This window comes from Schistosoma haematobium, chromosome 2 (assembly GCF_000699445.3).
Source record: "Schistosoma haematobium chromosome 2, whole genome shotgun sequence".
In the NCBI taxonomy this organism is placed as follows: Eukaryota; Metazoa; Platyhelminthes; class Trematoda; order Strigeidida; family Schistosomatidae; genus Schistosoma; species Schistosoma haematobium.
In genome coordinates, this window is record NC_067197.1 from 45,265,742 (window position 1) to 45,409,920 (window position 144,179).

Here is a 144,179-nt window from a genome sequence, read left to right on the forward strand (position 1 = left end):
TGGAATTACTACAATCTCCACAAAAGCCCCTTCTGATTATAATCAAGAAATGCTTTAAGAGATATTTCATGGAGTTCATCCAGGTCTGTTGTGAGATAGTAACTCGCTGAAGACAATGGTGGATTTGTCACATAGTTTTGTGGATTAGTTTAGCTTAGACATTAACACCACTAAATTCCGGCTAGCTCAACGGTCTAGAGGTTAAGCATTCGCGCGCGAGACTGATAGATCCTGGGTTCGAGTCTCGTAAGGCGGGAACGTGGATACTCACTGCTGAGAAGTTCCATAATAGGAAGAAACGGTTGGCCAGTGCTTCTAGGTTTTCGATGGTGGTCTTGCTTCAATTGACTCATGAGTTCAATTATTAAATTAATAATGTTTACTCAAATATACTACTAACTCCTGTTCTTCCCTATTTTAGCCACTACAAAACGAACAACAATAAATAAGGCTCATTAATACAAAGAAATTAGTGTTTGATAGTAAAATAATAATCATGAGAGAGGTAGTTCAGTTAGCAAAAGTACAACCAGAAAGAATTCTCCCAGTTAAAGAAGTTACGTTCATTTTTATGAAGAAAGTTACAGCAGGATCGCCACTGGCCTCTATTCTAAGTTATGTATGATAACGTCTCTAGCCACTATGTTGCACCATCTCTAGGACTCCAACCAGGAAGTCGTGAAGGATCGACAGAAGCCAGTCTTGTACAACTTTCTTTCATACCATGTCATTACATTAACCACGTCTCCGCCTTTTCTAACTGGTTCCAGCCTAGGCAAATAATGCACTAGGTGGAATTCTCTGTGACGACATTCGTAGATCATGTCCAAGCTACTGAATTCGATGTTTTAAGATAGTGACACTAATTGAATTGTCGTCGCTGTTCCCGAACACACAATACTGAACCTCTGCATTACTAACATGATGTTGCCACTAGATATCAGCAATATATGACTTCAAACCATTCACGCAATAGTTACAAATAGTTTGATCTATTTGTCTTTTAGAAAACCAACTTATTTAGTTACTATATAACTGAAATGTTATTTATAATCTATTTGCAATTAGCTAATTCAATTGTTTGAGTTGATTTTCCCTGTATAGAAGTGTATTGAAATAACTCGATTGACATTAACACCAATTAGAGATCACTTAACAACTAATATCGAATTTCGTTCTCACATATCATTTACAAAGTGTTTCAGAAAATATTTGAATGTTGAAATCTATGTCATTTAGTTTAATGAAAGTAATTCTGTTTAAATGATGTGTAGAAAATTAAATAATATCAAACAGTAATATGTAACTTACATACCTGTCACGTCAGAATGGTCAAATTCTTTGTTGGGCACTTCTAGATGATTGACTGCAGCCTATTGTAGAATTGATCTTTAACGTCTTCATTGTAGTCGTTGGTAGGCGCATAGTATTAGATGATGTTCATTGAAGTTCCCTCTTTCTTTGTTATGAAGGAGGCTTTGATGATCCTTGGTCAATGAGATTCCCATCTTATAAGTGCATTTTGTGCTTGTTTGGATAGGATCAATACAACTCCTTGTGTATGTGGGGCATTTCCTTCTTCATGGCCAGAGTATAACAGAAGCTCCCTTGAAGCTAGTCGTTGTTGTCCAACCTTTGTCTAATGTGTTTCACTGATCCCAAGCACCTCCAGGTTGTATCTCTTTATTCCTGCAGCAATTTGGAAGACTCTCCCGATCTACCACATTGTACGAGCATTTCAAGTACCTATATAAATGGTTGCGTGTACAGCCATTGACAGGGAAGTCCTACTCACTACCTTCTCGTGGCATTACTATTGTTTACGAAGTTGAGAGGATGAAAAGCGAATATCCGGAGCTTTATCCCGGTTGATGAATATGGAGGATACACCTTGGAGAGTTGGAAAATCCTAATTCCAAACCAATGGTGTACATGGGCTCCAGTATCCTAAGGAAACAATTAGCGTATGAACCTATTGTTGGTGATTGGCTGCCATGGGGTTGCATCTCCCAACGTCGCTCCACTGTATGTTGGATCAGACCTTTACGCCAAATATTCGGGGTTTAGGTACCCTGACAATATCATAGCGTACACACAAGTCGAATGACTTGTGTGGCGCATATATTCGTCGTTACTAGCAATGTGTGTTTTAATTCTTATCGGAACTTCAACCACAAGGTCTAACGACACGTCATATCCGGCAAATCGAAATGAAAACATAACATTGAAACAATAGTAGTTAAACTTACTCATATTCATCAACAATTTTTCGGGTTCTTCCTTTTGACTCTTTAAACTTGTAGCCCAGTAATGTTAGAAATTATATAATCGGTACTACTGTTTTAAGATGGACATAAAGGCAAACACTTTGTTCGATGATTACCATTTTAGTAAAAATCCACTGTAGTAATCATCTCAGTCAAACGAACAAATCCATATTGTGGTCTAGAGGTTAAGTGTTTGCGCGTGAGACTGATGGGTCCTGGGTTCGAATCTCACGAGGCGAGATCGTGGATACGCACTGTTGAGCATTCCCATAATAGGACGAAATGGCCGTCCAATGCTTCTAGGTTTTCCATGATGGTCTTGCTTCAATAGACACATGATTTCAACTTTTGAAATTACTAATAATATACACACAAACCCCTTCTGATACTAAATCCATATTATCACTGTAAACGCTTGTGTATGAAGTTTACACTACTTATGAGTAGTCTAAAGAAGTTTATTAAACTTATTACTTCGCTAGTAAAAGTTAATATGTACAGTCAAATTGAATAAACTCAAAATGTAAGGTCATTTACATTATGCGGTCATATGTAAAGAAATAGCCAAGTGATATTTCCAAATCATAAATCATCAAAGGTATATACTATTTATTCAAACAACAGGCAGAAGGGATATACATTTACTGAAAGAAGTTACCAAGTATTTATATCTTACATATACTTACTTACTTACTCCTGTTAACCATCAGGGAGAAGTATAGGCCTCTCACCGACATTTTCCATCTAACTCTGTCCTGATCAATTCTTTCCAGTTGCTTTTCATCCTTTTCATGTCTGCTTCCGATTCTCGATGCAAAATTTCAAGTTAGCGCTTACTTCATGATGCAGTTTGATGATTTCTTCAATGCATTCCCAGATATATTACATATACGTAGTAGGTCCTCAGTTCGAATCCCGCGAGGCGAGTTCGTAGATGTGCACTGCTAAAAAGTCCCACAATAGGTCTAGCTTCAATTGACTCATGATCTCAACTATTGAAATTACTGCAATCTCCACAAAAACCCTTCTGATATATATAACCTTGACTGATGTTCTACTAACACCATGCTTTCGATATGCTAAGACTCTTTTTCACTTTATCTAACAATGGTTACTAATTCAATGCCCATTTCCCATCATATACTACTTATAAACAGCATCCATTATAATAGATCCAAGAAATATTTATTTATTTATTTATTTAAACACATAAACATTGGTACAAGGAGACACCAAATAGATATGCGCCACATAAATCGTTCGGTTTGTGTGAGAGTTGGGATACTGACCGAAGCAGGTGGTTTTCTTAGGGGGCCACACCCAGAGCCTTGGACCTAAAGGTCTGATCCACAAGGCAGTGGAGCAACGTTAGGAGGTGCAGTCCTATGGTAGCCGGTGACCAACGATTGGTTCATACACCATTTGTTCCTTCAGGATACTGGAGCCCATATGCACCATTGGTTTGGATCCAAGAAATCAAATCAAATATTTTCCGGTAAGTTCATGTTATAGTCATATTGAACTAATCCTTATTATTAAATGATTGAATTAAAGGTAACTAAATTGAATTTTATATTTCAATTTTTAATCTCCATGACAACAACTGTCAAAATTCTATTAAGGTACATAAATCAAAATTATTTAATCAAAGCGCTTAAAATCAAAAAATCAATGACAAAAATTGATGAAAATTTTTAAAACATTTAATCAATAAATGTTCAATTTAAATAGTATTACTACTTTGTACATTCATATTATTATGTAATAAATGGTTTAGGTGTTTCATATTAAACTAGATAGATAGTTCTTGATCAACGAGTAAGTAATGAAGTTGTTAAGAAACGAGTACTCTTGATGGAGTTTTGTTCTTTGAGCTGAATGGTTTGGTCGTGGAGATTTCATCGTTCTTCTGAAAGACATCATCAGCACAAACGTCAGATAGAAGTGCTGATGATGTCGTTCAGAAGAACGATGAAATCCACACGACCAAACCATTCAGCTCAGAGAACGAAATTCCATCAAAATCATCCACTTGAGCTACAAATCTTCACCATCTCAGAAATGAGTACTAGATAAGGATGGCAAATCAATTAACGAATTAATGAAACTTCATCAGTTGAGATGGCTGTGACAACTTTTACGTATGCCTAACCACCGACTGCCCCGACATGCGATGTTCTCTAGTGTAGGAGTAGGTTGGAAGAAAGCTAAGGGCGGTCAGACTAAAACATGTCACAAATCCATGAGGTCACTGACAAGTTGGTAGGTGTAGACTACCTGGTTGAGATCCGTGAGATGATAATAATCGATGGTTAGAGACGTTGAATGAAACATGGCTCAAAATCGTTTGCAGTGGCGTAGGTGCATCCACTCTTTGTGTTCTCTCAAATTCTAATCTTCTGAATTCTTCTTGTCTCTTTCGAAATTTATTTCACTGGATTATACTTCTTGAATAACAACAAAACCCCAATGTTTCCGATTACTGCCTCTATCACTATGGGATTTGAACTGACAATTGTATCTGTGTGCTATTGTGGTAAAGCAACTTGAACTGATGTACGGACTTACGAAGTTCTACGTTGTTGACGGACCGACATTTCTGATCAGCAATTAGATGGGTATCATCATCGATGAACGTAGAGGATCTGATGCAGATGTAATTGTAAGCATTGGAAAAACAAGGACAATATTCCTACACTTGAAGAACATATGGAACTCAAAACAACTGTCTGTCAACTAATATCAAAGTCACAATCTTCAATACCAACTTCAAGATAGTTCTACTGTATTGAGCTGAAGCTTTGTGAACTACCACAACCATCATCACAAAGGTACACGTATTTAAAAACAATTGTCTACACAATATACTCAATGTCAATTAGCCAGATACCATCAGCAATAGCCTACTATGGGAGAGAACAAGCTAACTTCCAGCTAAGGAGAAGCGCTAACTTGAAATCCTGAATGGAAACAGAAAAGATGAAAGTAAAAAAAAAACACTGTATCAAGAATCGGAAGTAGACATCAAGAGGATGAATAGCAACTGGCAACAACTAGAATGGATTGTTCAAGATAGAGTTGGATGGCGAATCCTGGTAAACAGCCTATGCTCCTTTATGAGGGGTAACAAGCGTAAGTGAGTAAGTAAATCTGATCAGTAAAGATTGTATATACAAGTAATATTTATTATAAAATAAAATGTCTACTGATTGACAACTGAATTTATCTTCATCTTCGTTACAGATAAGATGCGGATACACTTTAAAATGTAATAAAATCTAATTACATAGATTGACACTATTGATAATAAGTAACAGTCATTAGTGAAGTAGAATGTCATACATATATGGATCAGTTCAAGTGACTATATTTCATTAGTATATCAAGATTAAATTATCAAAATAGAAGTCAGAATTTCAGAAAAAGTAGCACTCAAGAATGTTAGCCGTCTTAATGCATACAAAGCTGACTAGAGATCTTCAAGAATCTTTTTCCTCGGCTCTCCGTTTCAACTGTTGCCAAGAGCTATTCATTCATTTGGTCTGACTCTTCTCCTTTAGCATTTAGGGTCCCAGGCTAGGGCTTAGCTTGTAAGGTAGTTTAATGGTTTTCCCATAGTGTATTCTGTTCATCACCATTATTTCCTAATCTCAACTGGCAGTTGGTTTATTCTCTCCCAGGGTGGGATACTGCTGATGTTCTCTTGTCACTGGATTTAAAGTACATTGGGTAGACAATCGTTTATAAATATCTGTACTGTTCTGGGGATTGTAGTAGTAGTTCTCCGAGTTTTACCCCTGTGTAATGAAACTGTTTGAAAGTTTGTTGTGGAAACTCTAACTTTGATTTTGAATGACAGTTCTTTGCAGCTCCATATACTCTTCAATCGTATGAATGCTCTCCTTCTTTTTATCGATCCGTGCCTTTATATCTTCTTTGTTTATAGACAATGTTGTCCAGGTACGTAAAAGCTTCCACTTCGTTCAAAGCTTCACCATTAAGTGTGATTTAGTTGGTGTACGCATTGTTGTATTTCAGGATCTTGCTTTTCTATTGCGTATGTTGAGGTCTACTGCTACTATACTCAACTGTCTTCATATACATTTGTTGGTGTGTATGCGATAGGAGAGTAAAGTTTTCTGTGAAGTGCAAATCGTTTAATGACATCCAAGCTGTCTTCTGCATTCTGTGCTTCCCCTAATATGTGAATGTCTTCATGGTTCAGTTAATAACTAATGAAAATGTGAAAGGTGAGAGTAGGTAGTCTTTTCAAACACTTCCTCTTCTAGATTGTTATTTTAATAGTTACCTCATATTCCCTATAATTGTATTCATCTTATCTAGTACTCTTCTACACTAGTTTGTTTACTTTTTCATAATTCACCTTTTACATTGTTTTTTTATCGGCTGTTATTGATTGCTTTTGATTTTTCCCTTATGAATTCCTATTGAAGATATCTATAGAGACCTATTCCTTTTGTTATTATCTCTTGGGATCTATCCAACACTTGACATGTTAAAGTTGTATTCAAAAGAAAGAAGACATACAACCATACTCTTATAATGTGTAGAAATAATAAAAATATATGATGACCATTTTTCAAAAGATCAAGTATCCATGCAACTTTATCAAGAAATACTAATCAAACCTATCAACAGAAACGTAATCTAATATACCCCTTTCTATATATGGTAGGATGATCCGTTTGTTGTATTTCCTATTCAAGAATAAAATAAAATTATTGAGTCCGTTTGGCACAGATTTATTTCATTTATTTACTTTAACTCATAGATATTGGTACAAAGGGGCACCGAATATATATGCACCACACAAATCTCATTTGATATGTGTGAGGGCTGGAACACTAACTGGAAACCCAAACTGAAGCACGTGGTTTTCTTAATGGGCCACACCCCAAGCCTTCGGCCTGAAGGTCTGATCCACAAGACAGTGGAGCAACGTAAGGAGATGCAGTCCTATGGTAGCCTGTGACCAATGATTGGTTCATACGCCATTTGTTTCTTCAGGATACTGGAGCCCATGTGCACCATTCGTTTGGGATCAGGGTTTTCTAACTCCCCTAGGGGGACTCTTCGTGTCCACCAACCCGGTTAAAGTGCCGGACATTCGCTTTTCGTCCTCTCAATTTCGTGAACAACACCCTCGCCACGAGAAGGCAATGATTACGACTTCCCTGGTAGAGGCTATATGCACGTGGCCATATGAGAGCATTTCGAGAGGGAGGGCGGACTCTCCATATTCTCGGCCGTACCAGGGCATTCGGGGGCAATAATGTGGATTTCGGAGGTGAGAATGGAGTGCGTGAAATGTGGAGCATTCCACGGCTGTGCGTACAAACTCTGAGCAGATGCCATGCCAATTTCACCCTTTTTTATGTAAACTAAAGGATGAAATAACAAACAGAAGCCAAGTACCCTAAATTCACTTTGTGTTGTTTACTTGTATTTTCCCATTGTTGTTTAGGACGATAATTGATTAGTCTCCACTTATTGGCATCTCTTATTGTACATTCTGTGCGGACTGCCTTAATATTCCCTTAGGTCACATGCTTTGTATGCAAAGATGTTTAGTGGCTAGCAGTGGAATCTAGGACGCGCGTTTAGTCAACTTGATGCACCTATATCTCAGACTTGATGTTCACTTTGGGACTCATATCCAGTACCGTTCGCTTCAAACAGCATCGCGTTATCCACTTATCTACTGAGTCTTGATAGCCAAATATCATTTACAAAATAAACTATTCCAGCTGTAGAAAACATCTGATAAGGCGAAGTGAGAGCTTTCTTCAACTTCTCCACAAATACCACCTACGTATTTAATATGACAGGATTAAAAAACAAACTTAGTTTCTTTTGTCCAATGTAATTTTCGTTAAACATTTTTCCCGTTTTAATTCAGTATGACGATTACTCGGCTTAGTATTTGTTTTTGTTTCCTAGTGCGATATATTATACAGTATTTTATTCAGTTCGTAGGTGTGCACTGCTGATGAGTCCCACAATGGGACGAAACGACCGTCCAGTGCTTCCAGGTTTTCCATGGTGGTCTAGCTTCAATTGACTGGTGATTTCAACTATTGAAATTAATTTATTTGTTCAAGAGACGATGTTATTGTATCAAATTATTATGCACTATACTCAATATGACATGCAGCATGTGATTTGTTAGTACTCTGGGTATTTTCTGTAGATGTGACTTCATTCTAAATAAAAATCGAAACGGTGTGCTGTGTGCTACTGATGTCGACAAATACAAGTAGTATGTATCGTCAATCGAAATTGAAATGCCTGGCGGCAGAATGTTAAGAAGATCGAATAAAAGAGAATGAGGACAGTAAATGATTGATGTGATAATAGAACAATGAAGCCTGAGACGATTGATTGACAATCTGCAAATGAATTATTTACTGTATGTTTCTCAGAGTTTATTAAGATGTTCTGTAAGTTTGTGTTCTAACACATTTGATTGTCAACACTTGTGTTCTCATGCGCTACAACGGGTGTATAATCAATATATAGATGAGTGTATTTGCGACTAGCATCGTTATCGTCGTGTTTTGAGGTCTAATAATTCTTCATTTGTACCAGTCTTGATGTTCCACTTTTGCGTCGTAAGAATTGAAGTGGTTCTTCATTTTCTCAGGTATAAGTATTAAAGGACGTGGACATAACATTGTCAAACAGCATGTTGCGACAACATTTGAACAATACGTTCGACTGTAAAAATAGTCGAATTTCGCATAAAGATCAGGGAATCTTAGGAACCTCGCGGGGCGGGACCGTGCATGCGCAATGTTGAGGAGTCCCATACTAGAACGAAACGGTCGTCCAATGCTTTGATATATATGGATGCATGAGCACATCTATCTTTTCCTATATTATGATTGGGGCTTTAGAATATGAGGCAGTAGATGTTAACACATCAGCTCACTGAATCCAGGGCGGCGGAAGCATCAGGGATGTTAATTTAAGTATAACTAGGACAATATCACACCAACTTGTTATCATATATCATGATCTACCAACAGAATGTTGATGTAGTGGAATACGATTTCTTTGAAAAATGTGATAACCTAAAATATGAGATAGAGAGTCATCTGAAATAATTTAACGCTCATACTATGGTATTCATCACTAGTCATTATTGTATCGAATTCTTAATTATCGTATTGTAATAGTTGAATTCATGAGTCAAGTGAAATTGGACCACCATAGAAAACCTGGAAGCACTGGCCAGCCGTTTCGTCCTAGTTTTGAACTCCTCATCAACACTCATCCATGATCCCGCCTCACGAGATTCGAACCTAAGACTTACTATAATATCCATAAAACCCCTTTCTGATAATTAAAGTATGAACTAGTCTAAGACTGAACTTCTATTTTTAACATACCATATAATTACTATGTTCAATAATAAAAGAGGATAATCGGCGAGGTAAATTCATTGAACAAAATAAGATAACCTGCAAATACTCGTTGTTTAAATGAACTGGTACGTCTGTTGAGTAGATCTATTGGATAATTAAACATCCCTTCCATATTACTGAAGTGTGAAACACTTTATCAATGTAAACATGTTGACATTTGATCTCTAACTTCATACTTTCATCAAATCTATAGGTTGGAATATCAGTTTTAAAACAAAAATTGATCTTATTTTAACATTGGATTACTTTTACATGGGTACAAGGTTGTACATTCCCTTTTCCCTTTTTTCTGTAAACATATCCAAATTTCAATGGTTAAGATCATGAGTCAGTTGAAGCTAGACCACCATGGAAAACTTGGAAGCACTGGACGGCCGTTTTGTCCTATTGTGCGACTCCTCAGCAGTGCGCATCCACAACCTCACCCCCTGCGAGGTTCGGACTCCGGACCTACTGGTTTCGTGCGCGAGCACTTATCCGCCAGCCGGGATCACACGGTGTTAATGTCTAACTTCAACTAATCCACGAGATTGAGCGACACATCCACCATTGTCTTCAGTGAGTTACTATCTCACGACAGACCTGGTTGAACCCCACTGGTCATGCTTCTCACTAGAACTCCAGGATATACCTCTTGAGGCCAGTCACTAGTGAGCATATGTTGATTAACATCAGATGGATTTTGTGGATCCAAATTACTTGACTAGTAACACTATACCAGATCGTATGAGCTTATTTCATGCATATAAACAAGCAAACTGATATAAATCTGACTCAGTGTTAACTGTTAATTACTGATCATATCCATTTTCCCTATAGGAGTAATCGTGCACTTTCAATCTTGTTCAAATGTATAATCAAAAAGACTCTTAACCACTATCAATCGAGGTAAATTGGAAAGTCTAATGTATCACTAACTACCATCTACCTTGATACAATGTTGTTTGGAGAAAGAAATAAAACAAGCCACCCTAATAATCGTTAAAATCAATTACTGTTTGATTGGGCTGTTGAATTTCTACTCTAGTTAGGGGCAGTAAAATCAACGGTTGTAGACGGATGAAACTGCTTAGAAATGATCAGCTGTATTGATTCTCCATCTTCTAAATTTTGAGCTTTATCAATGCTGCTTAATACTCTCTTTTGCAAATTCATCACTTCTTTTTGAAATGTATTCTGTAATGCGTAATCTTTGGCACTATCATTGATGCCATTATTATTTCGACTATGTTGCTATTCCTCTTGGTAATTTCATTATGCCGTCTGATGCGGTTTGACGTCTTATGCTGATGGTTGTTTATACCGGATTGTATATTGATTATGTCTAAAGTCGACTCAATAATACACGATGTATTTCAAGTACAAATTTATAATGTATACGACTTCGACTAACATTGTTTATCTGAAGCTAAGTAATATTACTACCCTGACTTCATAGCAGATATTGGTGTAGCAGAATTCGGGGCTATAACTCAAATCATTAAGTCACCGCTAGATCATATGTAATCCATGGATAAATAAATCCAATACAATGATCTAACCAATAATAGGCGTTAACTAGACAAACAATGCTACATGACCTAAATATGTTGGTATAACTCCTTATGTGTTTAGAATGGATTCATTAAGAATTAAACACTCATATGCCATAATATGGGAACTATTTTTAACATCTTTTCAGGCACCAATCAACTACAACATCGAGTCGAAAATAAAACCTTCATGAGAAATACAACTTAGATTGTTGCTAATTTTTTACGGACACTACGCTCGAAAAACGAATGTCTCAACTGCTGATCATTTCAGTTTGCAAGCTAGAATATAAGATCTCGTGCAATAACCAAAATCCAAGATTAATAAACAATTGACATATCAGAATATGACAATAGCATGTTAGGATAAATGAACTAGCACTGGTCTATTCATTATAATTACCGAACATATTACCTGTCTGCTTGTCTTCTCCTAATACAAGGGAAAAGGAAATCCATTTTTACTCTTGATGTATTGATATGAAATGCGGTTAAGTACAGAGATACATATCAGCATGTTTACAATTAAAATTGCAATGAATCCTAAGCAGCAACTGTTACTTAATCAAACTGTTTTTTTATTTTCATTTAAACACACAAATATTGGTACAAGGAGGCACCAAATAGATATGCGCCACATAAGTCACTCGATCTCTGAGAGGGCTGGAATACTGACTGGAATCCCAAACTGAAGCCATTTCGCGAGTCTTTGACCTTGACGTCTAATCAACAAGGTAGTGAAACAACGTCAGAAGGTGCAGTCCCGTGGTAGCCGGTGACCAACAAGTTCATACGCCATTTGTTCCTTCAGGATCCTGGAGCCCACATGCACCACTGGTTTGAAATTAGGGTTTTCCAACTCCCCTAGGTGAACCCTTTGTATCCACCAACCCGGTTAAAGCGCCGGACATCCGCTTTTCGTTCTCTCACTTTCGTAGACAACACTCCCACCGCTAGAATGCAATCAGTAGGACTTCCCTGACAGTGGCTGTATGTGCGTCGCCAGTCAGTCAGCTACAACGTAGGACCAGGCACATATATGCATCGGTCCAAGTTGCCATACCTCATTAACACAACAAGATGGACACCGAATTCATAAAAGTAGTTAATTCAGAGGTGGTAATATATAAAAGAAAGATTGCAATAAGGATATAGCACAGGAAGAAAGAATTAGTTCGTAGAAAGAATGATATAAAGCAATTTTAATCTCACGGTTTAAGGGAGGACAGAGAGTATATACACCTACGACACTGTGATTGATTCTGATTGTACATAGCCATGTGAGAGCATTTCGAGGAGAGCTTAATCTCCCCACTCTCGGTCGTACCAGGGCATTTGGAAGCAGTAACCTATGGTTGCTCGAAGTATTCACAATCTAATCTCAATATGTAGTGCCCGCAGTGTCGAGTCACCTAGACTGGTGGCCGCATTGGAACATGATCGATAGCATTCGATCTGCACTAATAAGGACTAGACAAGCATGAAATTGATCACCACCCAGTGATTAATCAATTGTGATTGCACAGAATAACTAGTATACACTCTAAACACATTTATATTCTCCAACCGAGCATAAGCGAAAGAGAAAACAACAACAACCATGTAAAAGTCGAATTATAATTTAGAAAAAAGGAATGGATTAAAAAAACAAGCACTATGATTAAAGAATGACCATAGATACCCATTACCTCTTTTTACCTATAGTCTATATTCTAAAAGATATGTGCACACAAAATACAAATGTATATGTATATATATTTATATAAGTAAAATATTATAGAAAATTAATATGGGAAATAATCGAAAATAGTAATTTTAGTAAACCATCGCATAGGAACACCACCATTAGGGATGAAAACATAGATCCTATCATTATTCATTGAAAAATGATCAAAACTCAACCAGTCATTGTACATACATACATACACACACGCACACGCACACATATACATGGGGGGAAAAATATGCACCACAAAAAATCTCTCATTCTTCATAGTCATAGGTCATAATATAATCGTGAGGGGAGAAAAAAAAGAGGGGATTATTAAAAAGGCAACATGAACAGAAAATCACAACAGTATTTTTTTTACAGAATGGTGATAAACACCTGTAATTTCGTTCCAAATAAATAATGATAATAATAATAATAATATGGAAAGTTTTTCACATCCTAGGATCGTTTAGATAACTCATTTGATAGCCAGTCTAATCCTTCGAATAGTCCTTCACCTTGAGTAGCACAAGCAAGTTGTATATGCCACTAAATTAAGACCATAATTTTTAAAAGAAACAAAACAACGTGATATGTACATTAATGATATACATAACTTAAACTATATGGTTATGTAGTTTGTGAATAAGAATTGAATTATGGCTTATCTGTAGAATTTACTACAAATGAAAAATAAATCTTATCAAGTTTGGGTGAACCTTTACTGTAGTAGTAAGACAATCAGGATCAAAGATTGCTCCTTTAAGTTTGTTGAGCGAAATACATAAAATACTGAAGTAGTTGAGCAAATCAATCAGCTTACTCGTGAGTATCATCAGCACTGGTAAGTGGGTCTGATGAAATCTCGACACCAGTTTAGAAAGCTCAGTTGACTTGTGCCGACGTACATTACTTGCAGTATATGGGGTGTTTACCTGCCAACCGAAACGACGAATATATCGACAGCTAATTCACTCAGCTCTACTTTACAGTTATGAAACACGGCTTCTGAACATAGAGAATACTCGTAGGTTACTAGTATTTGAAAATAAATACTATGCACTAATTTCTCATGCACGATAGGATCATCGAGTGGTCAATGTTGAGGCCAGAAAGTATACTACATAATGGTTAGGACATGTAATACGCATGTCCAACCACCGTCTACGGCAACACGCGGAGTTGGCTGATGGTTTAGTAGTATGTTGGACGTCCGAACCAAAGAAATGCAAGGACTAAATTTATCTGACATGATAGGCAAGACTAGTGAAACAGAGCAGGATGAACTTTTGCTAATAGAGACAAATGAAGCATACAGATGGCCATTAAAAGTTAGTTCCCTAGCGATTAAGTAAAATGTACTTATGATCTATATACATTGCAATTCATTTTAAAAACTACATTTGTGGAGAAGTGATATACAGTTTGAAAAACTTTTACCTGATTAGTCTATTCGAAACGTGTTACTTAACGAGATTATACAATTCACCATCTGGTATTAAAACGGCTACTGCTGATATCGTTGAAACACACTTAAATATTGCTCGTTTCCAAAATAAAATGGTACGTGATCTTAACTTCTAATCTCATATTCAGCAAAAACACTTTAGAATCACATTGGACGGTTCTATCCTAGTCTTTTATTTCATATACGTTGATTCACAGATAGTAATACTGAACAAAAATCAGCTGCGTTACACGGTAAGGTGAATAAAACTACATAACTACATGTTAATAAAGGAGTGACAAAAAATGAGGAGAAAAATTCAATTTATCCACTTACAGGTCTATTTCGAATATCGCGTAAACGCAACTTTTCAGCAACTTCCGCAGTAGACATAGCATTCGGTAAATCTTGTTTATTTGCAAAAACTAAAATAACAACATCTCGTAGTTCATCCTCCAAAAGCATTTTATTCAATTCCTCAGCAGATTCACTGATACGATCACGATCATTGCTATCAACCACAAATATGAGACCCTGGAACGTATTGTGATAAACACATCAAATTTACTTGTGTATTCTGGAAATAATGTCTCCATAGGCGTCGAATTTTATCTTGACCACCTACATCCCATACTGTGAAATTAATATTTTTGTACTCTACAGTTTCTACATTGAATCCAATTGTTGGAATTGTTGTGACTACTTCACCCAACTTAAGCTTGTACAGTATTGTCGTTTTCCCTGCAGCATCAAGTCCGACTGTAAAAATCAAAACAGATTAATTTATGTGGTAAAGGTACATGGACAAAACAACCGAGGTTAAAAATAAAAAAACAAAATGGAAGACATTACAAGCTTTTAGTTGAAGTGTGCCAAACCAGATGGATTTCCAGAAAAACGTTTAAAGAAAATCTTATCCGACTTGGTGATTGAGAGTAGATACACACACAACTTTCACACACATCGAGGTGTTATCCGATTGGTCATAAGATCTATTTTACCTTCATTTGGACTATGTGACACTGAAAAGTTTTACATCAATGTGGTAAAAGGTCAAATATATAAACTCGTAGATGGTTTTAAAGGTTTACATTACTTGTAACCAAGTTTGTGATGCATAGCAAGACAAGTGTTTATCTGTTTATATTAAAGACAACGTATTTTTATATCTAATTAATATCTACAATGTTAATTTTAAGGTTCTTGAACTTCAGGAATTAAATTACTTTCAACCCATAGAACAGAAATGAAAACAAGTGATCGCCATAAACAAACAACTGATAAAATATGGTATTATACACTTGGACCTAAGTCACAGTTTGTATAGAAAATAATGATACTCACGAAGCAACTGAAAAGGTGATTGAATGAGACTTACTACTTGGAAGTCGACTGTTCCAGATAATATGCGAGTTTCACATTGCGTTATTACCTAGATACGATAGATGGTGCAGTCACACAAGTAGTGATTAGCGTAGTCTACTCAAGCTACTGTGCAACCACCGTGAAATATACACACACTTCCCCATAAAAAGACACCTGACACAAAACTTGTTCACATTTGCCAAATAGAAAATGTCATGTGGTACGAAGGTAACACGGCTAGCGTGGTGTAGGTATTTAACCATTAATTTACTCGTGTAGTGTCAAAAACATAGACATACGCCTAACTACATATATGTCTAAAGGTAGTGTGGAATACTACACAACGTACAAAGCAATTTGGCACTTCTGATCTATATTAATACTAGGAGAATTTGTCCGGCGTATTAAGGGACCATAAGAAACATGTACGTTCCTGAACCAAATTCTATGCGTTAAAGGGCCAGGGAAACTAATGTCAACACTGAACGGTTACTCAGAAAGCTCTTAAGTCAGTGAAATAAGTACTAGGCGAAAATGCTCAACAACCTGTATCCTATGTGTATATAGTTTCTGACTCGGTTCTACAGAGGAGCATTAACTAATGGTCTGAAGCAAATAACGGAGTGTAACTAAAAGTTTACATACGTTAATAACAATAAGATAACCAGCTGAACCTCGATATACAGAAAAACAGCACTTATATCAGGTATGTTGTCACTGAAAGATCTGATACACAATAATAGCACAAAAAGATAAACTGGTCTCTCTCACTCATTAAAATCCTCATGGACTTCTTCCCAAATAATCTTTGGAAGACCGATGAGATTGTCAGACCCATGATGCGTACACGTAATGCCGTAACGCAAACCCTTTAAAGTTCGTTCACTAAATAATTCAAACAATGAAGCTCATTCTCTAACTTCAGTCTTCAGTGGTACTAATCTAGTTCACTTTAATAGAGGTCCGAAAATTGCCAGATATTTCAAATTCACTAGTAGCTTGTTATGTCACACATCAAATGATTCACTGAAGTCCATACGAAATACATCTACTTTTACGACCGGCTGAATTCCTTGAGGAGTTAGTGTTAACTAACCTCATCCTCTGTCTTTTATTATCAGAACAGTTTGAACCTTCTGTTCGATTCGGATATGATTTCAAAATCTCTCAACTATACATTAGCCTCATATGAGTGTAGCGGTAAATAAGTCCCCAAAATCAATAGCTCTGTAAGTCTTCGAAAATTGATGCTGACCGCATTAGTTTTAATGGACTCACTTAGTTGAAGCCGCTTTGTCACGCATCTGCATTAGATCATGAGTGGGTATGCCGTGCCCGACTTCTCCGACAACCGCTGGTCAGCTCATATCAGTCACTTTTCGATAAATCGATAGCTTATCAAACATATCTTCTAAACTCTTTGCTTCTGACTCCTGATTTAACTGGGTTGGCTCGTTTTGATTATAAGTGTTACCAGTTAGGGTATTGTCAGACTCAAAATACTTGTGGCATTTTTAGTGTTGAGCCCGACGAAATCTGATATACCTATTTGTAAACTGTAGGAGTGTTCCTTGTTGGGACTTTATATATCATTTCCATACTTTGATTTTTATATGCTTCGATAATTTTTTACGTGTTTACCGATTTTTCTTCCTGTTCATTGCTATACTTTATATTCGTCATGACCGAACAGACTCCCAGGTTACTCAAGATCAAGACTCTTAGGCCACCGTCATCCCAGCTAATGCCATTCTGGCCCAACAAAATAGGAGGCTGGTCCTGCTACTCGGAAGCTGACTTCCAGAAGCACGGCGTGACTGATCCACGTTCACAATTCATCACGGTAGTGAAGGCACTACCGTTCAAATTGAACAGGTTTGTCACACCTAGTATGTTCCCTAGAGATATTTCGTAATCTTACAAAACTCTAAAAAGATCTCTTCCCAGACGCAGGGAACTAACCGATCGACGAAGGTTGGATCAACTGCTCAATAAGATCGATCTATAACACGGTTCAATGGCAAGCGTGATGTCATAAATGAGGGCGGTCATTGGCCAACGGACCTCCGACTATGGACCGTTTGGTCATTTTTATTGTCCAAGTTTCCTCAACGATTGCGAGCAATGCTTGCCTCATTTCGAAACAACGCCGTAGATGAGTTGGCTGCATCTTCCGACCGAATTTCGGCGATCGCCAGAACTTGAGACGCCAAGGTCTATTCAGCCAAATAAAAACCTCAAACGACACAAAATGACGTTACGGAACTCTGTTATACTCTGACACGTTACCTTCGTGTTCACTATGACCGTAGACGATCCCAAACTCCTTAGCAGATAGCTTAATGTAAACAACCTTTCTCTAAATCACGAGAGATAGATAACCCTGATTGCTGCTGGACCTTGTCTTCGGACGACTGCAAGAGCACGGCGTTACTGCAAACATTCGAAAATGTCAAATCAGAAATGACTTCCTAGATTTTCTCGGACACACGATTGGTGCTCAAGGCATGTGACCTCTGAAAATCAAGGTTGCAACCATTCTGTATTACCAAGAACCGACCACAATCAGGAAACTAAGCACGTTATCTTCGACAACCTTGAAACTCTTTATTAAACAGATGGGAACAGGTAAGTGAATTTCACTACGTGACGTACCTACAGGTTGTAATCGTCCCTTAGGATCCAAACAATATCGACGCATCATCTCCAAAACGTAGCACAAACTTTCTCGTTCAGGTGTTCGAGCAACAATCAAGCTCACCGCAGACTCTGTTTGGCCTGATATGAATAAAGACATAAGGGGGTAAGCACGCTCGTGTGTAAACTGTCAAAAATCTAAAGTGATTGGACACAACGAATATCCCTTAGGTTCATTCAAAACTATCGACACTTGTTTTGGTATGATCCTTACCAGATTGAAACGAATGCTCTTACCTTCTAATATATGTAGACCGTTTCACACGACGGACAGAAGCAGTACCCATTGAGGACATTACTGCTGAAAAATGGCCTGCACCTTAGTCGAATGGTTAGTCGTGAACTTCGACATCGCATCAACTACCAATACGCCAGTTCGAATATGGGCTTTTCCATTGTCTAACTACACTAGTAGGAATCACGCGATTCCGAAAGACTGCCTACCACCCACAAGCAAACGGGTTGATGAGAAGCTTTCATTGACAGCCTAAAGCTTCACTCTCAGCTGCAATCGCGTCATAATAGGACGACGCTCTTCCATTCATTTTGCTCGGCACTTGTAACACAGCGTTATATGAAGTTAGATGCATCGCAAAACAACTGGTTTGCTGAATGACACTCAAACTCCTAAGAGAATTGTTGGACCATTTATCTTTTTCGATGAATGTAAATCTAACTTACAACGTGAGCAGGCTTACGAACACTACCTTTAGTTAAAGCTGATTCCACACGACCCCAGACAACTGATGTTTACATTTAGCCTGCCTTACGACAAAGTAAATGCGTTTTTGTACGTTGTTATCCGCACACAGAAGACTCTGCGGAGTCCTCCATCGTAAACCGAAGTGCCACTTTATCGTTACATACGGAACCAGCATTGAATGTCTTGAGGTCACTCATTTAGAAGGAAACCCTAATTATATTTACTTTCCTCCCGAACAGTGAACGGATACTAGCTTCACGACTACGATACCATCCCCGATAATTAACGAATACGTCAAAACTTCACAGTTATCCGAAAAGGGGCCAAAAACAACGCGCTACAGAAGATGGGCTAGGTTTCCAGAACACTTAAATGACTACTGCGTATAGGTCACTGCACAACGTTTTGTTGTACCTCGCTTATTTGTATTATTGTGTCGAAAAACAGATATTTTAGAACACATACATACATGTGTGTTGTTTCTCAAAAAACCGAAACTAAACCACTGATCAAAATCTTTTTAACACTATCTCATGTTGTCTGTTCGCATCCATACCAGATTTTCTTTACACGTTTTGCATTCTTGCACAAGTAAGATTGCATTTCGGCATGCTTTTAGACTTTTCATATTTAGTTCACCAGGAAGGCTGGAAAAGGTGAAAATCCGACGAAGAATACAATGGATCGAAGTTTTTATCATAGGTTTTTTATTGTTACATTGTACACATAGTTCCAAATTTCACGGAAAGGCGACCAGAAACTGTTGTACATATTAAGCTATCGCATATGCATTCATCAACGACACGGTCGTTGGGTTTAAATTGCTTGCTGGCCACGCCTTACAGTCATCAGTACCCCACTAATGTACGAGTGAGCTGAAGTGGTAAATAAATCTCCAAAACAAATGATTTTGTAAGTTCTTGACATGGATGCTGACCGTGTTAGTTTTACCGGACACATCCTAGCTTTAGGAGTCTGGTCACACTTGCTCAACAGATCGCGAGTGTGAACGCCCTGCTACACATCTCTTGCAACTACTAGCCAGCCCAGACCAAACACTTGTCGACACGTCGATAGCTTTCCAAGCATATCTTTGAACCCCTTTACTTCTGGCTTCTAACTTGACTAGAAGAGTGTTACGTGAAAAGACGCGTTCTCTCTCCTTCTGATATATACCTCTGTAGTCTTCCGTTTATCTGTTTGTGTCTCTATTGATTGCCATATTTCATTCAGACGGTAACTGCCTTCTTATATGTATCTCTTCCAGGTAAATGGTCCGAGTGATGTTGGCATCAACACTATCCATTTCTGTTGTACTGTGACTTCCTTCAATGTACTGGGAAACTCCTTGGGATTTCACGAAGTTCTCGCAACAAACATGTGTATGGACTTTTATTTCGTGCGTTATTGTTAAGTGAGAAGCGAAGATTAAGTCTGTAAAACAAGAGTGATCAGGAAGTATACGGCGGAGGCCGCAAATACAAAGTTTCAGAGATTAGTTACCAAATATTGACGGGTCAAAAGTCTCATTTTGGCCTGAAGTTGTGTGAATTTTAGTAAGATATGATCAATATTGTGCTTGGCAAGTGTCATAATGAGCACAACGTAAAGGCTCAGGTATTCATAAAGACAAGATTAAACACAGTGGTAAGTGATTCCAACAAACATTAGCTGAAAGTTATCGAGTTACGCCCGATGAACATTTGTAGTGGCATTGGACCATAACCACACAATCTTCAAAGCTGAACACAAGACTACTCAGAAAATAGATATTCAATATTTAGCACGGAGAAATACCTAACAATGGAGAAGGCGCGGAGAAGGAATTGAATGGACTGGGTTTGATCGGATGGCATGGCTCGTCCATGCAGGCGTGGTCCATCTCAATGTTACTTTATATCTTCTATTCATATTAAATATATTGTTCTTTCTCTAGCCTAACCTTGTTCTACATCATGTATTGGTAATTGATACGATACAGTGAGTTGGTGTAGTCGATGGTGTGACTTCCACGTAAGATCTTATAGATTAGGCAGTTATATCATGACAAATCTACAAATTTAGGATTAGGTCTATTATTAGAGCAGTACTAATATCATAGTAGACCATAATTCTACACATTCACGTCAGATATACCAGCCCTAAATCAACGTAACACGATTTTTAAATATTTAGGTTCATGTGAAATAATAAACCCGGACATTCAGTAGCAGCGCTCAGAATTGTGGACGTCCATGATCACCGGAATTGCACAATTTAAATGTAAGCGAATAACGGTTAACAGATAACCCACTATGGTAATAGAAACGTCAGAATAAGACAACACAGTCATTTATTCCTTTATTTTATATAAGTATCGTGCTTTATATTTTCTCCCATTGAATGAATTTTTTTTTGAGGTCGACGTTCTCCTCTTGCTCCCATCCTTTATTCAGTAAGCGTTTTGATCAAATAATGAAAGTTGTTTCCAGCAATTTTATTTATGATTAAAGAGTGCATATGCAGGGATTACAATACAATACTGAATTTTCCACCAATTTACACCGACTACTATAGGACGCCGAATCATCCACTAAACATTATCCAAATGAAGGACAACAAACTCAGATTAAGTGAAAATTAGCGTCGTCCCCGAACCTGTTGTAGCTACTTTGCTTCTGACATATTGACTAATTTTGCTATGCTACCTCAGAAAAGTCTTCCCGGTATTAGTCTGATGTCTCTTTGAAGTACAGAATAAAGCCCATCATATGAATCTTAGCATAGTATTTAAAGCGAATCAGTTATGTGTGTAAGAATGGTCGCGGATGAAATAAAATTGAATGCAAGTCGGTCCTTTAGATAGAAGTTGTGTGTGTGATCTAGAGATATATCAAGTATGATTGAATATATCTACTATATTCGTTCGTCCGATATTTGAAAAATTCTGTCTTTTAGATCAAATATACCATTACCTTACATTTAGTGACTCATTAATGATGTGGTAGAGACGCAGTGAATGGTGACTTACAAAAGTCTGTGAATGTGACTATTATGTTTAACACTTCTGAGTCTAGTTTGATTTGTGTAGGTTTTTACAAGCTAGATATTATATTCTGAAATGTTGGCCACTGCTGCAAATTATGTCAATTACTGTAAGTTTGGAATGATAAGATTGTATAACATTCTGATTATATTCATCCTCTAAATCTTGTGCAAAGAACAGTAAGGAAAAATTTGAATGGTTATTATGAAAGCATTGATAAAATTGCATAAGAAAGAATGAGTACAGACGACTGCTACGTTTAACAGTATGAAATTACGCGTTGAAACGTATGGTAACTTGTACAAGTCTTCGTGGATTAGGGATCACATTTCAAAGTGGTTGTTGATTTCAGATGCTTCCGTTAGTGATGCCAGTTTTTAAGTTATTTACGGGAGAATACATTCTGGGAGACATAACAGTAGTGCGTTATAATAAGGAAATATCTGACTTTTCTGTGTAATTAAGTGCTCTGTGAATGGTAATGAAGCACAACAAGATGATCTAGAGTAACGTAACGTTATATCAAATATGGAGTGTTAGTGAATCGCTCTACATGATTTATAGTTGTATCACTCTTCTGTAATTTCTACATTGTATTGGCCGTTTTTTGAAGCTATTACACTTACATCAATCTCAAAGTTGGGTGTAAACGACCTAGTAGACTAACCTGCATAATCAAGATCCCTAGACTGTAGTTATTTGACCCATTAGTTATTATTGTTTAATTTTGGCTTTCATCATTATTATTATTTGGTCTTAACTCATTTTAAACTTTATTTTCAATTGTGTGCTATAAGAATGATTGCATAAATCCACAACAGTGTGTACTTGGAGGGATTTTCATACACGAAACTTTCTAAAGGGATCTTACAGAAAGAGTTTAGATGTTCAGTTGCCGAGCAAGATGGTGAGTGTCAGTTGAGTATTTATACTTGAATTAGGATAAAAACGTGTTAATGTAAACGGTTTAAGGCTTATTTAGTATATTTGTAGAGGGAGTTCACGCTAGATATATATTAATTGATGGATGGACTACAAGGTTTGCATATCAGAAGTAAAATGCACAAGATGTACAGGATGATTTGATAATCCGATTATGGTGCGCCCTACAAACTAACTAGTTGATAAAATATTTAAGTCACATGGAAAAAAATTTCTACCTCCAGTAATCATACTTCGACTATTGTCATGAACTTCAGTCTGTGTTGGAGTTAATTCGACACTTATGCTTTCAGTTTACAGGAGATTTGCCTGGCGAAAAAACGACACTACGTTATAATAATTACCAGTTATTAAATGATGGATTTTCAACCAGTAGTTTTATCAATTACATCGACCACACTACATGACAATTAATTCCTGAAAATGATTTATGACGATGTTGAAAAGCCAACACGAGTAACTAGTTGCAGTGTTTGTTGAGCATTCGCTAATGGAAAACCAGTAGCGCTTTTTTCTATGCCTAATAACTTTGATACCTCATAATCTGTCCATATTCAACAATTTCGAAATGTCATAAATTCAAAAGGGGTTGATAAACACTAGTGAAGCTCATTTATTTGATTACATTACAAACCTTGATGGAAATATTCACTCATTTGGTGTAATCTTTAATAATGAACTTCAGACTTTCTATTTTGAACAGTGATCTGGCTAACAACTATTCAACAGTTAAGTTACTACATTGGTGCAGTACGGTTATATCACAAGGTGGTAAATTTCTTATCACCTATGGTCCTAACCATGTTGAACGTTTGCCCAGACGACGAATTTCATAGCCAAATACATAACCCGGATACATACAGAAATGATGAATATAATGGGTATGGTGAAGATTTTAGCGATGGTATGAATAGTCAAATCCGAATGTTATAAAGATGACATGACGCAAAATTATTTGTAAGCCATATTAACGTACGAGTTGATGTACAATCATAAACAAATTAACAATCAAATATAGGATTCACGCATGACTTACGCAACCAGTAATAATGGAAATAGAAACTTTGGTGGGTTTAATTGTAGCACCAGGATATAATGACAACTTTCCAACTGAAATGCTGGATTTGATACTACCAGTATCAATAATACAATTGTGAGAAGCACCACTGGACAAATGTAATTGTCTTTGAATATGAACTGGACCACTGGAAGTCGTAAATAAGGATAGTATATGATTATAAGAATCACCCAGATTAAAAGAATCCGAAGTAAAATATTAAGTAATACTTGGGGCTAACTCAACTGTAGTTTTACAAACAGATTGGATGTGCCTCATTTCATCAAACAAAGCATTCATCATGGTCGCAGACACATGAATCAAGTAAGTGAAATTTACCACAGGATAAGCATTCGCGAAACTAGTGCTCATCTCTGAAAATTTCTTTGAAACTTCCCAATGAATCGTTATCCATGTTTTCATAACAACAACGATGATCGTTAATTAAACGTCTATATATATGACTTTGAGTACGCATAGGATTAGAATGACTAAGTTATGAAGTAGAATTCCTAACATCCTGGAAATTCATGCACCATCTCACAATCAAAAAGTGCTGCTTTTATTTCTTGGAATGAGTTTTTGGGTTTCTGAATTAATTCTCTTTCGGAAATATTTATTACAGCAACCAACTGACCACGAGGTTGAGTTTCTAATCGGCCTCTGAAATCGCACTTCGCGGTCTGTTTCTGTAGTCCAAGTGTAAAGTCATCAACTTTCTGATCATTATGTCACATCGTTTCATGAAACTTCGATCTATCTCTGCATTCAAATTTAACACACTGTACGTCACTAGGTAGCAATTCCTTGACAGATTCATATGGCGATGAAATTGGCTTCTCTGGAAAAGCCGGATTCTTTAGCAGGTTATAAGCTCCAAGTGTGGTAGAACTCAAGGTATCCCAAATCATAAAGACTATCGGATTCTGCAGAACTAATGGGATCAAGTCGTTAGACACTCCACAATGGACTCTGTTAAAGATGTTGAACCATAACTTAACACCAAGAAGTAAGTACACGTAAAATGATTTGTGTACGCCTGCTCATCAAAGGGGAATTGTATGTTGGATTTACGTCACCCGTTTGAAAGTAGATGGATACATTTTGACGGGACGGTCAGGAAGTCGAGCGACGGGTTCTAGAGCACATATTACATGTTTTCGTGCATCGTGGGCGTCGTTATTTTTCAGTTGTTAACAGAATTTTTCCGCCACACATCGATTTTTGTAATGTTTGTGTTTGTTACATAGCTTTTTTTCCGGTGTCCGTCAAGGCTGTCCACTTTCTCCATTTTTGTTTAACTTTACTATAGACCTATTGATGGAAATAACATTCTCGTCTACTGAATTCTCGGGTATTGATCTCCTTCTAGGAGGCCCACTTATCGACTTAGAATACGCAGATGATATAGTCCTGTTTGGTGAAGACGCTGATAAAATGCAGAGTCTTCTGGTAGCACTGAGCAACAATGCCAGAATGTTTGGAATGCGCTTCTCTCCCTCTAAATGCAAGTTGTTGCTTCAGGACTGGTCTGCGTCAACACTTGAACTAAGGATAGGGAGTGAAGTAGTCGAACGCGTCGACAACTTCACTTATCTTAGAAGTCTGATCAGCCCTAATGGGTTGGTGTCTGACGAAATCTCAGCACGGATCCGAAAAGCTCGTTTGGCTTTTGCCAACTTACGTCACCTATAGCGAAGGCGAAATATCCGTCTATCAATAAAAGGACGAGTATACTGCGCGGCAGTCCGTTCTGTTTTAATTTACGGCAACGAAACATGGCCATTAAGAGTAGAAGGCACTCGCAAGCCACTAGTATTTGACCACAGATGCCTCAGAAATATTGCTGGCGTCTGCTGCGTTCACCAAATAAATAATAGTGAGGTTAGACGCAGGGTATTAGGGAAGGATGGCAAATCAGTCGATGAGGTTGTGAGTCTTCATCGACTGAGATGGTTGGGTCACGTGTTACGTATGCCTGAACACCGATTACCACGACGTGCAACGCAAACCGGTGTAGGAGATGGTTGGAAGAGGGTTAAGGGCGGCCAAACCAAAACGTGGCATCAGTGCTTGAAGTCACTAACTTCTAGTCTGAGCCATGTTGGTAGATGCAGACTACTTTGTTGGGGTCCGCGTGACTATCGTAACCAATGGTTGGAGACTCTTGGTGACATGGCTCAGAATCGATCACAATGGCGTCGGTGTATACACTCTTTGTTTTCCCTTAAACTAAGAGATTAAAATTGCTTCATATCTTTCTTTCTACGAACTAATTCTTTCTTGCTGCACTATATCCTTATTGCAATCTTTCTTTTATATATTAGCACCTCTGAATTAACTACTTTTATGAATCCGTTGTCCATCTTGTTGTGTTAATGAGGCATGGCAACTTGGACCGATGCATATATGTGCCTGGTCCTACGTTGCAACTGACTGACTGATTTTTGTTCAGGTTTACCAATAGATTGATGTAGTTGATGCTTACAACCTGGACATGGTTGACATGGTTATTCGTAACAATACAAATCAAGCAAGTGAAATTCATTAATTATCAGGTCAAAAATAGACCGCAACTAGAAATTTAGTCAAAAATCAACTCTTAAACCTTTTGCGTTTCACCTCCCTAATTATGGTGTTGATGAACATGGATGTTAGTAGTTGTTTATAAAATGTGGGTTGAAGCAATTAAGCGTTAAAATATTTCCGAGTGTTATATAGTTTGCTAATATACAGCCATAAACAGTTCTATCCATCATAATTATCTTCGTTTTATGTAACGTAATCGGTGTCACAGATCAAGTTACGAAGCAGCAATAGAGTCAACGAATACACTACAAAACAGATAAAGCTAAATTAATGCTTTTCGAAGTGATTTTACTGCAGTAAAAGACTACTTGAATATGAGAACACTTAATATTCATGTGACCAAACGGACATTCAACAAACCTACAGCAATTGCAATACGAAATGACCTCCTCTTGTCAGGCCGTTCAAGGTCGTCGAAACGAAACGGCGGGCGGATCTGACAAGCAAGTTTTCTTTTCTACTCTATCATACTTTGCCTGGGGATTGGTCTTTGCATATTCATGGATGAATTTCACCGGATATGCGTTTTCACATAGGCGATTGGTGACGAGAGCAATTTAATCATCCAGGCATTACTTTGAACAATTTTTTTGACCGCGCACTTAAAACTTCTTATACTTACGTTTCAAAGGAGACAAAATTGCTGGAATAATTAATCACATACTAAATTCCGCAGCAGAACTGACGAAAGTATGGGAAACAGACTACTCACTCAAACAACTATATATATATAGTTTGATAACCTTTGTCATTCCAATTATTTACATTCATTTATGTCAATTGTTCCATATTATTTCCTATCTCAATGTAAAATTCCAATACATATTTGGTTGTAAGCAGCTGACGCGAAACCACGAAATATAATGAGTCCATATTATCCTGCATCAATTTTTGTTCTGGCTTTATTTAAATTTGCTACCTGATATTATTCAGACTATGCATCGTTTATTTTCGTGGGACAGTGAATACTGTCCATTCCATCGATTCTAACCTATAGCCTCGAACTAATTGAACAGGTTACCGAAGTATTTTGGTTTTTCATTTCTTTTTTTCCAGCATCCTGCAATAAATTTCAATGGGGAGTACGGACGGTGACTAACTAAAATTCAGCACTACCTAATTCAAATTCATTCGCCTATTCTACGTACTAAAGTTCTTATTTCTCAAATACTTTATACCTACTATTTCAATAAAAGTCTTTGCTTTCCAAACCTCCCATCACTTACTTTTGGATAATGGCTAACTTTTCGAGAGTGGCCGAGATTTTTGAGCAAGCATCAGTGGCGTTCGGTCGATTGGCCCAACTTACTTTAGATCTTAAGCAGTTCCAAGCGCAACAAAATGATGGGGATTCCAAGACCTGCGGGAAATGGTCACAAAAGGAAGTTGAAGATCTTAAAGCTGCTATTGGACGTTTTGGATCTGATCTGTCAAAGGTAGCTGAAGCTATCGAAACAAAGACCATTAACCAGATAAAACAAAAGCTAAAAACCCGGGCCTTTCAGGTATCTAGATTTATTTATGTCTCATTATCATAGGATGCTGGTCTTGGAGATATTTCCTTTGAAAATGAGGCTGCGGATACAGAAACCAAACCAAAAGTCACGACTCCAAATGCTACTCCAGTAATTTTAAGCGTTTGTCTGTAACAAATTTCAGGTGGAACGTGGAAGACGTAAGCAAGCTTTGAATCAAATGCCTGAACCAGTGGACTTGCATCCTCCTAAAGTAAGTGTAGGGTTCACTATTTATGTATTATCAAAGTATGATTAGATCAGAATTCACTTATCATTCATGCTTTTCTACATTTTACTAAGAGGGTACTGATTAGGCGCATATTATCATCCCTTATTATCAAACTTTTCTGCAGTGTTCAATTTTTCCGTTGTGAAGGATGGTTTTGTGATCTTAGGAATGAAGTTTCTGTTGTTAAAATGGAAGAAAAGAATGTTGATCGATTGATTAGATTCAACTTTACAATGTTGCCGAGTGATGATTACTCACAGTACCGGATTATTTATGTAAGCGTCTGAGTTTATAATCAAAGACAGGTCCAATAGCCGGAAGACTAGGACTTTTATGTAACAAAATGGTAATAAACTGTCGTAAACGATTAGAGAATATCAGTTTATGGGTCACTCCAATTAATCAAAACTTGACTGTCAAGCCTAACTCTTAAGCCTTTTATCACTTCCCAAATGTCATCAATACTATTTTTGTTTATACTGTTTTACTACTCATCCTGTTAGTTACATCTTCGTAGTTATGTGGTACGGTAACTTTGGCTAACAAACATTCGTTACAGGCTATATGTTGATTACGACTGACTAACTAGTCATCTTTACTTAAGAACCACCATTTGTCCGGTAACTATACACCAGACAAAATAGGTACAGCGGAACTGCAATTCAAACGTAAATAAGTATTTAGTTCATTTCGGTCCGTATCACCTCTAAGCATTCTCTTTGTTTATTGTTTTGTTTTTAGAGATCCAGATCTGATGTCGACGATTTGAATGAATATACCAATTATGCACCTGAAGTAGAAGTTCCAGATAAAAACCCAACCAACCGGCTAGTAACAACAAATCATATAGTAATGAAAATGTTACACCGCAAAATAACGATGATGGTCATAATATTTTAAAACATAAGCCAGTTGGCAGTACACTATCTAGTGTTTTATCCAAACCGATATCACTTGCTAGACCAGATGTAAGTACTTTTGATGATCGTCATCGCAAAACAACCACGTCAGTAAATGTCCTTAGTTCTGGATATAATGCAAATGAATCGAAGTATGAAGATTATGACGTAAGCAAAAGCTTTTTCTTAAATTGATATATTTGGTGATTTTTCTCAGTCTTACATTTGCGATTAGCACTCACCATACACTGATATCAACTAAAACACCGTGAAGCCCCGAATACCTTTTCCATTCTGGTTTGAGACTGTTTAGTGTTGTACACTCACAAACCTATGTTGGCTCGAGTCTAGGACACACAGGTCTTGTAACGAGCACATTATCTTTAAGTTACTGAGTAGGAATCTAGTGATCTGAATTTTCAACTTGAGTCGATTCCAGTCAGTCACTCAGTCATACGCAACATAAAATGTGACATATATGCATAAGTTCGATTCGCTATGTCATATCACCACAGTGACATGTCAAAGTTGTTAAGTAGTAACAGTATTAGTGATAGTACAAAAGATCAGGCATGGGCTGCATGATTTGATAAAGAATAAATTTGTGGAGTAAAAAGTATAAGATACCTTGGATCTAAAAGAAGACGAAGAATGAGTGTATCTGCACTATTGAAACCAGTTTTAAGCCATGTCACCTGACCCATCAAATTGTTAGTTACGATAATTTAACGAATGGGAACCAGGTAGTATGTATCTGCCAAGATGCTCCAGTTCAGCTATCAATGAATTCGTGAAGTGATGCCACATGTCCCTGAATTTATTCCAGTATACTCCTACACCATCAGCCAACACAACATGTTGTTGTAGACAGTAGTTGGATATGCGTAATACATGTCCCAACTACTTCAGTCGATGAAGACCCACTAACCTTTTATCTACATATTTACCATCTGTACGTAGTATACTTTCTAACCTCGGCATTGACCACTTGATGATCCTATCATGCATGAGGAATTCTTGAGTATTTATTTTCAAATACTAGTAACCTACGAATGTTCTCTATGTTCAAAAGCTGTGTTTCATAACTAAAGTAGAGCAGAGTGATTTGACTGTCGGTATATTCGTCGTTTTGGTTGGCAAGTGAACATCTCGCCTATACTGCAAGTAATGTACGTCGTCACAAGTCAACTGAGCTTTCTAAACTGGTGTCGAGATTTCATTTGCGTTATTGGAAGATGATAAAGACCAACTTTCAGTCTAACTATCTCTACTAACTTTCATTCATAATCTACTTGTCCAATCAGCCATGATTGCTAAGTGTCTAAGTAAATTCACTAGAAATTTTTCTTCTAATTTGTTATTAAATGTAATATGAATGTGAGTAGCATTTTGGCTTGGAAAGTATCTGTAAAAACTCCGAGTAACCCCTCTTACATTGTGAGATACTTATGAGTAGTCCCGTTGTTACGGATTTCCAGGTTACACTGAAAGTTTATAATGTCTTTATATATACTGTAACTTTCTTTTTGGTCCTCATTTCTGAAGAATTAATCACTAGTCTACACGTGTGATCTATTGTGTAGTATTTATCATATATAGTGATGGTGACTAAAGTTGTAATATAGATCTTATGATGGTTATTTGTTGTTATTTATCGACTGATACCAAATGTATTTAATCGACTGCCCCGATGACCGATGTTTTATGATGTAGGAGTAGGTTGGAAGAAAGCTATGGACGGCCAGACCAAAACATGGCACAAATTCATGAATTCACTGACAAGTGGACTGAGCCACGTTGATAGGTGTAGACTACCTGGTTGGGATCCGCGAGATAATAGCAACCAATGGTTGGAGACCTTGGATGGCATGGCTCAAAATCATTTGCAATGGCGCACGTGCATCCACTCTTTGTGTTCTCGCTTTTTTTCCTCTGAATTTATTTTACTGGATTATACTTCTTGAATAACATCTTCAAACCCTAATCTCTCCAATTACTGCTACCACTATGGGGTTTGAATCGACGATTGTATCTGTGTACTGATGTGGTATAGTAACTCGAACTGATGTACGTATGTACGAAGTTCTACGTTGTTGCTGACTGACTGAATCGATTGTGTTATTGAAGTATATTAGCATTTACTGAATAAAAATGTTTACTAGTTTAATGTTAAGAAATTTTATCAGCTGTGACAGTAGTGCTTAATACACTTCCGTACTATACGTTCTCTCAGCTTTAATTCAAGTTATTAATTAAGGTGAATGGGTATTAGAAGGGGTTTTGTGGAGATTTTTAGAAATTTCAATAGTTGAAATCATGAGTCAATTGAAGCTAGACCACCATGGAAAACCTGGACCGCCATTTCGTCCTAGTATGGGACTCCACGGCGATACGCATTTACGACCCCGCCACGCGGGATTCGAACCTAGGACCCATCGGTCTCGCGCGCGAGCGCTTAACCATTAGACCACTGAGCTGGCAGGCATCCAACGGTGTTAATGTCTAACTTCAACCAGTCCACGAACTTGCGCCATCGTCTTCAGAGAGTTGATATCTCACAACAGACCTGGTTGAACTCCGCTGGTCACTGCTTCTCACTAAAACTCCAGGAAATGCCTCTTGAAGTCAGCCACTAGTGAGCAGATGATTATTATCAGAAGGGGTTTTATGGAGATGTTTAGAAATTTCAATAGTTGAAATCATGGGTCAATTGAAGCTAGACCACCATGGAAAACCTGGAAGCACTGGACCACCGTTTCGTCCTAGTATGGGACTCCTCAGCAGTGTGCCGTCCAGGTTTTCCATGGTGGTCTAGCTTCAATTGACTCATGATTTCAACTATTGAATAAGTATTTGTTTGACAAGAGTATTTCATTTCTGAGTAGGTTTACGAAGCATATTGATATGAATACGTAACGTAGAATGTATTATTTTTTTGTCATTCATAATAAATATATATCAGCCTGTATGAAGTTACTAATTTTGTTGTGAGTACGTGAGATCACAATCGGATGTTTCAAAGATGAGTAATTAAACTTGTTCAAACCACTAGGCTTGGTTATTCAATTATGTTTTGTCATTCTTTTCAACTGAGAAGTTTCACTAAATTTTCTTAAATATTGAAAAGTCAAATGCTGTATCATGTTTTACGATCAAGGTTTAAGACTTGTCAGTTCATGTATGAACCCCTCTCCCAATGAAGTTAGTTGGAATGAAATTAACTAGTGAAATGCGTTACACTGAGCGGTTACGTACAAGCCAAAATCACAATATAGCATCTATGGTTTTAGGCTTTGTCATAGGATTAGTTATACCTACATATCAGTGTCTAGTACTTGAGAATACTAACTTATAATTTAAGATTCAGTTCAATTTTCTAGGAAATCATATCTCATCCTGGAAACTTTCTAGATCTTCCTTTCCATTTTTTCATCTAGAGCGATGACAGCGATTATGATGGTGCTGATGGTCGTACACCCGGAGAAGATTACGAATCAGACGAAGAACAAGAGGAAGAGGCTGACGACAACGAGGATTACGATGAATAACCAGCAATAAATTGATTTGTTAAATATTTGTGTATATGTCTTCATGATTATTATTATTCATTATCATGTAAATTAGTGTTTATACTGATAAAATAAGTTAACAAACTGCTTGTGGTTATTTTCTTTTCATATGATATCAAAGAACTACGATCTCAATGGGCTCTCAGGATTCAATTTTAGGGTCATACATTTAAAAACTGTCCCGTCTACCTCGACTTACGTTGTTATCTGACGTCTCTCAAGATCTCAATAAGTAAATATAACCGTCAGAAATTCACAGCATGAGACCTAGTATGGATTTGTATTAACCTAAAAACTGCCACACACCATATTAATGTAACCAAGATAGGTAATTAACACGAGGTGCAAAGCTATGGAGGGAAAATTAAAAATACTACTATCCATTATAGTTATTAAGATTAAACCTAAGAAGTATAGTTCACGGCAAATGAATCAGGTCGAAGAATAAAATAACACTAAGCTTAAAGTTTGGTGAAAGATAACGAATAAATACAACTAAATTTATACTTAATAGCACACTATCAATATTACTAGTGGGTTGTTACAATCATTCTTGTTATTACAGATAAATCAAATAGTTTAGGAGTATGTTGTTGAGATCAAATAATATATACCATCAAGAAATATGTAAAGTGCTTACCGACTGTCATCAGCAAAATGGGTAGTGATAATTTCACAGCCAATTTGGCCATACAGTTATTTTTATAGAGCTGGACGAAATTATTTCTTTTGGCCTTATAAATCATGTGGTACTCGAGAATACTGCGCGACAGTCCGTTCTGTTTTGGTTTACGGCAACGAAACATGGCCATTAAGAGTAGAAGGCACTCGCAAGCCACTAGTATTTGACCACAGATGCCTCAGAAATATTGCTGGCGTCTGCTGGGTTCACCAAATAAATAATAGTGAGGTTAGACGCAGGGTATTAGGGAAGGATGGCAAATCAGTCGATGAGGTTGTGAGTCTTCATCGACTGAGATGGTTGGGTCACGTGTTACGTATGCCTGAACACCGATTACCACGACGTGCAACGCAAACCGGTGTAGGAGATGGTTGGAAGAGGGTTAAGGGCGGCCAAACCAAAACGTGGCATCAGTGCTTGAAGTCACTAACTTCTAGTCTGAGCCATGTTGGTAGATGCAGACTACTTTGTTGGGGTCCGCGTGACTATCGTAACCAATGGTTGGAGACTCTTGGTGACATGGCTCAGAATCGATCACAATGGCGTCGGTGTATACACTCTTTGTTTTCCCTTAAACTAAGAGATTAAAATTGCTTCATATCTTTCTTTCTACGAACTAATTCTTTCTTGCTGCACTATATCCTTATTGCAATCTTTCTTTTATATATTAGCACCTCTGAATTAACTACTTTTATGAATCCGTTGTCCATCTTGTTGTGTTAATGAGGTATGGCAACTTGGACCGATGCATATATGTGCCTGGTCCTACGTTGCAACTGACTGACTGATTTTTGTTCAGGTTTACCAATAGATTGATGTAGTTGATGCTTACAACCTGGACATGGTTGACATGGTTATTCGTAACAATACAAATCAAGCAAGTGAAATTCATTAATTATCAGGTCAAAAATAGACCGCAACTAGAAATTTAGTCAAAAAATCAACTCTTAAACCTTTTGCGTTTCACCTCCCTAATTATGGTGTTGATGAACATGGATGTTAGTAGTTGTTTATAAAATGTGGGTTGAAGCAATTAAGCGTTAAAATATTTCCGAGTGTTATATAGTTTGCTAATATACAGCCATAAACAGTTCTATCCATCATAATTATCTTCGTTTTATGTAACGTAATCGGTGTCACAGATCAAGTTACGAAGCAGCAATAGAGTCAACGAATACACTACAAAACAGATAAAGCTAAATTAATGCTTTTCGAAGTGATTTTACTGCAGTAAAAGACTACTTGAATATGAGAACACTTAATATTCATGTGACCAAACGGACATTCAACAAACCTACAGCAATTGCAATACGAAATGACCTCCTCTTGTCAGGCCGTTCAAGGTCGTCGAAACGAAACGGCGGGCGGATCTGACAAGCAAGTTTTCTTTTCTACTCTATCATACTTTGCCTGGGGATTGGTCTTTGCATATTCATGGATGAATTTCACCGGATATGCGTTTTCACATAGGCGATTGGTGACGAGAGCAATTTAATCATCCAGGCATTACTTTGAACAATTTTTTTGACCGCGCACTTAAAACTTCTTATACTTACGTTTCAAAGGAGACAAAATTGCTGGAATAATTAATCACATACTAAATTCCGCAGCAGAACTGACGAAAGTATGGGAAACAGACTACTCACTCAAACAACTATATATATATAGTTTGATAACCTTTGTCATTCCAATTATTTACATTCATTTATGTCAATTGTTCCATATTATTTCCTATCTCAATGTAAAATTCCAATACATATTTGGTTGTAAGCAGCTGACGCGAAACCACGAAATATAATGAGTCCATATTATCCTGCATCAATTTTTGTTCTGGCTTTATTTAAATTTGCTACCTGATATTATTCAGACTATGCATCGTTTATTTTCGTGGGACAGTGAATACTGTCCATTCCATCGATTCTAACCTATAGCCTCGAACTAATTGAACAGGTTACCGAAGTATTTTGGTTTTTCATTTCTTTTTTTTCCAGCATCCTGCAATAAATTTCAATGGGGAGTACGGACGGTGACTAACTAAAATTCAGCACTACCTAATTCAAATTCATTCGCCTATTCTACGTACTAAAGTTCTTATTTCTCAAATACTTTATACCTACTATTTCAATAAAAGTCTTTGCTTTCCAAACCTCCCATCACTTACTTTTTGGATAATGGCTAACTTTTCGAGAGTGGCCGAGATTTTTGAGCAAGCATCAGTGGCGTTCGGTCGATTGGCCCAACTTACTTTAGATCTTAAGCAGTTCCAAGCGCAACAAAATGATGGGGATTCCAAGACCTGCGGGAAATGGTCACAAAAGGAAGTTGAAGATCTTAAAGCTGCTATTGGACGTTTTGGATCTGATCTGTCAAAGGTAGCTGAAGCTATCGAAACAAAGACCATTAACCAGATAAAACAAAAGCTAAAAACCCGGGCCTTTCAGGTATCTAGATTTATTTATGTCTCATTATCATAGGATGCTGGTCTTGGAGATATTTCCTTTGAAAATGAGGCTGCGGATACAGAAACCAAACCAAAAGTCACGACTCCAAATGCTACTCCAGTAATTTTAAGCGTTTGTCTGTAACAAATTTCAGGTGGAACGTGGAAGACGTAAGCAAGCTTTGAATCAAATGCCTGAACCAGTGGACTTGCATCCTCCTAAAGTAAGTGTAGGGTTCACTATTTATGTATTATCAAAGTATGATTAGATCAGAATTCACTTATCATTCATGCTTTTCTACATTTTACTAAGAGGGTACTGATTAGGCGCATATTATCATCCCTTATTATCAAACTTTTCTGCAGTGTTCAATTTTTCCGTTGTGAAGGATGGTTTTGTGATCTTAGGAATGAAGTTTCTGTTGTTAAAATGGAAGAAAAGAATGTTGATCGATTGATTAGATTCAACTTTACAATGTTGCCGAGTGATGATTACTCACAGTACCGGATTATTTATGTAAGCGTCTGAGTTTATAATCAAAGACAGGTCCAATAGCCGGAAGACTAGGACTTTTATGTAACAAAATGGTAATAAACTGTCGTAAACGATTAGAGAATATCAGTTTATGGGTCACTCCAATTAATCAAAACTTGACTGTCAAGCCTAACTCTTAAGCCTTTTATCACTTCCCAAATGTCATCAATACTATTTTTGTTTATACTGTTTTACTACTCATCCTGTTAGTTACATCTTCGTAGTTATGTGGTACGGTAACTTTGGCTAACAAACATTCGTTACAGGCTATATGTTGATTACGACTGACTAACTAGTCATCTTTATTTAAGAACCACCATTTGTCCGGTAACTATACACCAGACAAAATAGGTACAGCGGAACTGCAATTCAAACGTAAATAAGTATTTAGTTCATTTCGGTCCGTATCACCTCTAAGCATTCTCTTTGTTTATTGTTTTGTTTTTAGAGATCCAGATCTGATGTCGACGATTTGAATGAATATACCAATTATGCACCTGAAGTAGAAGTTCCAGATAAAAACCCAACCAACCGGCTAGTAACAACAAATCATATAGTAATGAAAATGTTACACCGCAAAATAACGATGATGGTCATAATATTTTAAAACATAAGCCAGTTGGCAGTACACTATCTAGTGTTTTATCCAAACCGATATCACTTGCTAGACCAGATGTAAGTACTTTTGATGATCGTCATCGCAAAACAACCACGTCAGTAAATGTCCTTAGTTCTGGATATAATGCAAATGAATCGAAGTATGAAGATTATGACGTAAGCAAAAGCTTTTTCTTAAATTGATATATTTGGTGATTTTTCTCAGTCTTACATTTGCGATTAGCACTCACCATACACTGATATCAACTAAAACACCGTGAAGCCCCGAATACCTTTTCCATTCTGGTTTGAGACTGTTTAGTGTTGTACACTCACAAACCTATGTTGGCTCGAGTCTAGGACACACAGGTCTTGTAACGAGCACATTATCTTTAAGTTACTGAGTAGGAATCTAGTGATCTGAATTTTCAACTTGAGTCGATTCCAGTCAGTCACTCAGTCATACGCAACATAAAATGTGACATATATGCATAAGTTCGATTCGCTATGTCATATCACCACAGTGACATGTCAAAGTTGTTAAGTAGTAACAGTATTAGTGATAGTACAAAAAGATCAGGCATGGGCTGCATGATTTGATAAAGAATAAATTTGTGGAGTAAAAAAGTATAAGATACCTTGGATCTAAAAGAAGACGAAGAATGAGTGTATCTGCACTATTGAAACCAGTTTTAAGCCATGTCACCTGACCCATCAAATTGTTAGTTACGATAATTTAACGAATGGGAACCAGGTAGTATGTATCTGCCAAGATGCTCCAGTTCAGCTATCAATGAATTCGTGAAGTGATGCCACATGTCCCTGAATTTATTCCAGTATACTCCTACACCATCAGCCAACACAACATGTTGTTGTAGACAGTAGTTGGATATGCGTAATACATGTCCCAACTACTTCAGTCGATGAAGACCCACTAACCTTTTATCTACATATTTACCATCTGTACGTAGTATACTTTCTAACCTCGGCATTGACCACTTGATGATCCTATCATGCATGAGGAATTCTTGAGTATTTATTTTCAAATACTAGTAACCTACGAATGTTCTCTATGTTCAAAAGCTGTGTTTCATAACTAAAGTAGAGCAGAGTGATTTGACTGTCGGTATATTCGTCGTTTTGGTTGGCAAGTGAACATCTCGCCTATACTGCAAGTAATGTACGTCGTCACAAGTCAACTGAGCTTTCTAAACTGGTGTCGAGATTTCATTTGCGTTATTGGAAGATGATAAAGACCAACTTTCAGTCTAACTATCTCTACTAACTTTCATTCATAATCTACTTGTCCAATCAGCCATGATTGCTAAGTGTCTAAGTAAATTCACTAGAAATTTTTCTTCTAATTTGTTATTAAATGTAATATGAATGTGAGTAGCATTTTGGCTTGGAAAGTATCTGTAAAAACTCCGAGTAACCCCTCTTACATTGTGAGATACTTATGAGTAGTCCCGTTGTTACGGATTTCCAGGTTACACTGAAAGTTTATAATGTCTTTATATATACTGTAACTTTCTTTTTGGTCCTCATTTCTGAAGAATTAATCACTAGTCTACACGTGTGATCTATTGTGTAGTATTTATCATATATAGTGATGGTGACTAAAGTTGTAATATAGATCTTATGATGGTTATTTGTTGTTATTTATCGACTGATACCAAATGTATTTAATCGACTGCCCCGATGACCGATGTTTTATGATGTAGGAGTAGGTTGGAAGAAAGCTATGGACGGCCAGACCAAAACATGGCACAAATTCATGAATTCACTGACAAGTGGACTGAGCCACGTTGATAGGTGTAGACTACCTGGTTGGGATCCGCGAGATAATAGCAACCAATGGTTGGAGACCTTGGATGGCATGGCTCAAAATCATTTGCAATGGCGCACGTGCATCCACTCTTTGTGTTCTCGCTTTTTTTCCTCTGAATTTATTTTACTGGATTATACTTCTTGAATAACATCTTCAAACCCTAATCTCTCCAATTACTGCTACCACTATGGGGTTTGAATCGACGATTGTATCTGTGTACTGATGTGGTATAGTAACTCGAACTGATGTACGTATGTACGAAGTTCTACGTTGTTGCTGACTGACTGAATCGATTGTGTTATTGAAGTATATTAGCATTTACTGAATAAAAATGTTTACTAGTTTAATGTTAAGAAATTTTATCAGCTGTGACAGTAGTGCTTAATACACTTCCGTACTATACGTTCTCTCAGCTTTAATTCAAGTTATTAATTAAGGTGAATGGGTATTAGAAGGGGTTTTGTGGAGATTTTTAGAAATTTCAATAGTTGAAATCATGAGTCAATTGAAGCTAGACCACCATGGAAAACCTGGACCGCCATTTCGTCCTAGTATGGGACTCCACGGCGATACGCATTTACGACCCCGCCACGCGGGATTCGAACCTAGGACCCATCGGTCTCTCGCGCGCGAGCGCTTAACCATTAGACCACTGAGCTGGCAGGCATCCAACGGTGTTAATGTCTAACTTCAACCAGTCCACGAACTTGCGCCATCGTCTTCAGAGAGTTGATATCTCACAACAGACCTGGTTGAACTCCGCTGGTCACTGCTTCTCACTAAAACTCCAGGAAATGCCTCTTGAAGTCAGCCACTAGTGAGCAGATGATTATTATCAGAAGGGGTTTTATGGAGATGTTTAGAAATTTCAATAGTTGAAATCATGGGTCAATTGAAGCTAGACCACCATGGAAAACCTGGAAGCACTGGACCACCGTTTCGTCCTAGTATGGGACTCCTCAGCAGTGTGCCGTCCAGGTTTTCCATGGTGGTCTAGCTTCAATTGACTCATGATTTCAACTATTGAATAAGTATTTGTTTGACAAGAGTATTTCATTTCTGAGTAGGTTTACGAAGCATATTGATATGAATACGTAACGTAGAATGTATTATTTTTTGTCATTCATAATAAATATATATCAGCCTGTATGAAGTTACTAATTTTGTTGTGAGTACGTGAGATCACAATCGGATGTTTCAAAGATGAGTAATTAAACTTGTTCAAACCACTAGGCTTGGTTATTCAATTATGTTTTGTCATTCTTTTCAACTGAGAAGTTTCACTAAATTTTCTTAAATATTGAAAAGTCAAATGCTGTATCATGTTTTACGATCAAGGTTTAAGACTTGTCAGTTCATGTATGAACCCCTCTCCCAATGAAGTTAGTTGGAATGAAATTAACTAGTGAAATGCGTTACACTGAGCGGTTACGTACAAGCCAAAATCACAATATAGCATCTATGGTTTTAGGCTTTGTCATAGGATTAGTTATACCTACATATCAGTGTCTAGTACTTGAGAATACTAACTTATAATTTAAGATTCAGTTCAATTTTCTAGGAAATCATATCTCATCCTGGAAACTTTCTAGATCTTCCTTTCCATTTTTTCATCTAGAGCGATGACAGCGATTATGATGGTGCTGATGGTCGTACACCCGGAGAAGATTACGAATCAGACGAAGAACAAGAGGAAGAGGCTGACGACAACGAGGATTACGATGAATAACCAGCAATAAATTGATTTGTTAAATATTTGTGTATATGTCTTCATGATTATTATTATTCATTATCATGTAAATTAGTGTTTATACTGATAAAATAAGTTAACAAACTGCTTGTGGTTATTTTCTTTTCATATGATATCAAAGAACTACGATCTCAATGGGCTCTCAGGATTCAATTTTAGGGTCATACATTTAAAAACTGTCCCGTCTACCTCGATTTACGTTGTTATCTGACGTCTCTCAAGATCTCAATAAGTAAATATAACCGTCAGAAATTCACAGCATGAGACCTAGTATGGATTTGTATTAACCTAAAAACTGCCACACACCATATTAATGTAACCAAGATAGGTAATTAACACGAGGTGCAAAGCTATGGAGGGAAAATTAAAAATACTACTATCCATTATAGTTATTAAGATTAAACCTAAGAAGTATAGTTCACGGCAAATGAATCAGGTCGAAGAATAAAATAACACTAAGCTTAAAGTTTGGTGAAAGATAACGAATAAATACAACTAAATTTATACTTAATAGCACACTATCAATATTACTAGTGGGTTGTTACAATCATTCTTGTTATTACAGATAAATCAAATAGTTTAGGAGTATGTTGTTGAGATCAAATAATATATACCATCAAGAAATATGTAAAGTGCTTACCGACTGTCATCAGCAAAATGGGTAGTGATAATTTCACAGCCAATTTGGCCATACAGTTATTTTTATAGAGCTGGACGAAATTGTTTCTTTTGGCCTTATAAATCATGTGGTACTCGAGAATACTGCGCGACAGTCCGTTCTGTTTTGGTTTACGGCAGCGAAACATGGCCATTAAGAGTAGAAGACACTCGTAAGCTACTAGTATTTGACCACAGATGCCTCAGAAATATTGCTGGCGTCTGCTGGGTTCACCAAATAAATAATAGTGAGGTTAGACGCAGGGTATTAGGGAAGGATGGTAAATCAGTCGATGAGGTTGTGAGTCTTCATCGACTGAGATGGTTGGGCCACGAGTTATGTATGCCCGAACACCGATTACCACGACGTGCAATGCGAACCGATGTTCGGGATGGTTGGAAGAAAATTAGGGGTGGCCAAAAGAAAAACGTGGCATCAGTGCTTGAAGTCACTAACTTCTAGTCTGAGCCATGTTGGTAGATGCAGACTACTTGGTTGGGGTCCGCATGACTATCGTAAACAATGGTTGGAGACTCTTGGTGACATGGCTCAGAATCGATCACAATGGCGTCGGTGTATACACTCTTTGTCTTCCCTTAAACTAAGAGATTAAAATTGCTTCATATCTTTCTTTCTACGAACTAATTCTTTCTTGCTGCACTATATCCTTATTGCAATCTTTCTTTTATATATTAGCACCTCTGAATTAACTACTTTTATGAATCCGTTGTCCATCTTGTTGTGTTAATGAGGTATGGCAACTTGGACCGATGCATAAATGCGCCTGGTCCTACGTTGTAGCTGACTGACTCATATTACTCAAAAATATGCTGAGTATGGGTCCTGTTGTATAGCTTTTGTCAACTTGTGTCCCATGAAAGATATCGGTTTGCTTGTCTTAAGACTGTGTTGGTCTACGGTTGTATAGTAGAACCAACAAGTGAGTAATACTAAGGCTGAGCATTTGGTTCAAGTTCCAGATATTCGCTTTGCGTCCTCTCAATTTCGTAAACAACACCCCCGTCACGAGAAGGCAGTGAGTAGGACTTCCTTAGCAGAGGCTATATACACGGGGTCATGTGAAAGCATTTCAAGAGGGAGTGCGAACTCTCCAATCTGGGCCGTACCAGGGCATTCGGAGGCAAGCGTAAATGGTCATCACAATTTTTAGCCAACATTGAAAATTAATTATTTTATTTATTTGAACGCATAAATACTGGTAAAAGGGGGCACCAGTTACATATGCACCACACGAATCTCATTTGATATGTGTGAGGGCTGGCATACTGCTCGGCTTCCCAAACCGAAGCAGGTGGTTTTCTTAGGAGGCCATACCCGGAGCCTTCGACCTAAAGGTCTGATCCACAAGGCAGTGGAACAACATTAGGAGATGCAGTCCCATTGTAGCCGGTGATCAACGATTGGTTAGCAACAAAATCTAAATTGTTTTGATCCCAAGTAATCAAAACTTTCAAGTTCTTAACAGCTAACGATAAGTTCGAACATTGTCTTACCTAATACGATTTTAAAAACTGGATAGTCTCAGTAGGTGTAAAATATAATGATGAGTCGAAAATACAATCAAATATTCATATGACCATTTTCAAAGTGCCCTTAATTTTTTTTGAAAACACTGAATTAGCTCCATAGGTTACTATTATAATTAAGATTAGTTGAGGTAGACATGGATCATAGGAACTTTTGGGTTAGCAGATACGACTAATAGTTTGACTTGGCTTACGACTACGATAGTAATGTGTGTATGAGTCACATCTTACTATACCAGTCGCCTGATACAAATCAGATGGAACCGTGAGTGATCTATTTGTAAGTTTACTTCAGCTGCCTTCTCTGTATTGGTATGTCATCAGTTGGTATAAAATGTGATCTCAACCTAGAGGTAAGGTTCAAGTATTCAGGGCAGTCAGTTGAAATCCCATGGAAGCCGGTGACTAACGATTGGTTCATACGCCATTTGTTCCTTCAGGATACTGGAGCCCATGTGCACCATTGGTTTGGAATCCGGCTAAAGTGCTGGACATTCGCTTTTCATCCTCTCATTTTCGTAGACAACACTAATGCCACGAGAAGGCAGTGAGTAGGACTTCCCTGGCAGAGGCTGTATACGCGTGGCCATGTGAGAGCATTTCGAGAGGGAGAGACGACTCTCCGCACTCTCGACCGTACCAGGGCATTTGGGGGCAATCCAAACCAACTGCTCATTAGTATTATAATTCAGAAAGTGTATTTAACATTTTCAACCCATTCCTCTTTTATTGTTTGGAACCTTTCTTACTTTTAGGCAAGAGAAGTTGTAAGGAAAATATTGTAATGGGATGATAATAGTGAATAAGTAAACGTTAATGTATTCACAACTAGATGTGTTCGTAATATAAGAGTATCGAAATTATATAAAACCAGTTTCTGTTACTAATTAACACCAACCAGCAATCAGTTATAACGTGGAATCTGGCACATATATGGATCACAATTGATTGATCACTGGGTGGTGATCAATGTCATGCTTGTCTAGTCCTTATTAGTGCAGATCGAATGCTATCGATCATGTTGCAATGTGGCCACCAGTCTAGGTGACTCGACACTGCGGGAAACCTGTTGATTACCTCCAACCACCATCTAAACATATATGGATCATTTTAAATTGATTCACTTTATCATCAGTACATCGAATACTACACTGTCAACACAAATGCTACAGTTGTCGAAGCAGCAACAGTATTAGAGACATTGGAAGACATTAGATATGGGACATGAATAAATGAAAAGTACAAGATAATTTTGAAACTTGAGATCTAAGAGATAACAGAGTGAATAAATCTGCGTTATTGCATCCGATACTCAGGTATGTCATTCATTGATTACAATAATCGCGTTTAATCCAATCAAGTGGTATACATTAATCAAATTAATAGTCAATAACTTTATGGAGTGATGCCACGTTTTGATTTGACTGCCTCTAACTTTCTTCTAACATATTCTTACACCAGCGAACGTCGTGTGTCGATGTATAGGATAATTGGGTATATCTAATACATGTCACAATCACCTTAGTTGAAGATTAAATATCTAATCGAACTATTCGGCTTAGTTAATCTAGTACCCGATGTTTAATACCAGCATTGCTCATTCAATGTTCTCAATATGTTCGAGCAATGCCACGGAGGTATCAATAACCAGATGAAAGTAATTTACTAAGAATCAAGAAATATATGACGTTTATTTCGTTTTATAGTCTCAGATTCGTCAATAAGTCTTCAACCAACCGCTTTCATTTATCACAATGACCAAAACACCTTTAAAATAACTAATTCATAAACTCATAAGTGAATAAATTCACTTGTTGTTTTACCCTGGACCCGGGTTTCCTGTCGACTACCTCCAACCACCATCTAATCTCAACATAGTGCACACAGTGTCGAGTCACTTAGACTAGTTGCCACATTGCGATTTGGTAGATAGCATTCGATCTGCATTAAGAAGGACTTGACACACATGACACTTATTACCACCCAGTGATCAACCAAATGTGATTACTTAGCTACTGAGTCCTGATAGCCACCTGCTTGTGCAATCGGGTGAAGTTTAAATTCACTTGGTGTTGTTTTACTTGTATCTTCCCATTGTTATTTAGGACTGTAATTAATCAGTCTCATGTTGACATATGTGCATCCTGTGCGGATTGCCTCGATATAACCTTAAGTTACAAGATTTTTAAGCAAAGATGAGACGAAACGCGCGTCCTGGATTCCATTGTTAACCATTATCCATCTTTTCATAAGTGAATAGTTTATATTTCTTACTTCAATCCAGTGGGGAAAATTGCTCAAAACACTCTGTATATTGATTATTAATAAAGTATTTGTAAAAATGTGAAATACACAGTAGGTAACCAAATGAACTATGCAAAAAATGATATAGACATAATAAATTATACTAAAAGACTAAAAGTGACAGAATATTGCCCAATAAAAACTAATATTGATTGGAACAGTTAATAATACAAATGAATGTACATGCAAATACACACACACACACACACCCCAACGACAAACTGCTCAATCTCCATCTTCTTTACAACAGATTACAACATGTACGTTCGTATGTACGAACGTACATAAACTACCAGGTTATAGTGTCACTGAGATTTTGATTTTACTATTCGATTAAATTTGAAAAGATTTTGCACCATATGAAAATGCTGTAGGGAAAGAAAATTAATAGAAAAACAACATATAAATAGACAGTAAGTTGTTGTAAGAACTCCGCCTATAGCTTTTCTAGAGTTACTGCCGGTCTTAAGTTCGGATAAAGGAGAAGAGTTAGGCATAGGGGTTAGCGACTCCATCCCACAGAAAACTAACTTGCTAAAAACAAACGCTAAACAGGAAAAAATAATTCAAACCATTTAAACTCTGCCTTGGGAGTTAGAAGGTCTTCATTTAGAAGAGTTCCGATGGTGAAAGCCAAGTTCCTTCGGAAGTCACGAGGCTGATGTCTTTTCTGACAGTCAGAGTAACAATTCTTATAGGTACATGCAACGTACGGACAATGTAGGAGACCAGTCAAATAGCAACGGAAATGGGAGGCCTATGTTCATTCACGAGGAGTAACAGGCATAAGTAAGTACGTTGTTATAAGAGAGAGTTCGAACAAACTCTGCCATTTCATTTCACTTTCAAGTTACAAGAGATATTCTTCATTTTTGCGACAAATAAACATATCCCCCTCGCCTTTGTGGTCTTACCCTATTTTTCCTTTTTTAGGAGTATTGTGACATGTGTATTCCATGATTTTTGTAACGACAAAATAAAAGCCATTTTTTCTCTGTATCAATGGTAAAGAAACGGATATAATTGTTTGGCTATATACATACACCCAGTCAGTCAGCTACAACGTAGGACCAGGCACATATATGCATCGGTCCAACTTGCCACAACTCACTAGCACAATAAGATGAACACCGAATTCATAGTAGTTAATTCAGTGGTGGTAATATATAAAAGAAAGATTGCATATAAGGATATAATAAACGAAGAAAGCATTAGTCTGTAGAAAGAAAGATATGAAGCGATTTTAATTCATGAAGTCACTGATAAGTGGACTGAGTCGTGTTTGTAAGTGTTGACTACCTGTTTGGGATCCGCGAGACGATAGCAACCAATGGTTAGAGACCTTGAATGACATGACTCAAAATCGTTTGCAATGGAACAGATGCATCCAGTCTTTGTGTTCTCCCAAATTCTAATCTTCTGAATTCTTCATGTCCCTTTCTTTTTTCTCTTTCCAAATTTATTTTACTGGATTATACTCCTTGAATAACATCTTTAAACCCTAATGTTTCCGATTACTGCTTATACTCTTACTACCTCTACCACTATGGGATCTGAATCGAAAACTGCATCACTGTTCTAATGTGGTATGGCAACTCGAACTGACGTACGTACGTACGTACGAAGTTTTACGTTGTTACTGACTGACTGACTGACTGACATAGTTTAAGGGAAGACAGAGAGTGAATACACCTACGCCATACATACACTACCGCGATTGTTAAAATATAAACACTATCTCCACCGTCTGTTTTTCTGCTTTATTGGCTACGGCATTTGACTGCAGAGTATAATAGTGTTATAATATTTTTTTAGGCCTTTCCATAGTACGTTGAATTTTTGGCCGGAAGCATTATTAAACAATACTATTGGATTTAATATTTCTCATTACGCAGTTGATGTTACCATGTGTAGAGGAATATTTGTTAATCAGGTGAACTCATTTGTGGTTGTTATTTTACAGAACAGGTTACAAGTAACATTCATTTCATAATAACTGTAATTTGTTACTTTTTGCTTTACTCATATACAGACACTTAGGGTTGAAGTATTAATTCTTTTGCTGGGATTCACCACCACAAGAACATTGGAAAATATAACTGTATACAAAGCAGCTAACTTAGTTTTTTATTTTATTGATTTTAACACATAGATATTGGTACAAAGGGGCACCGAATACATATGCGCCACACCAATCTCATTTGATATATGTGAGGGCTGTGATACTGCCCGGGTGCCCAAAATGAAGCAGGTGGTTTTATTAGGGGGTTACACTCGGAGTCTTCAACCTAAAGGCCTGATCCACAAGGCAGTGGAGCAACGTAAGGAGATGCGGTCCCATGGTAGCCGGTGACCAACAACAAGTTCATACGCTATTTGTTTCTTCAGGATACTGGAGCCCATGTGCACCATTGGTTTGGGATCAGGGTTTTCCAACTCCCCTAGGTGGACTCTTCGTGTCCACCAACCCAGTTAAAGCGCCGGACACTTGCTTTTCGTCCTCTAAATTTCGTAAACTACACCCCCGACACGAGAAGGCAGTGAGTAGGACTTCCCTGGTAGAGGCTATATACGCGTGGCCATATGAGAGCATTTCGAGAAGGAGAGCGGACTCTCCCCACTCTCGGCTGTACCAGGGCATTTTGAGGCTCACTTAGTTTTATCTATTGCTATACCGATAAATATTATGAAGATCAATCTTTTAGATTTATTTGAGGAAGTGGGGGGCTAAGGAGACGATTAATAGTTATTCGTATTCAATAACAATCGAACTGAAGTGGACAGTATTTTTTCTATTTGGTCACAACTGTGTCAGCTTGAAAAAATAAAGTTATTTAGTGCTTTGTTAATGACTTAGAAAACTGAATTGTCTGAAAGAATTTAAATTATCTGCAATTGTAAAATATATACCATCTACAAGAGTTGGAACTATTTAGTCATTCAACAGAACACTAGATAGGCCGTTTTATGTTATGGTAATCAGAGTATGTATAGTTGGAGGGAATTACAATAGGAAGTCTTGAGCTCTATACAAGAGCTGATGTTGCTCCAGGGGATTCGAATCTACCTCAACACTGTGTTACAGTCAGATATATTACTATATCATATATAAGGTTGTAGATGTGTCCAACTGACGAGAATCAAATAGTATTACACCTAAATGTACAGCTTCTTTATGATTGTCTTCAACCACTTAAAATCAAAGCATAGTATACGCGATGACTAGTGATGAAATTAGCTTAATCAATACAATTCGATTAATACTAGCGAGTAAATATACTTGATATCGGTTAGTTCCAAGTGATCAGTCAGATTCACATATCATAGTTGAAGTTTAAAATAATGATAGTTTTTAAATCTATTCATAAAAAACCAACAACTAATGTAATAAAGACCCCGGATTGAAACATTTCAAATGTTACATATACACAGAAAAAAAAAAGAACAGAATACAACAGGAAAAACTCACCTCCAAGAACATATACATCAATCCAAGATAACCAGTTATTAAACAAGCAATAGCAAAATCAAATATGGACGACTTCAGCCTTCAAGAGGAAAGAAAACAAAAAAAAAAAACCTTTTTCACAAGATATCTTTATGAAGTAGATAGGTTAATGGTTGAGTTTTCATTGTTATTTTAGACAATAATAAGAGGCTTACTAAATAGAAAAGTGAATCATTTAGTCATTTCTATAAGCATTACATTAGTTCGTTCCATTGATATGAAGGTTAATGTGATATGAACTGATTGGTCAAATAGAAACATACAGAGTACAGTTTCAACTTTGAAATTGGATGACTGATTTGTTTTAGAAATTTTGTATTAAATTAGCTAGAAACCGACAGAGTCATATATACACAAGGCAGTAGTGCAACGTCAGGAGATGCACTCCTATGGTAACCGGTGACAAACAATTGGTTCATACGCCATTTGTGTCCTTCGGATCCTGGAGCCCATGTACACTACTGGTTTGAAATCAGGGTTTTCCAATTCTTCTAGGTGGATCCTCCGTATCCGCTATCCCGGTTAAAGCGTCAGATATTTGTTTTTCGTCCCCTCAATTTCGCAAACAATACCTCCGGCGCGAGAAGGCGATGAGTAGGACTGACTTCCCATCCTCGACCGCACCAGTGTATTTGGGGGCAAATTTTTATACGTGATTATCTGATACTCTACGGTTTTTAGACGCAAAAATACCAACCAAAAATGAAACAGCTATTCAATACAATAAATCTTATACTTTGACCACTTCAGACGATGGACTTATTTTAGTCTTCGAAAATTTTCAACTCCTTCAACAGGAAATAGAAGCACTACTTTGAACGTTGAATTACATATAAAAACAGGTGAGATCATGAGTCAATTGAAGCTAGAAAACCTGAAAGCACTGGATGGCCGTCTCGTCCTATTATGGGACTCCTTAGCAGTGCGCATCCACGACTGGTTACGAAATGTATATCCTGGAGTTCTAGTGAGAAACAGTGACCAGTGGAGTTGTTATGACTTCAAGTTGGGTCGATTTTTACCCTGTGCTAATTGTTGTGTCCTTGACTGGAAAATTAGAGAGCAGCGCGCTTATCGATCGATTACAGTGACACGTAAACACGTACGGACGGCCTAGGGTCTTGATTGGTTTGGCTTCCCTGTCCAGCCCAGTCAGTTGAGTCCAGAACACAAGTCACAACCTCTGAGATATGAATTACCATATTTCAAACATACTTTGTTTATATACAAATCAAGCATACCACATCATACCATAAAATAGAAAACAACATTTTGTACAATATTCAACAAGTGAACAGATATCGACCAATAGGAAATATCCATTTAAAGTCCAAGGACACCATTGGACTTAACATGATAATTATTGGTCTATTCCTCCGCATCCACAACAGGAGTTTAACCGGGTCAGTTGTGAGATAGTAATTCACTAATAACAATGGTGGATGTATCGCTCAATTTCGTGAATTAGTTGAAGTTAGACATTAACACGATTGGATACTGGCCATTTCAGTGGTCTAGAGGTTAAGCGCTCGCGCGCGCGAGACCGATAGGTCCCAGGTTCGAATCCCACGTGGCGGGGTCGTAAATGCGTATCACTGAGGAGTCCCATACTAGGACGAAATGGCCGTCTAGTACTTCCAGGTTTTCCATGACGGTCTAGCTTCAATTGACTCATGATCTCAACTACTGAAATTACTACAATCTCCACAAAACCCTTTGAAATAGAGGTGTATTAAAAAAAATCAAGGTTCTAGAAGATTCGGGGAAAATATACTATTCCATTAGATTTAGAAAAAGTATAATAATAAGTTTGTTTTTGATAAGTCTTGTAACCCCCAAGCTAGAACTACACAGCGACCTGAACACGAAAGAAAAGGTGCAAAGTATGCGAGAAGTACTTTACTCTAAAGGTTCGGTCTAGTACAGAAAATATAGGGTTTTTATAGTATTTTAGATGTCCTTGGGTTTCCCGAAGATTAGAAACTTTACATGTGCCTTTTCACTTTCTTGATGTTTCTGGCTAAACTTCAAGTAAACGCTGATTTGATGAAATGCTTAATAATGTTTCCTGAGCCTTTCTTATCTTTTGTGAGAAGTTTTCTGGATCATCCCAACAGTTTTGAAAGTATCTAAAGTGTACTCATTCATTTCTTATGTAATTTTTAGTATTCCACTTGGTTTTTATTAAATTTTCCATTCAGTCAGTCAGTGGTCTTGAGTGCTGTTAGAGGTATGAGGGCAGTTATCACTTCCCGGTTGACCACACCGTGGAAGGGCTCTTTTAGAGGTATCTAAAAAGGAAATTGGATTAGAGGTGGTCTTAGTGACCCGAGAGCGTGACGGCAGTGTCCAAGGGACAACTGCTTGTGGTCGGCCACACACGACGTTTTTATGGGTAATTTTTGTGTTAGCTTTGTACTTGTTGAGACCTTAGCGCCAAAGACGGATATCCGTGGGTTAAGGTGAGGTGTGCATTTTTAGGGTCGACCTTTTCTAACCCTACCCCTCCTTGTGGGAAGGCTGCATCGCTGTTATACTGGTTGTCTGAAAGAAACACCTTACTGCTGTCACACCTCTGTACAGTCAGCAGTACGACTTCGCCTTCGGACCTTAGGTTTGTTGCTTTTAGTCTTACCGCTCTTCAACCGACTTGTCTGACATGGTAAGACCTTGGGGAACGGTTGTTCCAGCCAGTATAGCTCGGTTGCTTTATCACGATAGGCAAACCCGACCGCCACCACGTCAAGGTCGGGTTGAATTTTCCAAGAAATCATCAACAACTTCTAATACTATAATCTTGATGTTAATGAAGATGAATTACACCTTTGTCATTTGTAGAACAAAAGAATACAACTATAAACAACAACAACAACAACAACAAAACCTACCCGACATTTACAACTTACCTATGAACAGACATAATACATGGAATTATATCAGTATATAAAATAACATCTATTTCTGTAGATGCTGCTAATGATGTAATAATCATTGATGGTATTGAATTAAATTCTGTTTCACTAGAATCTAAATGAGTATTACTTTTTATACGATTATTTTTATGATTAGAAGAAGATGAAGATGATGTTTTATCATTGGATTTAATAGTTTCATCATTTAATGAATATTGAATTGAATGAACATCATCAATCATTTGTGATAAATAATATTCTAAATCTTTAATAATACTTGTTCTATTGATGAAAGAATCTTTACGATCTGTTGAAGTGATATATTCCATAGATTTATAATGTGTAATCCATTTGGAAGTTAAATATTGTGCACTTCGAGGAGTTTTAGTAATTAAATCTAATAATGTACTTGTTGTGATTTCATTAGACCACTATATATATATACATGTAAAGGAAGTAGATTAGATAAAACGCTATTAATTTCAAAGTAAGTATTGAATTATAAAAGTGTAGAAGAACTGGATGGTTGTTTCATCCTATTGTGAGACTCCTCAGTGGTAGTGTACATTCACAATCTTACCTCATAAGATTCGAATCCAGGACCTATCAGTCTTGCGCGCACGAACAAGCGCTTAACCATTAGACCATTGAATTGGTCGGTAACTAACGGTGTGAATGACTGGGTTTGAATCTCGTGAGGCGAGATCGTGGATGCACACTATCACTGAGGAGTCTCACAATAGATCTGGCTTCAATTGACTTTTGAATTCAACTATTAAAATTACTATAATTTAGTACAAGTAAAAAGTTGGCATTTATAGTTACAGTTTCATGATACTACCTTCTTATTTAAACTGAAGTAAAGATGAGATGAGGGTCAGAACCTGAGACTTAATTCATTTAAATTATAATGACTCAGGGGAAAAACCCACTATATTCACAGTAAGATGTTGAACTGGTTTACACATATTACTATCCTTGAACATTCTTATTTCAGTAAAAAAATTATTATGGTTGCTTGGTCAATTGTTTATAGTCATGTTGATGAATACAATTCAGTTATTGACTTGAGTAATGTTGGTGATTGTATACTATCTAATTGAGTTAAATGCGATTATCGTAATCCATGGATGGAGACGTTAGGTGATATACCTCAGGATCGGTTCCAATAACGTAAATGTATTCACTCTGTCATTTCAAGTTTTAAAATTATTTTGTACTTTTCATGGTATGAATTAATTTTTTTCTCATTTATTCATGTCCATATCTAATGCTTTTCAATGTCCCTGATACTGTTACTGCTTCGATGACTCTGGCATTCATGTTGATAATATAATATTGATATACTGATAAAGTGAGTTAACTTGAAATGATTCACATATGTGCCAGATCCTACGTTATTCGTGACTAACGCTGATCGAATCCCATACCATCCAGCTGTCTGAAAGGAAGTAGGTGTAATGAAGTTCAAATCTGTGACCTGATAGTTGAGCCTCAGAAAACCACTACTCTTGTCAAATAATACACTCAAACTATAAGAAATAAAACGTGGGAATAAATATTTTATACCTGTAGAAGTCATTAACTGTATGAGTTTGATCTATTCTTTTTGTATACAATTCGGACTAAATTTTGTCGTCAGTATGGGGTTGTGGAGATTATTAAGTTTCTGGTTGAGATCATGAATCAAGTGATGTTAGACCACCGTTGGAAACCTGGAAGCACTGGACGGCCGTTTCGTCCCAGTATGGGACTCCTCAGCAGTGCGCATCCACGATCCCGCACCCCGCGGGATTCGAACCCAGGACCTATTGGCTTCGCGCCTGAGCACTGAACTATTAGACCACTGAGCCGGCATCCAATGGTGTTAGTGTCTAACATCAACCAATCCACGAAATTGCGCGACCAACTTCCATTGTACTGAGATTATTAAGTTTCTGGTTGAGATCTCCACAACCCCATACTGATAATTAACATGTGCTCACTAGTGACTAGCTTCGTGAGGGAATTCTCGGAGTTCTAGTGAGAAGTCGTGACCAGTGGAGCTAATCCGTGTCGGGTAGAGACAGGTATCTACCTCAGTACAATGGAAGTTGGTCGCGCAATTTCGTGGATTGGTTGATGTTAGACACTAACACCATTGTATGCCGGCTCAGTGGTCTAGTTGGTTAAGCGCCTGGCGCGAGACCGATAGGTCCTGGGTTCGAATCTCGCAGGGAGCGGGATCGTGGATGCGCACTGCTGAGGAGTCCCATACTAGGACGAAACGACCGTCCAGTGCTTCCAGGTTTCCGACGGTGGTCTAACATCAATTGATTCATGATCTCAACCATAAATTTTGTCACTTTCTATTAGGGGATGGGTGCCAGAATAATACTTACCATCTAAAAGTTGATTGTACTCTTAACATTAGACTAACTAGCATTACAAACCAGGATGTATTTTGTCACAATGAATAATTCACTTACTAAATAAATGTTTGTATAGTAAGACACGTGCAAAACTTTAGCTATGAGAGTTAATGATACCACCCGACTGTACAAAGTTGTGACTTAGCCATTAAACCATCACCACACTAATGTTTAAAGTAAAGCGTAGCGAATACAAGTTTTGGCATGAATATTATCGTTGAGATACAGATGTAAATCCGGTTAATAAACCCAAAATTTTATTTATTTAAACACATAAACATTGGTACAAAGGGACACCGAATACATATGCGCCACACAAATCTTATTTGATTTGTGTGAGGGCTGTGATACTGCCCGTGTGCCCAAAACGAAGCAGGTGGTCTACTCGGGGACCACACCCAGAGTCTTTGACCTAAAGGTCTAATTCATAAGGCGGTGGAGTAATGTTAAGAGATGCAATCCCATGGTAACCGATGATCAACAACAAGTTCATATTCCATTTGTTCTCTCAGGATCCTGGTGCCCATGTTCACCATTGGTTTGGAATCAGGGTTCTCCAACTCCTCTAGGTGAATCCTGCGTATCCACCAACCCAGTTAAAGTGCCAGACATTTGCTTTTCATCCTCTCAATTTCGTAAATAACACCCCCGACACGAGGAGGCAGTGAGTAGGACTTGCCCGACAATGGCTGAATACACGTGGCCATATGAGAGCATTTCGATAGAGAGAGCTAACTCTCCCCACTCTCAGACATACCAGAGCATTTGAGAACAAAACATTTTAAGCCAGTAAACAAATGAACAAAACAAACTAAAAATAAATAGATTTACATGAGATTCAACAATTGGTGAATTATTCATGATAATTGACTGATTTGAATGTATATCATATAGAACACGTAGTAGAGCTTCTAAAATAACACGAGTATTTCGAGCTAATACAGCTGAATGAACAGTACCATAATGTAGAGTAGTTTGATTAGAAAGATCCATTGATATATGATTATTATTATTATTCTTATTGATAATATGAATACCATCTAAAGATGTTTGACGCCATTGATTTGCAATTTGTACAGATGGCCAATTAGATAATGTTAAACTAGGTAAACGATGTATAGAGAAACGTTCATGTTCCCATGCTAAAATTTCTTGATTTAAATTGATTTTTTTATGAATCATTTGAATGGTATTATTGTTGGATTCATTATTACTTGGTGATTGATGATGATTGTAAAGTAATACCTGAAATTAGGATGAAATATCCCCCCCCAAATTTTTTTAAATATAAGCATAAAAACAATAAATTAAAAATAAAATAGAATCTATAGCTCAATTGTAACTTAGAGATTAAATAGACAAAAGTGTTATGTTCTAATAACCCTGTTAATTACCATGTGACGAAACCACCAATCACAAAACTGATTTATATGACTTTGGCACTGTGCCAAACCATTGATGCCTTAACCAGCATGAGAGGCCTAGAGTCCTTATTAGTTCTTCTTGTCTTGCTTTACCCTGCCCTACCTACTGAATTCAGAACACCATCTCAGTCTCCACTTTACGAATAATGATATTTCACGCATAAGCAGTTTATATACAAGCAAATCAAACTACACCATACCATAAAAATCGGAATTAACTTAATGAATATGGTGAATGTTTTTATGTTAATTTTAGTGATAAGTTTAATAGAAGAAATTATCAAACTGACATAGTATTGTAAGAATAGTTTTATTAACCTTAATAATTGTGATCAACTACTATTTTATAATTTTTACTTTCATTTTTCTTGAAAAATTATTTATTATATGTTAAAGAAAACTCATTTAGTCAGCAACAACGTAGAACTTCGTACGTATGTACTTCGGTTCAAGTTGCCATACCACATTAGAACAGAGATGCAGTTGTCGATTCAAATCCTACAGTGGTAGAGGTAGTCAAAGTATAGACAGTAATCGGAAAGATTAGGGTTTGAAGATGTTATTCAAAGAGTATAATTCAGTGAAATCAACTTGTAAAGAGAAAAAAAGGGACACGAAGAATTTGGGAGAACACAAAGAGTGGATGCACCTGCACCATTGCAAACGATTTCGAGCCATGTCATTCAAGGTCTCTAACCATCGGTTGCTATCGTTTCACGGATTCCAACCAGGTAGTCTACACTTACAAACATGGCTCAGTGTACTTTTCAGCGACTTCATGGATTTGTGCCATGTCTCGGTCTGGCCGTCCATAGCTTTCTTCCAACATACTTCTACACTAGAAAACATCGCTCGTCGGGGCAATCTGTGGTTGGTTAAAGAAAACTCTACCTGTAGCTCTTTTTTTACGGTTACTGATGGTCCCAAGCCCAGATAAAGGAGGAGGTTTGGGCATGGGGTCAACAACCCTAATCCATAAGAAACAACCTTGCTATAAAAAGACTAACCGGAGTATGTTAAAGAAATCAGGTAGATGTAATGTGATACATACTTTTCATACAAACGACGAAGAATAGATTGACCAACATAACTGAATTATTCTACGATTCGCAAACAAAGAAATAATCACAATGATCAGAACATTCATTTCTTGAAGTTTACCCATGCTAGGCAGGTTAGCTGGCGAGTGGTGAAACTGCAAGCACCAGTAACTGAACATCTGATGTTGCTTTCCAACTATCAGACGGAAGGACTAGAAAATGTCGACCCTAAAAGTAGTACACTTTACCGTTACCGAAAGTAAGACATTAACAGTACAGAGTTGAGAGATTAAAAACTATTCACAATAAGGTAGTGTGCGACAAAGTTTAAGCAATTGTCTTGTGGTGCGTGCTACTTATATTGATATAAGTAGTATATAACGTGAGTCAAAAGAACGTAACGTCTGGCAGCAGAAGATGGAGAAGATCAAGAAAAGAAAAGCGAGAAAACAATGGAATTTGTAAGAAATCGCATGAACAATGAAATGCGAGACAATGGATTGATCTTTGCAAAAGTAACAGTCCGGTTTGATATGATAGAATAATATTTTGCAAATTAACGATTTACTATATGGTTTTTCTATTTTACCAAGTAATTCTGTAATTTGTCCTAAACACAATTTGGTTGTCCTCACCCGTGTTCTCCTTCACTACATTTGGTGTCGCTGCCTCCACTAAGGATGAAGATTCCATGGCCGAAGGAGTTTGAGGACGGAGATGTGCTGAGCTCCCTGAAGGAGTTTGAGGCCGTGGCGGAGCTGGTGGGAGTGAAGGAGCCGAAGCTGGTGGTGCTGGGGACGCTTCTGAGAGGCAGGGCGAAGGCTGTGTATGACAGCTTGGACGGTGCTGGCGGGAAGACGACATGGGAGACAGTCACGGAGCGGTTGGCGGCGGAGTTTGACAGCCCAGTGGACAGGGAGGACGCGCTGCAGAAGTTCCGGCTGGCAAGGTTGCCGGTCGATGGTGACCCACTGGTGCTGGCTGTCGAGCTTACCAGATTGTTACGCCGTGCGCTGCCGCTGCCGAGTCTGGATGAGGAGTCGGAGGCACAGTTGTTGGCGTCACAGTTTATCGAGAGTGTGCCTGCCACCGTCTCCCAACAGCTGAAACTGGTAAACGCAGCGCAACCGATGGATATCAGTGAACTGGCGAAGGTGACTCGTCAGCTGATGACGCGAACAGTAGCTCCGGTCGGGTGCGAAAAGCAGGAGATGAGTAATGTCGAGAAGATTGAGGAGCTGGAGCGTGAGATTGCAGCAATACGAGTGAACAATAAAAGGAACGATAAATGTTACGCTTGTGGAGGGACAGGACATTGGAAGATAAACTGTCCAACAAGACGAAGACGCAGATATGTTAGACGTTACAACGAGTGTTCTTTCTATCCTAGGAATCTGGGGATTGTTGCGTTAGTAGACAGAGGGGCAGTATATACGAGAGTGAACATAAATGAGCGAGATTTAGTTTGTCTGATCGATACAGGTGCAGCAGTATCGTTAATAGGCAAAGAGCAATGTAAGAGAATCAAGCCGTGTACATTAGCTGTCCACACGATAGGGGGCCATATGTTAGAGGTGTTTGGCGTATCTAACAGTATCGTAAAATTGGGGGATGCTGAGATAAATTTTCCGTTCGTCGTAACCACAAGCTTATCGAGACCGATATTAGGAGCAGATTTCCTAAGAGAAGTAAAAGCGATAGTTGACTTAAGGAGCGGTAAGGTGGTCACGAAATATGGTTCATTGACAATACACGAAAGTAGCGAAGTGGCTGAAATAAGAGTTGCAGCGGATGTCTTGTCAAAGAAACCAAACATTCACGAGTTATGCAAAAAGTATGCGAAACTATTCACGGGAGATGGGGAGCCGTATGGATTTTGTGACAGAGTAAAGCACGAAATACCGATAAAGAACAGTCGAGTAAATATATTTGCAACACGTCGTGTCCCGGTGCATTTAGAGGCCGAGGTAAATCGTCAGGTCCAGGAAATGTTAAAAGAAGGTATAATTGAGGAAGCGGACAGCCCATATAGCTCGCCGGTACTCTTGGTAAAGAAACCAAATGGAAGGTATAGATTTTGTGTCGACTTCAGAGAATTGAATAATATAACAGACCTGAAGCCTTGTGCAATGCCAACAGTGGTGGAAACATTAGATCGGCTACAGAATGCCACGGTGTTTACAGTGCTGGAGTTACGGTCAGGTTATTGGCAACTGCCTATAAAACAGAGTGATCGAAGCAAGACAGCGTTTACTGTACGTGATAAACAGTATCAATTTAAACGAATGCCGTTCGGGTTGGCGGGTGCACCGTTCACGTTCAGAAGATTAATGACACTACTGCTCAAGAATCTAGATAATGTCGAGGTATATGGCGACGATGTAGTTGTGTACAGTCAAACAGAAGCAGATCACATCAAGCATGTGGAAGCGGTCTTAAAGCGAATTGACGAATTTGGATTTCGGATTAATAAGGACAAGTCGCAGATAGCGAAAAGTAGCGTCACATTGTTGGGACATAAAGTGGGAAATGGAGAAATAAAACCATTGCCGGAGAAAATTCTTACCACAAAAAATATTGCAGTACCTAATTCGAAAAGGAAGTTGAGACAGTTCCTGGGAAGAGCGGCGTTCTACAGTCGGTTTGTCAAGAATTTCAACGAAATAGCAGCACCCTTATATAAGTTATTGAGCAGCACCAAGTTTACGTGGACTGAGACTGCCGAACAAACGTTCAACCGAATCAAAAACATGCTAAACGATCGCCAGATGACGCTCAGACTGCCTGAACCGGGAAGACCGTTTACAGTGGCCACAGACGCGAGTGATCATGGTATAGGTGCTGTGTTGAGTCAGGCTGATAGAGTGGTGGAATACGCGAGTCGCGTCCTCACACCCGCTGAACAGAAGTATTCAACCATCGAAAAGGAGTGTTTAGCGATCGTGTGGGCAGTGGAAAAATGGAGACCATACCTCTTAGGTAGACGATTTCACATTGAGACCGACCATAAACCCCTGCAGTGGTTGAAAACAGCAAGAGACCCCCGAGGGAAGTTGGCGCGATGGATGATACGCCTGCAAGAATACGATTTCAGTATCGGCCATGTTCCAGGAAAAGAAAACGTAATGGCGGACTACTTGTCAAGACCAGACATGGAAGCCGACCTGCCACTAACAGCATACGCGGTGAATAGTTTAGAGGGAGACCCATTAGAACTCGTCCGGCAGCAGAAAGCTGACCCTAACCTTCGAGAGGTAATCAGAGTGATAAAAGAGGGAGCAGACGTAGATAAACGAACAATGGACAGGGAGGTAATAACGCTGCTTCGGCAAAAGGAACGTCTGAGAGTGAACTCATATGGAGTGCTGACCTGGCAGGACGATGATGAGAATTGGGTGGCGGTGATCCCGAAAGACTGGCGGCGTAAAGTGATACACGAGTGTCACCAGGTAGCACATACAGGCATCGCAAGAACGACGGACTTACTACGACAAAGTGCATACTGGCCGAGCATGAGAGACGATGTGGCTGAATACGTGTTAACCTGCCAGCAGTGTCAGCTAATGAAAAGCGATCGATACAGACAACCGCCATTACAGTCAATCCCAGTAACCGCAGTCGGTGATCTATGGTCGGTGGATGTGATGGGACCGTTTCCACAGACGGCGAGCGGTAACCAGTACCTGTTAGTGATGACGGAACATGCTACACGTTGGGTAGATGCCGTACCCATTGCAGACCAGCGGGCAAGGACAGTGACCGAGGTGGTAATCCGGCATATTGTAGCATGTCACGGAATACCGAAGATGATATTAACTGACCAGGGTCCCTGTTTTGAAAGTGACGAGTTTAAAGCCCGTTTAAAGCAGTTTGGCATCAAGAGAATACGAACTACACCGTATCATCCTCAGACAAACGGGCTTACAGAGAGAAACAATCGAACGTTAAAGGAATGGTTAGCATCAAAAGGAGGAAATTGGGAGAAAGAGTTACCATTGATTTTGCTGGCATATCGTTCCTCCACACAAGGAACAACCAAGAAGTCACCTTTCTTGCTCATGTATGGCAGACAACCACGACTTCCAATGCATAATAAGACCTGGCCACAACAACAGAAGTGGACGACAACAAGGTTAAGAAAAGAGAGGAGAGAGGCAATAAGGAACGTGGAAAAGAAACAAATATCAGACACAAAGAAGGCAGAACAACAGAGGAGAACGTGGAAACCCTTTGCAGTGGGGGACCTAGTAAAGTGTAGAGAACGAAAAAGTAACATAGCAGGGGGAGCAGGGTCGGGGAAGCTGGCCCCAAAATGGGAAGGACCGTATGTTATCACGGAGAGACGCGGCTCGGTCTACACGATCCGGAGAGAAGACAAGCAGAAGCGCGTAAATGCTAGTCAACTACAGAGATGGTTTCAAGATCATCATGGGTGTGAATCACGAAAAGCACCAAAGAACACAGCGGTACGGAGATCAGAAAGACTACGACAGCAACTTGTTAAAAGGGGGGACGAGTGTGGTGCGTGCTACTTATATTGATATAAGTAGTATATAACGTGAGTCAAAAGAACGTAACGTCTGGCAGCAGAAGATGGGGAAGATCAAGAAAAGAAAAGCGAGAAAACAATGGAATTTGTAAGAAATCGCATGAACAATGAAATGCGAGACAATGGATTGATCTTTGCAAAAGTAACAGTCCGGTTTGATATGATAGAATAATATTTTGCAAATTAACGATTTACTATATGGTTTTTCTATTTTACCAAGTAATTCTGTAATTTGTCCTAAACACAATTTGGTTGTCCTCACCCGTGTTCTCCTTCACTACAGTCTCTCTTGGGTTTTGTGATCATCAAGACCATTAATAATCCAGTTTTTTTGGGGTCCTTTAAGGATAAATGGTGTAGACACTCGGGAAGTGATACCCGTCCACATACCTCTAACAGCACTTGGACTCATCAAGCTCACGATGAAATCACATAGTCAACTATAATGTAACAACTTTGACTGATAGACATTTGTGCCATGTTGCTTATGACTGACTGATTTGTTTAAATGAATAAATTATTAGTCTCAGTAGTATCTAAAATATTGGGAAAATGAATCACAGTGAAATATATATGTATGTATACGTATTATATAAGAGTAAATTTACCTCATTTGGAAATGAATGTAACTGACTGGCCACATTTAAAGCTTTAAGAAAATGATATAAAAATGAACCTTCTTTTGGTGGCTTAGATACATGTGCATAAATATTTTGACCAAAATTCGGTGAACCTAAACCTTCCAAACAGATCACTTGTGCAACAGAATCCAAAAGAGCTGGAATATACATATATTTGAAAAAAAAGACAATGAAGGAATTACTGAATTGAACATGTCACTAGTGAAACAGTTATGAATGCAACAATCATCATAGGAATAATGCTTAGAAGCAGTCTTATTTTCTCTCATAAACATTGATACAAGGAGGCACCAAATAGATACACACCATATAAATCATTCGATTTATGTGAGGGCTGTGATACTGCCCGGGTGCTCAAACTGAAGTAGGTGGTTTTCTTAGGGGGCCACACTCGAAGTTTTTGACATAAAGATCTGATCCACAAGGCAATGGAGCAACGATAGGAGATGCAATCCCATGATATTAGAATATTTTTCACAAGTGTATTTATCTGATCAGTTTCGGTTAGCATATAGGCTCCTTAAGTGAATTCTATGTATGATATTGCGTATATAACCGCAATTTTATTATATTTCAACTAGAAGCCAATAATGGGATAGAGGTTGCCTATTTTATTCTATTTTACATTCACCAGCTAAACCAATGTAGTCTTGAATATCAATATCGCAAAAATACCAAGCTTCTGCAAATACTGATGTAAATCATATGTCTTGGACAAGGTGGGGTCAAAATCGACTCAATATCTTAATGGATAACTAATTAAAGTGATACGTACTGGGGTTTGAGTCTATATATAAAACATCGACACTAGGATGAAGTAGGAGTTCCAAGTAGGACGAAACATAGGTATTACATTTCAATGCCAATAACTCCTAAAGATAACGCCTTGCTTTTTCCAATAGTCGTATAACCAGTATTCACTTACAATGATGGTCATATTGAAACTTATCTAAATTCCTTAATTTATTATGGTACGAAATGTATGAGATGCTTAATCTGTATAACTTAGTACAGACAGATAAAAATAATATCGAACGTGCTAAAGAATAGGGAACATAGCTTTTTTGAGAGGAGATACTAGTCACCTACAAGAAGAAATTGACCTTTTAAATCGCAGATATTAACTATTAATGTTAATTTTATGAACTTTCAAGAATGTAGCAATGGCTTAGTGGTTAAGAATTTCAACATTCAACCACTGGATCATATGTTCGGGCCCCACCCCAACCCACTTAATTCGGTTACAAAAGATAGATCTTACACACCGGATATTTACATTTAGAGGACGAATCAAAGTCAAGTACATGGATATGTACATGATAAAGGAATTATTAAGACCAAATCTTCCGTAAGATTTTTTTAAAAGTGTAATAATAGTAGTAGAAGTATTATTTCAAAAAAAAGTATAGACGACTGTGGATTAACACTGGTTTACACTAATGCTAAGCAACATACTTAAGCCAACAGAATCTTCAATATTTTGATCAAGCCATCGTTTGGAACCAACAAAGTTGAATTTTCCACCACCAGTTAAAAGGAAAACAATTTGATATCTGAATAAGAAAAATTGAAATATTATAATAGACTAAATTGAATAAACAAATTCATTGAATGTTATGCCTTTTTATGATAAAAAAAGTACTCAATATAGAGATGAGCTAAACACAGTCGAAGAAACTACTTTCAAGATTTTACATAAAAAAACTGGAAACAACTGAATCATACCTTTAACGGCATAAGATTTATGAAGGAAATACCATAGTAATGTACTAAGAACGTTTGAAATTCTTTTTATCAAAACAGTAAAAGTGATAATGTTAAACGGATTGTTTATAAATATTGCCCCAAATGCCCCGGTACGGCCAACAGTGGGAAGAGTCTTCTGTCCCTCTTAAAGTGCTCTCACATGACCACGTATATACAGCTGTTGTTGGGCAAGTCCTACACATTGCCTCCTCGGGTCGAGGGTGTTGTTTACGGAATTGAGAGGATGAAAAGCGAAACTCCGGCATTTTAACCGGGTTGGTGGATACGGAGAATGCACCTAGGGGAGTTGGAAAACCCTGATTCCAAACCAATAGTGCACATGGGCTCCAGGATCCTGAGAAAACGAATGGCGTATGAACCAATTACTGGTGACCGAGTGCATCTCCTGACGCTTCTCTACTTCCCTGTGGATCAGACCTTTAGGCTGAAGGCTCCGGGTGTGACCCCCTAAGAAAGTCACCTGCTTCAGTCTGGGCACCCGGTCAGTATCACAGCTCACACACAAATCAAGTGTGACGCAGCTAAACCTGAAGCTCAAGACCAGCTATAAGCCTGTATAACAAAAAATGGAACTGATAAGATATTGATTTGTGATTTGATTAATCAACTTAAATTTTCTATATACCACCCTAACTCTAAGTTTAGCATTGTTCACTTAGTGCTTTTATTATACATACGTAAACCTTTCAAAAAAAGTTTGAGGTGTTATACAGAATTATACTTGAACGTCGTAACAGTTAAGCGAAAAACAACCGAAAAGCAGGAGCCTTTACCCGAAAAAACAACAACAATTGCTTGTTTGTACAACTAAAAGAGTATTGGGAACTGAGTGAAGTGTAGACGACTTTACATAACGTATGTAGAATGTTTAGATAGTGAATCTTGTTTTCAAAGCATCAAATAACGAAATTTTGGCGTGAAATTCACTCATCAATTTGGCTAAATAGAGTTTTAGCATTATGGCTGATGTCAGTTCGTGATGAAAACTCTAAATCTAATCTCTAACGCTAACCATCAACTGTAAATCATAGTTCTAATTCCTCACGCTGGTTAATAACCCTTATTTGGTTTTAGTTATTAGGTGAACACTCTCAAGGTTACTTTAGCGTCGCTTAAAGGTTGTTTATAAATTATAGTTTCACCTATGTCATTATAGAGAACTCTCAGAATCAATTGTATAATATAACGAATAAAGTTTTTTAAACATCTAGTCAAATTGTAATTTTTTAAAACACTTACGGCAACTTATTAGCTTTATTTGCGTAGAGACGGGATAATAGACGAGCAAGTTCCAGTAAGATAACCACACCACTACCATTTGCATCGGCTCCATAAGCCAAACTCTGTAATATATAATGACAAAACACTGGAGACATGACCTTATGATTAGAGTTACGGTAATATAGACAAGTTAAATGATTTCTGTGATATAAAGTAATTTTATAGCCTGTTGAAGATTCTGCCAGAATTAATCAATTTAAATACGATGTAACCTTTAACAGATGATAAGCTTCAGAAAAATTACATCGTATCTAGGTGGGTACTAACAATTTTGATTATAATTGGGTTACTGTTTTAAAAGCTAAGCTGAAAGATTCGAATTCTACCAGATAATCTGTATGATGAATACAAGTACATACGTTCCACGTTGTATAGTAAAATACAAGTATAAGTTACCCTATTTTAGTTGCATGGGACATGGAAGAAACGAAGTGACTAGTGTGTAATTAAATTTCTGAATGGAACTTCATCTTTCAGTAGATACAGTAACGTTATTAACAAATGTATATATATGCTTGGTATATGCCAAACAACAACACTATAACATAACAAAGAGCGAGCATACTGGAAAAAATCTGCTTTAAGAAATCGTCAGTAAGGTGAAGTGTTAATAGAATATATATATTTGACCATATGTTTATTTTGCAGCGTTCCTAGTGTATATTCGGACAACTAAGAGAAAACACTGGTGAATATTCAAAGTTAGAACACCGTCACATTAGTTCAACATTTGACAATTTACAGGAATGTTAAACTTACAGGGATTGCTGAAATCGTATCATAATGTGCACAAATAATAATAGTGGATTTAGCACTCTCTTTCCCAAGACGACCCTAAAAATTAAGTATGACAAAAATGTTGTTACCTCTATGTTTAACACATAATTATCAGCTATAGGCTTTGGTACTGGTGATCCAGTTAACAATCGGTACCCAGTTGACGATATTGCTCGAGTTAAGGCTGAAAGTAGAACAATATTAGCAGAACTTACCAGATAACCCTGAGCTCTGTGTATTGGACCTAGTGAGTTGACTAACCTGTTCAAATACTTCCTGTACTGATGAACTGTTAAAAGTAAAGTAGATAGGGATTTGAAATTCATCAGTTAATAGCTCCTTTTCTACATGGATAAAATGCTGAGAAAATGTTGAATAGGTAATGTTACATTTATTAATGCTTGTGACCACGGATAGGATGGTAGAATAATTATAATTCCAGCAACTTTGTGGTAAATGGCATCTTTGATAATATCTACTGTCACTTCTGCTAACCGTAAAAGAAGGCAGTTCCGACCAACTATTTTATTGCTTTGTGTTTGGGCTTCACAATTTACAGACGACAATCGACTACCTAGAAAGCTGTGTCATTTACGTGTGCAAAAGAAACATACCAATACGAACACCTTGGAAATCGTATTGTTGGGCGCGATAAACGGTGAATTCCTGAACAGCATCAACAGAAGAGAAAGGCGTCAAAACAAGCAATGTCGATAAGAATATGCACAAATATTGTGGGACGGAGTTCCCCAAACCTAATGCGATATCGTATACATCACTAAACCACATGTTAGACGTAAAGCGCAGTTGAAGGTTTCTCGATGAGGGCACTTATTTGTTGATATCAATACAAATTTAGGGATCAGCCAAGTTACTGAAGGATGAAAAAAAGCAAACATTAGCAAATAGATTTTATGGGAACTAAAACTAAACGGTTACAAACTGTCTTAGAGTTGATACGTTATGGTTGGGGAGTTTACTTAGGTTAGTGACAGCAGAAATCGTGTACATGAAATTAGACAACTTAGGATCTAGCACATACGTAGATCAGGTAACGGAGATGTGTTTTACATCACTACACTGTTTCTGTCTGGGCACCCGGACAGTATCACAGCTCACATGCAAATCAAGTGACTTCTGTGGCGCATATGTATTCGTTGCCCGTTTGTACCAATATTTATGTGTTCAAATAAATAAATAAATCACTAAACTGTGAAGGAATTGACCAGATGAAAACTGGTCGAAATAATAATATCGATAAAGCAAAACACAATTATAAACTAAGAGGAAGCTAATTTCCCGTGCTACAGGGGCACGTTAGTTCGGGGTGAAAACAAACTTTAAACTGGCCAATCTCCACAAAAATGTTGACGTAACAGAATACAAGATGATGTTAAAACTCAATAACTAGAAAAACGTAAAGAATGAATATGTCTGGGTCACTAAAAACGCCATCATCTAAAATCTCTAAGAACAGATTAGGGTAACGTTAGAATAAAGTGGTGCAATATATTAGATAGAAGTTATCAAAGTCAGTTTACAATACTATCCAACAAACAATTAACTAAGAATACATATAAGTTGCGTCCAGGTCTGTCGGCGTTTTCGAATGAAATATGTAATGTGTAAGTTATCGATACCAACGCAGAACCTAGACGTCAAAGAATGGAACATATTTAAACTCACCACATAGTTGTTGGAATTAACAAGTCTGAATCTCTGAAATACAAATTAGCTAACAAAAGAGTGGACTGATAACTAAGAAGATTCAAAGTGTGTAAGCTTCATTGGGTATTACAATGAGTCTGGAGTTGTATGCACTAATGACCGTCATAATTCTGATCATAAATGGCTGGTGAATGTTCGGCACTTTAACCGGGTTGGTGGACACAGAGGGTCCGCCTAATGGAATTAGAAAACCCTGATTCCAAACCAATAGCGCACACGTACTTCAGGATCCTGAAGGAACAAATGGCGTATGAACCTATTGTTGGTCACAGCCTACCATGGGACTGCATCTCCAGGCGCTGCTGTACTACTTTGTGGATTAGACCTTCAAGTGAGGACTCAGGGCGTGGTCCTCTAAATAAACCACCTACTTCGGTTTTGACACCCGGGAAGTATCCCAGCCCTCACATAAATTGAGTGGTTTATGTGGCGCATATGTATTTGATGCCACGTATCAATTTTTGTGTTTAAATAAATAAAAGACCGTGCATGATCTGAAGATTGGGCGATGGCTCATTATATCTATGACGTTTGCTTTATGCTCGTGTGATAACAAGATCCGAAGTGATATAGAAGCTATACAGGAGCTAGCTCGAAAGTTTATAAATCCTATAACATGAACAATTCAGTCAGACTGGGCTTACCCTAATATCAAGTTGTCATCAGTCTGTGTGAAACAATAAAGATAGCTAATAAATGCTTATGTGCCGATTGCAAAGTCTTCATAGACAGTGTACCGTTAATCGGAAGCCAAGCAACTGAAAATACAAAAAGTCCGCACGGAGCTTCAAGTAGGTCAACTTACGTGGCGCGTGGACTCTTCAGGGTCACCGTCTCAAGGACAAACTAGAAATGCTTCAGTATTCAAACGGACGGTCTTAAGTGTTATACGTCAGGGATTCTGAATTGTCACTGCATAGTGTCCTTCATTTATTGTCCGAAAAATTCCTTCTTCACAAGTTACTTTTAGTTCCATTGAGTCAAACTAAGTTATGACGGAAAGTGAGAGATTATTTAGAGAATGGTTTCCAATGGTTCTCAGGGTAATATCAATCCGTGATATAAACTGTCAGCAAAATATTTGCCTCACTTGTATATGTGTTGAAATCTGATCAAGATCAATCACCCATCGCCTATAGTTCCTCGACTGATTGTCATGTTTTCGAGTTTGCTAAATTGTCACATGCTTGAAGGTCATATTCTGCTACTATAATAACAACTTTTGTATCATTTTTGTTTGAGTTGCTTGTTCTGCCAAAAATATCAAGTTACCCGCAAGTCCGTTTTCTCTTCTAGTCGCTGAGGGGTGATATGTTGGGTATAATTGACTGTTGTCAGTTTCGAAGACAGCCGATAACTTTCGAGTAACTCAATCGTCTTTGTTCCTAGATCCATAAACCTCAACTCCCCGATATGCTTGTGATATACTACTCATAGGAACAATGTTTTTAACAGGATATTACAGAGTTTGAGGTGTAACATAAATGTAACCGAACCACCATTTTAAAAGAGCGTAACATCAAAAAATGTTAGGGAGGGTGAATTTACCGGCCAGGCAAAATTGACGGTGAGAAGGATGGCTTCGATCCTCTCACGTTAGTAAAGAAAAACATTTTATTCTTTTCAGGCTCTTTATAATGGAATTGCAGCAAGTACTTGATGATAATGACATTGCTCTTCTATGCTTGTTAGTTCCCCATTTCGTGTTTTCACCCTAAAGCTGGCTTTAGTGGTCTGCCAAGACAACCTGCCCCATACAAGTTCTGACTCTTAATCTGATGCCGCAAGTTTGACACCTGGTGACACTGATCATGAAAAGAGTCACAGACAGAAATAAAGTGTTATGATAAAGTTAGCCGCAGATACATATGTGATTTACACTTACCTCCTTCAATTAGTTCGAATCTGTTGTATTTTGTTACGTCTTATTATGCACTGTATTGAGTTTCTGTAATTTGTTTCTTCTTTCATTAATGATTGTTCATTCTAGTAAAAAAACTAGTTTAAGTTCCAGCCTTTAATTAAACATATTTTGATTTGTCCAAGTGCATACAGCCAGACTTTGTCAACCGCTCATAGTCATTGATTCTCCAGCTTTTTTTCTCTTTCCTTTTTCGTAGCATTGCAATTGTAGCACACAGCAATGAGGGTTTGACTGAAGCATAGACCACATGTGTGTTTGTCCAGGTCACAGGTTAGAAAAACTGTGAACTGATCGTACGGTTATATCAGATTAACCTACTTAGTAAGTCTTCATGAATATGCTGCTACATAATTTTGCCGATTTAATCTATATGGTAACCCTCCTATGGCAAATTATTGATTATGGCTGCAAAAACGTCATGAATGTACTTTCGAAATACACTGTTATGAATAATTTATGCTTCTGTATTTATAATATCGAATGTAAAGGAAACTGAAGCATCTGTCATGAATTGTACCAGATCCGACTAGCTATGGCCGGTACCAGGCGATAAAATGCGCTAGAAACATATTTGGATCCACCTAACTGACGGTTTTTTCAAAATGCAATGTCAGCACGCTTGAATGATGTGATAACTTGGTGTCCGAGCATGCAGTGAAATGCAACGTTACGTTTAACTCTCCTTTTCCAAAGGTGTTCTAGCCCTACTGTCACGTTGTATAAAGTGATTGTGATCACGATTCATGCCAAAAATTCCTCTTTGGTAAGTATATATATATTCCTTGGATTTTCAACATGTCAATCACCTGAAGGCTACTGAGTATAAACGGACAATATCCAAACACTGGGCAGCCACAAGCTTAATGTAGCATCAGCCTAGACTCACGTTTATGGAATGTGCGGACTATACCAGACATAGGTTTGCTTGCCTTTAAGCTGAATGGAAAATGTAGATCATTCGAGTGTCTTGAGCCAAGGTCTAAGGTCATATTCAAATGTCAGCATTCCATCTGCTTCAAGATGTAGGCCCAGGTCACTGCATCCAACACCAATGCAGCTGAAGTTTGTACATTCTACACTACACTGCCGCCTTGTTTATATCCTGCTGCATAAAAGTGGGAGTGTTATATATCTTGTCTCTACAGCATGAGCAGACTACCTTCAGGTCGCTAGCGTACAGGAAAATCTTTCTCAGATGACAGAAGCTAGAAAAGCTCCCGATGTGCATTGCGAATAAAAGAGATCCTAAAACTCCCTCGTATAACCTCACTAGTTACCCTCTTGGATGCTGATGTTTTTCAGTTAACTTGGGTGGTACAGTGTCAATCATCCAAGAATTGTTTAAGTCAGCTAATCACAGGGTCATGGTTTTCAACTGAATATGGTTTGTCATGTAATATTTTGGCGGATACTTTATCAAATGTCTCATTTATATCAAAGTAAAGGGCTATAGCTAATTCCTGTAATTCGCAGCGCTGTGTTTTGTGGTCACAGCACACAATGTTCATGTACGATCTACTTGTTAGGACACTATGCTGTGATTCAGAGATAGGATTTCAAATTGGTTAGCATTCTGAGATACTGTTGTTTTACAAACCCAGTGATTCGTGAAAGAGCTGGGGTTATATTTACAGGTCTGTAATCAACAGCATTCTGTTCCCAGTCTTATATGTGATGTGATGTAGCTTGTTTTCCAGTTACCTGGGTATACGCCTGCATAAAATGTCACAGTCAATATCCTAAGAAGTATGGTTGGCGGATTATCACCATAATTTTTTGAGTAGTATTGAAGGGATACTGTCAGTATTCAGAAGACTTTTTATTGCCTCATACTCATTATGAGCACTGGGATATACATTTGTTCAGTTACTGGATGTATGTGTCAAGTTGTCGAGGTTGGCAAGTTGCTTTTCATTAATTTTTTTTCAAAAGAGTTGCTGAATATTTCACATGTATCTGTGGGATCATTGTAGATTGTGTCATCCTGGATAAGAAATGGGCTATCTTCTGGTCTACACCTACGTTTACTCAAAAGTAATTTTAAGATGTATGTTTAGAGCTAGTTCTGAGAGCGTTGAGCTCTTATTCATTGTCATTAAGGTCACGTGATGCACTGACAGATTCGTAAGTTTCATATATCTAGTAGAGGGTTGAACAGTCTTCAAAAGTGTGTGGTTGTGAAGTTTGCTGACTTTTGCATGACATTTACGTGGGAGGAATAAAGACTTACTGTCATGAAACTTGTGCGTTTTTTTCAGGAGAAATGGTATTCAAACACGGCTGTATAGTCCTACAGAGGACTACCACAGCCACATCAATCAGAGCAATTCATAAGTTTCACTAAAAACTTACAGCCAAAAACCTAAGAATTTCATGTCTCGGTGTGGATATTCCTCACACTTTGCATTTAGTGTGCGGGTTGGCATAGAACTAGTGGTGGACAAATTTTCAACGTGTTTTATTGTACGTGTAACCCAAATTCAAGATATTGTTACCGCGCATATGTTGCGTGACGTATTGATCGTGGGTAGAAATATTTGTAGCAGCAAATAATTTTCATATCTCTGAAGACACCTACCCATCTTTCAGTTGATTTCAGGTAGATTGAAGTCACCTGCATTCGGTTTAACTCAGCGTTTAATGCCAAAGCATTTGCAAACATTTTGGAAAACCCTATATCCGTTTTAGGTTTTGAATTCTGTGCTGTATTCCAACATCTCACAGGTATCTCATAAGTTATGCTGCGTACGGTGAATGTTAAACTATGCGCGATGGCGTCTGAAGCAAACAATACTGGTTAGAGTCCCGGATCGAATATCGACGGTGGGATGCAGGTACATTCATCTGACAAGTCCCAAATAGGACAAAACGCGAGTCCTGGATTCCACTGTAGCCACTATCCATCTTTGCATATAATGTTAGTGACTTAAAGCAATATCGAGGGAATACACACAGTATGCAAATATGCTAATAAGAAAGTGATCAACTGCAGTACTAATCGTCAACGGGGAGGTTGAAACAAACAATACCAAGGGAAACCAACAAACGGAGTTTCAACTGCATAGCTGGCATGTTTGACAGCTGGTCTAATATTATCATAGGTGCAGTATGTTCTCTTGGTCGTGCTATATGATCTGTGGACTTGAGGCCTGCTAGCTTTTTTACGTGTCATTTTCTAAGCTTATAATATATCTAGTGAAGTAACGTGTCCGGAAAACAGACCTAGGCAGAGTGTGGTTGTTCGAAAATACAAAGCCATTTCTAAGAATTGTATTAGATAAGCTAGTTATGAGAAGCAGTATTATTTTAAATCGCGACAGACAGAGGATGTAAATTGAATGCAATACAAAAGATAAACAACAATGAACGAAATTTATAGTATAAGGTTGAAATAATAATATTATTAGTAATAATAGAAAAATCAGTTCGTTTAGGGAAAATACAACCGGAGAAATTACGTTCACTTTTATGAAGAAGGTAAAAGTAAGTTACAGCAGGACTGCCACTGGCTTCTATTCTGAGTAGTGTCTGATGACGTCGCTAACCACTGTCGCGCCATCTCTAGGACCCCAATCAAGTATTCGTGGAGGACCAACAGAAGCCAGTCCGTTACATCTTTCTTCCATACGACGACACCATGTCACACAATGATCACCTCTCAGCCTTTTGTAACCAGTTTTAGCGTCAAATAATAGTGCACAACGTGGGACGAAATTCGTAAGACATGTTCAGACCACCAAAGTCGATGTTTCAACATAGCGATAACAACTGGATGATCGTCGCCGTGCCCAAACACACGCTGTCGAACCTCTGCATTAATAACATGGTGTTGGCACTAGATGTCAGAAATCCTTTGGGGACAAAAATGAATCAACACCAAGAATCGTTTAACATCTTCAATTCAAGGAGACCAGATTTCACAAGAATAGAGCGAAACTGCTCTCACCGACGCGTTGTAGATCCAATCTTCTACAGACAGAATAACATCGCAAAGACGCGAAAGGTGGCGCAGATTGGCATGAGCCGCTCTGACTTTCGCTATGGTCTCATCACTTACGTCACCATCAGCACTTAGGAAACTACTCAGATACACAAACTACTGAACTAATAATTACTCGTAGGTCACTAACGCAGATGAGCTGTGTCGAGTGATCAGGGGCCTGCTCGAGTTAGACGGGAATGGTGTGACGAGCCAGCTAAATTTTAAAGTCACACCTCGCGGTCAGCACCTGACTTGGATTACTTCTTCATCCTATGAAAGTACTATGGCTGCTTTCAAGACCGCATAACACAAAGAATTTTTTTACGGAAATGTATTGGTTAGAATGGGTACAGAGAAAATACTGTGACCACCACCGCATGGGCCAGTTCATGGCGTTTGATTGGCTAACGTGCGTTGGTTGTCCTTGACCATGACGTGAATTAATGAGCTGTGTGGTATTCAGTGAACCAACTGCCGAATGATTTGGCTGGGGCTCAGGGATATTTTACTGGCTCTACATGCTGACTACCAAGCTTGAGTGTAGGGACAACATCATACTGGTATTGCAAAACGAGTTTGAAGTTAGAAGGTGCCAAGCACATGTCATTCATACAGACACTGATCGCCAGCTGATAAAGTGCAGGTTGCATGGCTTGGGTATCATCGTACCGTAAGACTAGGTCATCTTCAAAAAACGGTCGCAGAGAACAACCCTGTCTAGCGAATTGAAGGCGGCCGTAATGTCGAGGGACAGTTTTATCGTTGGCGTGTGATAAGTATGACGGTGTTTTATCATTTGACAGGGCGTGAAGATATAACCAGTACATCTTTAGCTAGAGCGAAAATCAGCCTGCTCTTCAACAGTTAACTATTCTCTGGTTTCGAATAATCTACGAAGAATGATGGAAGACAGTAGTTTGGACGCGATTAGAAGTTGAGTTTTCCCTTGATAGTTATTGCAAGAACGACTCAAACACATTTTAACAATAGGGACAACTGTCGATTTTTTCGACGATGTCGAAATACTCTCTAATTGCAAGATCTTTATAAACAACGCAATCAGTTCCTTAATAAGAATTTCATCACCTTCATTAAAAAGGGCCTGAGGGTTTGTGGCACTTCAGGAGTTGGGGCCTCTTATAGACCTCATATCATTCAATGAGATCGGTCTGCGTCCCAGTTTGAGATATAGAGGGATGACGCTAAGTAGAACACCACGGATGACTTTGTCAACAGTGAGCGCAAACAAAAAACAGGATTTAGCCTGCACACAGTTTCAGTAGATCGTCACTGTTATCTGACCTAGGACCAACAATTGGCCACCAGTTGTCTAGATGACTATTGTCTGTTCCTAGACGCCCAACCAGACCACTTAGGTCTCCAGATTGTAATAAACTATCTGTGGATCGCACTTTCTGTAGATCAGGAGACTAGTGGTAACAATCACTCTTGGTCGCATCCGGGCAACAGTCTGTCAGAGCGTTGTTGAAAATGACGAAAAGACATCGATTTCGACTCAGTTTAGTGGAGCTTTCTTGTGTAACAACACGTAACCGACTGGTAATGGGGACCCAGCCGATCAGTGCAACGGGATCCCTGGATAACCGCTTGTGAAGTGACAGATGGAGAGTGAATTTCTAGTACATCACTAGAGTCTTCAATACTGGTCTCAAGTTAACCACGCATATATTGATGTGTCCATACCAAGGTTAGACTTGATAGTTTCAAATAAACTGAACATTGAGTGGAGAGTTAAGAACATATATACTTTTGTTTCATATTTATATATGAGGTGAAAAATAAAACATAAAAAATTAGGATAAATGGGAGTACATAAGTGTCGTAATATAAAACAAATGATTGTGAATATGGTTTGCCAGAATGAGAGTTGAAACAAGAATAATTCTTCCAGTGGTAATTTCCATGGTGCATGAGTTGGGATAATTTCTTGTTTCTGAAACCATGGCAGGTTATTAGGATGGTCACTCACCGAGCCATCGGCTTCGAGGTCCGGTCCACATGACAGCGGAGCAACGTTGAGAAACGCAGTCACATGCTAGCCGGAGACATACAATCGGTTCGTACGCCATTTTTGTTCCTCAGGATTCTGAAGACCACATAAACTAATGGTCTAGAATCAGGGTTTTTCAACCGTGCAAGGTGGATTCTACGTGTCTATCAATCCGGGTACGCAACCGGGTATTCGCTTTTCATCCTCTCAATTTTGTATACAACACCTTCGTCACAGTGTTGCAGTGAGTGAGAAATCTCTGACAGTGGCTGCATACCCGTAGCCATGGGAGAGCATTTCGAAAGAGAGAGATGGTTCTACCCAAGTTCATCCGTACAATTCCATTTAAGGGCATATTGAGTGTATGGGTACCCAGTAACTAATAGTCCAGGAAAGTCCACTACAACAACAGAAGAATGATGGGCCAATAGTGTGTGTTTGAATTGCTCATCAATCAATAATGTTGATCGTAATATGACACAAAAAATAAAATGGACGCCAAGAAATATAGGTAGAAACAGCTTTTGACTAATAGTTTAGAGAATGATTATTTGGCTTAGGTTGTAGCGAGTCTTACTAACTTCACACACACATCGTAATCTTTGCCGACGGTGCACTACAATCACACGAACCGCTAAATGTTTTCACCAACTCATAACGAACAAGTGTGTAGTTTGTGCCTTTTCCATTAAAGAGATGTGTCATCCAGCAGAATCATCAAGTGAATTTTCGATGAAAATTCCACTGGATCAACATCTATTCCACCGAGGATTTCAAAAATAATTTCAAACTGCTCACATACTTATTTGTCTACAAACAATATTCGAGTGTGGCCTCAAATATCTGGATGATATAATGTGTAAACAATCTGTCAAGCAGATGAAATTCCCATGTATTAGCAAAAAACTATTTAAGTAGATGGTTTGAGATTGTAATGTCAAATCGTTGTTAATTTTGTGTTGAACTGAATGTGCGTTGTGCACCGAGGATTGTCTGTGAATAGGAGTATGTGTTAACGATGTGAAATACATTCAGAGTTTGGTGACGCGTTTGATCCTAACACTTTTTCAGTCAAACTATACAAACTCTGTCAAATTAAAAAGTCAGTAATAAGTTAATTCAAATGTTTCTAGAAGAGAGAATAACGTGTGGATGGTGAAGCAAAGATTCAACGAACACGTATTTGGGAATATACACTTCGGAGTATTTCTTCGATTTTCACTAAAATCAATACACGTTTGCATGGAACTATATTCTGGTGAGATAAATGATTGAATGATTTTATCGCTTGAATATTGTGTTGGTTAAACCTCTTCATTTAACAAACTTCGTCAAACTGGTGAGATTTTACTGACACGTTTTAAGATTGCAATCAATGACCTTCAAATTTTCGTCGTGTAACTATGCACAAGATTATTATGGATTTCAGAATAAATCACTGCATTAGTACATGTATGATAGATTACGGTGAGACACTAACTAGATCACATCATATGAGTAAGCAGATTGAACGACCTTTAGCTAATCATCTGAGAATGAGATCACACGTACTCATTTTATGTGGTTGATGGTGAGGTTGAACTAACGATCAGATTTATGTTCACTCAAAATATCACAATGTTGAATGGTGAAAGTACAAGTTGTGATTGTGCGGATCGGCAAAGTAGGCCGAGCACATCTACAGTTGAAGAATATCTTGAACTCATAACGACTGTCAAGTCACGTATCATTGCTAAGGTTTACCTTGAAATGGAAACAAACAGCATAAGAATGAACAGCATTGGATAGAACTATAATGGGAGGCTTTGGACAGAGTGTGTTGGGGAATGCTGATTGATGGTTCGTGCTTAATTGAGGGTTGCAGAATTAATAAGTTAAGTGGGCATTATAAGAATGTCACCACATAACTAATGACAACAACTACACTCATCATCACTGACATATAAGTTATTCAGTAATAGATATGAGAAATCTTGTCTCATTGTCGGTAATTAGGTACTCACGTATTATACTCATTTATATAAGTGAAGTCGTTTTAATTGAATTGCGCGACGTTTTATTTGTTTGGGTATTCACTATAAAGATTTGGAAAACTTATTTAGATCCATTCAACTGAAATAGTCTAAATGCATCATTACAGTGTTCACTAATTAAAAGCAGAATTATCATCTAACAAATCGAGGGGTGAGTATACATCATGTTGAAGAGATAATTTGTGTCATCTGGAATAAAACGTTAAATATTTTCAGATCACCTGAAGATTTATCTGATTTGTTTGACAGTTCATACATATTGCATCATCTCAAATGAACTGGTTAGTTTGAGAAACAACAATGATCACTTGGACAGATATGACTGTTTCCTTAATTCAACACGCTGATCAAGTATATTCAGATCATTAACGTCTAGTTAACACTATATTGATTTGTAATCTATAAACTAAATTAAGAACTTAGAGAAAACATCTGATCAAATGAATGGTGTTGACATACCGAGATTTTGTGTCATCAATCTCACCACACCTTCACGATTTAGATGTACCAAATGATTATATTTTCCATTATTACATTTTACTTCACTCTTATTCACCAAAATGATTTATCTTAGTTGTTTGTCAGATATTTCATTTTATTATCGTTAATTATGTCGACTGGTAATTTCATTATATATAGGTAAGTGACAAGATTACAACGGATCACAGTGATTCCTAATGACTACATCATCACAATTCATCTTTTGGTAGAGTGTTATGTACAATTTATACCTGTGTTAATTTAATGTCGGTTAGTAATACACTCTAAAGTGGCGAGTCACGTTCGTTCGCGAAACGCCAGAAATGCAATTCTTCCACTTATTCAGATATAACAGTAAACCTGGTAAACTTATGATCAACTCTTTATCCAATGCTCAATTTTTTTCAAACTATCAAGTCAAACATTGGTATTGATACATGTTAACTACTCAAGTTCCGTATTTCCTTTCTGTTGCTCTCTCCTTATACAATTCAAAGACGTGAACTATTCAAAAATCTTCATGATAGTTTGAAATAGAACTAGTGACTGTGGTGTAATATATGAATTAGTAATTCTCACATTTATTCAGTGCATACCCTAGTGAACATGAATTCACCACCACTCACTCAAATGATTGATTATACTGTGAACATAGAGTAATGTGTTGTATTCAAATTAGAATCATGAACGCATTCATGTGAACAACACTCATCGTTCTGTACCGAAATCACAAACTGTCACTGGATCATAAATAAAAATATTATATTTGGAATATCCCAGTGAGTAGAAAATTGGATTTTCCGACGTTTAGTGACTTAGTGTAAGTCACTTCTTCAGAGAATAAATAACCAAATTAAAATTAATCCAAGTCACTGGATCAATAGAACCATTTGACTTGTCTTTGTATTTCTCACTGTTCTTTCTGATGATGATGGAAGACAATCGGCTTGAACACTGGATTCACTTTGAAATCACTTCGTTTGCTCACATTTTATTCACATGGTGATTTTCGTCAGCTAAACTGTGGATTTCGCTCGAAATGATTGCTACTATGATACACTGGTGGGTGTAGAGTTCATTTGTCCGACATTCCGATGTCTTTCAGTAAATTTCGTAAACGAAACTATAAATATATATTGGAGAAGCTCATGATAAATTGCACGAGTATTTCAACAAATTAGTGACATCAATCTGTACAAACAAACCCATAGAGTTCATCCTCATTCATAAATCGTATCATTGATAATCTCTACTTTGCGAATTGATTGAAGATAACCATGCGAACATTCGGATATCGGATCAGAATTGTAGAGGTTGAATGCTATCCAGAAAATCCGACAATCGATCGTCTAACCATTGGTGAGCTTTTCGATGCACGCCTCTGAGGAGTAACCTGATTGGACATATTAGTATTCAATTGCACCTTAGTTATGAATCAACATTAAATTCAGATCTGTCTGTAATGTAGAGTGCCAGAAATTAACGATGCTTGTCCTTAATATTCTTTAACCAGATCACAAGATAATCTTATCCTTTATCTCAAAACTGTTCATTCATCTACTTGTGTGTATGCGTACGTGTAACTATTAACATAATATTGCTGCCATTAAGATTACTACTGGTATTATTTCTCAATTCTCTCATGCATTGATGTGTCACACGTCCACTTCATCTAATCCGCTGAACTTTGTGTTCAACTCTGTACAGCCATTATCAAGCTGATCGTATTCATGATGAGGTGATTGGCTAAAACTCACAATCTCATTGTGAAATAAGAGTATAAAAGCGAACGTGTATGTGATCGGATGAAGTGGCAAAATGATCTATTCTACTGGTAAGTAATTCGAAAATTCAATAGTCAATTGACGTTTCATTACATTTTTGAGATTAACCTCTAAACAATGGATTCACACTGATGTCAGTAATAGAAACAGTTGAACATAAGAATATGAAATCAGTATTTGATGAAACGGTATGAAGTGAACAATCTCTACATGTATCTAGCAAATATTCTGTAAGTAGTAAATCTACTTTCAATGTTCGTGATGATGCTTTTTCAAGGAAATTGTCAGAGATTCACCCTATGCATCACACAAACTCCAGTCAGTATTCATGTCGTTAAGGAGAAACCTTATATTTTCCGATCAACATAGAGTGGACAGCGAAATAGTTAAATAACACAAATGATATGAACGTTGATTCTGTTCACTCATATGCAAGGAAATTACAATAAACATTGAATGTTTTTCTTGAATTGACTTATAGCAACTATGTGAGATTTAGTTGATTCTGTACCCGATCGCGTCGATGTATAACTCTTATCAATCCGCCATAGTGCACAAACATCTCACACTAAACTGATAATACATTGTCAACAGAACTTTAATTAAGATTATACTTTGCCTTGCAGATAAATAGTTCAACTGAATTTCAGGCTGTTTCACCTCAGAATGTCAGTTAGAAATAACTCATTTGCTGTTTTAATACTTACAACTCTATTGCTCAATACTTGCAACACTACGGATGAATACTCAACACAAACGGATGCGACTCAATCATTCACTATAAGCGATGGCATGATGACATCTGATTTCAACCGCCATTCTAAACCAATAACCCTCATGCAGCGAAGTGATTCGGAGAATTTAACTCTGTTCAACTTCACGGAACATGGAACATCTCTGTTTGAAGTATCAGATACATTTGGAGTTGAAGGACGGTCTATAGCTGCACTCGTACCACATACTGCTTATGTAAGTTTTATTTATAGATATAATTTGACTAACACTATGTTTAGAATAACCAGTCGGCAATATTATACTATAAAATCAATCCACAACCAGATGGATCAGGATTCGCTGGTGTCCACCACAAATTTAATAACTGGAACTTGTCAAACTATACTGGTGTTATCATTGAAATACGTACACATGGTAGAAATCCCAACATGAAATTGATCTTCTATGGAAACTGTTCGGAAATACTCACTTGTCAATCGTATGAGTCGTTTTTCGAGGTAATGTGGTGTTTAAATGTGTAGAATAATTCAATGTAATTTCTATGAAATCTTTACAGACATCAGGAGAACGACAACGAATAGAATTGCCATTTAGTACATTCAAACCATACTTTCGTGGAGAACCGAAACCCGATTCACCACCTCTTGATATAACCCAACACTCCCGCTTCGGTATACAGGTGTATGGCGGTGTCGTTGCATCGAGAAAGCAATTTGCCCAAGATTTTATCGAAATATTCTCCATAATAGCATATAAGGAAGGTCGAATACCAGCCTAAACAAACCAAGCTTACAGGAATTATAGACAACGTGATATGTAGTACTTATTGATACCATGATTATTTTAGTTTTTATTAGGTAGTTTTATCAATAAATGCCATACATCTGCCTGCGAGTTTTGAATGTTCCCACGGGTTTCTTAGCGTTCACATGAACATCATTGAAGGTGAACGGTGATAAATCGAATAATGTTTCGAACCAATTAATGAGTTTTAAAAACACGGAGATCAGCGAAGAGATCTCTTTTCACTGAACTTATTATCAAGCTGTACATTAGTACTTATATGTAGAGATATGTTAAATGTTACTTACTTACTTCTTAGAGGTCAGATTCAGTGAGGACATCCAAACAAGTGATAATCATGATGGTGTACTCGAATTATTATAAAACTAGATAACCTAATGTGAATAATAACAACAGACATAATAATTTAGTAACGAAATACAGTGTGAATGTAGTGAGATGATTGGAATGTTGCCAACAGTTTGAGAATAAAGGATATAACTACAGAATTATTTTAACTAGAATTAATGACTAGAAGAAACAGGTAGTGCACTGTTTAACAAAAATGACTACAATTACATTATCAGTAACATCTCGAATGATCATCTTTGATTCGAGTGTGACAATTTGAAGTGATGCTCGCTGCACGAAAATTCTGACCACGTTATTTGGAATAATAATTTGGACAAAGGGTTGTAGAACCTGAAGTGAATTCTCCGAGAAGAATATTCATCACTCAAATGAATGTGTTATAGAAGGTTCTCGTTACAATAACTGAAAGTAAATAAAAGTAATGAGGTGTGTGAAATAAATGAAGCGATATCATGAGCAACTCTGAATAAAATAATGGAAATATGAGACATACGTAATTGGGGAAATACAGCATTGATAATTATAACAGATTAAGTTCAGGGTATTAACAACTTAAGGACTCACGTGTTTTGTAGGCATGTTTCCAGCTTGAGCTGATGGATGGTGAGATCTTCGGCTATTTTCTGGGGTTGGATGCGAAGAAATGTAAGTAGATTTAGACGAATCGTATAAACAACCGTAAAACGAAACTGAGGACCAGCAGAATGACTGAGGTCGATTAGATGTTCAAGAATGAGACTTCCATAGTCTTTCCTCCCATAGTTGTACATTGTCAAATGTTCCTGTGTCTCGGTTAAAAGCGAGCGTTAGCTAAGGTCAATTTTCTCGGCCACACAATAACATGTGATATGACATTGCTGCTGTTTGGCTCAATAATACGATGTGTTAACTTGAATCTCCACCTTAAATTTCTCAATCGATTTTTATTTGTGTAAACCCATTATTCTAATGGTCCTCTGATTAATGCTCACAGGTATCATCGTAATGTTATACTGACTACTTCTCATAACATACTAGGTCAATCGATAGTAAAAACTGGTCGTCTTTATTAACTAATTAGCTTTGATGGTTCATTAACAAGCTTTAGTAGCATTTACTGCTTCAGCGACATAGTCTTGTTTAAACATCTAGCTCTAGAAAATATGACCTGTAAATAACGTAAATATACATTGACTAACAATGCAATCATGGACTAAAAAGTTATCTGAATCTAATTCTCAGTGTTCCTTCACTTAACACCTCATCCTGTTTTAAACTATGCACTATCCTGTAATATCTTTTCTTTCGACTACTGCCTGCCCAATTTCATATTTCGAGTTCTATTGCCAAACAACAAGGATGACACTTCTCCAAAAACATACGGTGAGTCTCAGCTATAAGTTTTCTGCAATCATTTTGGATGGCTCACTCAATGGCAACCACACAATTATCTGGATTCATTCCATTGTTCTGATCCGGGCGAGTGGCAAAAACGTCAACAGCATCAACTACACTGTAATTAATTGCCATACTGCAGGTTCTATTCTGGATGCCTTAGGATCATTACTACTCCTCACGAATGGCGTTGTATGTGTCGTCTACTGAATAATCTAATTTTCAAAAATAATCCAGGCGAGTTCAGCTATTTTACCGGATGATTTTTTGGCGAGTCTCTAATTTAGCGACGAGCCAATCAGAAGCGTTTGAGCAATTTCAATGTCACGGAGCCAAGCTCAACACGCTATGCTAACATACGGTCGGTTCACAGCGGATTTTAGAGAGGAGATGATTAATGAGAGGTTAAAAGAGATGGGACGGCAAAACTCTAATTTAGGGACGAGCCAATGAGAAGCGTTTGAGCAATTTCAATTATCAGCCAATCAGAAGATAGTATAAAGTAAAAATATATTACAAGAAAGTAATGAATTACAGTGGATATTCTTCTTTTACATTATTTAAAAACTTGTTAAGGTTTGATAATGGCTCAGAAAATCTGAATTCATAATGCATATTGTATAGAAACTCGTCCATAGGGTTAGGGTTTGGAGCTAAGGTTAGGGTTAGGTTAAGGTTAGGGTTTAAGGTTAAGGTTAGCGTTAAGGTTAGGGTCAAGGTGTTCACATGCGATCGGTTCACTTCGAATTTTAGGGAAGAGGTGTTTATTGACAGGGTACAACCCCAACCTTAACCCTGACCCTAACCATAACCCTAACCCTAAATATTTATTTATTTATTTATTTGAACACATGAATATTGGTACGCTAACATACAACCCTAACCTCCAAAATCCGTTGTAAACTGATCGCATGTTAGCACTCTAGCCTTAACCCTAACCCTTAGCCTTAACCCTAACCCTAGGCTACAACCCTAACCACTAACCCTATGGACGAGTTTCTATACCAAATGTGTTATGAATTCAGAACCTCTGAACCTTTATCAAACCTTAACAAGTTTTTAAATCATGTAAAAGAAGAATATTCACTGTAATTCATTACTTACTTACAATATATTTTCACATTATCCTAACTGTCTTCAGATTGGCTAGTAATTGACAAGGTCATTTAAGATTCGTTCAAAGGTCGTCGCTAAATCAGAGTCTCGCCGATTTTTTCCACTTAACATGTATATATTTTCCAGTTGCTTTTGCCACATGTTTGTAAGTGTCACTAGGCTAAATGCACTAACTTCTTATAGAATGTTTATAACGTGTCATATTCCTTCCTGAAGTTTCATAAGCAATCTTAACTTTGAAATGACTTTTTCTGGTACGTTCATTATTTTTAAATTGTCATATACGTCAACAACCTACCTGCATGTTAACCTGGCCCGTACATACGTTGCACTATATCTTCATGTCTTCTAAATTTAAAAATCATCTGAATCGCCTTTCACATTTATCAATAAACCCATCATAGTCGTTGTTGCTAATCGTATTTGGGTTTATGGATTGATTTATCATATTAGCAGCCTAAAATGCGAACATAGTTTAGATAATAAGATTACAAATTTAGGGACTATCAACTGCACTAGTAAAATAACTAAATTCTCAGGCAGTTTTTGGCTAAACAAATGTTTAACATCAAAACCCTGGAGCCTACTAAAATTAACGCTAGACGAATATCCTCGAATTGAAATTTATTATATAATAAGGTAGCTCTGATTCTTTGACGCTACAAATTTCTGATAATTTTGAATCACGTAAAGCAACAATACCTATTTTTCCACTGACTCATCTTCATTCAACACTATAACTAGTTAAACGTAATAGTTTCAGGATATCGTCATATAGCATTGTCATGACTTGACAATCACGTAATATGATTGATAAAATTAATGAAACCATTAACAAAATCGGTCAGCAAATTGACTTATAATTATCACTAGTGTTGTTTTTCTTTTGTCCTCATTCACTACAGATGATTACAGTATGTTTCTCTATCAGTTGCTCATTCAGTAAATATCTCAAAACCTTGTCAGTGTAATTGATGGTTTAGCGACACAATCATGCATGCAAATAATCAGTATAAGCAGTCGAGCAAATCTCCTGCAAACTGAAAACATCAATGTCGAATTTACCCCAACACTGACTAAGGTTCAATCCATTATCATAGGCATGAGTTGGGAGTGTACTCCCCTTGGTTACAACTTATGTACTCCCTGATAATCACATGAGCATCACTCACGGTTAATCATCTTGTAAAAACTTATTTAGCCGAATACATCTTGCAGCACATCACCTAGTAATGTCACACATAGGCTTAACTGATTTCAATAACTTGTAATCACTATATCTCAATTAAATCGTATTCCGCCTTATGATAAACTGCATACTTGCAACTAACTTGTATGCACCATCAACCAGTAGGTATAAATATAAATAAATATTCTATGGCAGATCAGAACATTGAGTCTAAACCATGTCTCATACGAATGCAATCATGTTTAGCGAATCGCTCTTAGCTATCTGTCCAAAATTCATATAATTATCACTCACGTATGTAAATTTTGTCTTGATAACCATTCATGTGTATTAGTAGTATACTAAATTCTATCACGGCCAAATAAAAATGAGGTTGAGAAAATCTCCCCGTAACTAAATAAACCGTATCAAACTAACTGGAACACTAGTTGGAATTCTTTTCCATGGTAATACTTTTGTTCTTCCAGTTAGCCTACTAATACAGATGCAATTGGAAATCACATATGGACAAGTTACCGGCATAATTGTGAAATGATTCCATAATTTAAACCGAAACTAATACCAATATCAACATTTCTACAATATTCATTACTTTAATATTTCTATACACAAAATACTAACTACTTATACGTTAAGTTATTAACCAACGGCTATTAACACGCATCAGTTTATTATTATTATTGTAATCCCATTTTTATAGCTCAAATAATCTTCATCCAAATTTTCATTTTAAGCGTGTTAAGTATGAAGGCAGATATTTAAAAATAATTACATGTGTTTCCCGACCAGATGCTGCCGCCTTCCGTTTTGATTTATCTTTCAGCTTATCACTACCCGGGGGATGCTTACTAGTCGTGGTAACGTTCGACGCACGACAATCCCATCCAATTCGGTATCGAACCAACACCACGTTGATTCTGGTGGGAGAGTAGTGTAGTGGCATTGGACCATAACCACACAATCCACAAAGCTGAACACGAGACTACTCAGAAAATAGATATTCAATATTTACCGCGGAGAAATACGTAACGATGGAGAAGGCGCGAACAGAGAATTGAATGAATTGAAGTTAATCGGATGGCATGGCTCAGCCATGCAGGCGTGGTCCCTCTGAATATTACCTTATATCTTTTATTCATATTAAATATATTGTTCCTTCTCCAGCATAACCTTGTTTTACATCATGTATTGATAATTGATACGATACAGTGAGTTGATGTAGACGATGATGCGACTTCCACGTAAGATCTTATAGATTAGGCAGTTATATCATAACAAATCTACAATTTTAGGATTAGGTCTATTATCAGAGCAGTACTAATATCATAGTAGACCATAATTCTACAAGCTTAGAAGTGAAGTAAAATCGTGAGATGAATAGCGATCAGAATGAATGTGGTGAATATGAGATTAGAGATATAGGGAGAATAATGTAATTACGGAATCTGTTTCTATACATTCAGTAGTGTGTATTACTTAGGTAAATCAGTAGCTACCGGAATTGTTGTTTTGTGTATGCTCGTTCGAATCATCTGTTGATATCTGAGCTTTCTAGAGATCTGGTAAGTTTATTCTCCTCTGTCTTATTATTGACGTACTCTTGGTCATTCAGCTTCATGAAGTTTTGATGATCATTCAAGATGTTACTGATAATATAATTGTAGCCATTTCTGTTGAACGGTACAATTCCTGTTACTTCTCGTCATTATTTCTAGTTAAAATAATTCTGTAGTTATATTCTTTATTCTCAAACTGTTAGCAACATTCCAATCGTCTTACTACATTCACACTGTATTTCGCTACTAAATTATTATGTCTGCTGTTATTATTCACAATATGTAATCTAGCTTTATAATAATTCGAGTGCATCACCATGATTATTCATTGTTCGGATGTCGTCACTGAATCAGACCTCTAAGTAGTAAGATCTACATGTCTATACATATAAGTACTAATGTACAGCTTGATAATAAGTTCGGTGAGAGAGATCTGATCGCTGATCTCCGTGTTTTTAAAAATTCATCAATTGGTTCGAAACATTATTCGATTTATCACCGTTCACCTTCAATGATGTTCATGTGAACTCTAAGAAACCCATGGAAGCATTGAAAATTCGCAGGCATATATATGACATTTATTGATATAACTACTTAGTACAAAGTAAAATAATCATAGTATCAATAAATACTACATATCACGTTGTCTGTTATTCCTGTAAGCTCGGTTTGTTTACCCTGGCATTTGACCGTGCTTGTATGCTAAGATTGTGAATATTTCGATGGAACCTTGATCAAGTATGCTCAAATGCCGGACGTTTTGCGAAGACGCAATCGAATTTACTCTCCAATTTCATGGCGTAATGCATTTCTAGTCAATGCCCTTCTGTAGGTTTCGGTGGAATGGTAGCCTTGATCTTCGTTGCGTTTGATATGTAGTTGCGGCAGAAGACCCACTAATTTGATGAGATTGATCTGTTTAAAACAATAACTTTCTGGCGTATGATACGTAGTATCAGATGAACGCTACATGAACGTAATCAAAGTCTAGATGGGTACTCTAAACAGAGCAGCAGTTTTGCACAGACTCATATGACCCAATGCGATTGGTCTGCGTCCCGAATTGAGATACAGAGGGATGACGCTAGGTAGAACATCAAGGGTGACTGTGTCAGTGGCTAGTGCAAACAATAAAACAGGTTGTAGCCTGCACACAGTTTCAGTAGATGGTCACTGTTATCTGACCTAAGACCAACAAGTGCCCACCAGTTGTCTAGATGACTATCGTCTGTTCCTAAACACCAGACCAGGTCATTTAGGTCTCCGGTTTACACTAAACTATCTGTCGATCGCACTTTCTGTAGATCAGGTGACTAATGGTAACAATCACTCTTGGTCGCATCCGGGCTACAATCCGTCGGAAAGTTGGTGAAGATGACGAAAAGACATCGATTTCGACTCAGTTTAGTGGAGGTTTCTTGTGTAACAACACGTAACCGACTGTTAATGGGGATCCAGCCGGTCAGTGCAACAGGATCCCTAGAAAAGCGCCTGTGAAAATAGCCTTGTGAAGTGACAGATGGAGAGTGAATTTCTAGTACATCACTAGAGTCTTCAATACTGGTCTCGAGTGAACCAGGCATGTATTAATGTATCCATACCAAGGTTGGACTTGATAGTTTCAAATAAACTGAACATTGGGTGGACAGTTAATAACAAATATACTTTTGTTACATATTTATATATGAGCTGAAAAATGAAACATACAAAATTAGAATAAATGGTAGTACATAATTGTCGTAGTACAAAACAAATGAAAACGAGGGTTATCACATGATTGTGAATATGGTTTGCCAGAATGAGAGTTGAAACAAGAATAATTCTTCCAGTGATAATTATCAATGTGTTTGTGTCGGAATACTGTATTGTTTCTGAAACCGAGACAGGTTATTAAGATGGCCACTCACCGAGCCATTGACTTGGAGTTCCAGTCCACATGACAGCGGCGCAACGTTGAGAGACGCGGTCGCACGTTGGCCGGTGACATACAATTGGTTCATACACCATTTTCTTCCTCAGGATTCCGGAGATAGCATAAACTAAAGGTTTAGAATCTGGGTTTTTCAACCGTGCAAGGTGGATTCTACGTGTCTATCAATCCGGGTACGCAACCGGGTATTCGCTTTTCATCCTCTCAATTTCGTTTAGAACACCTTCGTCACAGTGTTGCAGTGAGTAAGAAATCTCTGACAGTGGCTGCATATCCGTGGCCATGAGAGAGCATTTCGAAAGAGAGAGATGGTTTCAAACACGTTCATCCTCACAATTCCATTTAAGGGCATATTGAGTGTATGGGTACCCAGTAACTAATAGTCCAGGAAATTCCACCACAACAACAGAAAAGTGATGTACCAATAGTGTGCGTTTGAATTGCTCATCAAAAAATAATGTTGATAAACTCTGTCAAGTAAAAAGAAGTCAGGAGTGAGGTAATTCAAATATGTTTGTAGAAGAAAGAGGACCATGTGTTAGGTGAAGCAAAAACTCATTAAAAACGCATTTGACAATGTAGGATTCGAAGTACTTCTTCGATTTTCACTGAAATCAATACACGTTTGCATGGAACTATATTCTGGTGAGATAAATGATCAAATGATTTTATCGCTTGAAAATTGTGTTGGTTAAACCTCTTCTTTAAGAACCTTGCTCAAACTAGTGAGATATTACTGACACGTTTTAATGTTGCAATCAATGACCTTCAAATTTTCGTCGTGTAACTATGCACAAGATTATTATGGATTTCAGAATAAATCACTGCATTAGTACATGTATGATAGATTACGGTGAGACACTAACTAGATCACATCATATGAGTAAGCAGATTGAACGACCTTTAGCTAATCATCTGAGAATGAGATCACACGTACTCATTTTATGTGGTTGATGGTGAGGTTGAACTAACGATCAGATTTATGTTCACTCAAAATATCACAATGTTGAATGGTGAAAGTACAAGTTGTGATTGTGCGGATCGGCAAAGTAGGCCGAGCACATCTACAGTTGAAGAATATCTTGAACTCATAACGACTGTCAAGTCACGTATCATTGCTAAGGTTTACCTTGAAATGGAAACAAACAGCATAAGAATGAACAGCATTGGATAGAACTATAATGGGAGGCTTTGGACAGAGTGTGTTGGGGAATGCTGATTGATGGTTCGTGCTTAATTGAGGGTTGCAGAATTAATAAGTTAAGTGGGCATTATAAGAATGTCACCACATAACTAATGACAACAACTACACTCATCATCACTGACATATAAGTTATTCAGTAATAGATATGAGAAATCTTGTCTCATTGTCGGTAATTAGGTACTCACGTATTATACTCATTTATATAAGTGAAGTCGTTTTAATTGAATTGCGCGACGTTTTATTTGTTTGGGTATTCACTATAAAGATTTGGAAAACTTATTTAGATCCATTCAACTGAAATAGTCTAAATGCATCATTACAGTGTTCACTAATTAAAAGCAGAATTATCATCTAACAAATCGAGGGGTGAGTATACATCATGTTGAAGAGATAATTTGTGTCATCTGGAATAAAACGTTAAATATTTTCAGATCACCTGAAGATTTATCTGATTTGTTTGACAGTTCATACATATTGCATCATCTCAAATGAACTGGTTAGTTTGAGAAACAACAATGATCACTTGGACAGATATGACTGTTTCCTTAATTCAACATGCTGATCAAGTATATTCAGATCATTAACGTCTAGTTAACACTATATTGATTTGTAATCTATAAACTAAATTAAGAACTTAGAGAAAACATCTGATCAAATGAATGGTGTTGACATACCGAGATTTCGTGTCATCAATCTCACCACACCTTCACGATTTAGATGTACCAAATGATTATATTTTCCATTGATATAATTTACTTCACTTATATTAAGCACATTGATTTTCCTTGGTGGATTGTCAGATATTTAATTTTATTATCGTTATTTATGCCGACTGGTGATTTCTATATATATAGGTAAGTGACAAGATTACAACGGATCACAGTGATTCCTGATGACTACATCATCACAATTCATCTTTTGGTAGAGTGTTATGTACAATTTATACCTGTGTTAATTTAATGTCGGTTAGTAATACACTTGTTGTGAACGGGGAAATAAGAAGTCGAGAGAACTGCAAAAGTTATTTTATAGACGTTATTTCATTTCATTCAAACCTTGTTAAACATTTATATTTATTTTTGTCCCTATTTTATTCTACATAACAAGAGCCTTCGTTCTATGTAACATTCACTGCCATGCTCATTTTTGTCATGAAAATATTGTAATTTAAACGTAATATTTTGCATCTTATTTTCTATAGTAATTCCTAGTTTCGGACATAATTGTATTTTTCGAAATTATCGTACGTTTTGGTCAGGATATTTGCTTATTTATTCATCTACATTTTTGCACTATTACGAATTCAAAGAAACAAGAGTGTTCCAACTATCCTGTATTCTCCCACTTGCGTGCTTCCCAACCAATGAGGTTCTAGAATAGTTTTCTCTCTACCCCATCTCGAAGTCACGCGTACGAGACTGAAGGTTAAGCCGCTCAGCCTATCGCGTCAAGGCCATAATCTAGAATAGACAGATCAAGGTCAAGTCATCACAAAGTATCAACGAGGTAAAAGCGATTCAAAGACATAACAACATTCTAAAGTGGCGTGTCACATTAGTTCGCGAAACGCCAGAGATACAATTCTTCCACTCAATGGGATATAACAGAGAGTAATCTTATCATCAACTCTCCATACAATGCTCTACTTATTTCAAACTATCAAGTGCAACATTGATATTGATACATGTTAACCACTCAAGTTCCATGTTTCCTTTTTGTCGCTTTCTCCTTACATAATTGAAAGACGTGAACTATTGAAAAATCTTTATGATAATTTGAAACAGAGCTAGTGATTGTGGTGTAATGCGGGAACTCGTAATTCGCACTTTTATTCAATGCATACTCTAGTGATCATGAATTCACCACCACTCACTCAAATAAGTGATTACACTGTGTACATAGAGTGATGTGTTGTAGTCAAATTAGAATCATGAATGCATTCATGTGAACACCACTCATCGTTCCGTACCAAAATCACAGACTGTCACTGGATCAATAACACGATTTGATTTGTGTTTGTATTTCTCACTGTTCTTTCTGATGATGATGGAAGACGATCGGCTTGAATACTGGATTCACTTCGAAATCACTTCGTTTGCTCACATTTTATTCACATGGTGATTTTCATCAGCCAAACTGTGGATTTTGCTCGAAGTGATTGCTACTAAGATACACTGGTGGGTGGAGAGTTCATTTGTCCGACATTCCGATGTCTTTCAGTAAATTTCGTAAACGAAACTATAAATATATATTGGAGAAGCTCATGACAAATTGCACGAGTATTTCAACAAATTAGTGACACCAATCTGTACAAACAAACCCATAGAGTTCATCCTCATTCATAAATCGTATCGTTGATAATCTCTACTTTGCGAATTGATTGAAGATAACCATGCGAACATTCGGATATCGGATCAGAATTGTAGAGGTTGAATGCTATCCACAAAATCCGACAGTCGAACGTCTAACCATTGGTGAGGTCTTCGATGCACACCTCTGAGGAGTAACCTGATTGGACATAACAGTAGTGAAACGCATCCTAGTTTTCAATCAACCTCAAACTCAGATCAGTCTGTAATGTGGAGTCCGAGAAAATAACGATTGTTGTCCTTATTATTCTTTAACCAGATCACAAGATAATCTTATCCTTTATCTCAAAACTGTTCATTCATCTACTTGTGTGTATGTGTGCGTGCATTTATTAGTTGCATTAGGATTACTATTGGTATTATTTCTCAATTCTCTCATGCATCAATGTTTCACACGTCCACTGTATATAATCCGCTTAACTTTGTATTCATCTCTGAACAGCCATTATCAAGCTGATCGTATTCATGATGAGGTGATTGGCTAAAACTCACAATCTCATTGTGAAATAAGAGTATAAAAGCGAACGTGTATGTGATCGGATGAAGTGGCAAAATATTTTATTCTACAGGTGAGTAATTCGAAGATTCAGTACTCAATTGACGTTTCATTGCACTTTTGAGATTTACCTCTAAACAATGGATTCACACTGATATATAATTTGTCAGAATTAGAAGCAGTTGAACATAAGAATATGAAATCAGTATTTGATGAAACGTTATGAGATGAACAATCTCTACATGTACCTAGCAAATATTCTGTATGTAGTAAATGAACTTTCAATGCTTCTCAGTCAGTATTCACCTCCTAACGGAGAAAATTTAAATATCCGAAAAACTTAGAGTGGACAGCGAGATATATCAATAACACAAATGATATGACCGTTGATTCTGTTGACTCATATACAAGGAAATTACAATAAACATTGAATGTTTTGTATTGAATTGATTTATAGCAACTATGTGAAAGTTAGTTGACGAGTACAAAGATATGATTGTTGAGTGGAAGAATTGCATTTCTGGCGTTTCGCGAACTAATGTGACTCGCCACTTTAGAGTGTATTACTAACCGACAATAAATTAACACAGGTATAAATTTTACGTAACACTCTACCAAAAGATGAATTGTGACGATAAACTGAGTAGGACTCACTTTGATCCGTTGTAATCTTGTCACTTACCTATATATATAGAAATCACCAGTCGGCATAAATAACGATAATAAAATTAAATATCTGACAATCCACCAAGGAAAATCAATGTGCTTAATATAAGTGAAGTAAATTATATCAATGGAAAATATAATCATTTGGTACATCTAAATCGTGAAGGTGTGGTGAGATTGATGACACGAAATCTCGGTATGTCAACACCATTCATTTGATCAGATGTTTTCTCTAAGTTCTTAATTTAGTTTATAGATTACAAATCAATATAGTGTTAACTAGACGTTAATGATCTGAATATACTTGATCAGCATGTTGAATTAAGGAAACAGTCATATCTGTCCAAGTGATCATTGTTGTTTCTCAAACTAACCAGTTCATTTGAGATGATGCAATATGTATGAACTGTCAAACAAATCAGATAAATCTTCAGGTGATCTGAAAATATTTAACGTTTTATTCCAGATGACACAAATTATCTCTTCAACATGATGTATACTCACCCCTCGATTTGTTAGATGATAATTCTGCTTTTAATTAGTGAACACTGTAATGATGCATTTAGACTATTTCAGTTGAATGGATCTAAATAAGTTTTCCAAATCTTTATAGTGAATACCCAAACAAATAAAACGTCGCGCAATTCAATTAAAACGACTTCACTTATATAAATGAGTATAATACGTGAGTACCTAATTACCGACAATGAGACAAGATTTCTCATATCTATTACTGAATAACTTATATGTCAGTGATGATGAGTGTAGTTGTTGTCATTAGTTATGTGGTGACATTCTTATAATGCCCACTTAACTTATTAATTCTGCAACCCTCAATTAAGCATGAACCACCAATCAGCATTCTCCAACATACTCTGCCCAAAGCCTCCCATTCTAGTTCTATCCAATGCTGTTCATTCTTATGCTGTTTGTTACCATTTCTCGGTGTAATATGTTACTTGGTATTACACTTCTCCTTTGACATTGAGGATTCCAATTGAGGGCTTGCCTTGTGATGCAGTAACGTGCTTTCCTATCAACTTACACAGCTTCCTCCTGATTTGTTCCTCCGCTGGAATCTAGAATGTTCTCACCCACAATGGATTGCTGCTGATAGTCTCCAGCTTACGGATCCGCAGTATTTTGCGTACACAACTGGTAACAAATACTTGTAACTTCAGATTGATGGTTTTTTAGCTCTTTCAGATTGCGTCCCATACAGTAGAACTGTCTTAACACTTAAATAACACGTTGTTGCGCTGTACTATTTAAAGTTGAATTAATTTTGATTTTGTTATTTGTGTTCTGGAGAAGTGGGTTTCACTAAGACAGAAAACGTCAGAAAATCTGGTTTTTCTACTTCACAAATATACTAATTTATTTATGATTTTTTAAAATATGCTCAATTTCTTCGGAGTGATTTTGTGTTCAAATGTGTTGTGTAATTCAATCTGTTTTCTGTATTACTTTACTGACATCTGTAGAACGACAACGAACATAACAAACATTTAGTGAATTGAAACCACACTTTCCTGGACAACTGATACCCAATTTTCCGCCATTAGTTGTAACTCTACTCTCCAGCTTCGGTATACAGGTTTATCGCAGATTCGGTGCATTGGAAAAGCAAATTGATCAAGATTTTATCGGAATATTCTCCATAATATCATATAAGGAAAGTCGAATACCAGCCTAAACAAACCGAGCTCACAGGAATTATAGACAACGTGATATGCAGTGTTTATTGATACTAAGATTATTTTAGTTTTTATTAGGTAGTTTTATCAATAAATGTCATTTATCTGCCTGCGAGTTTTCAATGCTTCCATGGGTTTCTTAGAGTTCACATGAACATCATAGAAGTTGAACGGTGATACATCGAACAATGTTTCGAACCAATTGATGAATTTCTAAAGACACGGAGATCAGCGATGAGATCTCTTTTCACCGAACTCATTTTCAAGCTGTACAGTTGCACCTATTTGTATACATGTATATATGAAGATCTTTATTCTTAAAGTTGTGGTTTCGTGAGGACACAGGAGGTAGGAATAATCATGATGATACACTCGAAATACTATAAAACTAGATTACCTAGTATGTATACTAACAACACATATAATAATTTAGTAACGAAATACAATATAATGTTGTGAGATGATTGGAATGTTGCTAACAGTTTGAGAATAGAGGATATAACTACAGAATTATTTTAACTAGAATTAACGACGAGAAGTAACAGGAAGTGTACTGTTTAACAAAAATGACTACAATTACAATATCAGTAACATCTTGAATGATCATCGAACTTCATGAAACTGAATGACCAAAAGTATGTCAATAATAAGATGGAAGAGAATAAACTGACCAGATATTTAGAAGGCTCAGAGATCAACAGATGATTCGAACGAGCATATGCAAAACAACAAATCCGGTAGCTACTCGTTTACCGAAGTAATAAACACTACTGGATGTACAGAAACAGATTCCTTGATTACATTATTTTCTTTTTATCTCTTTCATCATATTGACCACATCTTTTCTGATATCCATATGGAGTTGGTCGATTCTCATGAACAATCCTATAATTACGCTGAGTTTCACTATCACAATTGCGGTCGGGTAGATATTCTTACTTTTGGAACTGTGCTGTTCGCTACTGATATTCACAGCCAGTTCCCTTTTCATAGTTGAATGCGAGCGTGAGCTACGACCAACGCACCTTGTCTACAAGATAAGGCGAGCTGGTGGATTCATATGGAGGCAACCAGACGTTGAAGCTTATCTTATATGGACACAGAAAACAAGCATATACTGAAGAACTCTGTTCTCCATTTTGCTGCATTGAATGTTCTGCCAATCGCTCTTGTCAAACAACTTTTGACTACATCAGATATTCGATCAGTATTTAGTTCCGAACATATACAATGGTAGGCACTTGCAACTGAACAACCGGATTACTTGTCACAATAACTTCTTTTCGTATTTTTATCTGTAAAGTAGTCTGGATAGCCAGTTTTTTTAGGGCTAACTGAGCGTTGCGATTTCTTCGTCCATGCATTTCGCACTGCATTTTCGATGTTGTCCTTTTTATAAAGATTAGATATGGTTTCTCTTTCTACTTATAGAAACCCAACATTAGACATTGATCTGCTGGCCATTCCATATTTTTCATTATCTAAACATGGATCATTTTAGGGAGCCGTTAATCCTATTCCTAAGACGCACATTGAGGAAAGAGTTGATTGGCTTTACTCACTTTCTAACATGCAATCTATGGTATGTGCTGAAGGAGTGTTAAATATCTTTGAACTCAATTTTATTGTCACAAATGACAAATGTGTCGTCTGTGTAGCCCTTGTATAGACGAAACCGATTGATAAACAAACTAAGTTGGTGGTTTTTCAGTTTTGCCATTAAGCAGTCAGATGAAACCGAAAATAATGGAGACTTCAATGCAATCACATCTCTTTGTCTATACATTTCATTGTTGAAGGTGTACTGGACATGCAAGGTACATCGTAACAATAGTTCGTTCAAGTGATCAGTCGGTAGACGTGGATCTGTTTTGTTGGAATCAATATAGTCACGTATACAGCATATCGTTTCGGTTTTCTGTGTTTTTTATTTTAATTTTGTTTTGTGTTACCTGGAAGTATTCACGTCTTTAATACGATCAATAAATTGAAAATTATCATGAATAACATATTAAGACACTTATCTTCCGTCTGGTTCCAATTTTTATCCAACCACTGTGCAATTAGACGGTATATTGAATTCAACATGTCGAAAATTGATCGTACCGGGAGACCAGGTTTATTAATTTTCCGTAATCCATATTAGCGCGTGATGACCGAACCAATTGGACGTATGTGATCAAATAAGTCTGTGGTTATTATACTTTCAATTTTAGGATTTTTAGCAATATCCGTTGGCTGTTTTACAATCTGAGGTGTTTTGTCCACTAATCGTATTATTTTGGAAAACATCATCCACAACGATTAACCTCATATTATCCAAGATATCGTGACGATCGAGTAGCACAACATCAACTTCTTTACCAAGTTTACTCATGATCGAATCTTTATTTCTCTACCGGAACATAAACTGAAGCAAATGAGTCGTATTTAATAACATATTCTTACTGTATTATAGATATTTATGTACAAATGACTTCATTACAGAAACGTTGATAAAAATACAACTGCAATGTCGTATCACTTGTACTTGTGTAGCAAAGAAAATTGGCCGTAGCTAACAATCGCCTTTAACTGAGATGCAGGAACATTTGTCAGTGTACAACTATGGGAGGAAAGACTATCCCAGCGACAAACTTGAACATCTAATCGAGTTGAATCATTCTGCTGATCCTCAGTTTCGTTTTACGGTTGTTTATACGATTCGTCTAAATCTACTTACATTTCTTCGTACCTAACTGCAGAATATAGCCGAAGATCTCACTGTCCATCAGCTCAAGGATGAAACGTGAGTACAAACACGTATGTTATTTGGTTGTCAATACCCTGAACTTAATTTGTTATAATTATCAATGCTGTATTTCCTCAATTACGTATGTCTCATATTTCCATTGTCTTATTCATAGTTGCTCATGATATCGCTTCATTTATTTCACACACCCCATTACTTTTAATTACCTTCAGTTATTGTAATTAAAACCTTTTATAACACATTCATTTGAGTGATGAATATTCTTCTCGGAGAATTCCCTTCAGGATCTACAACTTTATGTCCAGATTAATAATCCAAATATCGTAGTCAGATTTTTTGAGCAGAGAGCATCACTTCAAATTGTCACATGTGAATCAAGGATTGTTTGTCATATAAAATCAAATCAAATCCTTAATGTTGGGCTCATTAATACGATCTGTTAACTTGAATTAGTTTATAGGTGAACTTAAACCGTGAGGTAAATAGAGATCAGAATGAACGTGGTCAATATGAAGTTGGAGGTAAAGGGAAATAATGTATTACGGAATCGGTTTCTATACATTCAGTAGTGTGTATTACTTACAACTTACTTATAAAAAACTAAAATAATCATAGTATCAATAAACACTGCATATCACATTGTCTCTGATTCTTGTAAGCTCGGTTTATTTAAATTGGTTATAAGTTATGAATATTATTTCGTATAATTTTTGTCTATAGAAGCATGATATTAATTCTTTATTTTCAAAATCTTCATATTTTAGATATAAATAAGTTATAAGAGTTCTAAATTCTTGTTTGTCTCATCAACATCTCGACGGTATATGAAATGATATGTCAAAGAGATTCGGCAACTTCAGTTGATTAGGACATAGCTCAGACCTCAAAGCTGAGAGGTTAATTAGTGTTTGAGCGTGTCAAGTCAGTAGGTTTAAATGTGCATGTATATATTTAGATAAATGATTGAATAATCTATTTGATTCAGCGACTAATGAATATGTAGTGCGGCTTCGAGTCGCAGTTGACCATGATCACCACTAAAGGAAGACTACGCGCTAGTTAACGGATAAGCTAAATATCAGAAAGCAGTTGATGCGTGTAGTAGAGATGTATCTGTTGGCGATCTGCTAGTTTCGAAACAATACCGAGATCGTGCCAGATTACAAGTTTGGGTACTGAGCGTAACCGAAGTCGTGCAATGTCACAATCAATGGAAGAAGGTGTGTCTTTAGTACAGTTAAACAAACAAGTAGGGTAAAACATTTACTGGTACAAGTGGTTCTAGTAATCATTGTTTCCATTAAACCAATCGCGTTCTGTTGATAAAAGCAGGTCAGAACAAATATATGCGTACGCAATAAGCAATGTTCGAAAATATTCTATGTCGTACATTTATTGCTTATCAGAAAAAGCGATGATTCATTTCACATGTACCAACATGAATCTGTGGAACTCAATATGTTTGTGATCTCACTAGTATACTTCCGATGTCTTGAATCATCGTCATAGTTTCTTATATAAGGAGTGAGCGTTTGTTAGGTACGTACCTGATTTGAACTACATAAATCAGACTTTAGTTATGTATATAAATCTCATCACGTCTTGTTAACAACATGATATTTGATACAGCTATAATCTTAAACAGGGACATTTATATCAGAGGACAAGCAAAGAACGAGAAGATCTTTTCAATATCTGTAATTCGCTTCGGTACAGACTTATCGGCAGTCGACTAGACAAAGAAATTTCCCTCAGAATTGCAAGAATTGTAACCTGATGTGAAGGCGAAGCGTAATAATCAGAAGTGACCTGAAGGACAAGTGAATTTCGTTGCCTGAGTAACGGTTTGATTTCCTGTGGCGTGGAGTTGTACATCTAGGGGTATTCGTGTATTCGTTTGGTAGCGTAACATACTTTCTCGCTCAAGTAATCTGCTCAAGAGTAGGCGCGTCCCCGTCATTACAGTCCTGAATAATTTGTAAACATTTATAGATGGCAAAATGTTCTTCCAGGTCGCGTAAATGTACAATTTGTTCCATTGTTTCCAGGATTGTTGGTGAATCATACAAAAGAAACGTTTAAATCGACATCAGAAATACACTTCATCAATATTGCTTCCTAGTATGATTACACAACTGATACATCTACGTGAATGCAACTAAACCGGGACACACAAACGAGAAACTCAAATTTCAAATGCTGCTTTAACTGAAGGTTTGGAACCCATACGTCCTAGAGGAATCGAACCACACCCCCTCGTTATCCGGTCAACAGTAATCGAATGAGAGTTGAGACGAGAATAATTATTCCATTGGTAATTATCAGTTGATTTATATGTGGGCTGCGATACCTCCTGGTTTTCGAGATCGAAGCAGGTACCTTAAGGGGACCACAGCTGAAGTCGCTGACCTGAATTCTAAATCCACAAAACAGTTGGGCAACATCAGGTGATGCAGATTCATGACGGCAGGTAGTAGGACTTCCTTGATACTGGGTGCATACCCGTAGATATGGAAGGACATTTGGAGAACGAGAGCTGATCCTCTTCATCCTCATACAAGCCAGTGCATTTGGGAGTACACTGACTGCGTGATTATTCAAAAGCTCATAGTTGGAAAACGACTGCAACAGCAATAGTGGTGGAACAGATGTAAGTGTTTGAATCACTCATCGCTCAGTGATGTTGATTGTAATATAATGCAGTATTAATGAAATGTAGACCAAGAAATATAGACGGAAACACCTTTTTACTATGAATTCACAGAGTTATTATTTAGTTCATGCTGTAGAAGGTCTAACTAACTTAGCACACACAGCGTCATCTCCGGTTGAGAAAGAATACATTGATTTGGCGTCAACTGTTAGGATATTTTATGTATTGGCATAACGTTTTGAAACGCATGTTTGTTAAAAATATATAAAATAAAGAACTGTGCAGTTTATCCTAATGTTAAATCTATTTCCCTATTGCTGAAATCTGTTTTGTATTTACCATGTGACCATAGTTTCAATATGACAGTGGACGGTCATATCTGTTTCAGTTGTCTCTCTATATCTAGATCATGTCAGCGATTTTGTGACATTGAAAAATTGACCAGTGTATGGAGTGCACCTGGTACAGACTGAATTCCGACCTACTAGCTATTCCGTAGTAGTATAGACGTGGGTGTTGGGAACATCCAAATGACACTTGAGAATAAGATAATGAAGCCATTTTCACAGATTTAGGTTTACATATGCATTTAATCTTTGGGTAATTGTGGTATGTCCATAACAGTTAGTATTCTTTTTGGCAATTCAGAACTTCAAAAGGTGAGTCTGGTAAAGGAGCTGAATTAGTTGTACTCGATCATCATGAATGCTTGGATAATATGAGGTTAATCGTTGTGGCCGATATGAGCAGCCTAGAGACCTTATTACTCCGTTTCCTCCTTAGCCCTACCTGTTGAGTCCAGAACGACAATATCAGCTTCCACTGTGTGAATCACATATCTTGTGCATACTCAGTTTAAACACAAGGGAACCGGATCACATCATATTATAAAATTAAAAATAATGTTTATACAAGATCAAGCCAATAGGCGGCTTTGAATGTGAGAGGCTGTAATTAATAAACTGGGTATAACTCATGAAGTAAATACTTTATTTTCAAAATGTTGAACATTTGTCTGAAACATGATTGTTTCTTCTGCAATTGTGAATCAATCGCCTCAGATTTCATTGTTCTTTCATCGATACACTAAACAATCCCTGTTTTCATCGATTTTTCTTTCGTCTGCCCAACCATCTATGGCAAGGTATTTCAGTTTCGATTGATGATATAAATTTCTTATAGCTGTGAATATTAGAAAAACATGGCACGGTTTTAGAAATATGAACATCTAGTCGACCTCAATCATTCTGCTGACCCTCAGTTTCATTTTGAGGTTTTTTATACGATTCATACATATCTACTTAGAATTCCTCATACGTCACTCCAGAATATAGCCGAAGGTCTCACTGTCCATCAGCTCAAGCTAGAAACATGCGTACAAAACACTTGTGTCCTATGGTTGTCAATACCCTATACTCAATCTGTTATACTTATCAATGTTGTATTTCCCCAAAAACATGTCTCATATTTCCATTATTTTATTCATAGTTGCTCATGATAACAATTCATTTATTCCACATCCCATTACTTTTAATTACCATTAGTTATTGTAACAAAAACATTCTATAACACATTCATGTGAGTGGTGATTATTGTTTTCAGTAAATTCCCGTCAGGTTCTACGACTTTTTATACAAATTAAAAATCCAAATAACGTGGTAAGATTTTTCGGACAGAGAACATCACTTAAAATTGTCACATGTGAATCAAGGTTTGTTTGTCATATCAATTCAAATCTTTGATGTTGGGCTGAATAATATGAAGTGCTAACTTGAACCAGTTTACGAATCAATTACAATCGTAAGTTAAATTGCGATTAGAATAAATGTGGTCAATTTGAGGTTAGAGGTATAAGGAGAAGAATGAAAATGATGATACTGGTTCGACATTTTCAGTAGTGTGTATAACCTAAGTAAATGAGTAGCTACCGGATTTGTTGTTTTGCATATGCTCGTTCGAATCATCTGTTGATCTCTGAGCCTTCTAAATATCTGGTCAGTTTATTCTCTTCCATCTTATTATTGACATACTTTTGGTCATTCAGTTTCATGAAGTTCGATGATCATTCAAGATGTTACTGATATTGTAATTGTAGTCATTTTTGTTAAACAGTACACTTCCTGTTACTTCTCGTCGTTAATTCTAGTTAAAATAATTCTGTAGTTATATCCTCTATTCTCAAACTGTTAGCAACATTCCAATCATCTCACAACATTATATTGTATTTCGTTACTAAATTATTATATGTGTTGTTAGTATACATACTAGGTAATCTAGTTTTATAGTATTTCGAGTGCATCATCATGATTATTCCTTGTTAGGAAGTCCTCACGAAACCACTGCGTTAGGAATAATGATCTTCATATATACATATATATAAATAGGTACGACTGTACAGCTTGATAATGAAATCGGTGAAAAGAGTTCACTTAGCTAAACTCCGTTATTTTTAAAATCTTATCCATATATCACAGTTCACTTCGTTTGAAACTAAAAAGTAAATATTATTTGATGTTTATAAAACGACTGATAGTCACTTCGAAGTAAGCAGGGATAATTGTCAGATATTTGAATTTGTTTGTCATCAACAACATGACTTAGCAATTAATTCATCTTCAATGATGTTCATGTGAACTCTAAAAAACCCGTGAAAACATTCAAAACACGCAGGTAGATGTATGGTATTCATTGATAGAAATACTTAATACAAAGTAAAATAATCATAGTATCAATAAGCACTACATATCAAGTTGTCCATAATGTGAAAAGAGATCTATGTGCTGAACCCCACGTTTTTAAAAATTCATCAATTACTTTGAAAATTTAAAGTAAACGTTATTCCATATATCACCGTTCACATGCAGTGATGTTCGAGTCAACAGAAAAATAACTGTGAAAACATTCAAAACACGCAGGTAGATGTATGGTATTTATTGATGAAACATACTAATACAATCTAAAATAATCATAGTATCAATAAGCACTACATATCAAGTTGTCTATAATGCCTATAAGCTCGGTTTGTTTAAGCTGGCATTTGAGCTTGCTTGTATGCTGAAATGGTGAATATGTCGATGGAACCTGGACCAGATTGCTTGCTCGATGCAAAGATACCGCCATACACCTGTATACCGAAGCGGGAGAGTTGAGTTAAATCTAGAGGTGGTGAATCGGGTTTCGGTTCTCCACGAAAGTATGGTTTGAATGTACTAAATGGCAATTCTATTCGTTGTCGTTCTCCAGATGTCTACAAAGATTTCATAGAAATAACATTGAATTATTCCACACACTTGAATACCACATTACCTCGAAAAACGACTCATACGATTGACAAGTGAATATTTCCAAACAGTTTCCATAGAAGATCAATTTGAAGTTGGAATTTTCACCTTGTCTATGTAGATCAATTACAACACCAGTATATTTTGACAAGTCCCAGGTATCCAATATGTAGTCGATACCAGCGAAACCTGATCCATCTGGTTGTGGATTGAGTAGATAGAAGAATACTGCCGACTGGTAATTCTAAACATGGTGTTAGTCAAATTATATCTATAAATAAGATTTACATAAGCAGTATGTGGTACGAGTGCAGCTATAGACCGTCCTTCAACTCGAAATGTATCTGATACTTCAATCCAATCTTCAAATAGAGAAGATTCAGGTTCCGTGAAGTTGAACATAGTTAAATTGACCGAGTCACCTGGCTGCATGAGGGTTATTGCAGTCGAATCGTCATTGAAATCATATGTCATGATGCTATCGCTTATAGTCGATGATTGAGTTGCATCAGTTTGTGATGAGTATTCATCCATAGCGTTGCAAGTATTGAGCAATATAGTTGTGAGTATTAAAACAGCAACAGAAGTATTTGTAATTGCCATTCTGAGGTGAAACAGTCTAAAATTCAGTTGAACTATTTATCTGCAAGGCAAAGTGAAATTTTAATTGAAGTTTAGTTGACAATGTATTATCAGTTCAGTGTGAGATGTTCGTGCACTATGGTGGATTGATTAGAGTTATACATAGACATCGTTCGGTACGCAATCAATGCTCTGTAGTTTAAGCGTTCAAGGATGGCATCTGGTCGATTCAACGTGGTCAGATATTCGAAGTTGTTTTGTTACGATTTGCATAGAGACTCGACTTTGTGTAAGACATCGAGTACGTTGGTTAAATTACTGTTTTCTATTTATGATTACAAATAACGAAGAAAATCCACTATTTATTTATTATTTATCAGATATGTGTATCTTTTGTTTAACTTCTAAGTTATCATGAAACCAGCTCGAATTAAATAACTGTGAGAAGTACATTTTCGATGCACGTTACTTGTTTTTCGAGTATGAAATTCCAGATTAGTGTTCTACCGTGATCAAGTGGAGTATCATATCGAGTACTTAACCGTTTGATCACCAGGTTGCATCTATCATTTCATATTTCTAGCTTTGTTCGTTTCTCAATATTGCACTACACTGTTCTATTCTGAAGGGGAAACTTAGCGAATTATTTCACTGTTTCTATTACTGATAAACTATACATCAGTGTGAATCCATTGTTTAGAGGTAAATCTGAAAAGTGTAATGAAACGCCAATTGAGTACTGAACCTTCCAATTACTCACCTGTACAATAGAATATTTTGCCACTTCATCCGATCACATACACATTTGCTTTTATACTTTTATTTCACAATCACATTGTGAGTTTCAGCCAATCATCTCATCATGAATACGATCAGGTTCATAATGCCTGTTCAGAGTGGAATACAAAGTTAAGCGGATTATATACAGTGGACGTGTGAAACATTGATGCACGACATAATTGAGAAATAATACCAGTGGTAATCTTAATGCAACTAACATGAGGTCAATAGGTACACGCACACATACACACAAGTAGATGAATGAACAGTTTCCAGATAGAGGACAAGATTATCCTGTGACCTGATTAATGAATATTAAGGACAACAGTAGATATTTTCTCGTACTCTACATTGCAGACTGATCAAGTCACCGCGCGCTACGGACTGGACGTTACTTTCAGCCCGAGGTTTTTAGTTTTATTTTTCCAGGAGTCTCGCATAGCTGGATGAATTATTTTTTCTTGGAATTATGAAAGATAACTCTATTCTTAACTATTAACATATAAACTGTGAATTTCATGGCATATGATAAGTTTTGAGTTCAACTTACAGTATTTATGATCATATTCATACAATAATTCATAATCATATAATTACATATATTCATTTTGTGTATGCGATCAAACTATACTCTGTCACTTTGAAACCATATATAATCATATTTGACGAAGATTTGCATTTCATATCTGTATTCTATTTCTTAAGGAATATATGGTTATATCGTATTTGAATGCTTTTACTCACGTACTTTATGTATCTACACGATCTATTCAAACCTCTACCTAATATCAAGAAATATATATAACCGTATATGTTAAAGGACTGTATTCACTATTTTATGAACTATCATCGTATTTGGATACTATAAATTATTTCATTTCCAAAATTACCTGTCCAATTCGGTGAGTCTGTCATAGTTTTTTTTGACAGTGTCTTTTTTCCAAAAAGCTGTTTCATATATTTGTTCAAGAAGCAACATAATAATCTTAGACGGTAATAATCCTCTAAACTACTTATCTCTGCACCTCCCAATTTTTACTAATACGGACTTTCAGTTTATATATGTATCACGTACCGTACTTTTTTGATTGGTTGATACTAATTATCGACATTTCTAAACTACTTTACTATATAAGGCTATCTTTCGTGTCATATATGTTAAAATTTATACAACTTGCTCCTTTATATTCTATTTTGCCTCCACACAGATACTGATATAAATACTTCATCTCCACTACTATCTTCTTGCCATTGTCATCTTTTGTTTTTAACACCACTAATTCTCACGATACATTCACTCTTGGTTAAAACATAGATTTTGATTTTTAGACTAACTTGAGCCCTCGGAATTGATTTTTTCACCCCTATTTCCAACATTCTGTTCAAACCACTTGCTATACGTCACTTTCTTATCATGCCACAAAAGAAAATGAGGACCCCTGCTCCTAGGCGTTCAGCCAAACGTAGGAAAAAGACACAATTTAACACGACTACTGACACGATTTCCAACAGTTTCAACGAGACGAGCCACTCCGTTCATCCGGAAGCAGACAAGCTTTTACCAGTTGTCTCCATTCCAGACATGTTGAAAACTCTGATGGTAAACAGTGATGATAATCGCAACTGCAACCATATGGATGCTATAAAAAAGTTGCAAGTAGACATGAACATTCTCAAACCGCTTAAATATCTCATCAACCCCAACCTCACAGAGACTCCAGATCAAATGAATGACATAAATATTTTCCTAGATCGTGTTGCATCAGAGGTATTTGAAAGAATAAGACGATCTAACAATGGAATTGTGTTTAATTTACCGGATACATATGCCCTTAAAAATATCAAATCTAGTCTGCTTAGAGCCAGCAATATGACACACGTACCATGTGTATGCACAAGATTAAAAAGAAGTCATCCTGGTATGCACTCACAGATCTTGTTCAAATTCAACTCATCTGTAGATGCCAGTGAATTTTTAAATTCCTCCAATTCATTGAGACAAAAACAGATTCTCAAGGATATTAAGACTCTTCCGGATAAAACACCATGTCAGCGAAAAGCAGGAAGAGATAACTACAGACCATCAGCGTCAAACTCTCAAACGCATCATAATCCTAATGGTTGTAAAGTTAAGTCCGATTCTAAGAGGACGTCTAGCTTAACAACTTTGCCGCCACCGAAAAATTCTTCTGAATCTCATAAAGTTCAAAACCTAGAAGAAAGTAATCCCGATGTAGGTGGTGTCCATCCCCTTAAGAATGTTGACTTAGATTCAACCCGAAGTAGTTGTGCTGATGAAGAATGGGATAACACAATCCAAACCCCTGTTAGTGCAACACCCAGTTACAGTAACTGTGCAACGGATAACAGGAAAACTAATCATAACATTCATATAACTGACCACGCACTTAACGTTGATATATTCGAACCTCGCAAACCATCGCAAGTATGTTTAACAGCACACAATCCTCTCCAACTTATGAAGAAGCCGAAATCAACCACAAACCTTGGAAATAAACGTCTTAAACACGTTACCCATACGTCAGGTATAAATAGTTATCTGAATTGTAATTGGCCACTTGGTCACAACCATAGACCTGATAGCCTTCTTGGTCCGGCTCCCAATATGTACAGTATGCCTTAATCAGATGTTATATCCAATAACAATGAGAAGACTTTATTTGTAATTCCGCCGGCTTTCCTGCCGGCAACGGTAAACATATTTCACATGATGACAAAGTGGTTGAATCTATTTCCCCTCGCAACACAACTCTTACCTTAGCTAATCTTATGAGTATTCATGGAACTACCAAATGCGATTAATACTCTAACCTGCTTCACTATGATGACCCTGAGTTTCTTATTCTTTCGTTCAATGCCCGCTCTCTGTCTAATAAAATTATTCATCTTAAAACTCTTTTATTCCTTGTAAATCCAACCATTGTACTTATTACGGAAACGTGGTGTAATTCATCTATATCCGTTCATTCCTTGAATGTAGATAACTACGTTTTCTTTAGAACCGATTGATGTTATGGAATAGGAGGCAGTACAATTATCTATGTCCGTTCAGACATTCAAGCGTGCAAATTTGAGGATAAATCCCTTGATGCTATAGACGACTCCACTTGGGTTACTGTAAACTGTGGATACTAAAATTATTTTCTATTGGGATGCATATATAGACCACCTCATGCGGATACTAAGTTTGACAAATTACTAACAAACATATTTTCCATTGCTTCGCACCAACCGCATACTTTTAAAATCATCGGAGGTGATTTTATTCTGCCAAAAGTTACATGGGGCTTGACACCGGTACCAGGTCGATATAACAAGCTAGTTGAAACATTATAAATTTGTGGATGGGTTCAACAGGTCCGAAAAACAACCAGGGGGAACAATACACTTGATTTAATGTTCACAATCAACACAGACTCTATCTCAGTACATACCAGTCATGAGTTTTTATGAGTGACCATAGAGTTGTATTGAGTATTATTCACTCTTAAAACGCCATACAATTGAAATCTAAAGCTTCATTGATGTACCAAAGCAGATATTTTGATCAACAAACATAGAAACGGACTGGAACTCTCATTCAATGTTTACCATGGGAAACTTATTTTACCACAAATAATGTTGACATTGAGCTTTCCAATCTATACCACAACCTGATATATTGTCTTGACTGCACTGCTCCAGTTATTGGCCGTGTGGCTCATAATGCTAATAGGGGCCAAAATACTTTTAAAAGAAAGCTGAGGAAATTAAAATGCCGCTACTACGAGCAGAATGATGTGTATGCACTTCAGAGTATACTTAAATTAATCAACAGAAATGCTTCATCTAAACGTAAGTATTTTATGAATATAGAAAATAAAGCTCCACATAGTAAAAGCCCAGCATTATCAATACTTCGGCTTTTTAAATGCCGTGTAAAGTCAAATTCCCTTGGCACGACTAAATTCTTCGTAGTTAACGGAAGCATTGTTAACGACCCGAATACTATATGCGAACAATTCAGCAAGCACTTCTCGCAGTGCTACAAAACTGGAACTGAAAACTCCATCATTACTTTTCCAATGCTGACATCCAGACATCTGTCGAAAATTGATTTTACACCCTCCAACATCAAGCAGGCCATAGCTGCCCTGAAAAAGTCTTATGATGGTGGACCTGACAGGATACCTTCATCATTTATGAAATATGGATGTAGAGAATTTCCACTATTTTGTTTAAAACCTTTTAATCTATCTATGGAATATGGGACCTATCCATCTGTATGTAAAACATCCCTTATCACCCCTAGATTCAAAACAGGACCACGTAGTGATATTATTAACTATAGGCCAATTAATTTGACATCTGTGCTCTCAAAAACCATGGAAAAAATCATCCACGAACAGCTACTATCATTTTTATTTTCGGCTAGTCTGATCAGCCCATCCCAACACGGGTTTATGACTAAACGCTCATGTTTCACATCGCAGCTGGAGTTTTTTGATCAAATTACCCAGAGAAGAGATGTTGGTCAGTCAGTGATAATTCTTTACTTCGATTTTAGTAAGGCTTTCGAAAGTGTCTCACGCAAACTTCTTCTTTTAAAACTCTCTTCATTTGGCATACAGAATCCCATTTTATCTTGGCTCAAATCTTTTTTAGAAGAACGTAGCCAAATCGTTCGCTTTGGATCTTGCTACTCTAAACCTGTGAATGTAACCGGCGGGGTTATACAAGGAAGTGTGGTTGGTCCATTACTCTTTCTCCTTTTTATCAATGATGTGTGTTCCCTCTTTCTGTATGGTAAGCCTTTCCTTTTTGCTGATGACCTGAAACTAGTGTATTCATTCTCTTCTCCCACCAAAGAAAGCTATATTTCAGCGGTAATCCAAGAGGAAATAAACAAGTTGTACGAATGGACTATTTCGTGGAATATGCCACTTAATGTTGAAAAAAGTGGATTTATTCACATTGGTCGCTGTCTTAACTTAAATCTGACTGTACACACACATACACTCAAACCTCTCAACACTGTTCGTGACCTGGGTTTTAGATATAGCAACAGTCTGAACTTTTCTGAACACATATCTCAAGTATCCAAAGCTAGAAAGCTCATCGGATTGATAATGATAAACTTCAATAATATCGAATCGAGATTGTTACTATACAGAAAATGTATCTTACCCATTCTTGAATATGGTATTTTAGTTTACAGTAATTGCAGACATAATGACCTGATTTGAATTGAAGGTGTTCAAAGAAAGTTCACCAAAGCTGTTCTGGGGTATTCCTATAACAAAGATTATTACCAAAGATGTCAACAACTCAACTTAGAACCTCTTTGGATCAGACGTATCAAATTAAATCTTGTCTTTATCTACCGGCTTAATAACAGTATTTCCTACTCTTCGGTATCCACCCCTTCATACCTTATGATATCATCCCACAATCTACGCAATAAGGAGAATATTCTAGTGATTCCAGGAACCCACACAAACTTACGTCAGAATTTTTTCCTTATTCGCTACTCAACCATGTGGAACAGACTGCCAGTGAACCTCCGTTGCAGTGAAACTACAACCCGGTTCAAATGTCTCCTTGACGATTTTTTTCCCGAAAGTGGATTATGTCACCTATTGAATATCAATGTATTCAATAATGATTTATACAAACAAGGTCCGTCATCCATTTAATTGCTTGAAAAGCAAAATAAAACCGATAAATCTTTTCACGTCTATTTTATTTCTATTCATCTTAATGTATGAAGTCTGCTTATGTTTGTATCTATAATTATTACTGTTATTAATATCATTATTTTTCCGGATTTTTATTCTATTTTTTTAATTGCTGGTTTCCTTCTGTGGTTGATATTTATTACACAATTATTATTCTTATCATGGATCAAAACTTTTCACTAAGTGTTTACTTCTTTTCACTCCATTCTTTCCCTCTAAATAAATATTATTCTTAAGATTATGAAGTTTTTAATTAAAACAATAACTTGTGTTACACTTTAATTAACTTCTCAGATTCGTTTTATCTTCACTATGCATATATGACTACTCATACATATTGATATTTTATTATCCTATTCACTTAATTGAGACTTTCATTGCATCACTCCAAGCTATGTGACTGCACAAATATTTATTCTAGTGTTATATCTTACTACAATAATAAGTTATTATTGCTTAATTCTTTTTTCTTACTAATTTAACGATACACACATAGTCGTTTATTCTTGTTCTGTGTTCATAAACACGCCTATTAGACTGTTTGCGTATTTCACGTCTCCCTTAATTCTATTCTCTTATTTTCTCCATTTCCTTCATTAAAATCAATTCAATATTCTTCATAAATGCACAGACCCGATTTATTATTATTCATATTCTATTATTATTCCTCAAAATCTATTTTCTAAATAGCAAGTATAATGCTGAGAATCATGAAAATTGTGTATTATTGCATTTTATTTAAAGAAACCCGAAATGGTTTCTTCACAACACTTATTTACCCATAAGATGTTTATGAATAATAATAAGAATAAAACGTTTGGAATTGATAGTTTGAAATAAATTGAGCGTTGTTTAGTGTGTTGATAATATGTACACTATTTGTTATGCTCCATTGAGTAAGATAATTTTGATCTTCTTCAATCGTTTCACTTAGCTATATGTAATCAAATTACCAGTTGGCATTGTTTACAAACGTACTTGGAACCATTTCATTGACTTTTCCATGCTTCTATTGAAGATATGCGAACGATGGAATGTGAGTAGTCTATAGATTATGCTGCGAGGCAATTAACACATTAGTCAATTGATTGTTCTTTATCAGCGTGTTCAATTGAGAAGATAACCACATCTGTTTCAGTCATCTACGTTGTTTGTATGACTAACCAGATCATTTGAGATGATGCAATACGTATCGAATTGAAAACAAATCAGATAAATTATGAGGTTATCTGGAAATATTTTATTCTTTTATATCAGATGATGCAAGTTGTCAGTTAAACATGATATACATGTTCTCCTACATCTGTTATATGATTATTTAATTTCTCACAAGATGAACACTGCAATGATTCATTTGGACTTAATCAGATGAATGGATCGTACTTAGCATTCCAAATCTTCACAGTGAATATTCGGCAGAATAAACAATTGGGCGATTCAATTCAAATGAATTCAATCGCAGTTAAAGTAAAACACATCAGTTGGATTTTCAGACTCCCTAAATACACACACAGATACATCTACTTGAAGCCAATAAATTCTACATAAAAAAAATACGATTTCGAATATCTGACAGTCGCGCGTATTCGTTACAGTGCCATTGCTTATTGTGTTGAGGCTTGTAGTGAGCTACTACAAACTAGTTTATTGTATTGTACACATGACATTTGTGTTTCATTTGTTCTTATTTTATACATAAATAGTTGACAAGAAGTCCATATTCTTCATTGTCTCACTAACAAATCATGAAATGATTTGTCAGTGGAAATTTGGTCAACATTACGTAATATTTTGCGCATGTCATTACACATGTTACATGTATGCGCATTTGCACACTTATCTAGTTAATATTTGTTTCCAGCAAATTCGCGTTTCAATATGTTGTAAAAATGTGTGAAACTGTAGTGGTGTTGCTTCGCTAACCAATCTCCGTCTCAACCGTTATTATATAAACCTCAATGGTGTTTTGAATGAAATGGCGAATGGAAGCGGCAACTGCAGTTTCTTAGCAGGTAGGTCAGACCACAAAGCTGAGAGGTGAATTAGTGAGTGAGCGAGTCGAGTGAATAGGATTAAATGTACATGTATATATAGGTAAATGAATGAATCATCGACTTAACTAAGCGACTAATGAATATATATGCGTACATAGTAAGCAATACTCAGGCATACATATTCATACATTCTCAACAATAATGAAGGTACAATGATTTATATAAGTTGTTATTGTACGGATGACTCAGTCCTTAAGATTAGTTAACAAAAGGGCTTAACCGAATTAAATGTGAACAGACTCAATTGTTCGTGAACTGCTATTAAACGTCCTAATAGATCACGTCAGGTCAATTTCCTCTTTCTCAACTTAACTCTAATAGTGTTCCGAACACATGATATTCTGGAATGCATGCTAAACAAACTGTTAGTTGAAACGTATGAATTAGATTTCATGTAAGATCATTCAGTGTTTAGATATGTGTCATTATGCTTTGAGATGATAGGTTGCTTTAGACTATTAAGAGCGAATACTGTACAAGCAAAACCCTTTCACCTTCGTTAATTGCAAATTGAAACCCTGTTAGTGAAATCTCACCATCTTATAGTTCTATGTATACGTGTGGTGAGTTTACTGAATGTTGAAAATGTATGTTGTATCGTGCAACTAGTCATAGTGTCAGTATTTGATGATCCTCATTTTACTTGCACTTCAATGATTCAGAAACAATTGTTCTTTTATTTTTCCATCGTATAAAATGATGTTAACACCGAATGTCATTCATTAATAACTCAATCTTACAACATCAATACATACACACACACAGATCATTCGTTTCAGTCACTGATTTTCACACCGTCAACTTTCCACATGATTCACATTTAACTAATTCATGTCATTCTATTTTCGAAAATCAACATCCCAATATAATTGGAACGGCACAATATAGATTTGATGTAATTTGATTATTGAAAACGCTATATATTTCTTTGATGAATTCAACTATCAGCCTGAGGAAGTTCATACATAGTAGCTGAACAAAACGTTGGGATTATTCAAGTTTCAATCGCTGACATTAGAATTGTTCAAGCAAGTTACAAAATCTCTACCCAATAAACAAGTGTTCAATCAATCAAATGTTTAGCTCGCCGTCATAGTGTCTTAATTAGGGAATGAACATTTGTTAGGCACGCACCTGATTCCTAATACATAAATAAATCAGACTATAGTTATTTGTGTATTATTCAGATTATATATCCCAGCACGTTTTGTTAATAACATGATATTTAATACAGCTATAACCTCAACAGGGACATTTATCTCTGAGAACATGCAAAGAATGAGAAGATCTCTTTACTACCTGTAATTTGTTTTGGTACAGACTTATCAGCAATCGATATGACAAAGGAGTTTCCCTAAGAATTGTAATAATCGTAACCTGATATGAAGGTCAAACGATGATAATCAGAAGTGGTTTGAAGGACAAGTGAATTTCGTTGTTTAAGTAATGGAATAATTTCCTGTGGCGTGGAGTTGTACATATAGGTCTGTGGCCTAAAATACTTTCTCGCTCAAGTGTAGGCGCGTAATACACCGTGTTCCAGTATCGGTATTAGCTTTGTGACATCCCTCGTCATTACAGCTCTAAATATTTGGTTAATAATTAAAGCTGACCAAAGTGTCCATTCTGGTCGCGTATACGTACAATTCGTTCCATTGTTTCCAGAATTGTTGATGTAGCATACTGAGGACACATTTGAGTTGACATGTGAAATAAACTCCATGAATATTGCTTTAAAGTATGATTGGACAATTGATATCCCTATGGGGATGTAACTGAACCGGAGCACACAAACAAGAAACTCAGATTTCAAATGTTGCTTTAGCTGCGGTTTGAGAACCCATTAGTATTAGAGCAATGGAACCACACCACCTCGTTGAGTGATCAACAATAACAGAATGAGGGTTGAAACAAGAATAATTCTTTCATTGGTAATTATCGTTTGATTCATGTGTGGGCTGCGATACAGTCTGGTTTTGGAGACTGAAGCAGGTACTTTCAGGGGTACACAGGTGAGTTCTCTGCCTAAATGCCCAATCCACAAAACAGTTGAGCAACATCAGTTGATGCATACTGAAGTAGTAGGACTTCCTTGATATTGGATGCATACTGTTAGATATGCAATGATTTTTCGAGAAAGAGAACTGATCGTCTCCATCCTCGTCTAAAACAGTGCATTTAATAGTACAGTGACTGCATGATTATTCAAAAGCTCATAATCCAAAGACATCCGTCAACAGTAAAATAACTGTGAAGTCATTCAAAACACGCAGGTAGATGTATGGTATTTATTGATAAAACATACTAATACAATCTAAAATAATCATAGTATCAATAAGCACTACATATCAAGTTGTCTATAATGCCTATAAGCTCGGTTTGTTTAAGCTGGCATTTGAGCTTGCTTGTATGCTGAAATGGTGAATATGTCGATGGAACCTGGACCAGATTGCTTGCTCGATGCAAAGATACCGCCATACACCTGTATACCGAAGCGGGAGAGTTGAGTTAAATCTAGAGGTGGTGAATCGGGTTTCGGTTCTCCACGAAAGTATGGTTTGAATGTACTAAATGGCAATTCTATTCGTTGTCGTTCTCCAGATGTCTACAAAGATTTCATAGAAATAACATTGAATTATTCCACACACTTGAATACCACATTACCTCGAAAAACGACTCATACGATTGACAAGTGAATATTTCCAAACAGTTTCCATAGAAGATCAATTTGAAGTTGGAATTTTCACCTTGTCTATGTAGATCAATTACAACACCAGTATATTTTGACAAGTCCCAGGTATCCAATATGTAGTCGATACCAGCGAAACCTGATCCATCTGGTTGTGGATTGAGTAGATAGAAGAATACTGCCGACTGGTAATTCTAAACATGGTGTTAGTCAAATTATATCTATAAATAAGATTTACATAAGCAGTATGTGGTACGAGTGCAGCTATAGACCGTCCTTCAACTCGAAATGTATCTGATACTTCAATCCAATCTTCAAATAGAGAAGATTCAGGTTCCGTGAAGTTGAACATAGTTAAATTGACCGAGTCACCTGGCTGCATGAGGGTTATTGCAGTCGAATCGTCATTGAAATCATATGTCATGATGCTATCGCTTATAGTCGATGATTGAGTTGCATCAGTTTGTGATGAGTATTCATCCATAGCGTTGCAAGTATTGAGCAATATAGTTGTGAGTATTAAAACAGCAACAGAAGTATTTGTAATTGCCATTCTGAGGTGAAACAGTCTAAAATTCAGTTGAACTATTTATCTGCAAGGCAAAGTGAAATTTTAATTGAAGTTTAGTTGACAATGTATTATCAGTTCAGTGTGAGATGTTCGTGCACTATGGTGGATTGATTAGAGTTATACATAGACATCGTTTGGTACGCAATCAATGCTCTGTAGTTTAAGCGTTCAAGGATGGCATCTGGTCGATTCAACGTGGTCAGATATTCGAAGTTGTTTTGTTACGATTTGCATAGAGACTCGACTTTGTGTAAGACATCGAGTACGTTGGTTAAATTACTGTTTTCTATTTATGATTACAAATAACGAAGAAAATCCACTATTTATTTATTATTTATCAGATATGTGTATCTTTTGTTTAACTTCTAAGTTATCATGAAACCAGCTCGAATTAAATAACTGTGAGAAGTACATTTTCGATGCACGTTACTTGTTTTTCGAGTATGAAATTCCAGATTAGTGTTCTACCGTGATCAAGTGGAGTATCATATCGAGTACTTAACCGTTTGATCACCAGGTTGCATCTATCATTTCATATTTCTAGCTTTGTTCGTTTCTCAATATTGCACTACACTGTTCTATTCTGAAGGGGAAACTTAGCGAATTATTTCACTGTTTCTATTACTGATAAACTATACATCAGTGTGAATCCATTGTTTAGAGGTAAATCTGAAAAGTATAATGAAACGCCAATTGAGTACTGAACCTTCCAATTACTCACCTGTACAATAGAATATTTTGCCACTTCATCCGATCACATACACATTTGCTTTTATACTTTTATTTCACAATCACATTGTGAGTTTCAGCCAATCATCTCATCATGAATACGATCAGGTTCATAATGCCTGTTCAGAGTGGAATACAAAGTTAAGCGGATTATATACAGTGGACGTGTGAAACATTGATGCACGACATAATTGAGAAATAATACCAGTGGTAATCTTAATGCAACTAACATGAGGTCAATAGGTACACGCACACATACACACAAGTAGATGAATGAACAGTTTCCAGATAGAGGACAAGATTATCCTGTGACCTGAATAAAGAATATTAAGGACGCCAATCGTTATTTTGTAGTACTTCACATTACAGACTGATCTGAGTTTGACATTCATTTAAAACAAGGATACGTTTGACTGCTGTCGTGTCCAATTGTGTGACTCGTCAGAGGTGTGCATCGAAGACCTCACCAATGGTTAGAAGTTTGACTGTCGGATTTTGTCGATATTATTCAACCTGTAGAATTCTGATCCGATATCCAACAGTTTGCATAGTTATCTCCAGTAAGTTGATGATGTTCAGCGCATCACTAACCGGATTTATGAGTGCAGATGATCTCTATGGTTTGATTTGTACTGATTGGTGTCACTAGTTTGTTGAAATACTCGTGCAATTTGTCATGAGCTTCTCCAGTATGTACTTATATTTTCAATTACAAAGTTTACTGATAGACATAGGAATGTCTGACAAATGATGTCTCCTCCCATCAGTGTATCATAGTAGCAATCACTTTGAGCGAACTCCACAGGTAAGCTGATGAACATCAGTAAGTGAATAAAATGTTGGCGAGTGTAGTGATTTGAAATTGAATCCAGTGTTCAAGACGATTGTCTCCCATTATGAGAATGAGCAGTAAGAAATATAAAGTCAAATCAAATAGATTTATTGATCCAGTGACAGTTTGTGATTTCGGTACAGAACGATGAGTGATGTTCACATGAATGCGTTCATGATTCTAATTTGAATAGAACACATTACTCTTTGTACACAGTATAATGGCTTATTTGAGTGAGTGGTGGTTAATTCATGATCACTGGAGAATGCAGTGAATAGATGTGAGAATTACTAAATCCCACATTACACCACAGTCACTAGTTCTATCTCGAATTATCATAAATATTTTTCAATAGTTCACGTCTTTGAATTGTATAAGGAGAAAGCAACAGAAAGGAAATATGGAAGTTGAGTAGTTCACATGTATCAATACCACGGTTGGAATTGATAGTTTGAAATAAATTGAGCGTTGTTTAGTGTGTTGATAATATGTACACTATTTGTTATGCTCCATTGAGTAAGATAATTTTGATCTTCTTCAATCGTTTCACTTAGCTATATGTAATCAAATTACCAGTTGGCATTGATTACAAACGTACTTGGAACCATTTCATTGACTTTTCCATGCTTCTATTGAAGATATGCGAACGATGGAATGTGAGTAGTCTATAGATTATGCTGCGAGGCAATTAACACATTAGTCAATTGATTGTTCTTTATCAGCGTGTTCAATTGAGAAGATAACCACATCTGTTTCAGTCATCTACGTTGTTTGTATGACTAACCAGATCATTTGAGATGATGCAATACGTATCGAATTGAAAACAAATCAGATAAATTATGAGGTTATCTGGAAATATTTTATTCTTTTATATCAGATGATGCAAGTTGTCAGTTAAACATGATATACATGTTCTCCTACATCTGTTATATGATTATTTAATTTCTCACAAGATGAACACTGCAATGATTCATTTGGACTTAATCAGATGAATGGATCGTACTTAGCATTCCAAATCTTCACAGTGAATATTCGGCAGAATAAACAATTGGGCGATTCAATTCAAATGAATTCAATCGCAGTTAAAGTAAAACACATCAGTTGGATTTTCAGACTCCCTAAATACACACACAGATACATCTACTTGAAGCCAATAAATTCTACATAAAAAATACGATTTCGAATATCTGACAGTCGCGCGTATTCGTTACAGTGCCATTGCTTATTGTGTTGAGGCTTGTAGTGAGCTACTACAAACTAGTTTATTGTATTGTACACATGACATTTGTGTTTCATTTGTTCTTATTTTATACATAAATAGTTGACAAGAAGTCCATATTCTTCATTGTCTCACTAACAAATCATGAAATGATTTGTCAGTGGAAATTTGGTCAACATTACGTAATATTTTGCGCATGTCATTACACATGTTACATGTATGCGCATTTGCACACTTATCTAGTTAATATTTGTTTCCAGCAAATTCGCGTTTCAATATGTTGTAAAAATGTGTGAAACTGTAGTGGTGTTGCTTCGCTAACCAATCTCCGTCTCAACCGTTATTATATAAACCTCAATGGTGTTTTGAATGAAATGGCGAATGGAAGCGGCAACTGCAGTTTCTTAGCAGGTAGGTCAGACCACAAAGCTGAGAGGTGAATTAGTGAGTGAGCGAGTCGAGTGAATAGGATTAAATGTACATGTATATATAGGTAAATGAATGAATCATCGACTTAACTAAGCGACTAATGAATATATATGCGTACATAGTAAGCAATACTCAGGCATACATATTCATACATTCTCAACAATAATGAAGGTACAATGATTTATATAAGTTGTTATTGTACGGATGACTCAGTCCTTAAGATTAGTTAACAAAAGGGCTTAACCGAATTAAATGTGAACAGACTCAATTGCTCGTGAACTGCTATTAAACGTCCTAATAGATCACGTCAGGTCAATTTCCTCTTTCTCAACTTAACTCTAATAGTGTTCCGAACACATGATATTCTGGAATGCATGCTAAACAAACTGTTAGTTGAAACGTATGAATTAGATTTCATGTAAGATCATTCAGTGTTTAGATATGTGTCATTATGCTTTGAGATGATAGGTTGCTTTAGACTATTAAGAGCGAATACTGTACAAGCAAAACCCTTTCATCTTCGTTAATTGCAAATTGAAACCCTGTTAGTGAAATCCCACCATCTTATAGTTCTATGTATACGTGTGGTGAGTTTACTGAATGTTGAAAATGTATGTTGTATCGTGCAACTAGTCATAGTGTCAGTATTTGATGATCCTCATTTTACTTGCACTTCAATGATTCAGAAACAATTGTTCTTTTATTTTTCCATCGTATAAAATGATGTTAACACCGAATGTCATTCATTAATAACTCAATCTTACAACATCAATACATACACACACACAGATCATTCGTTTCAGTCACTGATTTTCACACCGTCAACTTTCCACATGATTCACATTTAACTAATTCATGTCATTCTATTTTCGAAAATCAACATCCCAATATAATTGGAACGGCACAATATAGATTTGATGTAATTTGATTATTGAAAACGCTATATATTTCTTTGATGAATTCAACTATCAGCCTGAGGAAGTTCATACATAGTAGCTGAACAAAACGTTGGGATTATTCAAGTTTCAATCGCTGACATTAGAATTGTTCAAGCAAGTTACAAAATCTCTACCCAATAAACAAGTGTTCAATCAATCAAATGTTTAGCTCGCCGTCATAGTGTCTTAATTAGGGAATGAACATTTGTTAGGCACGCACCTGATTCCTAATACATAAATAAATCAGACTATAGTTATTTGTGTATTATTCAGATTATATATCCCAGCACGTTTTGTTAATAACATGATATTTAATACAGCTATAACCTCAACAGGGACATTTATCTCTGAGAACATGCAAAGAATGAGAAGATCTCTTTACTACCTGTAATTTGTTTTGGTACAGACTTATCAGCAATCGATATGACAAAGGAGTTTCCCTAAGAATTGTAATAATCGTAACCTGATATGAAGGTCAAACGATGATAATCAGAAGTGGTTTGAAGGACAAGTGAATTTCGTTGTTTAAGTAATGGAATAATTTCCTGTGGCGTGGAGTTGTACATATAGGTCTGTGGCCTAAAATACTTTCTCGCTCAAGTGTAGGCGCGTAATACACCGTGTTCCAGTATCGGTATTAGCTTTGTGACATCCCTCGTCATTACAGCTCTAAATATTTGGTTAATAATTAAAGCTGACCAAAGTGTCCATTCTGGTCGCGTATACGTACAATTCGTTCCATTGTTTCCAGAATTGTTGATGTAGCATACTGAGGACACATTTGAGTTGACATGTGAAATAAACTCCATGAATATTGCTTTAAAGTATGATTGGACAATTGATATCCCTATGGGGATGTAACTGAACCGGAGCACACAAACAAGAAACTCAGATTTCAAATGTTGCTTTAGCTGCGGTTTGAGAACCCATTAGTATTAGAGCAATGGAACCACACCACCTCGTTGAGTGATCAACAATAACAGAATGAGGGTTGAAACAAGAATAATTCTTTCATTGGTAATTATCGTTTGATTCATGTGTGGGCTGCGATACAGTCTGGTTTTGGAGACTGAAGCAGGTACTTTCAGGGGTACACAGGTGAGTTCTCTGCCTAAATGCCCAATCCACAAAACAGTTGAGCAACATCAGTTGATGCATACTGAAGTAGTAGGACTTCCTTGATATTGGATGCATACTGTTAGATATGCAATGATTTTTCGAGAAAGAGAACTGATCGTCTCCATCCTCGTCTAAAACAGTGCATTTAATAGTACAGTGACTGCATGATTATTCAAAAGCTCATAATCCAAAGACATCCGTCAACAGTAAAATAACTGTGAAGTCATTCAAAACACGCAGGTAGATGTATGGTATTTATTGATAAAACATACTAATACAATCTAAAATAATCATAGTATCAATAAGCACTACATATCAAGTTGTCTATAATGCCTATAAGCTCGGTTTGTTTAAGCTGGCATTTGAGCTTGCTTGTATGCTGAAATGGTGAATATGTCGATGGAACCTGGACCAGATTGCTTGCTCGATGCAAAGATACCGCCATACACCTGTATACCGAAGCGGGAGAGTTGAGTTAAATCTAGAGGTGGTGAATCGGGTTTCGGTTCTCCACGAAAGTATGGTTTGAATGTACTAAATGGCAATTCTATTCGTTGTCGTTCTCCAGATGTCTACAAAGATTTCATAGAAATAACATTGAATTATTCCACACACTTGAATACCACATTACCTCGAAAAACGACTCATACGATTGACAAGTGAATATTTCCAAACAGTTTCCATAGAAGATCAATTTGAAGTTGGAATTTTCACCTTGTCTATGTAGATCAATTACAACACCAGTATATTTTGACAAGTCCCAGGTATCCAATATGTAGTCGATACCAGCGAAACCTGATCCATCTGGTTGTGGATTGAGTAGATAGAAGAATACTGCCGACTGGTAATTCTAAACATGGTGTTAGTCAAATTATATCTATAAATAAGATTTACATAAGCAGTATGTGGTACGAGTGCAGCTATAGACCGTCCTTCAACTCGAAATGTATCTGATACTTCAATCCAATCTTCAAATAGAGAAGATTCAGGTTCCGTGAAGTTGAACATAGTTAAATTGACCGAGTCACCTGGCTGCATGAGGGTTATTGCAGTCGAATCGTCATTGAAATCATATGTCATGATGCTATCGCTTATAGTCGATGATTGAGTTGCATCAGTTTGTGATGAGTATTCATCCATAGCGTTGCAAGTATTGAGCAATATAGTTGTGAGTATTAAAACAGCAACAGAAGTATTTGTAATTGCCATTCTGAGGTGAAACAGTCTAAAATTCAGTTGAACTATTTATCTGCAAGGCAAAGTGAAATTTTAATTGAAGTTTAGTTGACAATGTATTATCAGTTCAGTGTGAGATGTTCGTGCACTATGGTGGATTGATTAGAGTTATACATAGACATCGTTCGGTACGCAATCAATGCTCTGTAGTTTAAGCGTTCAAGGATGGCATCTGGTCGATTCAACGTGGTCAGATATTCGAAGTTGTTTTGTTACGATTTGCATAGAGACTCGACTTTGTGTAAGACATCGAGTACGTTGGTTAAATTACTGTTTTCTATTTATGATTACAAATAACGAAGAAAATCCACTATTTATTTATTATTTATCAGATATGTGTATCTTTTGTTTAACTTCTAAGTTATCATGAAACCAGCTCGAATTAAATAACTGTGAGAAGTACATTTTCGATGCACGTTACTTGTTTTTCGAGTATGAAATTCCAGATTAGTGTTCTACCGTGATCAAGTGGAGTATCATATCGAGTACTTAACCGTTTGATCACCAGGTTGCATCTATCATTTCATATTTCTAGCTTTGTTCGTTTCTCAATATTGCACTACACTGTTCTATTCTGAAGGGGAAACTTAGCGAATTATTTCACTGTTTCTATTACTGATAAACTATACATCAGTGTGAATCCATTGTTTAGAGGTAAATCTGAAAAGTATAATGAAACGCCAATTGAGTACTGAACCTTCCAATTACTCACCTGTACAATAGAATATTTTGCCACTTCATCCGATCACATACACATTTGCTTTTATACTTTTATTTCACAATCACATTGTGAGTTTCAGCCAATCATCTCATCATGAATACGATCAGGTTCATAATGCCTGTTCAGAGTGGAATACAAAGTTAAGCGGATTATATACAGTGGACGTGTGAAACATTGATGCACGACATAATTGAGAAATAATACCAGTGGTAATCTTAATGCAACTAACATGAGGTCAATAGGTACACGCACACATACACACAAGTAGATGAATGAACAGTTTCCAGATAGAGGACAAGATTATCCTGTGACCTGAATAAAGAATATTAAGGACGCCAATCGTTATTTTGTAGTACTTCACATTACAGACTGATCTGAGTTTGACATTCATTTAAAACAAGGATACGTTTGACTGCTGTCGTGTCCAATTGTGTGACTCGTCAGAGGTGTGCATCGAAGACCTCACCAATGGTTAGAAGTTTGACTGTCGGATTTTGTCGATATTATTCAACCTGTAGAATTCTGATCCGATATCCAACAGTTTGCATAGTTATCTCCAGTAAGTTGATGATGTTCAGCGCATCACTAACCGGATTTATGAGTGCAGATGATCTCTATGGTTTGATTTGTACTGATTGGTGTCACTAGTTTGTTGAAATACTCGTGCAATTTGTCATGAGCTTCTCCAGTATGTACTTATATTTTCAATTACAAAGTTTACTGATAGACATAGGAATGTCTGACAAATGATGTCTCCTCCCATCAGTGTATCATAGTAGCAATCACTTTGAGCGAACTCCACAGGTAAGCTGATGAACATCAGTAAGTGAATAAAATGTTGGCGAGTGTAGTGATTTGAAATTGAATCCAGTGTTCAAGACGATTGTCTCCCATTATGAGAATGAGCAGTAAGAAATATAAAGTCAAATCAAATAGATTTATTGATCCAGTGACAGTTTGTGATTTCGGTACAGAACGATGAGTGATGTTCACATGAATGCGTTCATGATTCTAATTTGAATAGAACACATTACTCTTTGTACACAGTATAATGGCTTATTTGAGTGAGTGGTGGTTAATTCATGATCACTGGAGAATGCAGTGAATAGATGTGAGAATTACTAAATCCCACATTACACCACAGTCACTAGTTCTATCTCGAATTATCATAAATATTTTTCAATAGTTCACGTCTTTGAATTGTATAAGGAGAAAGCAACAGAAAGGAAATATGGAAGTTGAGTAGTTCACATGTATCAATACCACGGTTGGAATTGATAGTTTGAAATAAATTGAGCGTTGTTTAGTGTGTTGATAATATGTACACTATTTGTTATGCTCCATTGAGTAAGATAATTTTGATCTTCTTCAATCGTTTCACTTAGCTATATGTAATCAAATTACCAGTTGGCATTGATTACAAACGTACTTGGAACCATTTCATTGACTTTTCCATGCTTCTATTGAAGATATGCGAACGATGGAATGTGAGTAGTCTATAGATTATGCTGCGAGGCAATTAACACATTAGTCAATTGATTGTTCTTTATCAGCGTGTTCAATTGAGAAGATAACCATATCTGTTTCAGTCATCTACGTTGTTTGTATGACTAACCAGATCATTTGAGATGATGCAATACGTATCGAATTGAAAACAAATCAGATAAATTATGAGGTTATCTGGAAATATTTTATTCTTTTATATCAGATGATGCAAGTTGTCAGTTAAACATGATATACATGTTCTCCTACATCTGTTATATGATTATTTAATTTCTCACAAGATGAACACTGCAATGATTCATTTGGACTTAATCAGATGAATGGATCGTACTTAGCATTCCAAATCTTCACAGTGAATATTCGGCAGAATAAACAATTGGGCGATTCAATTCAAATGAATTCAATCGCAGTTAAAGTAAAACACATCAGTTGGATTTTCAGACTCCCTAAATACACACACAGATACATCTACTTGAAGCCAATAAATTCTACATAAAAATACGATTTCGAATATCTGACAGTCGCGCGTATTCGTTACAGTGCCATTGCTTATTGTGTTGAGGCTTGTAGTGAGCTACTACAAACTAGTTTATTGTATTGTACACATGACATTTGTGTTTCATTTGTTCTTATTTTATACATAAATAGTTGACAAGAAGTCCATATTCTTCATTGTCTCACTAACAAATCATGAAATGATTTGTCAGTGGAAGTTTGGTCAACATTACGTAATATTTTGCGCATGTCATTACACATGTTACATGTATGCGCATTTGCACACTTATCTAGTTAATATTTGTTTCCAGCAAATTCGCGTTTCAATATGTTGTAAAAATGTGTGAAACTGTAGTGGTGTTGCTTCGCTAACCAATCTCCGTCTCAACCGTTATTATATAAACCTCAATGGTGTTTTGAATGAAATGGCGAATGGAAGCGGCAACTGCAGTTTCTTAGCAGGTAGGTCAGACCACAAAGCTGAGAGGTGAATTAGTGAGTGAGCGAGTCGAGTGAATAGGATTAAATGTACATGTATATATAGGTAAATGAATGAATCATCGACTTAACTAAGCGACTAATGAATATATATGCGTACATAGTAAGCAATACTCAGGCATACATATTCATACATTCTCAACAATAATGAAGGTACAATGATTTATATAAGTTGTTATTGTACGGATGACTCAGTCCTTAAGATTAGTTAACAAAAGGGCTTAACCGAATTAAATGTGAACAGACTCAATTGCTCGTGAACTGCTATTAAACGTCCTAATAGATCACGTCAGGTCAATTTCCTCTTTCTCAACTTAACTCTAATAGTGTTCCGAACACATGATATTCTGGAATGCATGCTAAACAAACTGTTAGTTGAAACGTATGAATTAGATTTCATGTAAGATCATTCAGTGTTTAGATATGTGTCATTATGCTTTGAGATGATAGGTTGCTTTAGACTATTAAGAGCGAATACTGTACAAGCAAAACCCTTTCATCTTCGTTAATTGCAAATTGAAACCCTGTTAGTGAAATCCCACCATCTTATAGTTCTATGTATACGTGTGGTGAGTTTACTGAATGTTGAAAATGTATGTTGTATCGTGCAACTAGTCATAGTGTCAGTATTTGATGATCCTCATTTTACTTGCACTTCAATGATTCAGAAACAATTGTTCTTTTATTTTTCCATCGTATAAAATGATGTTAACACCGAATGTCATTCATTAATAACTCAATCTTACAACATCAATACATACACACACACAGATCATTCGTTTCAGTCACTGATTTTCACACCGTCAACTTTCCACATGATTCACATTTAACTAATTCATGTCATTCTATTTTCGAAAATCAACATCCCAATATAATTGGAACGGCACAATATAGATTTGATGTAATTTGATTATTGAAAACGCTATATATTTCTTTGATGAATTCAACTATCAGCCTGAGGAAGTTCATACATAGTAGCTGAACAAAACGTTGGGATTATTCAAGTTTCAATCGCTGACATTAGAATTGTTCAAGCAAGTTACAAAATCTCTACCCAATAAACAAGTGTTCAATCAATCAATACGAAAGGACGATCAATATTTGAGATTTAGAATGGATACTAGTTAAATTGCTAGGTTACAATTTATTTGGTTTTCGAAACGGAATATCGGAATTCTGTATGGTGTTGTGTTTAGATTTTTTGTATGCAAGTAGGTTTCGATGACTGAAGTTGCACCACTTGTGATACCGAGCTCTTATATACAGCACTCATTCACTAAACGAACGCGTAAATGTCGTACATTTATTGCTTATCAGGCAAAACGATTATTCGTTTCAGATGTATCAGCATTAATTTGCGAAATACAGCCATAACTTCAACAGGTACGCTTATCTCTTAGGACATTGAAAGAACGAGAAATTCGTTTTAGCATCTGTAACTTGTTTCCATACAGACTTATCGGCAATCAAATTGGGAAAATAATTTATAAACTCTAACCCTAACCCTAACCCTAACACTTTAACCCTAACCCTAATCCCTAACCTAACCCCAACCTAACCCTTACCCTAACCCTAAACCTAATCCTAACCCAAACCAAACCTTACCCTTAGCCTAACTTTAACCCGGACCCTAAATCTGACCCTAACTCAAACCCATTTAAGGACCGCAGCTGAAGTCGCTGACCTAAATGCCTAATTCACAAAGCAGTTGGGCAACATCAGATGTTGCAGACTCAAGACGTCAAGTAGTAGGACTTCCTTGATATTGGATGTATACTGGTAGACATGCAAAGATATTTCGTGAAAGAGAACTGATCCTCTCTATCCTCATTCAAACCAGTGCATTTTAGAGTATACTGACTGCATGATTATTCAAAAGCTCATAGTCCGAAAACGACTGCAACAACAAAAGTGGTGGAACAGATGTAAATGTTTGAATTGCTCAACACTCAGTAATGTTGATTGTTATATAACGCAGTAATAATGAAAATTAAATCAAGAAATATAGACGGAAACACCTTTTTACTATGAATTCGCAGAATTGTTATTTAGTTTATTCTGTAGCAGGTCTAACTAATCACACACAACGTAATCTTCGTCAACCGTGCACTACAATCCACATCACTTGAACCACCATATATTTTCACAAACCCATAACATGCAAGTGTGTATTATGTGCCTTTTCTGCCAAACTAAAATGTCTCCGAGTATTTGAAGGTGATCTAAAGTATTTGGATGATATGTTGTGCAAACAATCTGTCAAGCGGATAAAGTTACAATGTGATAGCAAGAGAATTTACAACCAGATGGTTCGAGCCAGTAATGGTTAATCTTCCTTAAGTTTGCGTTGATGTGAGAGAACGTTGTGCGCCTTGGATGTGCTGTGAATAAAAGTGTGTGTTGAAGATGCAAAAAACATTCAGCGTTTGACAGCGTTTTCGTCCGTTACACCCTTTCAATCAAGCGGTGCACACCCTGTCGAAGTGAAGGAAGTGAAGAATCAAGGATTTCGTATATGTTTTTACATGAGAGACGAACACGTGCAAGGTGCAGTGTGAATTCAGCAAACATGCATTTCTGAATAAATGGTACATAATGCATTTCCGATCTTCATTTAAATCACTTCACATTTACATGTTACTATAACCTGGTGAAATAAACGATTAAATGTTTAGTATGTTGGTCAAATTTTTCCTTTGAATAGTTCGATCATAGTTTAGTAATTTGGTCAAACTGGTGAGATTTTACTACTACGTTTTAAGGCTGCAATCCATGATGAAGAACATGTTTAATGATGTTATCTCAAAATTTATTTCATACATTTTGACCATTGTTTTGTTCAGTATTCTTTCCACACTGACAAATTCCGAACACGATAATCGTTCCGTTGAGAAAAAGTATATTGACTTAGCGTCAAGTGTGCAAATCAAGAAATATAGACAGAAACACATTACCGACAAGTTTTAGGATATCTTATATATATGCACAACATCTCGAAATGCACATTTACTAAAACTATGTAAAATAGAGAAGTTCGCAATCTATCTTAATGTTAAATCCATTTCCATTTTACTGTAAATTTTGTTGTTGTTCAAATTCGACACTAGTCTCAATGTGACAGTGAACGACCATATCTGTTTCAGTTGTCTCTCTATATCTGGATCGTGTCAGTGATTTTGTGACATTGGAGTTTGTCTTAGTGTTAAAGTATGGAGTGCACCTGGTACAGACTGAATTCCGACCTACTAGCTATTCCGTAGTAGTATAGACGTGGGTGTTGGGAACATCCAAATGACACTTGAGAATAAGATAATGGAACCATTTTCACAGATTTAGGTTGACATGTGCATCTAGTTGCGGATTATTGTGGTATATCAATAACATTTAATATTGTCTTTGGCAATTCAGAACATTAAATGGTATTAAAGATCTTTTACGATTAAAATGTCGTTATAAAACTGTTTCTCACAAGTTCGACTCAATCAGTGAGCTATTTAGTTCATCACCACAATTACACTCACATTATTTACGAACTTTTTGTTCATATGATAATACTTGTTTCGATTTTCTTCATGTCGCCATGCACCAGATCATTACAGTTTTCAAAGTAACTTACTACACTAGTACATATGTTATATAATATCACAAGAAAGAAAATGAATCACATTATATGAGTAAGCTGATTGAATGATCTTTAGCTATTCATCTGAAAATGAAATTTCACACACTGATTTTAATTGGTCGATGATGATTTTAGACTTATGATATTTGTCTAGAATCTGTTTTTCCTTCGGCATTTAGTGCATTTGCACCATAATTTCGTGGACAACCGAAACCCGATTCACCACCTTGAGATTTAACATAACTCTCCCGCTTCGGTATAGACAATTTGATATGTAGTGCTTATTGATACTATGATTACTTTAGTTTGTATTAAGTAGTTTTATAAATAAATAACATGCACCTACCCGTGATTTTTGAATGTTGACACGGGAGTTCACATGGATATCATTGAATGTGAACGGTGATCCAAGTCAGGTTGTTGATAACAAACGTATTCGAATAGTTGAGAATATTTCCTGCTTACCCCGAAGCGACTATTATTCGTTTAATACACGTTCAATGGTGTTTACTTTGAATTTTCAAAGTAGTTGATGAATTTTTCAAAACACGGAGTTCAGAGAAGAGATTTCTTTTCACCGAACTTATTATTGAGCAGTACAGTCGCATATATTTATGGAAATATTTTGTTGTAGTACTAGTTTCGTGAGGACGTATCCAGAATAAAACATGCAGTATGACAATTAATTCCAGGGTGCTTGACGCTGTTGACGTTTTTGCCACCCGCTCGGATCAGAACAATCGAATGAATCCAGATAATTGTGTGTTAACCATTGAAAGACCCATCGTATGTTTTTGGAGAAGTGTCATCCTTGTTGTTTGGCAATGGAAGTCGAAAATATGAAATTAGGTTGGGCAGTGGTCGGAAGAAAAAATAATACAGGATAGTGCATAGTTTAAAAAAGGATGAGGCGTTAAGTGAAGGAACAATGAGAATTAGATCCAGATAACTATTTAGTCCTTGATTGCATTGTTAGTCAATGTATATTCACGCTATTTACAGGTCATATTTGCTAGAGCTTGATGTTTAAACAGGACTATGTTGCTGAAGCATGTAAATGCTATTAAAGCTTGTTAACGAACCATCAAAGGTAGTTAGTTAGCATAGACGACCAGTTTTTAATGTCGATTGAGCTAGTATGTCATGAGGACTAATCAATATAACATTACAATAATACATGTGAGCATTAATCACAGGACTATTAGAATAATGGGTTTGCACAAATAAAAATCGATTGAGAAGGTTAAGGTGGATCTAAGGAATGGCAATAATAGGTTGCGCTTCTTCAATTGGGCTCACCAATGTAGAACTATGGTCTACTATGATATTCGTACCGCGCTGATAATAGACCTAATCCTAAAATTATAGAGTGTAATTTACATCATCGTCTACACCAACTTATTGCATCATAACAATTATCAATACATGATGGAGAAGAAGCTCAGGCTAGAGATAGGACAATATATTTAATACGAATAAAAGATATAAGATAACAGGGACCACGCCTGCATGGCCGAGCCATGCCATTCGATCAACTCCAACTCGTTCAATTCCTTGTTCGCGCCTTCTCCATCGTTAGGTATTTCTCCGCGTTAAATAGTGAATATCTATTTTCCGAGCAATCTCGTATCCAGCTTTGAAGATTGTGTGGTTATTGTCCAATGCCACTACAAATGTAAATTCATATATACATACACACCTATATATACTACTGAATATTCAATTAACGTCGTCATATATCTGTGACTATTCGCTGTTGTCCAATCAAATTAATAACTTTGTTATGTTTTATTCCTAATGTGCTTTCAGGGACTAAAGTTTTTTTGGTCTGAAAATCATCATGATTAGCATTGGGGAAACAACATTGAATAACAGGCAAGAATGAATGTGATAGGGAGAGGAGGGTAGGGGAAGGAACAAGAAAAGAGTGGTTTAATCAATTCTACTAATCATGGCAATAATGTGAAGCAAAACTGTTTTTAAGGATGAATATTATTCCTAATTTTTTCTTTAATGTTCACGTTTCCATATTCAAAAGTGCATTTTGCAGATAAAAAAAGTAGCATAAATACACGTCGTTAACAGCTATTGATCGTTTGTGAGGTAAATGGATACAATACTCCGTAGTTACATTGAAAGTATTCGACTGACATTCTTGACCGATAAGTGTAGACATAAGTTAGCACAGCTCGTTAGCAGAACACAAATATGTACTTTTACATGCTAAATTCCGACACCTCTACGTATAACTCTGTTGTAAAACATTTCATCCATATAATATTCTGAACATTTGTACACACTTGTTTTATGAAATCAACAATGTGGCTATCACTTCGACCCACATACTATTTGTTATTCTATGTATGTGAGGTATGGTGAACAACTTGACAAGTCTGTCAATTGATTTTAATTATTAGTTGGTAGAATTCGAAGTGAATCCTGGATAAACTGTGTGGATCATAGTTATGCACACTATCATGAGTATTAAAATTTCAGACTACCGTACAATAACAAATCAAATTTAATGCCCTATCCACAATATGAACCGTGAATCTCTAAGTATAGACGGATGAGAAACTATGTAGTTATGAGATTCATAATAATGGCTGGTCGTAAATCGAAGCTCAGATCATTGATATGTTATAAGAATGGATTTTATAGTGTAAGGAATAACCCAAAAGGAATTTAACTGCTCGCATTTGTTTGTGACAAGATATGTCCAGACTTATGATGTTTGTTTTTGAGTGGAGTACAGAGATCAGCCAAATACATACACTGGGCGTGTGAAACAATGATGTATGACAAAATTTGCGAAATTATACCAAAGCAATTCAGCACAGCTAAATTCAGTCCATCGGTCACACACAGGCACACACATGTAGATGAGTGATTGGTTTTCGGATAAAGGGTTATACTGACTTGTGTTGTTGTCAAAATATATTCAAAACAGCATTCGTCATTTTCACGATCTTCTCATTTTTGGCTGATCTGAGTTCAATGTTCACTTAAAATGTGGAGGGCTACTAACCTCTAAAATTCGGATCCTATATCTAACAGCTTGCATGGTTATCTTCAGTCAGTTCGCGATATTCAGAGAATAAGTAGTCAAAATTTATAAATGAGCAGCAATTCTACGGTTTGGTTTGTATATATAAGCATGACTATTTCGTTGCAATGCTTTTGCAATTTATCATGAGCTTCTCTTATTTCTTTTGATAGTTTCGTTTACGGAATTTGTTTGAAGACTTCATAAATTTACAGAAATGATATCTTTCCTCAGTGTATCATAGTAGTAATCAGTTTAAGCAAAATTATATCAAATGAAGCTGAGTGTCTTCCATTATGAGAGAGAACAGAGGCAAGTACGAAGATAAATCAAATAGTATGTTCAGGGAGTCTTCTTTTAAGAAATTTAAAACAATGAGTCCCTTTGATAAATTTCGATAATGATATTAGAAGACGAAGATTATCAGAAATATGTGATATATTAGCGCAATACATTTCGAACAATCTGGTCACACATATACTTGTTAAGAGCGTTTATATATAAAAAACAAAAAGTCAACTGGACAGGAAACGGGGTAGGAGGAGATCACTCTGGATTAGGTTTCGCTTTGTGTTCACATTATTATTATTATTACTCTTATCATTATCCTTATCTCCTCTTAACCCGTTTCTTGTCTAGTTGGCCCTTTATTTTTTATATATAAATGCTCTTAACAAGTATATGTGTGGCCAGATTGTTCGAAATGTATTGCGCTAATATATCACATATTTCTGATAATCTTCGTCTTCTAATATCATTATCGAAATAAATCAAATAAATTAGTTGTTCCAGTGAGAGTCTCTTATTTCCGTACAGATTGATGAGTGATGTTTACATCAATGAATCCATTATTTTAGTTCGAATACAAAACATTACTGTAAGCACACGGTATTATCGATTATTTGAGTGGTGATGGATCCATGATCTATGAAGTGTGTAATAAATAGATAGTTTCTTCATTACATCACAGTCATTGGCTATTATGGCAAATTATCATGAATTTGTTTCAGTGGTTCACATTATTGAATGATGAATGGAAAAAGCAAAAAAGAGAAACACAAAACTTGATGAGTTATTTGGTATGAATACCAAGGTTGGACTCGATAGTAAGTATACAAATTGTTATATTCCATTAATTAGGAGGATTGTATTTCTGAAATTTCTAGACTTAATGAAATGCACTACTTCAGATGAAACAAACAACTGGCATTCAATTAACGCAAGATAAGTTTGTAATCAACACACCATCAATTGATGCATTGTGATAGTGTAGACGTTAGGACTAATTGTGATCCGTCGCAACCTTATAACCTAGTTTTATGTAATGAAATAACGAGTCGACATAAATAACAAACGTATTTGTCACCAATTAACTGACCACTCCACACTCAAATTGTAGAGAACAAATAATTAGTGTCAAGCAAGAAAATGTATCTTCTGGTAGAATTGACGACCTTAAGACGATCATTAAATTGAGAAATATCATAAATTCAGTATCTAGATACTTGCTTTCTAAATGCTTCGCGATATCATAAATGCGATCACACTCATGATGGCTGTTTTTGAGCGGAATACGAAGATCAACCGATTACATACAGTGGATGTGTGACACAATGATGAATGATAAAACTGCGGAATGATACCAAAATTCATTTAATAAAACTAACATATGATTACAGGTCATTACATTACAGACTGATCGACTCAAATATAGACTCAAAATGAGATAGCATTAGACGGCTGTTTTGTGCAATGATGGCACTCATCAGAGATGTGCATCAAAACTGTCACCGATTGTTACAAATATGAGTGTCAGATATTGTGGTATGGATTTTGTAATTTGCTTGAACAGTTCTTATTTCGGTTTTTTCTCTTCGATTGTTAAATTGGCACAAATTTAGTGGTTTCCTATGTGACTTCAATTAGATCGGACAAATGATTGCTGTCGAAATACACATCTTGGATATTATCATATACAATCGAAGACTTAACTCGCGTTTGTATATTTCCTACATACATAAGTTGATTAGAACACACAATCGTTTAAGTGGAGCGAAGCGAAGAGAATATAATGCGCCATGGAGAAGGCATGTAAGCCAAGTGCATTCAGCCGAACGTGATTCGATGTTTATGGTCGGACAGAAATAGGTTACGGACACTCAATGAGGCTTGACATATCAATGGGCCCTACACAGTTTTCTTGATATTCAGTTTACGTATCTGATGTCACCAGTGCATTGGACTAGTCGAACTGCTCCTCAAAAACGTCTTCCTGTAGTTCAAGATATCTGTAGATGTTGTTGGCTGGCATCTCGCCATCTTCACAGATTGTTCTACTCATACCAGACGTCTTGTCGCCAGTGATTCGATTAAGTTCAAAGAGCTTCTGGTAGCTACGAGTAACAGCCGTTGTTTCCAACCGGTAGGCACGTTCCGACAACCAGGATTCTCTATTCTTACACGAGCTTTGACCAGTTGTATCACGCAAACGTCTTGCTTCGAAATCGAACTAATGGGCGTTCTGCGTAGACTGACTTGATTCGACGAGTTGTATGGAGTCTTCAGAAAATCCTTGCTCATAAGCGAGACGTTTATCGAGGCCACAAAGAAATTTACTCGCCATTTTTGTAGTGTCATGCAAATGCAGCCAGTGCCCATCTATGGTTTTCGGTGAACTGGTAACTAACCTTGAACTCATTTCTGTTTGGCATTCAGTTCAAGTCGAAGCTGCCCCAATTTGGTGACACCAATCCATTTGTGACAGTGAATTCATTATCTATGAAACTAAGGTACCATTAGCGAAAACAAGAGCGTGATCAGTATCAAGATATGTACTGCACAGTGATCGTTAGTCTAGTAAAAATATTGATACCTAACAATGAATTCATACACTTCGACTAATAATTTGCTTAAGATTCACTGCAGATTATTACAAAGTCGTAACACAATTAAAGTTCTGTTGAGAACAAAAGGGAGAGATCTGACTGTAAGTGTTGTGATCACATTTTATGAGTAAGCTGATTGAACGAGATCTCACACATTCATTTTATGTGATTAGTGGTGAGATTGAGATAATCGCATTTATCTTGAACCTGTTTGCTTTTGACTATCCCACTGATTGTATAATGGAACTAGTCGCATAATTGAAAGACAAATCAATTTCTAACGTTTGAATATCTACAATCTGAGCATGAAATATTCAGTGGAGTGCTCCCGAATACGTTTATCATTATACTGAATGGTCATTGCATTATATATTGATAAGTGACAAGTTTACATTGGATCACAATGAATCCTAATGAATACAACATCAGAATTAATTTTTGATGGATTGCTAATTACAGTTTAAATATGTGTTAAATTAATGTCGGTCATAAATTTACTCTGAAGAATTGAGTTACATTAAGTAACAAAACTTCAGAAATACGATTCTAGTACCCACTGAATATAACAAATTGCATAACGCAAACTACTTGCAACTATCGAGACCAACCATTATGTTGACACCGAATAACTGCTCAAGTTCCATATTGCCTTATTGTCGCTCTCTGCCTACTTCAATCAATAAAGCAAACTTTTTAATAGACTGTAATTATTTGAGATTGAGCTAGCGACTATGATATGATGTAGGGACTATCTGTCTACCTAATACCCACTGTGATAATTATGGATTCATCACCATTCCACATTCCATTAACATATCTGTATAATTTTCTTAAAATGATTGCTACCATGATACATAGAAGGAAGACATCAAATGTTCAACATTCTGATATCTTTCAACATATTTTGTAAACGAAACTATCAATAGAGATTAGAGAAGCTGATGATAAGTTGCACAAGTATTTCAACGAAATAGCTAGCAAACTGATAATATTTTATATGTAAATTGCAATTGATATTATTTAATCTGATTGCGATTTGTATATTATTTCATTACGTCATGCACTAATTTTTCACACGGTCACTGTATATAATCAACTGATCTCTGTATTCCACACTCAACAACCACCATGAATCTGATCGTATTCAAATGTTCAGTATTCAGTTAGTGTTTCATTAGCATTTCGAAATGAACATGATATAATACGATGAGAAATTAAATGGATGACATCATATGAGTAGGCTGATTGAATGACCTTTAGATAATCATCTGAAAATGAGATCGCATGCACTCAATTCATGTGATTGAAGATGAGCATGAACAAATGATTAGATTTGTGCTTACTCAAAGTATCACAATGTTGAACTGAGAAAATGCATCTCGCCTAACCCGATACTCTGTATCAATGGAAAGCATACAATTTGATCTTCAATCAACAGTATATCATGGGGATATTTTCTACGCATGATATGAATGTAGGTTTCGTCAAAATATTTTTATTTAGTACATCAATGAGTACAGTGTCCTTACAAACGTTGACAAATGCAATGATTCGTTTCAACTCATGAGTACTCCACGTTGAGTAGAATCATGTAAACCATAGTTCAGAAGGTGAATACTAGTAATGGCATGCACTAAATAATACGTAATATTGACCAAAATCCAGTGACAGTTTTCACTTTGCGATCTGTTGTTGAAGCAATGGAGAACATTCATTTCTCGTCACGTATCTGTATGTGGAATCGAAACCTATGAATCACGTCTGATGTGTACAATGTATTAAACTTGTCTGTATTAGTTCAACACGAGAGTCGACGCAATGAGCAATGACAGCGTAACCAATACACGCTACTGTACCATTGACGAATCGTACTTGGATCTATATTGAATTTGTCCGCGTCATGTGATTGTATCTATGTGTTGTTGGAAGATTGTTGTTGTGGGAATTGAACATCAATAACCTCAACCACAAAATGTCTCATCAATGTATTGAACAAATAATCCAATTAAGCAGAAATTATAGTAAAAAATCACAACATGGCTCATTCTAATAACTCTTATCATCATCACGCTTACATATTAGTTACTCAGTGAGACATAACGGATATCATGTTTCACTGTTGGGCATTATATGCTCACGTATTATACTCATTTATGTAACCGGAATTGAAGTTATGTGAATTAAATTATTTGTTTGAGTGTTCAGTGTAAATATTAAGTAAACTAAGTAGGATCCATTCTACTGAAATAGTCCAAATTCATCATTACAGTTTTCATTATTTGAAAACTTAAATTGTCATTTAACAGATCAAAAAGGAACTATACACCATGTACACGTGACGCTTTGTATCATCTTGAATAAAGGAATGAACCATTTTCAGATTACATAAAGATTCATATGATATACATTGTATCATCTGATATGAACTGGATAGTTTTAGAAACAACAAAGTTGAGTGGAGCAGATCTGATTGTTTCCTTAACTCAACTCACTAATAGAATATACTCGATTGACGAAGGTCTAGATAATACAATTTTCTTCTTTCTTCTACAAACCGAATTGAGAATTTGAAGAATACATCTGGTCAAACGGATGGCGATGCGATACAGAGATTGAATGTCCTTATTATTATGTTCCAGATGATTAGACTTACCGTAAATACAGTTTACTTCACTGTACTTCACTACGTTGGTTTTCATTACTGGTTTGTCAGAAATTTCACTAGAGCTATCACTATTAAAAAATCAGTGGTCATGTCCGCTACATTTGGAGTGAATTTGATAACAATAGATGACTGCAACATTCAGGAGTTTCAAACATGAACAAAATTCATAGCTTTGTCATTGACGGCACATATGTATCTTGAAAAATAAACCCTGACATTTATGTACTCTGATGCTTTACTGGTTTGGTTTATCTTAAAACTAAGTAAATAAATATGCCTGAATCCGTCCAACACATTATTTTGTAGTTACAATTGTATTAGTGTTTTATAACAGACGACTGTGAACAGATATGAACTGAATACATTTAGTATGTTATGATGCTGTCAGCAAAATACAATACTCATGAATTAATATTATAAGCATTACAGATTGCATGGTAGAACTCGTCCCGTGATAGAAATACTACTGAAATTCCAGCGTTTGCACATCTACACTCGCAGCGTGGAATACTAAGCAGAGTTTTCACAAGTACGTTTGTTAATAATGCCAACTGGTTATTTCTATATAAACATGGGTACGTTTTAGGATTACATAAGATCAAAATCAGTTCTTACCATCACAAATCATCTGTTGATCGTCTGTCAAGTAAAATTTAGACTTGCGTAAACTGAATGTCGCTAGTTCGCTTACTCTGAAGAAATGTGATTCATTAAGTCACGAAATACAATTCTCCTACTCAATGGGATATAACAATTTGTTTACTTGTTATCACGTGCAGCCTTGCTATAGATACCAAATAACCAGCCACCTTTCATATTTTGTTTGAAGTGCTTGCTCCTTACATAATTCAATAGGATGAACTATTGAAAACTCTTTATGATAAATGAAAATGGAGCTAGTGACCATGATGTAATGCACAAACTAGTACTTTTCACTTCTATCCAATACACACTGTAGTGATCATGAATTCACCGCCACTTACCCAAATAGGGAATTATACCGTGCACATACAGTAATGTGTTGCATTCACAGCAGAATCATGGAAACATTCATGTAAACACCACTCATCAATCTACAAATAACTAAGAGACTCTCATAGGAACAATTAGTCTAGTTGATTTATCTTCATACCTATTACTGTTAACTCTCATAATGAAAGACAATCAGCTGGAAACCCGGCTTCAGTTTCAAATTGCTTTATTTACCAATATTTGATTCATTTGGTGACTTCCATCAGTTAAACTGTGTACTTTGCTTAAAATGATTACTTCTATAATACCCTGAAGGAAGACATCATTTGCCCAACTTTCAGATGTATTTCAACACATTTTGTAAACGGAATTACCAATAGAGATTAGATAAGCTCATGATAGTTTGCAAAAACTAAACTATGCGGTTTATCCTCATTTATCAATCTTATCACTGATTATCCGATTATTGGGAACTGACTGGGGATTGCCATGTGAACTGTTGAATATTGCATCAAAAGTCTTAATGTTAGACGCTTTCCACAAAATCTGACAGTCAAACGCATAAACATCGTTGAGGTCGTTGGAGCACACATCAGAAGTGTCATATCATTAGAGCAAACGGCAGTATATGCGTTTTCATTTTGAGCGAATGATTAACCCAATTTAGTCTGTAGTGTAGAACACGAGAAAATAACGATCGCTGTTCTTAACATGCTTTGATTACAACACAAGTGAATATAACTCTATATCTGAAAACTAATCAATCATCCACATATGTGTGTCCGTGTATGACTAGTAAATTCATGTTAAATTTAATAAATTGTTTTTGATATACTTCCGTAATTTTGTCATGCACCATTGTGTTACACGTTCACTGTGTGTAATCGGCTGACCTTTCTGTTCCACTCAAAAACAGCCATTATTAGTGTGATCGTATTTATGATATCATGATTGGTCGAAACTCATGAACTTGTTGTGAAATAAAACTATAAGAGCGATCGCGTATATAATCGGTTGAAGAGACAAAATAAAACAATCTATCTGTAAGTTATTCAAAGTAACCGTATTTGATTAAAGTTTGATTAGCTTTTCGAAATTTACCTCCTAGCCAATAATTCACACTGGTATATAATTTGTCGGTAATAGAAACAGTTGAATATCACAAACGTTGTGCACGCGTGTTGACCCGTCATCACACCTTGATTTTATCTACCATACTGCTGATGGCCACTATCGGAGGAGTCAATGTAGACAATGAAGAGATATCCATATTGATAGATATATATCACGTTGTCACGCCTGGTGATTCGACAACATTATGATACGTTCTATTACATACCCAGTACTAAAACCGAAACGGAGCGATGTTCCTCAGATTCGTCGAAATAATAATGGATCATGTGGCAGATTTTGGTATTGTGTTTGTCTTACACGATAAATTCGAGATAATCTGCAATGTACACAAAACGAGTATACCGTCCACAATATTGCGCGTCCATATTACACTATACTGATAACACAATTTAACTGAACTTCAATCGAAAATCTATTTTACATTACAGATAAATACATCAAATTATTTGTATGCTGGTTCATCCCAGAAAGATGACAACAAATCTATCCGTTGTTGTTTTGATATTTGCAACTCCATTGATGAACACTTACAACGCTTTGCAAGAACATTCATTAGAATCAATCATCATACAGCACGGTGAATTAGTCAACAAAACTCTGTTCAACTTCACTGATCCTGAAGATAAAACAGTATTTGAACATTGGGTTGAGCATTCAGATACAGTTGAAAATGGAGGGCGATCGAAAGCCATACTCGTACCACTTAATGGACAGGTAAATTTTATTTATGGATAAAATTAAACTAGCACCATGTTTAGAATTACCAATCAGCAATATTCTTCTAGTTACTCAATCGCCAAACAAATGGACCAAGTTTTGCGGGTGTCTACAAGATACATTATGTTCATATTTTCCCATTTTATGACGGTGTGGAGATTGATCTACGTCGACGAGGTCTAAATTCTAACTTTAAATTGACCTACTATGCTTACTGATCGAACATATGAAATTGTGGATAATTTGCGTCGCATTTCATGGTAATTTGACATCCAATTATGTCGAATAACTCAATGTGTTTTCTATGAAATCTTTATAGACGTCTGGAGAACGACAACTAATAAAAATACCGTTTAATAAATTGGAACAAAACTTTTGAAGTGGAGAGAATTCTCATTCAGCTCATTCCGTTTAGAATCTAGCATCTCGTATCGGTATCAAAGAGTAAACTGGATGTAAAGGGTCGACAAACGAATTTGATGCAGGTTCAATCAAAATAAACTACATCAAGGTATACAAACGTGGACACGGATACCGATGGACGACAACCTAATGCTCTATATGTTGAGCGTTCATTCTGAAGACTGGTTCGATCTCCACGTGCAGGATAATGAGTATGCAATGCTGTGTCTTCCCATACTGGAATGAAACAGGCTTCTACCAGGTGATCACGAATATCTAACGACATCCTCAAAAGATCTTCGTTATTTTAAATCCACATCACTGAACTGAATTCATTGATAAATCAATATAAAAAGTGATGGTAATGACCCAATAAGTGAAAATCACTTGAATCTGCGAGCGCTTCTGTAACATATAAGGACTTGACGTCGAATGAATTTGATGTAGCGCTCAACCAATCATATGGTAAGTACCTTAATATTCAATTCATGATATATTGCAACCTAGTCATCGTATTAAGGTCCTAAATTCCTCATGAAGACACATGTTCTTGCTTGGCATTAATTCTATCTTCTCCAGTGTGCCTTTTAACAAAACGATGTGGTTCGTATGTGAGTATGTTGATTCATTTAAATCCAAATTGCAACTGATTCAGATGTTTTCAGACGGAACGAGGTAAAGTGCTATTGACACGATATATTATTGTGAAATATTGCCCTATGTTGCTGTATGTCTTGTTTGAGTTGAGTGGGCTAGAGTTGATCGGTTAATGGTTTTAACTAAACCTTTGATTAAAAACAATGAAACGTACCTACTCACGTGAACTCCTGGGATAACTGCCAATATATCTTGCTCCACATGAGCAGCAACTCGTGTAAAATGCCTATGTTTATTGTTTTAATGCATTAGGAGCTCGCGTGGTTTGATTGAATGATGAAGTTTGTATCCACGTTGTTTTTGTATTGTAAAAGGACGAAATCGTATACTGGCTATTTTCCGTAGTTTCTCGTTCAAGCTTCTTCTTAACAACTCGTCGTTTTTCCTCGTACGTAGATTGTCTAGAAGGGATGTCAAGCTACGTATATTATCTTTCTCACATTTAAATTTTATGGAAGGATGAACTTTAATAAAATGGCCGAATGTTACCCTCAAGCCAACGCAGGAATTACTAAGAATAAACTCATCGTCGAAATATCGGAAGTAAAACGAAAACTCTCAAATCTGTTGTGCCGGTGAACGATTTTTCTAGTTTAGAGAAAAAAACGTCAGTCAATACGAGACCTCCATGTGAACCCATCGTAACACCGTCTATTTGTATATATATATGTTATATCATTGAATTTTAAATATACGTTTACAGGATATTTTGGTAAATATTGCTTGACAATCTCCACAGATATTTTGGTTTCATTTTTTTGTTATCTATTTCGTTCGCAATAATATTCTACAGCTACTCTGGGTGTGACATTTGTGAGGACAGCATCGTAATACCTATGATGTTTGTGTTTTTGAACTTGTTTATCAACCGCTTTGTGTACGTTTGGTAGTCCGTAAAACGTCTATAAAGATTTCATAGAAAACACATTGAGTTATTCGACATAATTGGATGTCAAATTACCATGAAATGCGACGCAAATTATCCACAATTTCATATGTTCGATCAGTAAGCATAGTAGGTCAATTTAAAGTTAGAATTTAGACCTCGTCGACGTAGATCAATCTCCACACCGTCATAAAATGGGAAAATATGAACATAATGTATCTTGTAGACACCCGCAAAACTTGGTCCATTTGTTTGGCGATTGAGTAACTAGAAGAATATTGCTGATTGGTAATTCTAAACATGGTGCTAGTTTAATTTTATCCATAAATAAAATTTACCTGTCCATTAAGTGGTACGAGTATGGCTTTCGATCGCCCTCCATTTTCAACTGTATCTGAATGCTCAACCCAATGTTCAAATACTGTTTTATCTTCAGGATCAGTGAAGTTGAACAGAGTTTTGTTGACTAATTCACCGTGCTGTATGATGATTGATTCTAATGAATGTTCTTGCAAAGCGTTGTAAGTGTTCATCAATGGAGTTGCAAATATCAAAACAACAACGGATAGATTTGTTGTCATCTTTCTGGGATGAACCAGCATACAAATAATTTGATGTATTTATCTGTAATGTAAAATAGATTTTCGATTGAAGTTCAGTTAAATTGTGTTATCAGTATAGTGTAATATGGACGCGCAATATTGTGGACGGTATACTCGTTTTGTGTACATTGCAGATTATCTCGAATTTATCGTGTAAGACAAACACAATACCAAAATCTGCCACATGATCCATTATTATTTCGACGAATCTGAGGAACATCGCTCCGTTTCGGTTTTAGTACTGGGTATGTAATAGAACGTATCATAATGTTGTCGAATCACCAGGCGTGACAACGTGATATATATCTATCAATATGGATATCTCTTCATTGTCTACATTGACTCCTCCGATAGTGGCCATCAGCAGTATGGTAGATAAAATCAAGGTGTGATGACGGGTCAACACGCGTGCACAACGTTTGTGATATTCAACTGTTTCTATTACCGACAAATTATATACCAGTGTGAATTATAGTATAGTGTAATATGGACGCGCAGTATTGTGGACACAATCTTCATCCTTTTCTCTATATTGTACGAAACCAATGAGTAATTTTGTTGATTTGGACAATTTCATGTCATATTTTTCAATAAGTTTTCATCCATATGGTTGTTTTTCGTTGTTTTACATCTTATATCTTTACTCAATGCCATTACACATTTTTAAGTATATCACAGCTCTAGTAAATGTA

At 36.6% G+C, this 144,179-nt stretch overlaps 6 protein-coding genes across 7 annotated transcripts; 2 read left to right on the forward strand and 4 right to left on the reverse strand.

The window, feature by feature from the left end:
* Nucleotides 1–13,417: 13,417 nt before the first annotated feature.
* On the reverse strand, nt 13,418–16,643 carry ARF4 (ADP-ribosylation factor 4; the record flags this gene model as incomplete). Its single annotated transcript, XM_012939510.2, has 4 exons — nt 16,542–16,643; nt 14,974–15,164; nt 14,742–14,939; nt 13,418–13,507 (listed from the first exon to the last, which is right to left on the reverse strand). Exons 1-4 carry the CDS (start codon nt 16,606–16,608, stop codon nt 13,418–13,420), a joined length of 546 nt encoding a protein of 181 aa, XP_012794964.1. The 5' UTR covers nt 16,609–16,643.
* A 10,209-nt stretch (nt 16,644–26,852) lies between these two features.
* BAP18 (Chromatin complexes subunit bap18) lies at nt 26,853–40,940 on the forward strand. Its single transcript, XM_051215352.1, has 6 exons — nt 26,853–27,799; nt 35,671–36,120; nt 36,154–36,240; nt 36,275–36,343; nt 37,103–37,428; nt 40,701–40,940. The coding sequence occupies exons 2-5, from the start codon at nt 35,851–35,853 to the stop codon at nt 37,259–37,261; spliced, it is 585 nt and encodes a 194-aa protein (XP_051068565.1). The 5' UTR covers nt 26,853–27,799; nt 35,671–35,850; the 3' UTR covers nt 37,262–37,428; nt 40,701–40,940.
* A 535-nt stretch (nt 40,941–41,475) lies between these two features.
* On the reverse strand, nt 41,476–68,213 carry MS3_00007088 (uncharacterized protein). Of its 2 annotated transcripts, XM_051215353.1 has the most exons (14): nt 68,024–68,213; nt 66,266–66,525; nt 66,041–66,225; nt 65,867–66,011; nt 65,741–65,835; nt 65,634–65,708; nt 64,833–64,936; nt 63,282–63,379; nt 61,794–61,963; nt 55,004–55,417; nt 51,756–52,192; nt 48,811–48,889; nt 45,551–45,709; nt 41,476–41,711 (listed from the first exon to the last, which is right to left on the reverse strand). In XM_051215353.1, exons 2-13 carry the CDS (start codon nt 66,438–66,440, stop codon nt 45,647–45,649), a joined length of 2,040 nt encoding a protein of 679 aa, XP_051068566.1. In that variant the 5' UTR covers nt 66,441–66,525; nt 68,024–68,213; the 3' UTR covers nt 41,476–41,711; nt 45,551–45,646. The 2 variants fall into 2 exon arrangements, with proteins under 2 accessions (XP_051068566.1, XP_051068567.1); XM_051215354.1 differs by lacking the exon at nt 41,476–41,711 and having other exon boundaries at nt 45,350–45,709; nt 65,867–66,225.
* An 11,405-nt stretch (nt 68,214–79,618) lies between these two features.
* MS3_00007092 (uncharacterized protein) lies at nt 79,619–81,215 on the forward strand. Its single transcript, XM_012939513.3, has 4 exons — nt 79,619–79,643; nt 80,220–80,562; nt 80,607–80,825; nt 80,885–81,215. The coding sequence occupies exons 2-4, from the start codon at nt 80,260–80,262 to the stop codon at nt 81,104–81,106; spliced, it is 744 nt and encodes a 247-aa protein (XP_012794967.2). The 5' UTR covers nt 79,619–79,643; nt 80,220–80,259; the 3' UTR covers nt 81,107–81,215.
* A 22,295-nt stretch (nt 81,216–103,510) lies between these two features.
* On the reverse strand, nt 103,511–104,369 carry MS3_00007093 (uncharacterized protein; the record flags this gene model as incomplete). Its single annotated transcript, XM_035730898.1, has 3 exons — nt 103,511–103,732; nt 103,792–104,010; nt 104,055–104,369. 3 exons carry the CDS (start codon nt 104,367–104,369, stop codon nt 103,511–103,513), a joined length of 756 nt encoding a protein of 251 aa, XP_035588621.1.
* Nucleotides 104,370–121,796: 17,427 nt separating this feature from the next.
* Nucleotides 121,797–122,655, reverse strand: MS3_00007094 (uncharacterized protein; the record flags this gene model as incomplete). Its single annotated transcript, XM_012945323.2, has 3 exons — nt 121,797–122,018; nt 122,078–122,296; nt 122,341–122,655. The coding sequence occupies 3 exons, from the start codon at nt 122,653–122,655 to the stop codon at nt 121,797–121,799; spliced, it is 756 nt and encodes a 251-aa protein (XP_012800777.2).
* Nucleotides 122,656–144,179: the final 21,524 nt, after the last annotated feature.

Bases quoted from the DNA above. Each gene is read 5' to 3' on its own strand.
- BAP18 (XM_051215352.1), top strand. From the start codon at position 35,851: ATGGCTAACTTTTCGAGAGTGGCCGAGATTTTTGAGCAAGCATCAGTG. The intron at 36,241-36,274 runs GTAATTTTAAGC...AACAAATTTCAG, and splicing joins CGACTCCAAATGCTACTCCA to GTGGAACGTGGAAGACGTAA. The intron at 36,344-37,102 runs GTAAGTGTAGGG...TTTTGTTTTTAG, and splicing joins TGGACTTGCATCCTCCTAAA to AGATCCAGATCTGATGTCGA.
- MS3_00007088 (XM_051215353.1), bottom strand. From the start codon at position 66,440: ATGTGGTTTAGTGATGTATACGATATCGCATTAGGTTTGGGGAACTCC. The intron at 52,193-55,003 runs GTAAATCTATTT...ATATATATATAG, and splicing joins CACCAATTGTTGAATCTCAT to TGGTCTAATGAAATCACAAC. The intron at 48,890-51,755 runs GTAAGTTGTAAA...TTCCTCTTGAAG, and splicing joins TGTATTATGTCTGTTCATAG to GCTGAAGTCGTCCATATTTG.
- MS3_00007092 (XM_012939513.3), top strand. From the start codon at position 80,260: ATGTCAGTTAGAAATAACTCATTTGCTGTTTTAATACTTACAACTCTA. The intron at 80,563-80,606 runs GTAAGTTTTATT...CACTATGTTTAG, and splicing joins TCGTACCACATACTGCTTAT to AATAACCAGTCGGCAATATT. The intron at 80,826-80,884 runs GTAATGTGGTGT...AAATCTTTACAG, and splicing joins CGTATGAGTCGTTTTTCGAG to ACATCAGGAGAACGACAACG.